Raw genomic sequence first — 121,896 nt, 5'->3', positions numbered from 1 at the left:
AAACAAATTTTCAATTTCAGACCAAGATGCTTAGGTAAATGCAAAATTTCCCACAATGGTTGTGTTAATTAGGAGGACCACAATATTCAAATCAATTATGTGGAATACAATATTCTCTCATTTCCCATGCATACTTCTCCTTTGGGCTTTACAGCAAAGCGCAGCCACTTAAAGTGTAGATAAGGGTGGTCCGCCAGCAAAGTACGCAGCGGAGCAGAGACGCATGAAGTGTAAATCCGAGGTGACTTGCCACAGTTAAAGTTCATAATTCAACAATAAAAGAGAATAGGTACAAACGACATCTAGGGGAGGCCAAAATTTACCATTGACCAAAAAGAGCCTCCCACCCTAAACATGACGCAACATGGTTACACAGTATTGTTGAGTGTGGTTGTGGATCGATTGGCTAGCTGTTCCACTTTGCTGTAAAACAATAGGAACAATAAATTCTACTTTTGGAGAACTGGTCTGTCAAATAGATCTTGAATGCTTCCTTTGAAGATATGTTATCGTGTTCAGCAAGCCGCAGTTGTTTAAAACATGGAAGAGCGCTGCGTGAATCCTGAATGGAAGCTGAAGTCGGCGCAGCTGGAACCTGGAGCCTGGGCTGATTTTACATATAGTGTACAGAGTTTTATCATAACTGCTTGCTTTGGTGTCTTTCTTCCAAGTCTGGAAGCCAGCGAGTAATCCCTGATATTTTCCCAAAGAATGCAACTCCAACTTATTCCCAGCAATATTACAGAAAACATGCTATTTATGTGCCTAGTTTTGCAGGCGGTTCCAAGTTAAATGGAACATTGGGAATTTATGATTCGCCACCAAAAGCTTGAGATAGAATGTCATAATTCTTAAATTCTCAACATCTGGCTGCTGTAATGCATGTCATAACATGCAGGGAAGAGTTGAGCTGGTCAGAAAGGCTAAAAAAAAAGCAGTTTTCTGCTATCTGAAAATGACTCTTATTCCTAAAATATCATAGCAATTTATGTGAAACCATTCTGTTCACTGATGTAAAAACTGAGGGTTATTTGCAAGGGAAGAACACGTTGGTCTGCGGTCTATTACCAAACATTAAACGCATACTGCAGCGTTTTCACATTTTGTCACGTTGCAACCACAAACCTAATTTCCTGGGGATTTGGGGAGAGGAAATAGAACATCTTTTATGTATAAAAATCTAAGATGACACATTTAGCCCCCTTTACTCTAATAAGTAACATCTGGCACAACCGGTTGTCTTCAAAAGTTTAGATCATTTACTAAAAAGTTCAGACCTAACTGCAATAGGAAATCAAACAAAATTGCTGTCCACAGTTGCTCTCGACGCACAGTGACTTAGCTTGAGCTATTCTGAAAAGAAAAGGAAGCGTGCAAACCTGCAGCTGTTACTGTAGTGAAAAGTACTGGCACATTGTGAATACAAATGTGCACTTATAAACTTGTTTTCGGGTTTTCTTTTGGCCCAATTTCTAAATTTCCTTCTAATTCGTGATTATGCACTACATTCTGTTTCTATGTCAGTCTAAGTCTCAGTGAATGTGTTAATGTTTGTTTTTGTGACATGGCTAACTGTGGAGAAAGTTCAAATACACAGTGAGCACGTTTGCAGTAGACTGTACCTTCAAATTAAAAAGTGATGTGAAGGTCTACACATCAATGTTTTGATGATTCACTTGATTCGGTCTTGGCACTTGACTCTGTTCTGAATCTGCTTCTGTTTATTCAAACTGAAGTCATTTGAACTTCATCATTTTCCCAAAGAGCTCCATCTCCAAAAGAACAATGTTCACCACGTTAACTTCAGTCTACAGGTTAAACCCAGAACATTAAGGTAAACCAACAAAGTGCGCATTTAGTAGAATCATCATTTCTGCCACAGAGCAACACTACCAATGACCTTGACCACACAGAGAAATCAAACCTCACTTTTACTTTTGACATTATATCATTTTGTCAAAGGATCACGAGTGAATCTTCCCGTCCCTTCCTTGGTTGGCGTTGTCTGTCTGAGAATGGACTTCTCTTGTCACATGGACTGTAAATGGAGCTGGTGTCAGTCGCTCGTGACAATCAGATGATTTGTGCAACTCTTGAATTTCTGAAGTTATTTACTTATTGAGGCAGAACCAGACCCTTTAGGCTTGTGGCATGGCAGCAGCTAACCAGCAGTGTCCCCTCGCAGGAAGGGAAGCGATGGAAGTGGCGCGTAATAAGAACATCTCCAGAAATGCTGTTAACAAGCATTAATTATGACTTCTGCATTGCTCCGGTTAAAATTCATAAACAACCTTCTGACTGTAGTCCAGCTGAGCTACGGTTCTCGCCACCTCATAAAGAATAATATTAATTAGTTTGCTTACCCAGCAGACCTAAATGGACTGTTGGGAGGTTTTTAAAACAAATTTTATTGATTTATTTTCATTAGGTTTGTCCAGAGATCAGCTGTGCGGCAGTTTCACAACGAATGAAGTCGATAAACCGCAACCGCTTCTCTCACTTGGTTCAAAATGAATTCTTATGATAAATGAATCTGGGTGAGTAGCTAATTTATCGTATCCATTTCTTGACTTATGAAGCTCAGGACACACCTGTCTTAGTTAGACATACTCTATGGATAATTGAGAAAGATAGCGTTGTAATTATTATGGAAAAACTCCCAACAACTTGAAAATTGAAAGAATAAATTAAATAAAAATCTTTAGCATTGCAGTCAATATCTGTTCGTCCCTCAAGTTTAGAAAGTTTTTCTTGCCCACAGGTGTGAATTTAGTGACCTAACCTAACATACCAAAAGTAATGACTCAAGATTTGCACAATACTGTTTGTAATTTTAGATATTATTTCAACACGCATAATTACCTCCAGAAACATGTTTTCATAACAGTGAAGTAAATTTTTTCTTTTTTTGCCAAGCAAAAGTCAGTAGAGGTTGCATTTGAATCATAATATATAATATATAATTTGTGCATATAGCTCCCATATTTATATTTATAAACAATATCTATATCTCTTTGCTATAACCCCTTATAGTCCATACATACATAGTCTTGTACATCTGTAAATAAATATTATATCTCGTAGAGCACTTCTGGATAGATGCAAACTACATCTCGTTGCTTGTACTTGTGACAGTGCAATGACAATAAAGTTGAATTCTATTCTATTCTATTATCCAAACAAACTAAAAATTTTGATTACTAAATTGAAACTTTACATTTTCAATCAACACATTTTCACAGACACGGGGTTATAGTCAGATATTTATTTATTTTCCCAACAACACTGTGCCACTAATGTTCACAGCTACGTATAAAACTGTTCAGTAGAAACAAAGCCCTTAGACATTCAATGCAAATGTTTAAGAAGACATTGATGGATTTATTGTTACAAAATGGTCGGGTATATTGTGATAATAACGTGATGTTTTTAAGGGGGTGGGGCACCGGGAGGCTGTTGCCCTTTTGAAATAGCATGCTGAGGGTCAAACATGAAGAGCAAGACAGAACACTAATGGGAAGCACATTAAAAAAATGGTTGAAACTGCAATAATTTTTAAAGTTAAACCATTAAATTTGAATTATTACCTCACCTGATCGCATAAATTTCTGTTCTGAGTCAGAATGTCAGCTTGTGTGTAGAAATGTCCTTTACTCCTGGGAAAACCATTTAAGTGGAAAGGCAAAGGAAGGTGCGTTTGATTTGTTGTACCTCATTTCTTAATTGTGATTGTGACATAAGCTGTTTAAACAAAGCCATACAGTAAGAGCACACACACGCGCGCACGCCCACACACACAAGACCTGACCACTGACAACAACCAGATGGCACAGGGAGGCAGCGCCGTAAATTTCTGAGCGTGTATAAATCTGAGTGTTTGTGCTTTTCCACAGAGTGTGACACAAGATGATTGGTGTGTCTGCAGAGCACATGCTGGCCGACATGTAGTGCGAGCTGATGTGTGTGTGTGTGTGTGTGTGTCTTTTATGGGCATACATGTCCACATACCAGCAAAAAGAAAATGTGTTGGGGTCAAGTCAGTGCTAGGTGGTGCATGGTTTGTGTCAGTGAATATCTTGCTTCTTCCCAAAACACTTTTTTTTTAATGTCTGTCTGTGACTTTCTTTATCTGGGCTGTCTTCCAAAACCTTAATGTCTTTGGGGTTTGTCTTATAACTGCTGCATGACTCTTGGAGAGGCGTCTTATTTTTCTGACGCGTCTATTTATGTCGTACAGCCATATTTAATTTGACCTTTCATCCCTGACAAATTAGCTCTACCTCATTTTTTAAAATTTTATTTTATTGTTGAAGTAAGAGTTGTAAAATTTTTACAAAACTGCAAAGTAGATCAGACATGAAATTCAATGACAAACCGTAAAGGCACTTTTTGGACAATACATTTCCTGATATCTTGTTCCATCTAGATTGAATTATCACCACCAGTTTCAGTTCTGACAATTACATTTTCTGCTTTACTTCCCACAAAACATTTAGGCTGGAAAGAAAAATAAAAAAGAGGGCGGTCCTAACGAGTAACTTCTTGGTTGATGTAACCCTAATTTACAATAAAAAGGGAAAATAGACAGAATTTTTTAATTTATTTATTGTCTTAAGAGCCAGTGATTTTTGTTTATATCCTCTAGTTAGTGAAACCTAATGTTATGGATGCTAACCTCAACAGTTTATCGTCTAAGCTTGTTACAGAGATAGTTTGGATTTCTTAAAGTGAAGTTATTATCAGTAATGGATACCTTATCTACAGTAGAAAGATTTTGTAGTACAAGGCTAACAGCTAGCTAACGGATTTTGGCCTGCTCAAATTGAACTTGTTCATATAAACACACATTATTATATTAGCAGATATAAGTCTTCTAGGCTTTGCTGTTAAATGTATTCTTTTTCCCAAGATGAAACATTCCCAAAAGAATGTTAGAAGCCTGAAATTAGGTTGGTTGACTTTGCCGACTACAACAGTTCACCACATCATCTGCGACTTGTTAGTTGGCTGGAACCAGCAGACCGACTGTTAGCGGGTCTGCCAAATGCTAGTAAGTTAGCTATTGGCATGAACTGATGTAATTTTAGAGCTGTGGCAAGGCCATTGTTAAACTGGGATAATTGTGACAAACAGTAGTCTCTTGTGAAAGTGCACAAGGTCTGCATTTTCAGCTTGAATTATTTTAAACGGCAAAAATAATCAAAAACACGTATGGTACAGACTAACTGTAGGCACTTCTGTAAGAATTTCTTTAATTTTTTTCCACAAATTTAAGGCAAAATTACATCTTTCTACTGTAAACAAAGGAGCTAATACTAACATTAACTTTGATTTTAAAATATATTTAACGCCTCCTGGTCCATGGGGGAAGGATTATATCACAGTAATTAACTGGTTCTATGACATCATTTACAATTTCTTGACAAAATTAAGTAAACAAATGCCAAACTGCCACTTTTTCCACATGACGTACAACACAAAGTCTTGAGCAAATAGATCACATCTCAGATGGATAAATATTGAACGAATGAAATCTTAACAGGGAACAGACTCCAGAGTCGTCGATGTTGGTTTTCTGTGTAGCAGATCAAGGCGTGGTAGTTCGTATGGAGCACTTCGTAATGCCAACTACAGCAGCAGAAAGATTATTTTAAGTTACAGCCAACTTATTATTTGAAATTAGTTTGCCAAACACCAATGAGCCCCATATCCAAACCAGCCAAAACGAGCACAAAGAATAAATAAAGTGAATCAGTTACACTTCCTTTAGCACATGGACTTGGGTTAGCTTAAACTAGCCTCATTGGTAGCTGAGCTGTGTGGTATAATATCCACAGTCTGTTCCATATTACCGGCTTAACTTAATTTTTTGATAATGAGACAAAAACAATCTAATGCGAACAACAGAATATAGAGTGAATCAGTTAGATGAGACTTTATGCTCTGACAGGGTTAGCTTAGCACAGCATGATTGGTACTTCTGCTACTCTATGTAATGTAAAACCATGAGTCCACTCCCCCTTACTAGTTTATCTGACGCATGCTTCAGGTGCTCATTGAGTTTTCCCAGCTTTTTCAAAAGATCTTTTTCTAATGATCTTTTTTCTCTTCTACTTAACAAGCCCTTTGTCTTCCCATTCATCTGGTAAAACTGTGCAACACTAGGCGTTAGCAAACTGATATCAGAAAAAAATAAACAGAATTAGTCACAGGATGAAATTAAAGCATATATTTGCACTTTTTTTCCACCCAAACTTTCAAATTAATGTGTTTTTTTTCCCCACATTAAACTCACCTTTGACCTTTCAGCACCCTCTGGTGGTGGCTTATCAGAAGGCAGCAAAAAGGCTTTTGATTTATTTTTAAAAAAGGCTAAAGTCTTGCTCTGGCACACATTGATGCAAGTATTTGAACATGTCATTTTCACCTTTCACCAATTTTAAGAGATTGTTATAAAGGAAGATTAAAATTGAGATAAATTTAGCATTTTAAGTTTTCTCTGAATGTATTTCAATGTACAAGGTGCTAGATGCAACGTAGTCCCTAAACAAACAAAATAACAACAACAAATGTTCACAACTTAACTTTTACAACCATGCTAGCTGTGAATGTTTGCAACTGAGCAACTAGTGTTTTTCTGCACATTCTGATTCTTTTCTTACAGTAAAACATAATGCAACTTCACAGGTTAGACAAGAAAGGCAACATAGACGAAACTTTTTATGAGAAAACATGGAGAAACCATTGACAGAAGGGAAGAGCAAGAGACTGGTTGGGCTGCATGCCACCCTGAGCCTCTCTGAGTCTTTTTTTTATCTTCCTCTGCTTTGCTGGGCTCATTCTTATTGCCATTTACAAGATTTCACCTTTGTCCTCTTTGTTTTCACTTCTCTTTTCTTTACAGACTCTTCTTCAGAAAGTTCTAGTCTGATCACAGTTCCTTACAGTATCCAGCAGGAAAAGGAAATCCTTATCCTCTGTCATACTTTTCATACAGTTCATGGTTCTAGTCCAAGTGGTTTTCAGGTCAAGTCAAAGTAAAAATACAAATGAATTAGATTTTTTTTTAAATCACCACAGGTCACATCCCATCTTAAGGCCTATATATGTACAGTACTCTCATGGCACGCTTAGAAAAGTTAAACTCAAGACAGTTTGCTTTGGTTTGATCATTGCGCTTCTTCTGCTACCGTTCAAAAGCCCTTCTTCACATCTTTGATGCAGAAGACGGGTGTGTACATTCTTTGGTTCGGAGATCCGTGGGTACAATTGCTTTTTACAACAAAGTTTGTTTAAAACAGGAAGTTCACCGAGATCGTTTTCAGCGGGGGTGTCCAAATGATCTTCTTTTGTGAAATCCAAACTGCAAGAATCGACTGCAAATTAGTACTGTCCTCTCATATTGATGATTGCACGTCTCTCAACCGAGTTTTCTCTCAGTGGGAAGTGGGAAAGACAAATCCACTTTTCTCTCCCTTTCACCCAAACCTCTTGCAGGTTTCCCAAATGTTTTCCTCATTTAGTGTGTCAAGAACGAGGCTAACAATTGTAATCAATTGATATTAAAAAGGTGTCTATCTCATTGTCTCCATTTCTTCCGTAGCGTCTCTTTTTACCAATCATCTCCATCATGTTCTCTTAAAGGTCCAAGCGGAAGGCCCCGAAGTAACTGGACGAATCATCGGCATTCACCATAGTAGGAGAGGAGACGGAGACGAAGAGTTCATCACCGGCCCTCAGCTCAAACAGGCCCCCCTGGTAGACGGAGTGCAGGGCGTACTCTGCATCTGGAGCCCAGCATTTGGTTCCCACACCCTTCAGGAGCTGGAAGAACCAAAGAGAGAAAATCACAGTGAGTTAACGGTTCATATCCGATTGGTCTGCGTAGAGAAAACCTGACGGCATACCTGTATCGGGCTTGGGTAGGAGGTTTTCTTGTAGACGCACTGCACCAGCTGGTGGCTGACGCTGCGCTGGTCCCCGTCACTGGCTGCTGGAGACGGATACCGAAAATATACCTGGAAGTAACCAGGAGCAAAGGATGATTATGACCGGTGCATAGCGTCTTTGTTCTTATTGAAAAGTCACGGTTACTTAGCTCCCCTGCTTTTTAAGAACTTTCACTAGTCAAGGATCTTTTCTATTGCTACAAAAGTTGAGTTTTTCAAGTGAGCATTTAGGACCAGTAAAGCTGTGGTTTTCTTTCAAAGAGGCAGTATTATGTATTTTCCAGGCACATAGTGCTATTTTATAGCAAAAATTAAGTAGTTATGTCACTTTTATGTTGATATATACAACAAAAAAGTTGTATATACCAAATAAGAATTAAAAGAAATTTTACTTTGTAATTTAACACCTTGAAATTGGGCCTCTGTCTCTTTAAGAAACTCCTTCTCTTTCTGAAACTCCATCTTCAGGAAGTCATCACAACATGGCTCCTCTGTTAACCCTTTGGCAACGTTTTTACAAGCGTTGTACTGAGAAGTAGCTTGTATGATCAAATCAGCAGATCCGCAGTTCCACCGGTTTGCTAATTGCTGCTGGCTAGTCTGAAGGGGTTGAGTGGGGGAGTTGCAGGGGACGGATACTCTGTCAACTGCAACTTTAAGGAGGGGCTTCGTATTGGTAGGCGGAGCTAGGTCCACCCAGGCATTTTGCACAGCTGAATGGTTGCCATGGCGATTAAAGGATTTCTTAAACATGCATGAAAGAATCAATCAACACTCCAGGAATGTTTTTGATGAGGGAGTAACAATATAACATGATGTAAAGCTAAAAAAAAGAGTTGATTTTACATAATACTGCCCCTTTAACCTTTCTCTCTCGTTTGAGCCAGTCTGATGAGAATTATCACCTGTGAGTACAAGTAGTACCGCCCGTCTTGAGGCACTCGCAGCCTCCCATTGGTCAGTGTCATGTTGTGCAGGTGAGCGCCAAAGCTCTGATTGGCCCACGAGCGGACCACATGGCGACAGGACTGGTGGAGGTTTGCTGTGGGAATCGGATAGGGAGAGAACCCTGCGAGTACACATTAGAAAAGTATTGAAATACTGCAGATTCTCAGCAAGATGGATTGTACTAAAAATTGACAAAAGCTCAACAGCGTCTACAGGAGTCTAATAAGGCAGAATGTAAAGGCGAAGCAGTAATGAGGTAAGGTGCGTGACCAAAGGTGGCAGCTGTCCGATTCAAACGACTTTCATGAAGAATTAGAATTTGTCTGTTTTTAATGGTAGGAAAAGTGTAACAGTGCAGACTTATGTGACTTTTTACGCAACTCTAATTCTTCAATAAACACTAAATGTTTTAGTGTTTATGCATGTTAAGCTACTTTGTAATTGTATATAATCTGGATAACATTTTCTGACATCTCATGCTGACTTTTAGGCACATAATTTGAAATGGGAGCACATTATTTCAGTTGAAGTCAAAAATGGTTTTAATGTCAAGCTTTATATTGGCCTAAATCATAAGGAGAATGTATCCATGTGTTCTGCCATATTTTCACTGCTGCTCTTCTGTAATTACAACTTTAATGACTCTAGACGGTACAGTTCTGGATTATTATCTTCCTTATTATTGTTGAGTCATATTGACTGTTCCAGCTCTCTTATGTAAACAAAAGCCCAAATAGAGAACAGGAAATACAAATGAGTTTAGCCTGTAGCTCAGATTATAAAAAGTAATAACAAGATTAGTTATCATCTATGCAGATGATACCCAGCTCTGTGACAGTGTCACCAGGTGACGATGAACCCGTTGAAATGTGCAGTAGATTCATAGAACAAATCAATACCTGGTTGTGCCACACCTTTCTCCAGCTAAATAGAAACAACACTGGCTCACGTAAGGTGAATTTATGAACAGCAGTAGGGCAGCTAAGCTAACATGCTTCGGTTTTTCTCGACAGTTGTAGGATAAAAGCTTCCTCTACATCAGGGGTCCCCAAAGTCGGTCCTCGAGGGCCGGCATCCTGCATGTTTTAGTTCTCTCCCTGGTGGTACCAACAACCTTTTCAGTGTGTCAATGTTCTTCTTAGGCCTTCTAACGAGTCATCATTTGATCCAGGTGGTTAAACCAGGGAGAGAACTAAAACATGCAGGAGGCCGGCCCTCGAGGACCGACTTTGGGCACCACTGCTCTACATCATCAGAGGACTTTCCTCTGTGTGTGTCGCACCGCTGAACTTCCTTATGAGAAATCCAGGCTGAATGTGTGAACCTCACCCTCTCGTCCTCTTTCCCTTACACACACACACACACACACACACACACACCAACACACGCCCACAAGCCCACAAACACTTATACATTCCTTGCCCTTTGTCAGCTCAGTGGAAACAACATCATGCAGCCTTTGCCAGATTGTTAACACCCTTCAATTTGCACGCCAGTTTCAGATGAAATGCCAAAGTCTGGATAACAGGCAGATGAAAGACAAAGTCCAACTGCAAAGTATTTTTTTAACAACACAAACAGTTGTTTATTCATCATTTATAATCTATAATTCATTCCTAGTTAATGTCTCCGTTAAGTGATTTTGAGTGCCATCCTGCTGGATGCTGACCATGAAATAACTGACGGGTTGAGCAATTGTATTCCTCTTCAGATGGTTCTGAATTGCAAAAGAAACAGGATTTCAGCTGTTTCGAATGAAATCGGGGCTTTTGAAGGACTTGTTTAAACCAAATCTGAGCTGGGAAAATTGGAAAATCCAAAAACACAGATGTTTATCCTGGAGAGCAGACATAGATATGAAAGTAAAGATGATTTAAAGAACATTTAATGCAATCCGTGCGAGTTAGCATGAACAACAGCTGCTCCTGTGAAGCGTCTTCCCCACTGTTCGTCGTTAAAAGCGAGATTGCTAATGGGTTTTGACAAAGTTCTGCTGGGATTTGTATTCCTGTAAACCAATTCAACATGGTGTTTCGTTCAGATCAGACCTTAGCATCATTTGAACAGACATTTGTTGGCAGAGAGGAAATTGTGTTCAGCGTCTTCGCTGTTTCCACCATTGCTTAAACGGAGAATCCTGGGTGACTTTCATTCCCCCGTCTCACCTTGAGAGCTGGTGTCCCGAAGAGTCAGGTGGGCAGACGGCCTCTGGGCCACGGAGCTCATGAACTTTGAGTTGTTGAAAGAGCGAGGCATTGTTCTCGCCTCTGTTAGGGAGAAGAGAAAACCGAGGGAAGCTTAGGAAAGAATGCTGAGGATGAATAATAGGGTGTGTGCAAGAGAGAGAGATGCTCACCAATGAAGGTTTGTTTGGAGATGATGTTCTCCGTCACCTGAAAGAAGATGAGAACACTAAGATCAACAAAAATGCCACGAATGACAATAAATATTCTATACGGTTTTTTTTCCCTCAAACATTTCCAGTTAATAAAAGCAGAACACAAGTGTTTTACACAGCCGTCAGGCCATGATCGAACATCCAGAGGAGGTTACTTTGAAGGGAGTAACATAAGCAAGAAAACCTCAAATAACTGATTGTATCACATCTGTTTTCTTGCAAAGTATACGAATGTACAAGTTTAATCTCGCTGGCAAACTGCTGATCTATTCATTTCGCTGCTTTTGTCTATAACTTTACTGGAACTGGTTTTCAGAAGTTGCGTATTCTTAAAAAAAACCTCAAGATCGACATTGGGAACAAAAACCACATTATAGAAACATCCTTAGTTTTAGGTAAAGGTTAGGATTTTTCCATTGTACTTTAATTTAGAGCAAACTACTTACTTCTAAAGGACAATATGTAAAGATAATTAAAGTAGAAAGTACTGAAAGCATAAATAATATCAGTGCGTTGGATGTTTCTCAGTTTATCCTTAACTAATTTAAGTTGCGGTATGTAACTTTAGTAAAAAAAAGTAACTTTTTTACGTTTGTTAAAAATGTCACCGTCACGACAGTTTCATATGAGACGGATAATAATCTGTGAAAAACTCAAGCTCCTCTCCCTTCTCTGAGTACTAAGTAGAAACAACCAATCAGAGTCGGTGGGAGGGTCTCAGCGCTGTCAATCATCCTTGTGCACACACTGTTCACACCCTCCCCCTTGCTCTCCTCTAGGCTACAGCTAGTTCCACACAAGGTAGCATGTTGTGAATGCTAATGCTAGTTAGCACGGCCACTGATGATGGCGGACAAACAGTTTCCTGGAAAGGTACATTGATTCTCCGCCATTATCTGATTTAGCATCAGATACACAAGGATGATTGACAGCACTAAGACCTTCCTCCTGGCTCTGATTTATTGTTTTTGACCAGGAGCGATACATTTCAGCAGATGGGAACACTAGCACTGGAAGGAGCTCGGTCTTTTCACTGATTATCTGTTTCATATTACACATATATATTACATAGTGAAACTTTTAACAAAGTTGTAAAAAAACATATTTTTGTGAAAATTACATTCTGTAGCTTTAATTGCCCCCCCCAAAACACTTATATCTAACTACAAAATGGTCTACATGACATACTGATATTCACTTAAATGGTGATTAAAAGCTTTTTATTTTTCTGGAACAAAAGTTTGCTAATGCTATTCTCGGCATCAGTGAGTAAATCACAGAAACCGTAGGATGAATCATAACTTAACATCATACAAACTATCCCTCCTCTCCTCCTTTCATCCCGTCTCTGCTCTACATCCTGCGTCCCTTGATGGATGTGTACACACGGACCGGCTGTCTATTCTCACACACTGGATCATTCCAACCCTTTCACACAATAAGGTGTGTCCTCGTTTCACTTCGCCTTAAAAGACATAATCGTTTTCGCTTGGTAGCTCGTCCTTTTGATTCTCCTTATTCTTCCATGTTGTTTTTTTTGTTGTTGTTGTTCTTTCCAAGATAACTTTTTATGGCCTTTCTCTCCGTTTTCCTGCCTCACTCCGATCGTAGTCACGCGGTTCCCCTCCGACACCCCGGAGCGAGCAACCGAATCCCGGCTGTTTCACTTCTCCCTAATTAATTTGCAGAGCAAAACACAAAATCCTAAATATGTGCTTCGCTTTGCCTCGTGCTATGAAGGCGATGTGTTTTTCTTGGCCTCAGTTTTTTTCCCCCACGCCATGCACCCAGCTGAACCTGTAAATTGAATGTGATTGCTAAAGGCCAGGGGGTTTGGGGTATTTCAGTAAATGAAGCTACCCCGACATCTCCCCCCTCACCTCTTGGTGTATGCCCTATACGCTCTGAGGAAAACACGGCGGAGAGTAAATGGTGTCTAATCCGCCGCTGTGGCTCGTCTCGCTACGCGTAGCGTGCCGGTCTCGGCTTCCATATGTCCCCGAAAGAGGAAAATTACTCCCACACACACACTTCAAGACAAGAAAATTGCCAACAGATTTTCTGCCCTGCATCTGGCTGCAACTAAACGGGAGGGGAATCTTGTAGGAGCGGCAACCCTTCAGGTGACCCTAAAACGGTGTTTTCAAAATAGAAGATCAAAATGTCGGCTGTGTGTAAAGGTAAAAGGCTCACAGAGGAAGCTATCAGAGGTGCTTAAAATTCCATCGCTCCCTCTTTCTGTTGCTATTTCAGCCGCTGCGTTAACATTTTGATACTTTTGATGGAGTGTGAACAGCCTGAAGCATGTTCCGGATTAACGGCTGACACAAATTTATAAGCTCTGGTCTTAAACTAATAGAATATATCACTCTGACAAAGCCGCAATTCAATGTCTCTTCTTTAAAAATATACACATATTATTTTTAAAGAATTTCTGATGAAGCGTGTCGCTCCAAGCAGGATCCTGGTTTAGACAAATCAGACCAAATGGCGTCCGACGGGAGAGGAACGAGCTGAAATGTTTGAACTACGGCGCAAACACACCTGAATCCCTCACAGTTATTATTCTCAGAAGAGGACAAGATGTGATAAAATCCCAATAAATCGGCGGGTCGGGCTCGGCATCGTCTCCCCTGGTGATTTAAGGTCGACGAACGCAGGATAAATAGTTTTCACCATCTGTCTTTTGGTCACAGGCTGAAGTCATTATTCACTGATAATTCAAGTGGAATGAGAAATGTCCACCGAATAATCGACTTCTCTAGACGTTCGCCAGCTAATTATTAAAATTCCCTTCATCAGGAAAGAGTTGCTTGCACCGCTTAACCCCTATAAAGTGGAAATCTGAGAGCCTTTACTCTGATTCCTCGGGGATACAGCTTCAGCAAACGGAAATGCGGTGCAAAGTTTACAATGAATGTCATCCTGCGCCGAGACCAGACGGAGAACTAAACCCGAAACACAGCTGCCATGCCGCATACATCTCTTTCTTCTTCTTCCTCCATGTCTTCTGACGTAAAGCAAATGCACATTTGCAGTGTTTTGACTCTTAATTTTGCTTGTTTGCTAAATCTTGTCTTGTACACGTAGATCTGAGTTTAGTGCTCGTATAGACAGACTCGGGGAACTTGTCGGAAAACAGAATTTTTCTTTTCTTTACCTTTCGTGAAGTTAAGGTTGAAATCAGGGAAAAGTCGACTTCCAAGGAGCATAAACGGCAAACAATGGAGCTGTAGTTACCAAAGCTTACCACGTGTTTTCGGTGAGGGGTTTTCGACAAAAAGCAGATGATTGGGATTTAGGAGGTTGAAGCAAAAATAAATATGTTAAAGTAGCTATTTTCCAGAATTTTCACTGTAAATGTGAAAAACCTAACAAAAAACGAGATGAACTTGCAGTTTAAAAGTTAGTTATTAATCCAGATTAGTCAGAGGTTAAGAATGACAGATTTTCTAACTGATCTAAGTTTAAGCCCTTTACTGAATTGTGGACCCAGTTTTGTTGTCATGTCTATATACAGTATATATATATATATATATACTTAAAATTAAACCAAACCTGGTTAATGTTTTGCCCTTAGGCGCACAAAATGTTAAAAAACAAAAAAACTGGGAGAAAGAATTTCTCTCAGTAAAACCCTGAAGTAGAGAACATGTTGAAAACTGTCAACAACAATATTTCCATTTGGAAACTGCTAACGCGCGACTCGGCTAAACCCAAATCTGTCCCATACATTTGAAATGTGCCAGGGTTTATTTTATCCACAAAGTTTTTCATTAGTTAGTTTTTCCTTTGCGTTCCCAGTCCTAATGAGCGCATGATCGGCTGTCACAGTGTTTTAAAGTGAAATGCTACACCTCTGCCCTCGTTAGGGGGCTCCATTTTGAGTCAAATAAATCAGCGGGTAGCCTCTGATGTGTCTACCCTCAAAGTTAGAGTTTACTGCCTATGCGACCTTTAGTGGGGGCAAGTTGGATAGAGTAACACCAGGCAACGGTTGTGTGCGTGTGTGTGTTCATGTAACTGTAGGGTTTGGGGCAGTCTAAATGGTTTTCCAGCTGCAGTAATAGCAACAAATAAGCCCTGAACTCTCCTCGTTTACTTTCTTTCGGATAACAAACGGATAAAAATAGATTTTTCTTTACACGCTTTGTCCAAAAGCATGTAAAGAACCAAGTATCAAGTAATTTTGCTCTAGTTTGTTGTTAAAACACTTGAATTGAGACGAAACTAACATACAAGTAACTTTTCAGGAAGCTACATGAGCTGGTTTTAAGTCAGTAATTCCTGAATATTGATTAAAAAGTACTACTTTCACTGGTAGGTTCTTTCACTTCTAACATGGGAAAAACATCTTGTTTCTTATATCTTTTAACTTCTTTTGAGGATATTTTTTGTAGTGAAAAAACATCAGGGAGTCTGAAGGGAAAAAAAACAAACACTTGTCCATAAACTTACTTTACAAGCAAATATAAAGTGTGTGTGGAAGGGAATAAGCTCTTTACTTCCTGTGTATATTTACAATTACAATGAAAAATAAAACATTTTTGCTATCAAGCTGATTCTAAATTGAGTACAGATCGTTAATTTAAATATAACACACACACACGATAAAAATCTGGGTTTTATTACGCAAATAAGCAAAACTCCTAATCTCTAGATTTTAAACTGTTACCAATATGATTCCTTGTATGTGTAAATATGCATCAACAGGTTTAGCCAAACAGAAATCTAGGTGTCGAAAATGCAAATGGAGAATTAAAAATACACAGAACATAGAACTGCAGAGGCGGACCAGAAAGTCCGGTTGATGTAGGAGACATCTTTGTATCGTTGTTTTCTCTGTTAAATGTAGTCTACAAACTATTGCTTCTTCCCAGTCAGCCATGTTTGTTTACTCTGAACTCACATTTGGTGAGTTTTTCCGTCTGACATCTGAATGTTGGTGATTTAAATCTCTTTGTGTGTGGCATGTTGGTCGTGTTGTGTGGACGTACCGCACACTGTGACCAAACCGGTTACACCTTAGATATTTTTATTGTCGTTTGTGTGGCGTCTCAAGTTTTGAAAATCAGACAATATGTTTTAAAACTTGCAGGGAGTACCAGGCAAGATTGGAAACTTGGACGGTCTTACAAAACCTAAAAATTGTTAACAAATTCTGATCAAGCACCTGTAGTTCCTATACTTGTCCTTAACCAAGCAATGGAGATTAAGGCTCCTTTGCTTGGTTAAGGATCATAGTTCCCCATCAGACAGTTGGAGACGGCTTCCTGCTTCTGTTTTTAGTTTAAAAGTCAGCACAGCAACAAAAAATTAAAGTCATCGTTAAAACATTATGTCTTGTGTTGCTGGACTAAGTTATGAATGCTACAGCTCTATAAGACCATCTGTTTCAGATCGGGCAGTTAATGTTCGACACCGTCCACCACAGCAATACGTCCAGACATTAATACGTTTATCTCTTCATAGAAAACTATGCAAAAGTCAGATTAAAAAGTGTAAGTCTGATCCCCAAAGGGGTTATTTTGCCATTTCATCAGAATACAATGTAGTATTTTCTTAATTAGGAAAAACATGCTGAATAGAAAGCACCATTTCCACTGGTTTCATGTGGTAAACAAGTTTGGAAATGGTGCTGGAAACTTTGCAGAACAAATGGGTCAAAAGTCATTAGTCAATGGGAATGGAGAGGAGAGTCGAAAGCAAAAGATGACGGACAATTATGGGGAATAAGAGAAGTGGAATGAGGTTCGCAAAAGTTGGGAAAACACAGAGAAGAGTCAGGTGGGGGAAGTATGAAAAAAGCAAAGATCCCGCCTGACTGAAAGAGAGGATTGAGAGTCGAAAAAGACGAAGAGTGAAAGACGGGCAAGTATGCACATGAAGGAGGGCTTTTTTTTCTTCTGCAGATTAGCAGTAGCTGCAACCCAATACTTTAATACGCATGGACAGGCCTGAGCTGGAAGTGTGTCTGTGTGTGTGCGTGTTGGAGAGTATATTTGTGCTACTGTGACAAGTTCTTATCAGCTCTAATCTGGTCTGAGAGGCAACTCATTCCTCACTGTCTGAGAGAGAGTCGAGTCCAGGAGAAAATCTCAACCAGTATCTCCATGTTTGTGAGTCTAATAAAGCTTAGTTCAAGATTAAACAAGGGACTCCAATTGGTAACACAAATAGTCCGAGAAAGAAAATGCACACGTTTGTCTTTTTAAAAAAACTATAGTAAGTTTATTATTATTATTTTTGGTCATGTTGAGAAAAATGAAGCGGTTCTGTTTCAAATACCTGGCCTACTTAGAAACATAAGTCATTACACATGTCTGCTATTAAGGGTTTCTGGCATATTTGCCTTAACGCGACCCAAACATGTCTTCATTAAAAGCCAGTCTTCCTGACAATGGCCTGTTTTCCTTTATTATTAAATCTCATTCAAAGCCAAACCAGAAATCTGACTTCAAAATGATAATCCCCATAAAAGAGTGATCTTATAAGGTTTGCTGTGTCTAATTAAAGGGCTGTAAAGCCAACTTTCAGCATTAATTTGTTGGCCAACTGAGAAATAAGGACCAAATTCACAAAGAACCTTGTGTACAAAGACATCTGTAGATTTCCGAGAAAAGAAAATCTTGTTTGAATCAATCAAAAGTGCGTACACAGAAAGAAACCCAGATGCATCAAACTGCGTGTACACTTGGATCCCAGCACATTTTTCTTGTTCAGATTTTAGCAGTCGTAGGATTTCTTCATTGTCTTTGGCAAAAGACCTCAAGCGCTTTCTCCCACTAGTGCTAGACTCTTGCGTTTGCTTTGGTTGCATTTACCCAGAATGCCTAGAGTTATGGTCCACTTCCTGCTTGTGGAGCGGTATCTGCACCAGAGTTCACTTCAGCCGAACCACAACCGAGGTGTTTAGGTGGACCAGAGTTTGCTTTTTTGACCCGCATTAGAGTTTGATTGTGCATTCACACCTCTCCCACAAACAAATAATTTCTAGGCAAATGAACTAGAGTTCGACTAAACCGGACTGGTGTGAATGCACCTTTACAAAGATAGAAGCCACTAAATCAGAGGTCTATAAAAAAACTCAACTCTTTATATTCTTTCTGCAAAAACAGTCACAATGTGCATCACACATCTGAGCGTCAAATACACTATTATTACAAAAGAATGTGCTATTGAATTGAACTGATAGAGTAAGAATTTAGCGTTTCAATCTTCATTTGTTTACTCACAAAATGTCTCTGAAGACAAAGGCACAGACATACTCAGAAACTAGCCAGCAAAAAAAGCCCGGTCTGGATTTCCCTCCTGAAGCTTTTTGTCCTTGTGACCCGAAGTCACCAAGAAGCAACAACTCCGACTGAACAAATCCTCCAACTGATTCTGTGCCAGCGTGGATGAGCTGCAGCTCTGAGCCCAGATGTTAAACGCTACATCTAATCAACAAAACAAGTCTGACACACACACACACATGAAAACACCCCCTCATTCGTTTTACAAGATGGTTAGCATGAATTGTGCCCACGCTGTGCTCTCTTTGCCAGTCTCCGTAGCTCGCTACCCTCAATTTTCTGTCCAGCCGGAATGATTTTAAGTCTTTTCATGTTCACTTCAACATCTGATTCTCATCGTTTTCCATGTTTGTAGTTAGTTTTGTCTTTTCTTTCAGTCTTGTGCGCTCTAAGAGTTGTTGGGCCCATGTTTCTGTGCTATCCTTTTACAGAACTATGCAAAACGTTCCAAGTCTTGCCGCATAGTCTTGATTATATTAAGAAATACAATTCAGGAATGGTACAAAAATGGCCCATTGTCACTGGCGATTGATCTAGGGACACACTTTGTTTTGTTTTTCAGTATGAGATTTTCGCTGACACATTAAATTCTGCTTAAAAAGTACGCACAAAATCTAAAAACAATCTGAAAACTATGCCCTGTTAGCGTTTTCGAACGTTTTCGATGATGACAAAACAAAACACTTAAATCCCACGGTAATCAGGAGGCAAGATTCAACAAAAATCTAAAACCAGTCTGACCTTCTCAGGACTTCCTGGCCCACCATGTAGCATATTTTAGATATTTCCCAGAAATTCAATCTTTCACTGGTGTTCTTTGGATTTCACGTTCATCCACACCTGGTTTCCAGACTTTTGATGCCACAACTTATCTTCATAAGTTATCTTCTCTGGGGGAAAAAAAATCCAGAGAATGTTTTTTATTGAGATGTCAAAAGTGAATCTCAACCTTTAGAGAGCGGGAAAATAAAAGGAAAATCTTGCCATAGGGGTATTTTAATTTAATTCCACTGCACTCAACTATACAGTTGAGTGTAGGATCCTAGATGCTTTTTATTATTCCTTACTCTGAAAATACATTCCTCTGGTCATCTGACTGTGATTTGGCGGCTTTGCAGCCCTGCTCAGAAGCACTTTATCTCTGAAAAGCACAGAGGAAAAGTTTTGTTTTTACGTTTTTTTATGACAGGTAATGCCCCAGTGCCTCGCTCGATGCCAGCCTCTGATAGCTGACCTGTTTACCGAGGGAGTTTCCTGCTGCTGCTTAAGGAAGTGGTTGAATTTACTGAGACAGAAAATAGAGTTAGGTCGACATTTAAACTTCGGTTTGGCCAGGTAATTAAGTCAGTTTGCTTGCCCACTTTGTCGGTTTCCCATTAAAGCACTGCAGATGCTATAGAGTTACCGCCCTGCATGTGCTTTGGTGAGTAGTTTCTGTGTTGTCTTAATGTATTTCAATGCGTAAAGCATACATACACGTTTTTTCTCTTCACATTTTCACCGTTTATCTTTTTTCTATCGGCTTTATTGTCTTTTACAACACACTTACGACCGGTAAGGACATAAACAGCATCAGTTCAGGTCAGGGGCAAGGTCAAAGGTCTCAGTCTAAGTTTCATTTCCCAAGAAAACAACACGAACAAATACAAAGGTAATATATTATTTACTCACTGCAAAAACACAAAATCTTACCAAGTGTTTGGCGAGTTGTTTCTGTATTGACAAGAGTCTTTTGCCTCGTTTCTAGGGCAAATATCTTAGTACACTTGAAATGAGACAAAACTAACTTAACATAGAAGCTTGTTTTAAGTCCTTGATATTAATGAAAAACATAGGACAAATGTTTCGTTACAAGTGAAATAAGCTAGTACTTTTTTTTGTATCAATATAAAGGAATTATTCACTTAAACAAGCTTTATGTTGGTTTCAAGTGTATTAAGATACTTGCACTAAAAACTGGACAAAAATACTTGGTAAAATGTTGTGTTTTTATAGTGTTTTAATGGACTCTTTTGTTTAAAAAACCCCCAAGAAAACAAATCTGAATTTTACAGGGAGAAAACCAGCCATGTGTGAGAACTGTGTGTGTTTTTAAAGAAGAGCTTAAGGCAGAACGTTCCATGCATGTAAACACAGCCAAGGCATCCCCGTATCTCCCTTCCCGGGTTCTCCGTGGTTTTGCTGGTTTCAGTCAGAACTTCGGCCTTGTCAGTTCGTTATGGGAGTGACGGGTAAGACGAAACAAACTCTTCCCCAGGGCTCCGCTACAGGAAAAACAGACGAGCCCCCGTTCATGTGAGGCAAAAGGAGCCTGAATTCATCTGGCTGGTAAACAGCGTGTGAATCAGCAGCATAATTATTCCAATGTTAAGTTATGTGGGCTTCAAAACCCATATTTGGTCAAATGTTAGGAGTGAAACAAGTAAGACAACATAATTGTTAGATTGAACATGCAATTACAGAGGACCTCTGGATTCAATAGTAATAAAACTGGTCTCTGGCCAAAGCCTACGGTTGAAAGTTAGTTTAAATCAACATACGTTCAGGTGTGCAACATTAATAAACTGGCAGCTCTTCACTTCTCTATTGAATGGAAACTTTGTGAATGCACAAAGTTACACTGTGCTTCTTACAATGTAGTGTCAACGCTTCGTTTGAAACTAAGTTTATGTTTGTTTATCACATATTTTCTGTAGGAGTTAGATATAGTTACACGACCAATCAGTGCTATTGCTAATGCTAAGGTAGCTAGCCTAAGGCGGTGCTTAGTCTAGGAAAGAAAGTGCATATATACTGTATATATATATATAAATATATGTATATTATATATAGCTAACTAAAGAAGGTCATCTAAAATTGAAATATGAAACCCTTAAATTAGAACATAAAAACATAAAACCCTTAAATTAGAACTTTTGCTGAATATTCCATTTTAATTTTTATAGACTTGGCAAATGGTCTAACATAAAGTCTACAGTTTCATTAATAATTTAGTAATAAGGCAAAAAGGTGAGACTCTTTTTTTTTTTTACCTTTCAAATCCACAATGACTTGCTGACCCATTTGGGGTCAGAAAACATTGTTCAGTTCACAGAAATATCCTGTGTCTAGTTTATTATCGAGCAGTTAAACACTAAACAAAAAAAAATCATAAAAATTTGTTTGATACTTTTAATTTCTTTTTTGGTTCCCAGATACAACAACTGCATCCAATCATTTGATCAAATATAGAGACATTTATAGGCGCTCTCATTGGACCAATAGTGGGGAAAAAACAGCAGAAATAATAATCACAACCATACCGTCAAATATTTTTTTCCTCTGCTGATTTAGTACAATCGGCCATTTAAAATCGTTGCCTTAAAAAAGCAGATCTCAGATATGAATCTTGTTTCGGGTCTTTCTGTGTGGATTTTGCATGTTCTGCCAAAGCATGTATGTGTTTCACGTAGGTTCTCCGGTTCCATGCTTTTTTTTTTTTTTTTACTTTAATTTGATCCATAAACAAATCCTTTTTTGATCTTAAACTGATTGGGAGTCCACTTAAACATACTCAACTGCTTTGGTGTATAAAACCACAGCAAATTTTGTAATATCACGCCCTCTTGTTCTCTTTCTGCCGAAAAACACCTAAATCTAGAGCATGTCAGCAGACACGTTTTCTCTCCACTTGGTTTCAGCGTTGCCTAACTGGCTGCTGGACTCGTGGAAGCGCATGTCATCCACATGTTGTTCAGTAATAGTAGAACAATCAGAGCTACGGTTCAACAGTTACAAAGCTTATTCGACTTTTCTTCGGCACGCTCTTGGAGATCCGCGACGGTTTGGATCTAGGGGTTCGGTCTGTTGGGATTTAGTTTAAAATTAGTCTCCAGATTTGTTGTCACTTGCAGCTCAGAACATGTTGGACACTTTATCTCAATGCCAAGTGTATGTACGGGGCATTAAGTGTCCCCATCCAAGGCGAGCCTTCGCTAAATATAGCAATAAACTGCTTTCCAAGCATGTTTATTGGGAGGCTCTGTTCCTGCACCGACAAGCTCTGACTCCGTCGCTGTTCTTTGCGCACTGGCAAATTTACAAGCTGATGCGCAAAAATAATGAAAGATAATCAAAAAAAAAAAAAACAACTCGCACACACAATCAAAACAGATTTACCAACCAGAGTGTTGTCCAGCAGTTGGAGCCCATCTGCTGCATCTGGCAGGTCAAAACAAAAGCTTGTGGTTTTGGAGTGTATCATCTCCAGAAGTAAAAAAAACACACACACACAGTTCTCCCAAAAACATTTAAATTAAAAGCAAATCCGGAGAGACTCTTCAAGGTTGCAAGGTGGTGAGGATCAAGCTCTCCTTGTTTAGCTTGTCAAAATTACCTCATTCATCAAATGTGATTCATTCTTTCTGCTTACAGAGTGATGACTTTATTGGACTTTTATCTCACTGCTGTATTTATGCCAACTTTTCTCATACGGAAAGCTGGAAATCAAATCTGTGGTCCAAGAAAACATCCTAGGACAAAAGATAAAAGTCCGAGACCATGTGGTCAAGACAGCACGTGTACTCAAGGAGTTTTGGGCCTTAAAAAAAAAAGAAGAAAAAGACCCCGATGTGGCGGTGGGGGGTCTGCACACAATTTATTCTAGCCCAGGAGGAAACCTCATAAAAGCCCAATCAACAAGAAGAAGAAACGATGTCGCCACCAACACGCCGAATTGTCAAGGCCTCAACAAAGCCGGCACTATTTTCTTAAAGAGATCCTGTTGGGCCGAGACGCACCAACAGAAACACTGTTGAGTTCTTGGACTGGCGCTCGGAGCCAGAGAGATGGAGAGCGGGGGGAAACCGGACCAGTTGTGACGCAACACCAGTGTTTGAACTGTAAATGTTCCATGCACAAATATGCAGATGCTGGGGGGGTGGTGGGGGTGAGTTGGAGGGTCTACACAACGTTTCCCAGAGGTTTCACATCCTTATAGGGCTTTATGAGGGAGGATATGGGGCGAATCATCAAATTCTAACTTCTTTTATATCACCTGGATGCTCTGAGGAAGACATAAACTCTCAGTGTTTGCCATGACGGATCAATTGGATAAAAAAAAAAAGCCAAAGGGTTGAAGCGCCTTGTGAAGAGCACAGTGCCTGGGCTCTGAAAGGAGCAAAAAGAAACGAACCCCTGGAACTGTCTGGAGACAAAGCAAGGCGGGAACTGAGATAATCAAGGATGTGTGAAAGAGCAAGCAGCTGCTTCAGTGAAGGATTTAATAACTAATATGAAGGAGAAGAACTGGCAACATGAAACAGAGAACACCTACAGTAGATGGGCACAAAACCATATTTTAAAAAACAACAATCAAACTATGAAACCATGTACAGTGATTAAAAAAAACAAACTTAACCCACATTTCTTCACATTGCAACCAAAACGTTCAACATTTATTTTATGTGATCAATCAAAAATAGAAGAACAGCAACACATTTGCACGCCCCACGTTTGGAGGCCTTAGTCCTCGACGCGGACGTCGCGGGTTCGACTCCCGGTCCCGACGACCTTTACCGCATGCCTTCCCCCCTCTCCTCACCCTCCTTCCTGTCTGCCTACTGTACAAAAAAATACGAGCCACTAGCGCCGCAAAAACTCTTCGGAGAAAAAAAAAAAGCTTAAGTCATTTCTGTGACCGCTACTTTTTACTTCTACTGGAGTAAAAGCATGTTTTTGTCGTCTTTGTTTGATTTTGTGTGCATGTTTTTAATGTTTTAGGTTTGGGTTTTATTCCTTGATTTGTTTATTTTGCACAGCACTTTGGCTGAACTTCTGGGTTTTTTTTATTTGCTTGATAAATAATTTGGATATGGATTTGATTGCTTTTCTTTAAAAATAAATAAATTAAGAATACCCCTGCTGCGGGCAGCCTGCCCCATGAGAGTCAGACGACTCGGGCCGTGGCGGGCGTCCCGTACTTTCACTTCTGAAAGGTGGGAACTCTAATCGCATTTGACCAGAAAACCTTGTTCTGATCTGTCTGATGTGTTTGTCGGCCTTCATGATCCTGTTTTTTTACTATTATTACTCTAATAGTCTTCACAGGACAGCTGTATTTATACTAGAAGTGCAGAAAAGAAATTCTGTTCTGTAGAGAATGACATGTCCTTCTGAATCCATTCAAAATGCTCAAAAATGTATTTTAGCCTGCTTAATTTTTTTTTTAGCAAAATTCAATTTTGAATAATTCTTTGGTTATTTTCTATTATTTAAGAAAAAGCCGGGAAATTCAGCTAACCTAACACTGGTAATTTAAGTTACGCAATTTTACTGCACAAACCTATATTTGTGTCAAATCTGATCAGTTTATATTTAAAGTATGGAACCTTATACATTTTTAAAAATAAATGTTCACAGTTTTTTTCCTCTTGTCAGCCACATTTAAACAGAATCTCTAGACTGGTTGGAATAGAAAAAATGTTTTCTGAATTAAAAACAATTTCTGAGTCAGAAATTGTTTCTGAATCAAATCGTGGACTCACACATCTCTAATTTAAATCAGTATCAAATTAGTTGCTTTCTAAAAGCAAATGGCTGAATAAAATGTTACCTAAAGGTGTCGTAATATAGGGAGCTAAACACAAATGGGCACATCATTGTTTGTATTTTCAATACATTTTTTAACAACCACCTTTTGATTTCTTTACAACTATTTGCTATACTGTGTTGGTTTATGACATACGAGGTAGAATATGTTGTAATTTCTGGTTTTAAAGTAACAAAACAGAAACAAGCTTCTTGGATACGGAGACTTTCACAAAGACTTACTGAACCCTGAAACTAAATCACGCATTTTCCTTCATTTTTTAAAAAAAATATTTGGCTGAGAAGTCCAGTCACATTTGACTCCAAGTAATGCGTCACGAATTAAAGCCGAACACGTGCTACATAAAAACCTGACTGCCTCAATGCTGCACACATATAAAACGTTAGACAGTTGTTCATCTGTGGGGGGATGAGAATGTGCCGGGGAAATTCCCCAACAGATGAGTCTGGAAGAGAGCGTTTAATACATCAGTCGTGACAACACAAGAAGTCTCTTGTGCTGTTGTTTTTGATGCTAAGGAAAAGCTGGCTGTCCGAGCTGCGGCGTTAGGAGGTCCAGAAAAAAGATGGAGGAATGTTAGAGGAGGCTGCTGGTCAGGAACTTAGCCTGAACGATGAATGGAAGGAAAAAAGTGAAAAGAGGGTGGTCGGTGCCAGACACAGGGCTTTTGTGTTTGCCTATCAGCTGAAAATCACTAACAACGCTGCAGACCACCACCCCACCCGGAAAGTGTGTGTGTGAGAGTGTATAAACAGCATGTCAGTGAAAGTGTGTGTGTGAGAGTGTATAAACAGCATGTCAGTGACTGACATTTGCTTTTCAATAGTCGACTAGAGCGCAGGGTAAGATAAGAACGTGCTCCTCGGGGCCCCCGGCTTGTTTCATTTGGCTCGACGCAAATATCAGACAAAACTGTTTGCTGGTCTGACACAAAGACAGAAAGAAACATAAAAACGTTTTGTTGTTTTGACATCACCGTGTCCGTCTCCGTCATCATCAACGCTTCATTTCGAACTACACCCTCGACATAATCAAATGTTAGACGTAGGGAACCAATGGTACCATATATTTACTGTTACACTTTGCCCTATTTTACGAATGATTATATCAAGATGTCATATCCCCACGGACATTTTTTTTGTAAATAGTTAGTTGTTAGGATTTTGGCAGGCCAAGGGGAACTTGACCTGGATGTGGGTACAAGGGCCTAAAAACTTTTTCAGCTGTAACATGATCTGAATAAAGCTTCCTGCCCGACTTGTCACCTGAAAAAAGTCAAGCATGCGGCAACCAAAACTGCAAAATGTACAAAACGGCGCATTTTTGAGCTGTTGGACCGTATTGCGAATGTGGGATGAATTAGACATTTCCCAGGCTTTGTTATTGCGAGCTGAAGCTAAACTTTGCACAGACTCCACTCTGTCTGAGTATTTACTGTCTTACATGTAGGTCCAGATACCGTCTATAAAATTTCACGGCGACTCCGCTGGAGCATAAACAAAGAGTTGCAGTGCGCGGATCAAAAGACCGAAGATAAAGGTACATCAAACCCTGGACTTATTGTTCGCCTTGAAGCTACTCTGACTATTGCGAAAGTACTAATTGTCCCTTTTGGGTATTTCGCTTGCTGTGTCTGATGTCTTGAGAACAGATGCAACATTCACCAAAGCAGCTAATGATCTGATAATATAGTGACAGCTCACTGCTTCTTTGCAAAACGCTCTGACTAATGCTGATTCAGGAGTCTTTGATGTTGCCTGAGTGAATCAAAGGGTCCTTTCTGCCTCAAAATTTTGCCGACAGAATTCAGCAAACTTTAAAACCCCTGAAGATGCAGAAAGCTCATATGCTCGATGATTAAATGTGACTCATGTGTCTGAAACCTCCGTTAGACTCTTGTGAATTAATAATATCCTATTCATAATTTTTTTTTTTTTTTTTTTAACGTTGATGCGGGGTAATTCCAGAACGGTAAAACTGCCTTTTCTGATTATTTTTCTAGATTATTTATTTCCGTTTTAATCTTAAACCCTGAGGCAAAGAGCATTCTTTTGAAACTTCTACATAAAAACCCCCCACTAAGTTTAGAGTGCAAATGAGTAACTTCATCCAATTTGGACGGAAAACACTTTGTGGGGATTTTGGGAAACAGTTGGTCTCTTTCTCCTTACAATAATATCAGATTAAGTTCTGGGCGTTTCGAAGAAAAACATGTTTTCATTTAAAATCTAAGCAAGCCCTGTGATGTTGATCATTGATACGAAGCTTAGAAAAATGTATCCCATCATTCTCTATCGCAGTTGCTCAATAAAAACACTTTGACTTTGCTACTTTTATGCGTTGCGGCTTCTTCCGTCGCAATGTCATAGATGGAAAGTTGTGGAAGATTTGCGTTTTTCTACCAGATAAATTCAGACATAGTTAAAGGGGAAACTTTACGGGAGAAAAGGGGCGCAGGGTTGAGTAAAAGATCAGTTTTAGCACCGATATCAAACGGTTACACTTGAGAAACACTGAGACCTTTCATACACCAGACACATCAAGCCTAGGGAGAGACGAATGAGTCCAGTCAGATTCTTTCAGAGTGATATCAAATTAAGATAAGAGCCAGGTCAAACTCAAGAAGAGGACGAGGCACTTCATTTTTGTTTGCTTCTCGAATTAAATTAGGCGTGGTAAAAGCCCCGCAGAGTATGAGGTCTTGATTTGGACTTCAAAGTTCTGCCCCGCGTTACGAAACTCGCTGATTTATTGCGAGAGCAATCCAACGCTACGTGGCATGCGGCGCGCAGCCTCTTAAAAAGTTTAAACCTGCAAACTGTCTGTTCGCGCCCCCAGCCCAGCCATCTCTAAACACCTGTTTTGCATCAGCGGACCCAAAGCCAAGTATTTGCTGTGACATCACCACTCGCGAGAGGGACCAGATTTGGTGATACGACGCCACCGCTACACACACACACACACACGTACACACACACACACACACGAGGTGGGACCAACAGAGCGTCTCTGCCGCACCTGATTATTTGAAAACACGTCGGCTAACCTTTTGACATCATATGATCCTCATCAGCAGACCCCTTATCTGCTGGCAAGCATGGATGAATGGGGTCTGATCTGCAGCCTCTGACTGTTAAAAGTAAATTTTTCACATTTTAATACGCTCTCCAGAAGCTTGTTGGTTTAAATAAGAGAAGAACTGATGAGCCATTTTGGTTCTGACCTCATGACACTTAGCGGGCTTTTAAAGTGCTTTCTGTCATCGTCGTGGCAATACTGCTGATGAGAGCTTTTGCCTGCACCATATAATAGACCTTTAAAAAGTGTTGCAAAACTGTAAAATGGAATGAAAAGGACACAAGGTTTAGTTATATTTTACAGTTAAAACTCTGAAGTGTGTGGCAGTCGTTAGTACTCTGTCCCTTTTACTGGGATACCCCTAAATCAATCCAAAGCAAGGAAGTGCTATGTAGGAACTATCCAGCTGTTTTCTGAAGAACTTGGAGGTTTCAAAGGGTGTTTTTACACCTGATATTCTGGTAGACATTGTTTGATTGGGGAACAAAGTTGCAACATTTCTTACATTTTCATCTGGTGCGGTTTGCTTTCACACTGCATTGTGTCAAACAAACCAAACCCTTTGAAAGACCTGTTCCCCCCTCTGACCTGTGGTGGCGCTGCACCAAGAACCACTGAAGGAAACAACATAAATACCTCCAAAAAAGGAATTTCTTCCTTCCTCTCAAAATGTAAACAAAAATGAAGTAGAGTCAAATTTTAGCGATTTATCTTTGGTAAAAGACCACGAGTCATTTCTCCCTCTACCACATTTATTTAGATTGGCTCTACCCAGAATGCCTTGCCTTTTGTGCGTTCTCTGGTACGCTTGGCATTCACATATGCATTTGAACTGCACCAGAGTTCACTTCAACTGAACCAAAACCTAGATTTTTAGGCAGACCAGAGTTCGCTTTTTGGTCCACGTCAGAGATCGATTGCGCATTCACACTTCCCCCAAAAAACTGACTTTTTTGGCTAACAAACTAGAGTTTGATTAAAGCGGACTAAACTGGGCTAGTGTGAAAGCAACCTAAGAGAACATTACCCTGACCAAACACCAGGGATGAGAACAACCATAAGAAGCCATGTTTAGAGTTTGCCGCAAGCCACACAGCAAGCATCTGAAAGAAGGTGCTTTGGCTAAATCAGAGCAAAAATTAGCATTTCTACCTACATACAAAACACTATACAGATACGTATGCAAAACAACTAAGACTGCGCATAACCGAACACACTGTTCCCATGGTGAATCATGGCGGTGTGAGAGTCATGCTGTGGGCATCCGGAAAAGGAAAGCTGCAAAAGATTCAAAAGAAGTCGTTATATATGAAACATTGGTGAATAATAGAAGACTTGCAACCATGTATCCAGTGCATCAGCTTTGATATGATCTGAAAACCATCCCCCATTGTTTGCTGCCTCTCAGTATTTTCTAAACACATCTGTCTTGAAACAATGACAGGATCACTCGGCAGGAAGTCCTCTGGGACATCCACTGGGTTTGGAAGAAACTCAAAAAAAAAAACATTAAAAGATTATCTTTTACGTGAAGGATGATACGGTTTTGCTTTCCTTCAATGGGCAAACGTCCCATTTGAAAGAGCTACAACTAGACCAATGAACATTGTTAGGTTAATTTTCAGACCCCAGGGTCAGTTTGGCTTAACTTCGAGAACTCTAACCCTGGTTTAACCCCAGCCTCCCTAAACTTAGAAGGTAAATTCCATTCCTTTGCTCTGCTGAAGGTGAACCGGCTCAGGGGTGAAGGCCGTGACCCTTTCAACCGAACGAAGAGGAGGCAACATTCTTCCTCCAGCAAAGTAATTGCTGCTCACTCACTATAGCAGCAAGGCATGTTCACATCACCCCTTATCACTGCTGTTAAAATACACCAAGGAATTTGTTTTTGTCAGGAATGAAACAGCCAGGTCTAAAAAAAAAGGAAAAAGAAAAGAGAAGTTGAAGAGTGAAGCAAAAACCAGGGAGAGTATACATATATGAGTGAGACCTTGTACGCATTCCTGCCACATTTAGTTCCTTTCAACCGCATCCCCGAGCTATCCATCACTCCAGCTACAGTGTGACAGCAGCTGTGCTGGCCGCTCCTCTCAGCAGGTGAGTATCTGTGACGCTGCTCTTTAGAAGAGAAGACGGAGAAGGAAGAGAGAGTTTGAAAGACTGGACTGCTTCAGTTCAGGTTGTTTATCCTCATTTCTCTATTTCTCCCTCCCGCTGGGCTTTGAGCTTGTGTTTGCCCAGAAGGGATGACAGTTGAGACCGATTCAGCGCGCACCACCGAGAACAGCTGTATTCTTTTACAGTGTTCTGAAGGTTTTTGGCTCTCATTCGACTGAAAGACCCACAAATTATACCCCAAATTAAACCGGATGCTAGCTAAACAGATCCTATTGCAAGTAGAATTTGGCCAAAAGATTCTTTCTTCATGTTTACTACAGTGTGGTGAGGAAACAGTAGGGGACTGAGCACACAGCCATGAGGGCACCCAGCACTCACTGATGGAGCTGGACATGTTTGTTTCCAATGCAAAATAAGTGTGGCACCGTGAAAGTTCACAATCCAGAGGCAAGTGGGATTGTTCAGAATAAGTAGAAATTAATTACTATTAGTATCAGGGAAATTATGGTATTAAACATGTAGCTAAATGCAGAGTTAAATTGATGTAAAGGAGAATGATTTTTTGCAAGTAGAGGGGGTTCCTTGTTCAAATGAGTGAGTCACTATATGACTTGCCTAAAGCACTCAATTAACAGTAGAGTTGGCATTTTTGAGAAAGGAAAATGTACCTTTTTAAAAAAAGAAAATCAAATCACACATAAATCTTTGATACTATCAGTTGAGTTTCTCTTCATTTCCTATTATGTTACTCCACATGCCTTTTTTCACACTGAAAAATTATCCTTTAAAAGCCACTTTGGAGGCCAAATCGCCTCCTTGCTGAATTGAGGGGGGAGAAACGGGAACACAAAGAGGCAATTATGTGGAGCCCCACTTCCAAAAACCTTTCAAGAAAAATAGTTAGAAGTCGAGATGCCCAAAGCTGTCATCTTCACCAACCCCTCAAGGCGGCTTTGTATGAAAACCAGACCAAAATTGTCTTACTGAAGTTACCACATGGGTTGCAAAAGACTGAAGACAGTTTGTTGCCGCGACCACAGATGGGATTTCAAGCCCCTCCGTGTGAAGGAGAAACAAACCAGAAACTCTGACGCCTTTTCTGGCAGATGGTCAAAGTGAAAAACTAAAACCAAGGCCTCCAGCATGATCATTCACTACTTATACATAGGATGTTTATAGCTGAGTAAGTACATAATTGAACTATGAGCAAACCACCCCTTTTTTCTTTACTTCTGCCCCAGTTTTCTAACTTTTTCCCCCTCTCCATCTCTCATGGATTTCCTATCTGTTGCATCCCAACCGGATTTGGTGAAAACTTCCCTCGTTCTTCATTCCTTTATTTTCTTTTCCAGAAATCATTTCAGTTATTCCTCCACTCCGTTTCTCCACTAAGGGTCTCTTTGTTTCCCTATCTGTGATTGTCAACGTATTTCCCTTCACCGTCGTCAGCAGCAGTGGTCTACGACATTCGGCAACAAGTCTCATCTCCCACGTCACCACCATCGTCTTCGTCCATCATCATCACACGCACACGTTTGTCACATGATCACAGTCATCAACATCATCGCTCACTGCTAACTGCAGCTTGCGGGTATGTTTATGGCCTGCGCGTGCTCTGCTGAGGGATATGCAAAGTCATATTTTATATAGTCAGCTTTGAGCCAAAAGTGTTTAACGCTAGCTTTTATTAGCTTATTTTCCCTCAATCTTATGTTACCACTTTTTCTCTCCTTTTATTTTACTGCCTTTTCTATTCTCTTTCTTTTTTTTTCTAACTTTATGTAAGTAACATAAGCCAGCAGGTCTGGATGTCCAAGCACACCGCACATTTTATCAGTTCACAGAATCTATATAAAACTAGACCTCGGTGTAGAACCCCCTTCACTCTGGCACCGGGTTATTTGAAGAAACATTCACATGCTTATTATTCAAATGCTTGTTGACCCAAAAAGCAAATCAGCCAATCACATAGCCATGATTTAATCCACCTAGGCATCTAAATGTGGAGACTTGCTAGAAATTACTTGCACACCAGAAACAGCGTTTATTGATTCTGAACATGACAGTGAGTACACTGTACACCAGTGGCATCTATAGTCACCAAATCTCAATCCAATAGAGCACTTCCAGGTGGTGGTGAATGGAGGGGTTCTCATCATTCTCATCATTCTGACAAATTTGTAGCAACCATCTGATATTGTCATGTCAATATGAACCAAAATCTCTGAGGAACGATTCTGACAACTTATTGAGGAACTAATGGACCTCTGGAGCCAAGAGGAGGCCCAGCTCAATAATAGCACCACATTATTAGGTACAACCTTGTGCACCTAACTAGACCAGTGGTTCGCAAATATTTCCCCCCCTATGGATTACAATAAAATCCCCCCCCCAAAAAACAAAACAAAAAATCTACAGGGCACACACATCGTTCAACCAGACATAAACCTATGCACATATTTTGTTTTCAAACTCCACTGAAGTTTATTTCACACTTCAGGTTGCAACAAAACAAACTACAAACCATCTTTACAGTGAAACACTTTTGTGTAACAGTTTTCTTTTATTTATTCATCCATACCGCTTCCCGTGCCCCCCCACCCCCCTGCAATGGCACTGCACACCCCTAGGGGGCGCGCCCCCCACTTTGGGAACCACTGAACTAGTCTGTCAGTTCAATCTGCTGGCTTTGAAGTAAAACATTAAATAATTGTATCAAATAAGTTACCAAACTCGACCAACAACAAAGACATGGGAAAGAACCTTAAAGTAAAATGGTTTAGTTGTACTGAAGAAGTTTGCAGGGCGTCCAAGAAAGTGCCAGAATCACCTCTTCTTGTAGATATCCCCCCTACACAATCTTGTTGCCGTCAGCACTGTACTTACGCAACATTGACAGCTAGCAGTTGCAAATGCTTCTGCACGCAAAATAAATGGAATACTTTTGTACAAAAGCAGTTTCTACCCAAAAGATGGCAGAATGAAATTCGTCAGCCAGTACGAGGATAAACCGAGTAAGAGTCCTGCATAGTTAATTTCTCTGATAAATCCTTCTGACTGTTTGGGACATCTGGAAAATCATTTGTCTGAAGGAGATGAGTGATACCATGAGCCCTGTGTCGTGTCAACAGTAAAGCATCCTGATGCAATCCATGTGTGGGGTTGATTCTCATCCAAGGGAGTGGACTTTCTTGCAAGTCCACCAAAGAGCACTGCCAAGAATTAAGTCAAAATGTCAAAATGGCCTCCAAGAGACAATCCCTTTGACAATTCAGACACATTTTGGAGATGATTTGTGTGTCTTCCAGGAAGATGGAGCACCATGTAATGAGGTGTAAGTGATGATGGAGTGACTCAAGCGTTGTAAAACAAAAATCTTGGAGATGTGGCCTTAAAACTTCCCGGACCTCAACGCTATTGAGAATCAGTGGTCACTTCTCAGAAAAAAAAAAAAAAAATGAGACAAGTTGGGCGTGCCGTGGTGGCGTAGCGGTTAGCGCGACCCATATTTGGAGGCCTTGAGTCCTCGACGCGGCCGTCGCGGGTTCGACTCCCGGACCCGACGATGTTTGCCGCATGTCTTCCCCCCTCTCCTTCCCCGTTTCCTGTCAGCCTGCTGTCATATAAGGGACACTAGAGCCCACAGAAAGACCCCATGGATGGGTAAAAAAAATAAAAAAATAAATAAAATAAAAAAATGAGACAAGGAAGGGTCGCAAGACTTGGCCCAGAAGTTGGTGGGGCGATTTTTTTTTTTTTTTTAAGCAAGTTGATGCCAGGAGATCAACTAGAAATGACACTTTGTTGAGGTGGAGCATTGTTCGCCATGAAGGTGAGCTGGCCTGTGTCGCCCATGATGAGGTAAACCCACTGGATCATTGATGTTATTCAGGAAGTATCAGCTGTTCACTGTGCAGGCGGAGAGCAGCACAGGTCACACTCATCTGCCCAGGATGCAACACCACCATCTCCAAAGGCTCATCTGGGGACATCAGTGACTGACTGTGTGCTCTTTAATGTTTCAATCAAGGCTGGCAGCCATCATTTCTGCTCAGTGTGATTCCACTTTCTTTTAAGTTTAGCACAAACTCGTCCCCGCCCTTTAAGAACCTGCAGTGAGTTACCCTTGCAGGTCGTCTGGTAAGCAGACTACACTAACGTAAGCACCTGGTTGCCACTCACCTCCTTTAATTATCCCTGGAGTTCACTTTCTTGTTCCAGAGGGCGCTGTTCACAATTATCCTATTTTATTTCTTATTTTTTTAAATAGTGCAGGCTCTGCATACTTTTTATATCAGCAGACTTTCTGAGCAGTTTTATGGCTCCAATTCAAAGGCCACTGGTAAATCTTACACGTGTTTAATCTTGTTACTGAACTGGAGTGAGAAATGTGGTTGTAATTAGATAAACATTAACAAAATACCTTGAACTTTCCTGTAAGGTCAGATGATAAACACATACCTAAGCACTATCTGAAACCGTGCTTGTTGTTCACAGCAGTAAGTTGATTATATTTTACGACTTCCAAGCCCTATGCAACTGCAGACACCATAAACAAATATTGAGACAAAACAAAGTTTTTATTACATCCAGACATACAGTCAAGTGAAAAAAATCAAATAAAACGGATCCTAGAAAGTTAAATATCCAGTTTTTCCATAAAGAACTGTAACATATTTAGTCTAAAACTGGTATGTTTAGAGTCATTATCATATTTCTGTGCCCACTTCTATTTCATTTCTACTACGTCTTACTCATGCACGCTCTGCTACACAGCAGATTTCATGGGGGATTCCATGATGGTGAGACGACCAGATCCCACAGCAGCAAGTCATCTCTAGACCATGACACTTACAGTCGGTGAGGTTCTTTTCCTGGAATGCCGTATTTAGTTTAGACTAGACATTTCCTCTGCTCTGGTGTCCAGTTAAATCTGTCTAAGGCTCATCTCTGCCAAAACCAGGTGTTCACTCGCAAATCAGCAGTTAGACCAACAAACTAAACGACTGAGGTTTAAACAGATGTAAATGCTGAGTTTGTTTTAATAATATGTGTGATATCTGTGTGTAGTGTGCAAATTAAGTTGGAAAAATTGTGGAGGTGTCCTAGTTTGTTCTTGATCTGATTTTTTTCTTTTTTTTAATTATTAGAAAAGTCCATGCAGAAAGGCTGCAGGACCTGGATTTTAACCCAGGACCTTGTTGCTGAACTTTTCAAATTATATTTTATGTACATGTTTTAAAAGTAATATTTCAATTTCTAATTGTTTGGACCTATTATGGAAACATTTTGCATGTTTTTACTTTTCCATTTGGGTCTCAACTGCTTCTAAAAACACCTTAAACGCTTAAAAAAAACAAACATTAGCCGATTTTTGGTGAACAATTACTTTTTTTGGTCTCAGGAAAAATGAGGCGTTTCAAAAACCTCCCAATTGTTAAGTCACCTAGCAACAAAAGCTGAGCTCCAGCATGTTTGGTCAGCTGGTTCTACCACTGTATGCGCTGTACAATGGCTGCTGGAAAAGACAGATATTTTGTTGTTGTTATACTGTCCATTGTTATTGGTTGTACAGGAGGCTCTACTAATGCTTTTCAAAGCGAAACTGTTTGCAGCCTGTGTAAATGTTGAGTTGGGGGCGTGGCCAGCAGCAGCTTATCTGGCAGAATGTGGTGAACATGTTTTGTGTAGCCCACTGACCTCTCCTAACCTGTTCAAGGTCACCTTTACAGTATTGTTAAAACCGATATCGAATACCCATTCGTCTAAATGTGTTACAAAAACACAAAGACTTTTTTTTTTTTTATACTTGTCTGACCTCAGGTCACCACTTTTTAACCACTTATAGACATTTTGCCTTGTACAGTGCACCCCATTGCATCTCATCTCCGGCTGTTCTGTACTGATTTTAAACCCTTCTGAGACTTGCGTTTGTTAGAAAGTATGGCTCCATTACAACAAACAACGTAGAAGCATGTGTGTCATACATTAACAATTACTGTGTAGGATATTTATTGGTGTAAAGCTGTGTAACCTCTTTCTAAGATTGTCAGATAATCCACTGAGGTTTCTGCCTGGGCTGGAAATCTACATCTCCAAACCTTTCACTGAAGCATTTTATAAGGAAAGAGTCGGCGCCTGCTCGGTCTGCCAGCTCACTCTAACCACCATCTTGGCTTCATCGGGTGACGTAATGTTAACAAAAATCAAGAAATGGAAATCTCCAAAAGCCGACCTGTCTTTACGTGCTAAAAACACAACCGCAATGTTGTTTTAAAAAAAAAGTAAACTCCACAGTATTTTTTTCCTCCGCAAGTGGCAGGAAATAAAACCCAAAACGCCAAAAAGGAGACCCAACAAGAAAGCCCACTTCGTGAATCAACATCTAATCATGTGAAAGTTTATAAGAGGGTAATTGGACGTTAATGTGTTTGGATGTTTTTCACCAGCAAGAGTTTTTGACTTTCCTACAGGAGGAGCGCTAGACATTCCCGTTCCTTTCCACTGAGGAGCAGAGGGGCATGGAGCAGCGCACGCCGATTGTATCGAACAAGTGGAGCCCAGAGGAAGGAGGCGAAGGGCTGAAAGGTAAAACAAAGAACTAGCAAAGGGACAGATTGGCAAGAAACACACTTCCATTTTCATGTAGAATTTTAAAGTAAAGTCAAGGAAAGAAGTAAATATCTAGTTACTCCAAAAAACTTAGGCTCTGAGTTCGTAAAGTCTGGCTTGTTTACTGTAATCGTTAAGTACATTCTTTTAGAAGAGCCAGCTGTTCCACTTCATAGCCATTGGCACTCTGCAAGTGGAGGTAATTGGTACCTGTGGGAGGACAATCAGACCCAGAACACACTAATAACCCACAACCGACCAACTATCAAGAGATCCAAGATGGAGGAAATTACCGTCCATAAAAAAGTTATATTTGTATTAGACAGCTAATTCCAAAGTGCAGATTGTCAAACGCAAATTAGGAATTTCGCAGGTTTTGGAATTAATCACAATTTAATGGCTTTTTATACTGACTACTGACAAAGTAAGCAGTATTTACAATACAAAAACTTTTTTTTTAGCTAAATTATTTAATGAGCTGAACAACAAAGATTTTTGTGGTTCTGTTGTTAGGCTATTCAGCCATCAGATTGGTGCAAAGTGCTTCCAGGAAACCCTGATCCTTCATGTAGCTTCTTTAGAAATGAGAACTCTAGACGTCAACGTTAGCATTGAGGACGTCTGTGCTCCTGCAACATGTTTAGCATTGAGAAGCTATTTTAGGCTTGGCTAGCTTCGCTCATGGGGTCTCTGTTTTTAGCACACAACAGTTTTTTTGTTTTTTTTCCAGTATCTTGTCTGATTGTTTTTGAAGCAAAAATGAACCCACAGTGGGCCTGGAGAAGCAGCTCTGTTGTCCACTGGTGTGGTTTGCGGATATCGCTTGTGCGTCAAATTTACGGGCTAAAAAATGACTACAGAAAAAAATTATATATGTAATTAAGTGATCAAAATTAATTAACATGTTGAAGTCATAACTAAAAAATAAAAAGCTTTGTTAAAATATTTTTATTGGGTCCGTGAATGGCAGCAACTTTAAGAACAACTGTACTTTAAAGTCACCGAAACCTGTGCATTCCACTACTGGCTTAAATTACAGTACAGTTTTGTTTCATTTGTGTGTGTGTGTGTTTGTGTGTGCGTGCGTGTGCGGGGGTGTGTATGTGTGCCTCTATGGAGGCAATAGGAAATGAGGGGGATGAAGCTAAACGGCTCTAAGTGTCCAGACACTGAGACGAAGTGGGAAAAGTCCTCCTGGAGATTGTCTACTACAAGATGACATATAATGTTGGACTGACTCAGCGAGCTTAAGAGTGGGTGTGTGTGACTCTCAAAGCAGCTTCCTTTAGTCACAAGCATTTTCATTCTGATTCAGCAGCAGAAATGAGCCGAGTCTGACCTAAATACGATTCAATTGCTATGTGTTTGCAAGCTTACAGTCTGCAAGATCACAATGACTTGTGTCAACTGGTGTGCGTTTGGATTGGTTTACTGTAAATTCATTGTTCAGGTGACAATCTGCACCTTTGAGGGCAAGCTGCTATCGTACCTGCATAAGCAATCAATAGGAATGTGATTTTATAAGGAAGACGACTTCTTTTCTTTCTTCTTGTGTTTTTTTTTTTTTTTTTGTTTTTTTTTTGGACCAGAATCAAGTAATAAATTCCTGGTTGCATCCAAAACAAATACTGTAAAGTCTTCGCTTGTCTGAGCAAATCTCACAAGTCACAGCCAAGCAGAACCAGGTGTCTATACAGCTGAATCCGGCCAAAGCAGATGCAGAGGCTGCCTGAGGCTGAACTAATTTAGTGCACTTTATGTTCAGTGGCTTTGTTTGACTGGGACTACTTACTGTAAGTTTTTCTACCCCCATATGAACCAATTTAAAGCAGGTTAGAGGTCAGTGTCACTCGAGGGAGCCGCTTTCCTGTTTGTGGCCAAAGAAATGAAGGATAAACTACCTTGTCAAATATCAAATTAAGTCTGGATCCAGTCATACAGCTGTGCTGGATGTGAACAACTCTGGTATGTTCTGCAGTCTTATTACTAGAACGATAAGGAGAACAAGTTTTATTATTTCTTTATTCTGAGCAAAAAGAAGGGAAAAACTGAAATTCTTTCAGGCAAATAGATTTTTTTAGCTGTCTGATATCTCTGGTTATTTACTGCAAATGTGATTGGGATCAAAATAAAACATGTTTAGCTTTTAATCAACACTTTAAAGATTTTTTATTGGGATTTCACCACACTCAAATACAGGTAAATTTGTATCATTACTAGAACTTTTTTGTCCTGAACTGTTACATCTGTGTCTTCTTCTACAGGCAGATGGAAGACAAACTGAACCAGACTTGAACTGATTCTCTTTTTTGGAAAAGCACAGACGGAAACAGCCTTTGCTGCATTTACACAAGAGAACTGTCTGGAAACGGCCGGTGTTTTCTGATGTGGGGAAAAGTTTCATGTTTAGACGAGAGCGCAACGACACTATGAATCCGCTGTAGTTGTCATGCCAAGCCACTACATGGCGCTGTGATCTTAGCATGTCGTCAAAATGTGCAGGAGCTTTTGATTGTCAGCTTGCAGCTCATTTAGAAAACAGTTACTTGTCGGGTCATTTCTACCACCGGCACCACATTTCCCTTTTTTCCATAAATAAATAGATAAATGAAATAAAACACCAAAAACAATGGCCCTGAATTCTGTTTTCCAGTCTTGTTCACAATGTTAAATATGATCTGCTGCTCTTCTCAGTGGAATGTTCTGCAACTCTCCGAGAACATCAGCTTCCCTGTGAGGCTTAGGCGCCAAGAACAGTCAAAGTCTGTCCAAAAGGCCTAATAAATTATTTGCGAAAAGAGCGTGAATGCACGCCACCTGGCCTCCAACGTATTACACTCAACGAGTCTTTCACGCTTGAGATACTGCACACATCAATGACAACTGAGATTTATTATATTGCGCAGCTCTGGCCTTAATGTAGGTTTGACCTCATCAAGTCGAGCCAAACTACTAATGACTTCTGAAACCTGAGAGGACGACATGTGATCTGATAGATTTGCCAGTGTACTAATGCTACTTAGCAACTTAGCTAACACAACTGTTTTTTTTTTTCATTTTTTTGGACTACATAACCAATTAAAATCCTCCTTAAATAAAACAACATGGGGAATAAAACAGACACTGCCACTTTAAGAAAAACTTTCCTGTTTTCTTTTTTGCAAACACAAACATGAAATTTATTCAAATGAACCTGTTGCACAATGTTCCAAACAATGAGGCACATTTAGAAAGAAGTGTCAACTTTATCTCGGTCTTTAATTAACTAAGTTGGGCAAACATCAGTGCTGACAGAGTAAACCTGGAAAACGTACACACCCCGATTGAACTGCCGGGTTTGATGGCGTAATAAAAAGAGACCACAATAAATCGCTTCAATCACTTTTGGTTTATTTTAGCATTTACTTCACACACCATTAACTACAGTAAATCTGACCAACGGTAAAAGACTAAAAAAAATCAAGATTCTTGCTTATTTGCATCCTCACCTAAAGACATGAGTTTAAATCGACTCAACATGTCAGGAGGAGGATATAAAAAAAACGTCCAATGGAAACGCTACAGTACATTTTCCTCCAGTTGGAATGGTCTAGCTAAAGTTCACAAATAAATTTGACCAAAAAAAAAAAAAAAAAACCCACCTCTAGAGGTCGTAATCTGATACACTAGAAGGAGTTATACAGGGTAGAGGGAAAATACTGGCAAGTCAATATGTTGAATGTAAATAGGCTGTTTTCAAATGTTGATTAAACAAAAGTGTTCACTTAATGTAACTGGGGTGCTGCAGCTTTTCTTTATTTACATTATCCTTTGAACAGATTTATTTATTTGTTTCCGCCAATTAAAAAAATTGGCGGAAAAAAGCTGAGAAAGCATTACGATACTTTATTACAGCTAGCGTTGCATAAGACAGCGACAGTAATAATTAACAAGAGTCCGGGACGAGCCAGGTCTGACTTCTCGTAAGAAGGAAATAGTTTACTAATTTACCTGCGGCTTCTAAAGAAGTTTCCGCACGTACTGGAAAACATCAGTTTGACAGAATCAGAGTCAGACAGGTTCATTTCAAACATCTGGCATGCATACAAACACACACACACACACACACACACACACACACACACACACGGAGGGGTAAGATTTACACCTGCCGGTAAGCTCACTTAGATAAATCTTCCGGTGGTTAAAAAATAAACAAACAAACAAAACAAAATCTCAGGACAAGTTTGGGCGTATAGATGGAAGCTTTGGGCAAAACCACTCTGTGTTGCAAATGCTCTCAGAGCAATGACACAATTGCTGCTCCACAAATATATAAATGCAAATACTGCTTTTAAAAAACATCCCCATTTATAATATGCTTCTTGAAAACACCGGTGGCATAAAGAAGTGTGATTTATACCACTGCACTGAACACATCAACTGGATTTAATCATATTGTCAAATTCATTGATGCATATTGATACTTTCCCTGAACAAACAGTGGAGAAAATACTGAAACTAACAATCAGTAATAGTATTTTTTTAAAACTCTTTAATTGCAATTTATTGTGACAACAATACAACCCAAAAATTCTTATCATGATAAGAAATTTATCACAATAAGTGATAAACGATACAATAAATGCTCACAGTTAAAGGGTTAAACGTAAACACTGAACCCCTATGGGATTGTTAGAGCGGTCCAGTCAAAGTCCAGACCTAAATCCCATTGAGAGGGTGCAACAACATTGGATTGTTTGTCGTTTTTAGAAACCATTGCTAAAAAACGTTGCTTCATTTTCTCATTGTCTTCACTTTGTGTGTTTCCTCTCACACAAAATCCCAACATAATGCGCTGATGTTGTTGTTGTGACGTGACAAAATGTAGCAAAGTTCAAGGGATTTGAGTCCGTTTGCTTAGTGCTACCACTCGCTGCACATGTTGAAAGGATGTGGGAGTTGTTTCAAGACTCCATATGTTACAAACATGGCAGCCGTTGAGCACAAACACTAAAACAATGAGCCCTCCTGTGGCTAAAACCGAGTACGGTCCTCTTCCAAATTCCAAACGCCAGCTATTACTCATCGTAATAATATCTGTCTTTCATTACTTTAACAACAACAGGCCCAATAAAGCGACACTGAATGATGGGGGGTTTTATCAAATCTGCAGTTTTCAATATTGAGTTGACATTAAGAATCAGCCGGTTGAAGTTTTCATCGCCACAACTGAGAAACAACAATATTTTCCGAAACATGTTTCCAGTGAGCTGTCACTCAAACACTTTTGTCTCATTCATTACGATTTATGTAAATTTGCCAGAGATTTGTTTGGCTGTCCAAAACCGTCCACCTAGGTTTGAGTCTATCCACCTCTGGCGTCGTGTGAATATGTATTTATTTTAATTGACTGATACTCCATCATAGCTGACCGTCGCTCCATTACAGTGACAAATGTGCACAATCGCTCCCGCCCTGAGGCCGGCATTGGTCCCTGCAGATGTTTTCTGGGCTCGCTGGAACCGAGCAAAGGCGCTCAAGCTGCAGCCCAAAAGCCAAAACTCATCTGGTCCCAATCCGGGCGCTCTGCAGAGACGGCCGAAGGCAACACCGACAGCGACTTTATATTAAAATGCCGATGGGTTTAAAACGACAATTCTGTGGTCAAACTGGGCTTTTCAGGGGAGAGACTGTAACTCTGTGAAAACTTGTAAACAGAAGATTTTTTAATGTCTTTTAAATGCTAGAATTAATAAGAAGGTAGAGTACGCATGAAATAAAGATTCTTAGTAAAATATGCTCTTTTTAAAATTTTGATGTGAACCAACTTGAAAGAAAAACATTCACAAATGTTTCTGGCTCTTTAAAGCTGACGTAGTTGGACGTTTCTGTAAGGTTCAGCGGTGCTTCAACAGATTTTCAACTAGCCTCATTTATCACAAATCGTGTTTGTGTGCACGTGTGTGTGTGTGTGTGTGTGTGTGTGTGTGTGTGTGTGTGTGAGGAAGTGGGGAGTAATAGGTTGCAGATTTGTGAAAATGTGGATAGTCGCTTTCCTAACAGTGATTTTTGGATGCGCTGCAGTTATTCCTACCTCAAAATCATCTAATTTTACAGAGCAGAACTTTATTTAATAGTCCATTTCAGCTTATTATCAGTTATCAATTACATGCTTTTGTTAATAATTAAACCCTTGCATTCTGCTTTTATTTGTATTTCATAAAGCGTTCCAGTGCGTCTTGCACACCAGCTGCGTTTCCATTACAAATGTGCAAAACTTTTTCACATGTTAATTTTTTTGTGCTAATGTTGGAAGAAATGTGATTAAAATCACACGTGAAAAACCTTGTTCACGTGACAAGTCATTAAAAATCATTCACATTTTAGGCGCTAGCAACCATTAGCTACCAGACGAGACGTTGGCGTCCTATCGAAGCTACTTACACTTGGGAACGGCTACAATTTTGGGGAAATTGTAGTTGCCAATTTCACAACAGCGATTTCAATTCAAGAGTTTTGAATGACAAATCAGGAGTCTTCTTTTGGAGCTAGCTGTGCACTGTCCAAGAATGCTAATGCCTGTAAATGAGCACTTTGCTCCTGTATACAAACTGACATAAAGCGAAAAAAAACAAATTTCGATATGACTGAAAAAACCCCCCCACCTCATCCGAGCACAAAACGTCTACCAAAAAATGTGAGTTCTTGTGAAATTGGCATTTTTTGATATAGCAAATTTACTTTTGTAATTCCAATTTGCGTAGTTTTAATGGAAACACAACTACTGATACACAAACGTAGTGCGGACACCCACTGGACAGATAACTGCCTTAAACTCCTTTCTATGAATGTAAGCCTTGATAAATTTGCTGAAATGGTCGAACAAAAGCCCTAGTGGTTCCCTACCTTCGAGATGTAGGCCTTGATGCCTTCAGCCAACTTGATGCATGGTTCCCCGAAGAGCTGGGCCAGCTGATCCGGGATGTCCTGGTCCTTGTCCAGAGCATTCAGTAAACTCAGGCACTTTAGTTCCTCTGTCACTCCTTGGCTACGAACCTGTATGGCAAACAAAGATGGGAAAGAAATCAGCAGGGGTACATATGAACCAAAGTTTGGAAAAACAAAGGCGTTAATACAAGTCTTTCCTGCCTTTTGGCCAAAAAGCAACAAAATAATCTTTTAAATTTAAATTAAAACCAGCTAGGAACCAAGTATAGCTCCTCCCCTGCTCTTATGCTCCAGGCGATTCAGCGTAAAATCCCTAAAAGATTTTCGTACCCATACTTTTTACATTCATTTTAATTTCCGTGATTTCAAATACTTGTCTTGCTTTCGACTGGCCTCCAGGGACGCCTACGGTCGTCACAGAGTTAAAATCCCCTCATGGCCCGGTGTGTCATCACTCGCTGTGCACGGTCAGGGAGTAGCCTCGTTCCGCTGTCAGTTTCCTTTCACATGTGTTTCACATTTTTCACTCTAACTTCGAAGTTTCCTGATTCCTCATTCCTCAGTTTTGAGCAGATAGGAAGCAAAACACAAAGCAAAAACACTTCAAGACAACTTGAAAAAGAACCACAATCGTCTTAAAACTGATAAGACAATCTTATGAACATGACTGAATGCAGTATTATTAGATTCTCAGATTTCATTACTTAGATTGATGAGTTTAGATAAAAGCTTTATTTTCCAGACTTCTTGTCCTTGCTCAATTTTCTAAATAACTAATGTCTCTTTTTTGTCTCTGATATGCTTTAATTTGATTTGCCAAACCACTTTTTGATGTATTAGACTTAGTGAAACATTAAAAAAAGGCCTTTTTACGACACGTTTTTACGTTTACTTTAGTAAGCCGTAAATTTAGGTAGATTTGTACTTTTGGATTTCTGTTATCAGTTATGTAGGAACATAGGGTTATGGTTAGGAGGAAAATCTATGAGAACCGAAATGGGTGACGCTCTTTGCTCTGGAGCAACTTTATGTGCATGCACGCATGCGTGTGTGTGTCCTTCAGGGAGGTTTTCACGGTCCAACAGTCTGGCTAATGACTCTGTAACAAGCACTGATGACGAGAACAAAATTACGCTGCTGCACTCCTTCAACCCCCTGATTTAGTTTTATTAATTTCTTTCCACTTGACCGCTCTTCTCTAATGAAATTTGTAACTTTTTTTTTTTTTTTTACTTTCTGTCTCTCGTCGCCTTTCTTTGACATTTCTCTCCCTTTTCCAGCTAATTTTTTTATTATTATTCTTGCAATAACTGTTCATGTTGATGCCTGAGAGGATCAACTGGCTCCTGTAGAAGATCCCAGTGCGACTATAAGCGAGCGTGTGTCTATATGAGGCCGAACCAATCGGGTCGCGTAAAGAATTTACGGGAAGAAAGATGGTGCTTCTCGACATGTTGCCTCCACTCTTTTAAAGATGACTCATGACCTTAAAATTTGTGCATCTATTTAAGGACAAGTCATTGGGTTTAATTGGATACATGTGTCAGCTTGCAGGTTCTACTTTGTGTCTACGTTGAGTCACCTTTAATAAATTGGAACAACAATGTGTTACGCCAGAAAATGGGTCATTCTAAGTCTTTATACTTTTCCTAGAAGAAGAATGCTGTCGGCAAAGACGTGAGATGGTTCACCTTCTTGCACAGCATGTTCAAGAAAAACAACATTTACGGTGAGGAGAGCTTAAATCTTTTCTGGACTTATAGTTATTTAAGGGAGTATTGGGGCTTAGAGTATTTTTCTAAACTGTGGCCAGCAGTGAATCTGCACTTGAGACCATTAATTCTCTGAGACAAACGGGAAATTTATAGATACAGCAGAGTGAGGCTCGCTTTTAGCTGCCCCAGTTCAGTCGAGTGTTTACACCAACGTTTAAGCCTTTCACATGAATAAATGCCCTAAAAATGATCCCAGATACCCCGACTTATACATCATAATGCTGCAAAATAAAGAACGTTAAGATCACTTTTATCACTGTTGTGTGCCCGACACGAGATTTATTATTAAACTACACATAAAATGTTATTTTTCTTTGTGGTTACGTAAAGAAGAAAAATGTCAATCAGCTGATGTGATAAACAAAACGTTCCTCACCAAAATGTAGGGAACATTTAGGTGAGGAACATTAAAAGAGACCTAAATGAATATTGAAGCGCAATTCCTCTGTCGGATGAGAGTCTCTTGGAGTCCGGCGTGTTTTCACAAGAACTTGCTCAGGATTACTCTAGTAAACACACCAAACACGGAGGTGGGAGTTTGAAGACTGAAGCTAGAAGAGGTCACAGTTTTTTGGGAGAAATTATATGGATGCTGTTTAAATAGATTCAGACGTCTAAAAAGGGGGCCTATGACCTGTGGAAACCAACAGCATAAAAAGGCTAAGAAATACAGAGCTGAGGATGTTGGGGCGACGCAGTAAGACTGATCTCAATCCCTCTTTCAGACCCAGCTTTCCTCCTGCTCACTTCTCCATATGTTCCCTGTTGTTTTTCAGTACCGCACTGACACAAAGAGAGCACAGTAGGTCATCACGGATCATCTGCGTATAATCAGGACACTTCCCAAGAAAAACTGCTGACAATGGAGTCTGGGCCGAGACACTCTGTCTATTGTGAGGGGTGCGATGACAGCTACCACCGGCTCGAGTACTGGGGAGGTTCCCGCGTGCATGAGGAGATCTGAGCGTTACTCTGCAGAAGGAAAAGGAGTGTAAAACAGGCATAGTTTCTTTCTGGTGACTCTGCCAAAACGCACTCCCCGTTTCGGTGGATATGGTTGAAAGATTTATTGTTAATGAGGAATCTCTTTTGATGTAAGGAAAACAACAAACTGTTTCTCTTTCAAGACCGTGGATGTATGTGTGGTCATGCAGGTAAGAGTGTCCATTAGGCCTTGACAGTGTGGATAGGGAGTGTTTGATCTATTATGGGAAACAGTCTAGCCAAAGTCAGCGCGGAGATAAAGGCCATTACTATCAATGCCCTCTGCTAAAAACAAGATTAGAAGTAAACTTTTGGCTCCATTAGCGAGTACCCGTACATACGAGGTCACAGGCTAAAGCAGGAAACATGGACAGATACTACACTACTATTCTTGGGATTTATTTTTGCATGAGACACCTAAATATAGTCGGCCAAAACTATGAGAAAATGTCTTCGCTAATCTAGAGAAAAGTCAGTAAAACGTATTTTCCTCTTCTGAATTTGGCTCCCAGCAGCTCTGGTTTTCTTTGGATGAAACATCATCAAACTTTCCCGTTGTGCTGCTGTGCAGAGCTTTTTCCCGCCAGCGCTGGCGTGAGCCATCCAAATAACAGAGGCTTACGTCACCTCATTCAACTTTCAAACCCGTCTGAGGAGTCGAGACTCAAAAGTGGCGAAACGGTTAATGTGAAGCTTGCTTATAGCAGCAGACTGAACGGCTCAGTGTTTAAATCTTAAACTGAAATACAGCTCCATTACTAAAAAAAGGAGGCAATAGGCCCAGTCTTATCTTAATCTTTATTATCTTTTAATAAGTTCGGGGGGGGTTACAGTCTGTTCCTCGTTTGGCTGGCGGCGTAACAGTACACCTTTTCAAACCAAAAACATTTTTGATTGTTTGGTAGCATTAGAGCTTTTCAGTCATTCAACGATGATGGAAGAAGAAAGTTGTTAGTTGGAATCCCTGAAAAGCTATAAAGTGTACAACTGGCTCTTCATCAAACTACCATACAGACCTGAAATAGCATGTCAACATTACAAGTATAAAGAAACAACCATTAAGTGAAAATGTTGTGCTAGCTAGATGTAGCTAGCTAACAATTCAGACCAGACTGAAGTTGTAACAAATGCTGTAAAGCAATTAGCACCAGTCACATGTCTGCACTTTGGTGTTGAAATCCAACGTTTTAAAAACATGCTGAAAGTAACAGAACCGTGTTACGTAATGTCCAGTGGTTACACCCAGTAAATTAGAGTGGCTTTAAATTAAGCTGGTACCATCGCATGCTAATGCTAATATGAATACAAGAACAGGATTGATCTTGTGTAGTTTATGTGTTAAATGTACAAATGGTTGTATGTTTTTTTATGTGGCATTTTTCATGTTCTCATACTTTCTTCACTGCTAAACAGAGTAACCCTCAAAAGGTCCTGAACTGGGATTTCAAACCCGGATGTCTGTGGTTCTGTTTATGTGTGACTGAAACAAAAGTGAAAAGTATGGTTTATAAATGACAAACACTGTTTTGTTTTTTTCATTTGAGGAACGTTTGCCTGCATCTTTCTTCTTAAAATTAGTGAAAATCTTGCCCTCCACAAAGCGTCCATCTGCATCAACCCCATGTGCTAACAAGGTCCAGTTTGTACTGGGCCACACAAAATCATTTCAACACCCAAACCCTATTGTTATTTTGACAAATTGAATTTTTTGGACACTTCATTAACTTGTTTGATACTTATAACATAAAGCAAAAAAAAAAAGGCTAATGATGTTTAACGCATTAACGATTTATCTAAAGATGGGGATGAGATCATTTTTTTGTCAAAAAGTAAGAGATGGCCGTGGCAAAGTGCTCCAAAATGTCAATGTTGAACAAAAAGTCTAACCAAACCAACATTTCAGTGTCTTTTTCTAAACTTAAGACACCAAATACGGACTAAAAAAGTCATGAAGGTATTTCAGACTGACCTGAAAGAGCCACAGAAAAGCCCACGGATGTCCAGCGTGTGACAGGTCGGCTTAGGGACATAAATTTCATCTTTACCTTAGTGACCTCAACAAATACATTGTTCACTCATTTTGCCTCTGATTGAGTAAAACCGTTGGGAAACAGAGAGGAAAATGTGAGCTATTTTGTAAGCCAGTGTCGACATGCAGGCCTCCAGAGAGTGTGTGTGTGGGGGGGGGGGGGGGGGGGGGGGGGGGCGAGCCTTTGTTGCTGTCATGCCCCGACAGCACGCATTTGGGGAGTCTTTGGAGGTTTGAGTCAAAACTTCCCTCTCTGCAGAGTGTTCCTCTGACAGCTGTGCATCTGCCAATCTCAACTCCTCCCCGCCAATTCCTGAAGTTGCAAAACGCAGTATCACTGTGGGAGCAAGGACAGCAATCGGAACAAATCGACGTGACAACTGAGGTCCAGCCGAGGCAGTAAAATTTTTTTAAGACATTGCTTTGTCTTTGTGTTTTTTTGGGAACCACTTCTGAAAGGTTTGATTAATTGTTTTTGAGCTCCATAAAGAGTCTGAAATTTTACAAGCGAATCACAATGTTCTTTGGAGCTCTAATATGTATATATATTTTTCTTCAAAACACATTAATCTTGTTTAATTTTTTTTAAATTTTTTACGCTGAAATATTCCCAATGCTCTTGTCCACACAGCTGTGTGTTTTAATAGTGTGATGATCCACATGATTCGGCCTTCCCTTGAGTTCTAAGCCGTAAGTCAACCACCCTGCTTTCAAAGCCAAAAAAAAAGAAGAAAAACAGCAGCAAACATAAAACCCCCACTTGCTAGACATGAGAAATTATGTAATTCTATTGTGCAGCTTAATAAAATGAGATGCTTTTCTGGTCAGATGTCAGGAAAAAAAAAAGAAAAAGGAGGTTTGAGTAAAAGTGTCGGTAAATCTAATTATTCATGGTTGACCCTAGCGTCCCAAAGTGTCACGCCAAATTAGATCCAGCCAAACTTTTCACGTTTTATTTAGTTTCACAGTGGATTAGCTGAGCACTAAGGTGCTAACACTAAGGTGTTCACTGCGTTCATTGGAGAGATTGGAAGAAGCCGTCCCCTTTTTTCGCACAAAACGCTCTGCAATGCCGACCGAAACGTCTAAACAGTTTGAGGTCTGCAGAGATGCTAGCTGACCTTTTCCTGACCCTAGACCTGCAGAAGTCCTTGACAGAGAGAAGGTTGGCGTTGAAGAGCTTTTCTGCAGGATTGATTGTTCTCTGCAATTTGGCCTTTCCTGTTTTCTAGCGAAGCCAAACCACAGTGACGGACGAACACAGAAAAAACTGAAAAACGAAATGGAAAGTTGCCACAGTTCTTGAGTTGCCACAGGAATCTTTTTTTATTTTGCTAACATTAAACAAGAAGAAATGGCGTTAAAGTATTCACTGAGAAAAGAATGTTTTGCTAGCACTAGTCGTACACCGTAGCTAGCTATCAACGCTAAGGTCAGCATCCGATTCGTAGCTTCTCCACATTCAAAGTTACTTCTACTGGTTAAAACTGAAGTTAACGAGTTTAAATGCACTTTGCTCGAACTTTTTACTTTGAGGAAAAGCATAAAAGCAGAAATCCAGTGTGAGAACATTGTGTAACTGCATAAACGATGGTAAAGTACCAAGACTAGCCGCCAACGTCATTACGGATCGCATCTGCTTTAAATCTTCCTTATGGCTCTGTGTGTCAGTGTGTGAAGCATTTGGTGGTCAAGTCATTCAAATTTTAAAATAGTAACACTGGTCAAAGCCACAAACCCCAGCTGGATGTGATACTGCACACTGATATTGGAATGAGGATTGTGACTCGATATAATGAGCAGCTTTATTCGAAACTCTTTTATCGTCTTATTCACTCGATACAAGAAGAGAATATTGTGTACTGTCTCGTTGGGTGAGCTGAATGTATTGTTACGCACTCTATTCATTTCCAGTACCTACACTTTTACACATGAGAAGTAAATATCTAAACATGGTATTACGTATTTAACAAAAGCGTTTTTTCTTTGACCACAAATTGAAAAGAAAAAACCGATGTAGAGGCATGTTGATGGGGTTGAACAACTGGGTTCACTAATGTGACTTTCAACATCTTTGTTTCATCTAAGTTTGGATGCGATTCATTGACTGGCCATAAATAGCCGTAGAATATTAAGGGTTATCCAGTGTTGGATGCTAAATATCAGAATGCAGATAAGCAAAGTATCCTGATTATGCAACAAATAAACGAATAACCAGGAAAATATTATCCTAGATTAATTTCTGAATAATCTTAATAGAGTAAAATCAATGATTCCTCAGCATGTAAAAACTTACAGTTGTAAATATAAAAACAGTGAAAGACAGAAGAAACACACAGTTGACAACAAAGACATTTTTTTTATGTTAGCACACCTCACTTGGTTTCTGACTTTGTGAAATTCATCCCCATTTAATGCCCTAATATATAAGTGCAATGTGAAAGCAGATTAGATTAACTTTTATTAAACCCTTATTGAAACTGAGTTTCAGTCAAATAAACTTAATCTTGAGACGTTTACAGGTCATTAGTCATCTCTGCTTTGATCATTTCTGCCTGATTATAACCTGGCTGAGTGTCAGTTGGCAGCTGGTCAGTTTCTACAGGGTTTCCTGTTGATGCATTTCTTTGAGATCTGGAGAATATCTAATAATTTAATTTGACGGCATCATTTCTCCAAAACACACCCAGATTGTTTTACGTTGGGCCTCATATCCTGAGCTGTGCTGAAAATACCGAAGTAGCCAAAGTTGCCCTGAGACGTTGTTTATAGAGTACACTAGAATGTTTCTGTTCAGCATTTACATCCAACAAGTATTGCTTTCAGACATCCATCCCCTAAAAGCCAAGAACAACAAAAACATTGGGGGAAAGAATGCGTCGCGATGTCAGAACCTCATGTGAAATCATTTATGCATCTCCTTGCGCTGGAGATAAAGCCCACGATGTTGTGCTTTGGGGAATAATCATCCGCCGCTACGGGCAAGAAAGACTCTTACGAGGATTTTTAAGCGATCTACCTGAACGCACTTTACTTCTCTGTCCTTTGCCAGAAAACATGCGGTGCCTCATATCTGTCCGTTCTGGTTTGACAGACCGGGCCCCGGAGAGAAATCCTGAAGCCGACTCTCAGGAAGGAGCAAACAATGCTGCACTGTTCCCCCCTCTGCGCGCGTACGTATGTATTATGTGTGTGGCCTGTTCTCGGTGTGTATGTCCAACAGTGTATCAGTGTGTATCGGTGTGTGTGCGCGCGCTTGGCTTTTGCAGGACACCGAACCTTGAAAAGAATATCTCAGAGGGCCACTTGGAAAAGCGGGCCCTCATTTCATGTTCCTATGTCTGTGTGCGTGGAGTTCCTTGGCAGTGAAGGAGTCTCATTTGAGAGGATTAGGAAGAGGAGAAGCAGCCACGTAACTCAAATCCAGCGAGGCAGAGTTCTGGAACGACAGCGTGTGTCTTTTGGAGGAGAAATGGCAAGATCGGGGAAGGAGAGAGTTTGCCGTTGGTGACAATGCTCTCCATTCTCCGCGATGAAACGAATAAGGCGGGGAGCTAAAGACCAAACAACAGCCGAGACCTCGTCCCGTAAATCACACCGTGCAAACAGGGATGCGGGAGAGCGAACAAATGTGCGAAAGTATTGCCCAAACCCCTGCGGAGGAACACGGTGGAGCCCGCTTCGACGTGTTGAGTAACTTGGTGTCTCAAGCAGAAAAGTACTTGGCAAGAAAATTAAGACATGCGTGAGGTACAACTGAAACTGATTGTCAGCTTGAAAGTGTTTTGTCTGCAGGCCGGAGCATTGACTCAGAAGGCTTTTTGGTTTGCTGTTTTGTAACTAAAGTATACTTGTGAATAAGTAATGTGAAGTTGGTGGAAAATATCACCACCTTCCCAGAATAATATCAGAGGTCGTTTTTTGACAAAAATTATCTTTTTTTTCCCCCTAAGTCATCTTTTGCCAAAAGATGACTTAGTTATTTTAGGAAGGTAACGATTCATTTAAAAAACAATATATGTAAAACAAGCCACCTACATCAAGTCCAGGAAGATTTGTCAAGCTGTATAATCCTTAACCAATGGTAGCATAGAGTTTTCCAATCCAGTACAGTACTTTGTTTGTGTTGTTTTATAAAGATAAATGTGGGTATTTGATTCAGGAGCTGCTTTAGTGAAAACCCTCTGAACCCTGAGATGATAGAAACCCGGTGGTTTTTCAGTCCGGAAAGAAAAGGTAACTTTAACTCTGAGTCAGTGACTCAAAAGTAACCCACAGATTCAGTTACGGTGATAATTAATTCGGAGAACATAATCTGCGAACTGGCAGGTTTTCCTTGAACTCAATAGTTTCTCTCTCAGACTCCACCCATCCTGCTGAGCCTCAGACACACTCGTTTACTTCCAGTCTACACGGGTACGTAAACACGACTTTGTATCTTTCTTAGGATCTTAAACGGACAGTTTCACTATTTCGGTCTGAGGTTCTGTTGTTCCCTTACCTGATGTAGCGTTTGTATGAAATTGAAGGAATCCTCAAAGTAGTGGAGGGCTTTTCAGCAAGGAAGAGAGACAAATCAGCAAAATTCAGACTAAAAATGGATGAGTTGATCTTTAGGATACAATATTATATCAGGTGCTATTAAACATCTTCGCTTTCACAAGAGACCACTAAGTTTGTCCCATCGTCTCAGTTGAATAACATTAGCCCTACTACATAAATTACGGTAGCTGAATCTGCCCAAAAAGCTGAAACGTGTGAGTTCATTCTGCGTAAATTTTCAGGTTTGCATTGGGCTGTCAGTGGTGCAAAATTGTCAAATTCCGAGGTAACTGGAACGCAGCATGAAGGAACAAAGGTTTTAATTACAATTCAAATCAATGGAAAGATTCTCAATGTGCTTTAATTGGGATGCATTGTTTTGGCAGTAATGAATCACTGTGAAAAAGACATGATGTAGTCATGTCTTTTTCAAAAGACTTTTTCAGTCTCATGCAATTGTGTCATTTGAACCACACAACTGATCCCTCGCTCCCCAATGTGAGCACTTCTGCCTCTACGACTCCATGACTCACTTATTTGTTTCCGATTTTCCTCAGTGTTTGGTCTTTGCGAAATTCCCCGGACGACGGAAACACGGCCGCAAAATGCCAATCTCTGGACTCTGTTTAGGTAAAGATCTTCCTTTCTCAAAACTGTTCCCCGATAAGATGAACTGAAAGTGAAACTGGTCAAATGACAAAACCATGAATCATTCAATGAGACGCAGAAGTGCAAAAACTTTGCTGACTTGCGAATGATTAGCGGGATCCTTTTCCAATGTTACATGTGACATGATCTACAACTTTTTCACCAATATAAAGGAATTATTGGCTTAAAACAAGCTGTGCGCGGTCCAGCAGAGTCGCACTGACCCCGCATGTGCTTTTGCAAGATTTTGTGTGTGTGTGTGGATTCGGAAACTGACGGTCTGACAGGATACCGCCCTGCTGCCCCACAGTCTATAACATCTGCTGCGCTCCTCCTGAACATCACACTCAGACCACAGGACAATAAAAAAAAGAAGCACAATTCATTATAGTCTTTGCATCTGTAGTTAGCAACAACTAGCTAAATTAGGCAAAATCATTGATTAAAACATGTAGCTTATTTTCTTTCTGTAAGGAAGAAACGTAATTTATTTACCCAGGCAACTCTCAAATAATCACACAATTTGGTTGACATGAGTCGGTTTTATCTGCACCACTGCGTGTGTACGGGTTTGCCCATATGAGTTTATGTTTTTCCCTCTTTCTCATCCCTGTAGGGCTTCAGTGTGCTTTTGGCAGGCAGCCAGTGAGGATCTGACATTGATTTATTTGTTGGAGGCAAGTGATTTATCCCTGTTGCATGTTTAATGACTGTCGGTTTTCTCAGCACTCTGTCATGCAGTGGAGCCATCGAAACGAGCGTTGTCTTTGTTTAATTTGCAACAACGGATCCCCTCTTCCTCCTGCACTTTGCCAAAAAAACATCACATACAGTACATATCAGCTTCTAGGGGGGGTGGGCTTTATGAGAGTTTTGACCAAAACACACTAATAACAGCGAAGGGGTCTAGAAAACTCTGGGGTCACGCAGCCACACAAGTGCTGGCTGTGCTTCTGATGTCCTTAAGTAAGAAAGTAAGAAAGCACAAGATAGACATCCGTTAATCGGGAAAGGAAAAAAAATGTTGCACAGTGCTTATTGTTGCAGACTTGCAGCTTTGGGTTTCATATTAAATTCATTCTTAAGTCTGGAAACACAAGAAAGTCCCAGCCCTGTCCTGAAGGTGTTTGTTAAAATGCCCCCAAAACTGATCCCTCGCTCCCAAATGTGAGCACTTCTGCCTCTACGACTCCATGACTCACTTATTTGTTTCCGATTTTCCTCAGTGTTTGGTCTTTGCGAAATTCCCCGGACGACGGAAACACGGCCGCAAAATGCCAATCTCTGGACTCTGTTTAGGTAAAGATCTTCCTTTCTCAAAACTGTTCCCCGATAAGATGAACTGAAAGTGAAACTGGTCAAATGACAAAACCATGAATCATTCAATGAGACGCAGAAGTGCAAAAACTTTGCTGACTTGCGAATGATTAGCGGGATCCTTTTCCAATGTTACATGTGACATGATCTACAACTTTTTCACCAATATAAAGGAATTATTGGCTTAAAACAAGCTCCTATATTTTGTTGAAAAGTTACCTTTAAATTAGTTTTATATTATTTCAAGTGAAGACATTTGCACTAGAAACTAGATCAGAAATACTCTGTAAGATTTTGTGTTTTTTGAAGTGTAAGAGTGCTGATGTTGCATTCAAGAGGATTATTTCATTTTAATCCAGCTACATTGGCATAAATGCCAATTTAACTGCGGGATTGCAGTTTTATTTTATACTGCCAATAAACTCCTCCTTTCAGCTTTGATTTCACTATTACCGAACCAAACGCCTTCAAAAGGTCGATTTCTGCTTTCAGACTTAAATGAGAGCATGCGTTGTTGATTGGGTACACATTAAAAAGTTGCTTTGATTGCAACGTTTTGGAGTAATTTAGTAATGGGGATGTCTTTTTTTTTTTTTCTTTCCACATAATTACAGTGGAATAATATGTCTGTGTAAGATTAAGCATGTGAATTCAAAGGAAAATTACGTGGAATTAGACACAGATGGATGTCACATAATGGCCTTATGAGCAGAGCAGAGAGGAGTGTAAGAAGACATTCCTACCTCCGTACATCACACTGTGTTTTAGTGCTGTAATCTATTTAGTGGCCGAGACCGTTCTGCAGGAGTTTAAGCTTTTGTTAGAAAATGTCAGTTTTTTGGGGGTTTTTTACTCTTGATTTTAATTGTAGCTTTCAAGCGTCAATTCTTCTTCTGGTCAACAACAACTCAAAGCCCGAAGGCGGCCTTGAATTCAGCTGAGTTAGGTTCCTCCTCCGAGTCGTTTGTGAGTTCGCTGCAGGTTTCCTTTCGTCACCAGGCATGCAGAATGTCAACTAACAAGCATGTGCCTCCGAGACCTGCGGAGCGCTAACAGCCGATTGTTTCACCTGCCAATCGCAACGCCACGCCAAGTCATGCAATCGAGTTTCTTTTGTGAGTCGACGGTGCAGGCGAGGGTTTGCATGAGCTAATATTCGTGAGAGTGTACACAAGCCCGCAGCGAGACAGCAGAAAACCACTCCCTGCTCGTGCATGTGGGAACGATGACCTTTCTTTGTGAATTTTGCCCCTTTGGATTTCTTCCAGTTTAGAGAGTTTAAAGACATACAAAAGCAGGGTGGAACCTGCCTGCTGTTTCTTTATTTCTGTTTTAACTTCCTTCTTGCTTCAAACAATTAAGAATGTCACTGTTTGGGGGGAAAAAAGGAGTTGTTAAGATTTGTGGAGATAAAGATACAGACAGTGTGGCTCCCTTTGAGTTTATGGCGATTATTTTTTTTATCTAACGTGGCTACAATCAAGTTTAGCTTTTCTCTCGGGAGTTGTGTTTCTGGCTCCTGATATCATTTAAGCAATGATGGAAGAAAAAGAAAAAAAGTAAGGGGAGAGAAGAGGAAAATGGCAAAACGAAGGATCAGTGAGAAGAAATCAGGACTTTCCAGAGAGCCTCTGTCACCTGTGTTCTCATATAGCGGCAGAAACGCTCAAGGCGACCGTGGTTTCCAGTGAATCAGGCCGAGAAAGAGAAAGTAAGCTGCAAAGATTTATCTTTCAAGTCAAGTCAAGTTCATTTCAGCAACAAGGCAGTTCAAAGTGCTTTATGTCATTGTGATGATCATCAAAATGATCACAATCCAATTGTGAACGTTACATTTTGTGCATTGTCATCATTAAAATCATGAAGCAAATACACATCAAATGAGTTGATCAATCTTATACTTATTAGTAATCAAGGCCAACTGTGTGCCCTGACTCTACATCGTTCTTCTTTAGGTCCAAAGATAATAACTTCAGTTTTGTTTCTGTTCAGCTGGAGAAAGGTATCACACACACACACACACACCCACACACACGCACGCACACACACACACACACACACACACACACACACACACACACACACACACACACACACACACACACACACACACACACACACACACACACACACACACACACACACATTGATTTGTTCAGTGCTTGATGGATGAGTTCAGCCTCCCGGTCACATCATAACGTAGAGCTGTGTAGCATCTGCATAGTTATGGTAGCTAATCGTATTTCTTGTTAGAACCTGAGCTAGTGGGAACAATGTAGACATTAATCAGGAGGGGTCCCAGGATTGAGCCTTGGGGTACCCCCACAACAACTTATCATTTATTTTAAAATTATGAAGAGTTTGTAAACAGACCATTTACAACTTCTTTGATAGTACATGTGAACAATATCCAATCCACAATATCAGTTACAAGTATAAAACTTACTCAAGTGTATCCGGTTTATTGCAACACACTACGCCTGGATCTGAAAATAAGTTCCTTAAAGGTTATGCATTTAGTGCAGATAGTATGATACATGAGCCGATACCCAAATGTTGGGTCCAACAGAACAAGACGGCATCTTCACATTCTAACTTTATTTGTTTGTACAAACTGCAATTTCTTTCTACAGTCCACTTGCCCTGTGGTTCTTTAACTGTACCTGATCACACAGGTTTTCCCAGAGTGCTGGGGTTCAAAGCCGAGCCAAAAACTGTGTGAATACACGAACGTACCGGTAAGGACCGAGGCCTCATGGGTCAGGCGCTCTTCCCCTGCGCCACTGCAATGCCCCCAAGGCCTTCGGTTAACGCATAGAGACCCTTTACATTGTGATATCACAAACGCCAGCTGCCCCCCTCCGTTAACCTCACTGCTCTATGTAGCAGAATACAAAAATCACAGCAATTATTAAAGCTCCCTCTCTCACCAGACGACCCACAACTGAAAATGCATGCAGCCGCTCCAACGTGGCATCCGATCTGAATGGACACAGCTGGAGATCGTTTATCTTCAGGGTGTGTATTTAACCAAATTAAGATTAACCAGAACATTTTTTGCCTCAGCAGATCAGGACAAACTCAAGAAAATACTTTTCCATTATGAGTCCTGTTCGATTAAGTGAAGTGGATGGAAAAAAAAAAAGGGTGGGGGGGGGACTATTAAAGTCCAGTTGAAAGCAGATGCTGACTCAAGGACACACAGTGGATGTGGTGAAACTCCACTAACTGGGACGATGTGTTTCCCGCGGGCTGCTTAAGAGGCCTGTGGGTGGGCATGTTTGTCATTTACAGTAAATGTGGTTATGTATGGAGGTGGTGACAAAGCATGACTCAAGACAGAGCTCTACGTGGTTTAATGCTGACATGAATTGCAGCTGACTGGAGTTTGTTTCAAGACAAAAATAGCAGGCACTTCAGGGAGGCTGAAGCCTGAAGCCCGTTACTTTTAGAGTTGTGTTGCAGCTATTGTTTAAAGGGAAGGAGAAGGTACTTGGGCAAAACTGGAACGACGAACAGAGTGTGTTTGTATGAGAAACGTCTGCCTGCCTGTCAGCCTGCCTTACTAACAGAGAGAGAGAGATGTCAGCCACAATAAACTCTCAGTGGACTCTGGGGATTCTACCTTTCACATTCCTACTGAAACCTCTGCAGAAGGTCTGTGTTGTGTTTACATGTGCTTGGATTACAGATGTGGAGATTAAACCCGATAGCATGCTTGAACAACTTTCCACTTGAGAAGCTTTCAGACATGAGTTCACGCCTGAAACGAGGTGAGGGTAGAGTATTGCGAAAAATTAACTCGGTGGTATGGAGAATGTTTTACAATGCAAGGCAAAAAAAGACTTGTAAGAGAGAAAGTACATATTTCTCCTTCGTCCTGTTAGTGTTTTTGGTTCAGAATCACTACAAGAATAACTAGCATACCATAACAGGCCTAGCAGAGGCTGCATTTTCTAAAGCAGGTCAAATGTACATGACTCCCCACAAATGTCCTGGTCATTTTCAACAAAGTCTTGGTTCAGACTGCTGACCTTTGGTGTCACATCCTGGTATTCCACTTGTAGCACCTACGGACATTTGCAGGTGGTTTATGGAGCTGAGGAAATCATTGATGGGGGAGGACATTTTCCTGAATTAGTGTCTTCCGAGAGCACAGGGCGTCTTGTGTGACCTTCTCGCAATCTGGTTAGCGGCTTGGGTGTGTGTATATTTTTAAACTCTGCTATTCTAATCACATTTATCCAAACTGCCACCTAAGTTGCACTCCTATCAATGATTGTCTTGTCTCTTAAAACTTCAAACTTTGTTGAGGGATTGAGTTGATGCATACTTATATATATTTTTGCTTTTTAAATTCCTTCTATAGTGGTGAGTCATTGAAAATAAAGAGTGTGCTTTCTTTTAAAGGGACAGTATTACGTTAAATTGATAGTTTTTTAGCTTTACATTATGTTATGATTTTATTCCCTCATCCAAACACGCCTTGATTCTCTGATGAAAGAAACCACAAGTTCATCAGAGTGTAATACTTTCAAATGCCAACACTGAATAATATCTGCAAATAAAGTCACACTACTTGTGATTAGTATGTAATATTTCTCAATGATGGCTTATTCTCCCAATGACTCTTCTCAACGGTTCAGAGAAGAAAAGTAGATTTATCCTCAAATGAAAGCTAGATGTGTTTCATTTCGGTCATGGCTTGTGTTATTCCAGAAGGATTTGACAGAAACTAGATCTGTTTTTCAAATTTAGATTCAAAGCCGCGCCAATGCGACAGCAGTCAAGGCCTCCCCTCCACAGCTGTTCTTTGTTGACGTGCTGTAACTTTGCCATGCGACTCGACCGGTTATTGTTATCCAGCAGAAATTACTCAGAAACATCTCAGATATTTCACGAGGTGTTGAACGCTGCTGAAGCTGCCAACTTGCACATTTGCCAACTTTTAGAGGCCAAGGGAACCTGTTAGAGACTCTAGAGGGATTTGTTGTCATTATTATGTTTTCCTTGATTGTTCCGAGAATCCAGGCTTGAAAGGGAAGTTGTTCCAGTTCATAGATCTTTCTCTAAATGAGATGATTAATGCCGACAGCCGAGTTGGAAACATTTCCTGGATGTTTCTGCCTTGTGAAAGACGAAAAACAGAAAAACAAGTTTATTAGTCAGTGCAAATATGGATGTGTGCTTTTTGGTCTGGTCTTGGTCTAACATTTAATTTTTACTGCTAAAAACTATTTTTAAAAAAACACAATATAATTAATTTTGTAATTGACAGGGCATTCATAGAATGCCATTCATAGAAATTTTTTTAAAATTTCTATGAATAAAAAAAAACAATAATTATGGAGGGCCCCCTGTTGGTCAGGGGCTCTTAGAATTGTCATAACTTTCCCCCCCTATATGGTGCCCCTGCTTTACTCACAAAATTATAGCTCTATTTTAGATTTTTTTTTACCTTTACCTTAGAAGTTTTACAACACATTTCAGAAATGAATGATCTGATTCACTATGAGCTCCCCTAGAGGAAAATCAATGTAACTCTCAAAGTAGAAACAGAAACATGTAAGCATCGCTTAAACGTCTAGAGGTTTTCTTTTGTCACTCCCTGATATTAATATTTTTAAAGCCCCGGTCTGCTATTGGAAGCATGCTTTCATAATAATTCTAGATTTTTATCTATGTTACCGAAGGCTGAGGCCTACGCATCCATTTCTGGAAACAAGACTTCTGTGCTTTTCTCATAACTAGTACAGTATGTGTCTCGTCTGCCTCTCTGCCAAACGTCTGGAAGGAATTACTCCATTTATTTGGATATGAAAAACTAAATTCAAATTAACCCAAAAATTAAACACCGAATGGCAATTTGTGGAAAACGCAGTCAGTTCTTTTTGTGATACAACGCCGTGTCAGAGCTACGACGCTGTCATGTGGAGTTTGCGCCCGCTCGCCGACTGTATTTTACAGGCAAAGACAGTTAACAAAAACTGACAATGTTACTTTAAATTCAAGACTTGAAGGGACGTTTTGACTTACTGCCCTTTTCGCCCCAAAGATATTATTACGGTTTTCCTTTCGGCAGCTGCACACGGAGCCAAATGTGTGCTCAAAGGTTGATTTACGGATGACTTTTGTTCCTGCATGTCCAAACACCTTAGAAGCTCCTACAAATGTGAAGTTATTTCAAGAGACATACGGCCAAAAATTTACTCCAGAGACTCTGATAGAATGGAACAACAATGACCAGAGATTTTGTCTCTCTTTTTTAACCGCTAAAATCTTGTAAGGGGTTATAGACAGATTTTATTTTAAATAAAAAGTCAAAACCAAAATGTTTTTTATTGGCAAGACAAGGGATGAGGCCAACAGTAAGGTTTAGTGAGTAAACCGTCATGGACAAGAGCTGGAGAAGAGATTTGGGGGAGATTAGAGTGAAAAGCATTCAATGGGCATTTAATTGTTACATTTATGCGATCTGACAGGTGGACAGGCAGCTCTTATTATTGAGTTCAGAGTTAAAAAAAAAAAACTAGCACTAGAATTAGAAAGAGAAAATGCCTGTGGACATGTTCTGGCTGATTCCAAGAAGATGTTTTTCTTGTACCAGAACAAATCTCCATTTTCAGGCTGGGATCATGCTAATCCAGTAACACCCCAAAATGACATAAAATCTAGTCTTTTCATGTGCTGTTGCTTGTCATTAGCTATCCTTATGCTAAGTTTCCACTGTTATTTATAAGTATACATTCGAAAGGTGGGAAATAGAAATGCGCATACATTTATAAATATTTCCAATACAACCATACTGTCTCTGAAGAAGAGTAAATCTTTGTTTACCACGTATATTCAGAGCTAGCATTTTGTCTGTGTTAGCTTTAGCGTAGCTGGCATGGAATGTTATTGAAGCTAAAATGTTTCATCACCAGAACATTGCATTTTTTGGATACATTCACCAATATTTTAACAATGACAAAAGTATGAAATTGCCAAATCCTACAAAATGCACTGATGGTGGTTCACTCACCTCAGCTTGGCAGAAGCTTGAAACTAAAAAGTGAAATTGATACTTTCTGATTTATTCAGTTAATAGTAAAGCTTGAGGCCTGATAAAGCATTAAAATTACACTACCAGACCATCAGTTGATCCTTAAAAACAAAAATAAAACTAAATAAAATAAAAAGAGATGTCCACATCTAGACAACAGTAACATGCTCCATCTTGACACAGTTTAAACTACAGTAAATGAATCCCAATATTAATGCACTACTGCTACTTTGGCCTTTGTGACAGATGTTTTTCAACGCGCTAGCAAACATAGCAAGATAGGGAACATTGTGACAACAGGTTGAGAATTAAGTCACCAGCAGTGAATAAAGTATTGAATTTATTGGGAAAGACAAATCTTAAACAGAATAAACGTGTTTAAAGCAAAATAGCAGCACACTTTTAAAAAGTCCTTTGCCAGTTCTCTGTAAGTGTGCACCTTTAATTGTGGTTCAGTTGTAGAAGACTTTCCAGCAAAGAAAAGCAGCTTCTGTATATGTTTACAGTAGGAATGGGAATAATTTGGTTACCACAAGATGAGGGCCAGGTGGATCAGCACAAGAGAGCAGGTCGGTGAAAATGGATTGAGCGGAGCTGCATTTCATTGTCGGAGGTCCATGCAAATAGTTTTCCATTTTGCACATTAAACAATAACCTTCATCTGTTTCTTGAACTCTGAAAATGGCAAGAATTTTGAAGACTAATAGATAAATGTTATAATACTGTCAAAGTACACTGCTTTATAGAGATAAGGTAAAGCTTATAATTTTTTTTAAAATATATTTTAGACATTTGTTTTTGATATTCTTGAACTTGTCCACTTCATAGCACCACACATTCCAGAAGGCCTGACAACAAACATGAGTAATGCTTGTACTTTGACACACCCACTTTATCAAGTATTGTCGCTAATGTAATCGCGTTTCCTAGCGGGATTTGCTCCTATTCTTCCACCAAACACTCAGGTCCTGTAAGTTTCTCTAGTCATCTCACTTGACCTACTTCTTAGAAATAGGTTGACTAATTGCTGACACTATTTAGGTCAAGAGACTTTTAAAAGGATGACAAAGCCTATAGCGTCATGTTTAATTTGTATGCCAAGGTACGTCATTGGTAATTCAAGTTACTTTATTGCAAATTGTGAGATTTAAGATCTTTGTTTTCAAAATACTTTGCCTACTTCAGTGACAAATTTTCTTTGAGTTTTTTTTTTATTTACTTGTCCTGTACTACAAAAAGTATTAAATTGAATGGATTCAGATTTTCTTTTAAGTTTGAGCTGCTGATTCTGAACTTTCTGAAGGATAAAAAACGTAACGGAGCCAAAGTTCATTAAATTTTTACAAAACCAAAGGGTCAAAGATCATCAGTGTACACCTTGTTTCTTGATTTAGATTGAAATCCAGAGTAACCTCTCATCAAGCTCGTTCGACTAATTGTCCAACTAATACCAGCTTATTATGAAATCATTTTATTCCAAACTTTTAGGTTTTAAAATCCTTAAATGTTGGCATAATAAGCATAAATATGAGCAGCATAAATAGCTACATGCTAGATGACGTCGTATGCGTGTGTTCACTGCTTTTGCAAACACTAACTAGCATTTATTAGCACTTTATTGCCCTGTTAGCTGAGCAAACACAGTGATAGGAGACAGTATTAGCTGAGAGACACACAAACACAGCTGTGGTCACGTCCTAATTAGCATTCCAACATGAGAACACAAATGTGCTGCGTTATTAAGCTAGCCTAACCAAAAGTCTTACATGTGTGTGAGTGTCTCTGTGTGTTGGCTTTCTGTCCTCAATTACATGGTACGACGCACAGCAGCTCATGGCTCTCCGGTTCTCTTTGACTTTACAGTTAATCCTCGGCTCTGCATCGTTCTTCCTATTCAGCCTCGGCCCTTTGTTAAAGCTCCAGTGTTCTGGGGTTTATGGGAATTTTTCTGCCGTTTGACAGAAACACACTCCATCTTATTGTTATTGTTGTTGTTTTTTGTACCTCATTTATTGATACGACTTTCACGTCTTTTTCTCAGTGGGCTTTTAAAGCCGCAGGGAGCTGCAGTGAAAGTTCATATTTAAAGATTTTGTTGTGCGCTTCTCTTTTATCAGCGGAGCGAGAGACCGACTGGACGGGAGCGACCGACGGCAAAGACGATGAAAAATACCTCATAAAAAAAAAGAAGCCAAACAATATAAACAGTGTGAAGATTTTAAAACTTGAGTTTGTTTAGTCTCGCATGGTTGATGGAGCATTTCACTTATTTTTTTTTTACAATGAAAACAGTTAAACTTTTTCACTGGAATAATACATCAACAAGAATACTGATGGTCCACTTAAAGGGAACATGATTTGTTATGCACAAATCCAAAGCTGAATGACTTTATCTTCAAAATTTATTTATTATTACTCATAATAAACTCATGAAATAAGAATTTCTATCTCCCCAACTGTTGACCAGTAATACAAAAAGATATTTGACAAAACAATAAAAATAACTATAAAGTAGTATTTTTAGCAAAAAGTTCATAAGCTTTGCAGAGTCTGAGTAAAATAATGTAATCTTGACTTTAGAAGAACCCCAATATAAATATGGGCTTATAAAGAACTAGTTAATCCTAGAAATATTGATTCCAACACATTTTACATTTCACATTATTTTGTGCTCAACCAAGAAGTTTGTTTCTCAAAATAAGAGCTAAAAGCTAACGCTTTCATTTTATTAGTAAAATAAAACCATTGTTTTTTGTTGTTGTTTTATTTTACTTGAGTGACAAGTCCAAAAGAAAATCCATAAACAAAGGAAAAAACAAATCTTTATTGGTATTACAGCACTTTCTATGATAGATCTGTTCATGGACAGCCATTGTTTGGAGGGTATCACGCGGTGGGTTTAAATAAGGACTTTAGGCAACCCATCCATCTTCCTCCTCTGTCACTGCTTTGACTGTTTTAGGACTCCCTGGTCCTAAAACAGGACTCCCCTTTCAGGGGAGTCTAAAACAGAGAGACTCCTCTAAAACTCCAAACAGGACTCGGAGTCCTGTTTCTACTCCAAACTCCCTCTCTTCTCTTTCCACTCATTTTCCCTTCTGATCCCTGATTTCCGTTTCATCCTGGTCCAAATGACCTGGCTACACAAACAGGGAGGTCTTTGCCTGGACACTGGGCTGATTCTGGTACAGTGCAGACCAAAAAGTTGAGGAAGAACTTGTCTTTTGGAGGTTTCAGTAACTTTCATCGCATGACTCTGGAATTTCAGTAAGCCGAAAAGCTGAATTGTTGATGTACTTTAGCCAGCTGACATCGGATTTGGCCTTGTTATTTTAACTTAAGAAGCAGAGACAAGACACAAAATGAAGTCAAATGGATCTACCTTTCACCTTCCTTCAACAGTTATTTATACATAATCCTCTTGTTTCCTCATATGCTTTTTTGAGGGCTTTCGCCCTTATAAAATACATTCAATAATTTTTGATCAGTGCCCAGGGATCTCTTTTGAATCCAGATTATTAGTTCCTCTTACCATCTGCCTAAAAAAAAAATCCTTTTAAAAAGTATTTGCATCACTGCTGAAAAATCCGTCCCACCCTTGAGCCCTAAAACTGACTGTAACTTGATTCTGTGATGTGGACCCTTAATCATAACACACAGAGACTACAGGGGGGACAGGAGGTGGAAAGACAGGCAGAGAGAGAGCGAGAGAGAGAGATCGTTGTGTATTTTGGCTACAGTTTGTGGCGTATGGGGGATTAGTTATTAGTGGCTATGAATTAAATCTAAATATTTGGAGTGACAGATTTTATTTTGCTCCAAAATGTTGTCTAATTACTAATATGAGATGGAAAGATTTTACTGTGCCCAAACCACACACACACACACACACACATGTTTTGTGAAACATGCCACGACAAGCCCAGTCTTCTTATGAAGAAAACATAAGATGCAGTCGTATTTGTAAAGGCAAACCCTTCTAGAGCCAGGTCTGGAAACCACCTGCTGCTTGACCTTGGGCTGTTGGTCAACCAGGCACCAGGTAGTCCACTCCCTGTTGGCCCAACATTGGTGTGAACAATGTTGCCCAACATGGGACTTCAACGCCCATCGTGGGCATTGAATTCGGGACCCCATTTAATTGTGAAATTGAGACAAAACGATAATATTTAACTGACAATTTCTACTGCAGGCGTAGCCAGTTTGTTACTCCACAAGTGGATTACAGAAAAGGCTACATCGACTTCTTTAATAGCAAAACCAGATGGCTTCTTCAATCAGCGTGTTCTTTCCTCTGAGATCTCTATCTGCAGAGAGGATACATGATTGTTATCTTTACTTTCAAGAAGAGACAGTTTCTGACTATAAAAGTGACTTAGGTGCTATACCGTGAAAATTTCTCTTCACTGTTTTTTGTTACCGCTGAATCTCAGTCTGTTTTTGCGTGACTCCTCCGTCTCTTTTCCTGGCAATCGGAGGCTGAGCTGAAGTCACATTTGGCAGAAGGCTGGACATGAGCTAATCCATGGTTTGTTGCGTTGTCCAAAAGATCCTCAGATGACCTTTTGAGGTGGGAAGCAAAAGTCCAAACCAGAACTCTAGGAATAAACACAGGACGTCCTCAATGCCGCGCACTGAACACAGAACAAGATAAATGCTACATTTTACACACTGAATTAGTAGTAAGTACCTCTAAACCTGACCCCTTCACTACTGTAGGCATGTTGCAGGAAGGAAACCTCTCAATATTTTGATAGATTTTTCCTAGTTTTCTCTCAGTTTGTTCATAACAAAGACCAAATCCCTAGAAATCATTGTGCAAGCACACACTTAAATCATGCTAACAAGGAAGAAAGATGACAAATTGGCCAATTTTTTGGACTGCACGGACCACACACATCCACTTACCCCAGACAAAAACCTCCACAGTAAGAGAAAACAGTATGCATCAGACCTCACACACACAGACGTACAAGGAACTTTGGCGCACTCAACGAGTGTGTTGTTGCGTGAGGGTGAATCAGCGCCTATCAGTGAACCCAAACAATAACAAAGAGGAGCGGCGATGTGAAAAGGAAGGAGTTACATACACATAAACAGACGATAGCAGAGAAAAAGCTTCAGACTTTACACAAGTCAGCACAACTGTAACAGAAAGCCCCGGTTTGTGACAGTCGCACATCTGGCGCGTGCGACTACAACCTGCTTCTATAAACACATATAGAGTGAAGCGGAGGTTCCAAGTGGTATTGTTTGTATTTGCAGCACCGAGTTCAAATCTAGAGGGTAATCAGATCCAGGAAGTTATCAAATATGAATATTTATTAAGTTTAATAGTTGACCATAGACACAGCACAAGGTTTCCTGATAAGCAGCTTCCTGGCAATGAAAGCACTCCCAAGTTTTTGTATGTTGTTAACAGGATGGCAGATTACAGCAACAATGGTGAGTTTTTAATTTCTCCAATCTCATGTGTTGTTTTTAGAGGATTTTTTGGCACTAGTGGCTCTTATTCATTGGTAGCTGGACAGGAAGTAGAGCAGAGAGAAGGGGAAGACATGCAGGAAATGACCAGGGGTCTGGAATCGAACCCAGAACAGCTGCATCGAGGACCGATGCCTCGGTATGTTGCACACCTGCTCCACCACTTAGCACGAGGCCACCATGTGCAATTTTTTATGACAATAACATGCCTATAGCACGTTATCATGCCGATGCCTGTGTGGCGTGATCACGCATGATCCCGACCCTCAGCTTTACGCTGGAGGGCAAAACACTGCTGGCCAAAAATGACTATGATTGGTTTTATCTGTCTAACCCGCTAAATCTTAAATGTACGTGTGATATACAAAAAACAAAAGGGACGCAGTGCTTTGCTACTAATTGTCAACACTACAACTAGATGACAAGGTCAGGAAAAAGTTTAAATTAAAAAAAAAAGTTAGAGAGAGGTGGGAGCTATGCTAGCTTGACTTAGACAACCTTGACATGTAGGTGGGCTGCAGAATTCGGTGTGTTTCGGTTCAGTCAAAAAAACCAAGGTGACCCACACACCAGCAGTCTGACAGATAATTAGTAGAGCAGGTGTTTAAATGAGCTAATCAACCACCGCTGTGTTCAAACAATCTTTTATTAATAATCACAAAATAAACATCAACTCTGTAAATGTAAAACTGTAACGGACTGAATGTTCTGCTCTTTGTTTGGGAAATGACGGCACGTTTTTTTGGTAGCGTGTCCTGATACACTAGCGCCGTTGTTGTTTGCCAGCTGCTATGGCAACAAGTCTGTAGCTAGCCGAGTGAGAAAAAAGAAGAATTTGAATGGTTTTGAGTTATTCTAAAACTGTTTTTCTGCATTATTTTCCCTTTGCTGGGGCACACTGTACTAAATTAATAATACCTACATCTCCAGGTTTCATTTTAACGGAGTTGTTTTACCCCGGCATCACGGCTATGGATGGCACGTAAAAGAACAATTTTTTTCCCCTCCAACGTTGTGCGTATGCGCAAAATTCCCGGATGTAAACAATGACGTGCAACATGTCTTTGCTTTAACCAATTCTAAATCATCAAATCCCAATTAGCAAAAAAACATAAGTCTTGTACAGTCCACCCCCAAGTAATTTAGCTTCAGTACTGCGAGAACTATAAATGTACACTACAAGACTGACTGCCTTGCTCTGGAACAATGCTTTTAAATTTACCCAACATGAGGAAAAGTTTGTGAAATGAAAAAAAAAATGTAGACACACATAAACTAAAGCATTAAATTACTTGAAGTTTCAAGTTTATTTCTAGTTGTGATTTACTGGTTTGATGTAATTTCCTGCCCTTCACAAAGTTATCTTACCAGATGTGTAGGATCACAAGCTCCCCATTTCTTGCCTTTATGTAACATTGTTAGGAAAAATTGTGGGGGTACTTAAGCTAGATGTGATTTAAAATGCTTGGGGGTGTGGGGGAAAGAGAGCTAGCTTTCAGTTGTTTTCATTTACTGTCATGTATTGGGAAAGCTGCCCAAATGCACTCTCTCGACTTGTCTCGCAGCTGCAGAGCTTATGATCTGGATGTATATCCCTGGTTTGATGTTTTTGCTTCATCCAGCAGCGTCGAATCCGTGCCTAGCCGCTTCTGTATTTGCACGTGTTTGTTTGTTTTCGTGTGAATGCCGAAGCTCCAGAGAATTCCTCCGCCATACAATGTTTATTGTCCCGCATATCTTTTGTCCCGTAAGCAGACTGGCACGGCCTGTTGAGCGGGCCGCAAAGCGAAAGAAAAGGGCCTGTTTCCAGATTAAAAATAGCTGGCCTTCACATGGGAACCAGGGGATTCCCCCCCTGCACACACACACACACACATAGAGACACACACAAGCCCCATGTTTTTCATTAAGTCTCTCCATCTAGTGTCATGACTGATTCCGCTCCCCATCCAACCGCTTGTCACCTTGGACGTCTCCGAATGGACCGGTAATATATCGAGTTGTTTGGAGTGAAACAGATGGGCTCCTTTTAACACTCGCAAATTTAACCGCTGGGCCGATTTAAAACCAGAACCTTGACTTCAGTGGTTCTTAAAGTAAACACACGTGCTGCTTCTTCTCAGGTTAATAAAAGAGAGCGTAAAATACAACAAAATTTTGCTTCCGGATGTGAATGCAGAAAACTGACAACGAATACTGACATTAAATATTAAAATACGCTTTTAAAAGCATTTAAAGTCATGTTTCTGAGAGGCCAAAGAACAAGAAAAGGCTTGCAGAAGTCAGAGGAGCATCAGGGTAACTTGTTTTTCAGATTTTGAATTATGAATACGAAAGTTCAGCATGAGTTTATGGCAGTTATTTCCAAGCGAACAAAGAACCGATAGAAAAAAAAACACATATGGCAGTGTTATGATAGAAAAAAGTACTGACACGGATAGCTGGATCAACAGATGGAAGGACAAAAAGAAGAAAAACTGATAGCTTTGCAAATAGCTGGATGCATGGATCAACAGACTGAAAGACAAAAGATGAATGAATAAGCAGATTGTCTAATATACAGCTGGATGTAAAGACAAATGATTGGATGGTGGACACAGGACAGGAAAGGAGAAGCCAAAGCCAATGGACAAGCAAACCAACGAATAACACTCCTTTGAAAATGGAAAATGAAAAATGTGTGAAACATTCTTGAACTGCTGATCATCAGCAGTCCATTCAGAACTACTTTCAGTGATTACAATTAACCCTGGATGCTTGGAAGCAAAGCATCAATTAAAAAATGTCACAAAAGACCTGGTTGACGCAGAAGCTCTGGTAGACATCCTGTTGTCACATATTCTCTGGATATTTGCTTTCTCACACATGCGCAACAGGAGAGTGTGTGTGAAGTGCTTGACAGTGCTGGACACACTCCGCGATGACCCCGGGGTAGAACTAAAGACGAACCACGACGCAGACTGGACAATGCAGCAGAAAGGAAAAAAAAAAACACTCTGGATCTCCTGTTGGAATATAAGCATAACCAAGACAGCACTTCACTTCCTTCTTATCCTTAAGAATTTTACTTCAGTGTATTGGGATGTCATGTGGCAGAGCAACAAGAAGTTGCATGAAAAAGCGCTGGTTTTCAAAATGTTGTACAAGTTAAAAAAAAAGTGGTATGTATTTCACTCAAACCAGTTCGCCAAGACCACATCAGTGAGAATGCGTCAATGCATATTCACATTCCAATCTAAACCTAATTGAATATATGTGGTAAGACTTTAAGATTGAAGTTAACAGGTGCTCCGGAGCATGATTGAGTTTGAGTAATTTTATAGAGTATATTAAGTTCAGCTTTCAGTCTCTGGATGCCCACAGGCGGTTTGAGAAATTCCTCAAGATACTAGTGGCTGTAATTTCAGTGAGAAGTTGTTTTATAGGGTACTGACACGAGGGCACTGGATAAAACGCATGCTACACTTTTCAAGTTTTAAAGTTCCAGCAAAATATATTGAGGTTTGCGGTTGCAGCATGACCAAATGCGAAAAAAGTTCAAAGGCATTGCGTATATTTGTATGTGGCACTTCTTTTGGGAGCATCCGAAACCAAGCATCTTATCTGGCAGTCAACTTAGCAAACAGCAGAGGCTTCTTCCTGCTTACGCCAGTGGCTCGATCTGATTGCTGTTTATTGGAAATGGGAAGAGAAAGGAGACACAGATGGACTTTGACACAATCGTGAGTCAAAGAGACTGATAAGCTCTATCTGTCCTATCTGATGAGTCTGTAAGAGTCCACCGAGCAGAGGCAAAACAAACGGCGGCTTTAAAAAAGTGCATTTCCCCCCTTGCTGTGACTCAGTGAGCAACAAGTTGCTTCTGATTTCAATTCTAACTGGTGACTTTCACTTTCATTATCTGCAGGAGTAAAACAACAACAACAAAAAAAAGACACTACTGTTTTACTTGTCTGAGCTTAGTTTTGAATTATGAGATATCACCAACCCATTCTCAAGCAGAATGTTTTAAGAGATACAGACAAAGTGCGTTACGCATTATTTATGGAATTATTTCAGAAGATAAGAATGACATTTTGTCAGAGCCCAGGAGTCTGAGTCACCTCCATTACTGACCCCCATTTTTCACCTCTGCACACAACATCTGTAACCTACTTAAGAGCTCGCAGCCTCCGCTTGCCCAAATGGCTCCAATATGCTCCCCTCCTTTTACACACAAGGCTGAACTCATTTCTGCTCAATAAACCCAGCTGGACAGAGCAAAACACAAAATCGGGATTGCTTCTGAATTGCGTTGTTTGAGGAGCCCACGGTCTGGCAGGACATGCCTCCTCCCAAAAACGACTAACAAGTCAAAAAAAAAAAAAAAAAAAAAGCGTGTCCTAAAACCTTCCATTTTGTTTTATAATGCAGCATTTGTGTTAGCAAGTTTGTAAAAGCAACCACTCAGCTTTTTCATAGCTTGTTTCGTGGCTAGTTTATGTGTGTTTCTCCAACAAAGAAAAGATCTGTGTGTTTCATCCGATGAAGATTTGTTGCCTCGGCTGACAGGCAGCTGAGTGGGAAACAGCCGCGACGTGAACATGTCCAGGTAAAAAGAGCACGAGCCCGGGGTGCACGAGACACTCGGAAAGCTAGCGTGTCAAAAAGTGAGGGAGCCAAAACTTCCTTCCGCTTAACCAATTAAAAACCTCAAAAGTTCAAGTTAGACAAAAACATCAACAGGTAGCATTTGTGAAAATAGGTGAAAAACATCCAATAAATCTATGTTTACAGCGGTGAAAATTGCGATATTACATATCTGTATATATATAAGTGGCTGTTTGCCACTTTTAAAAACAAGTGGCAAACAGCTCTTGCCTGCGACACGAACATGTTCAGGTAGAGCAAGAGCCCAGAATGAACGATGCACCCGAAAGTTCATAACATGTCAAAATAAATAAATTTTAAAAATGTGGGGAAGAACCTCAACTAATCAATTAAAAACCTCAGAAATTAAAGTTTGACCTATTATCCCAAAACACATCATTAGGTAACATTTCTGGAAATCGCTTCAGAAGATAAACATCCACTAAATCTACGGTTATAGCGATGGAAATGGCCACATCCGGCACAGCTGTGAGATGATATCAGTACCTTAATGTTAAGCGATAGATTTTTGACCGATCTTTGACATTTTAGAAGGCGCGCGCACATGCTGTAAAGACACACTTTGAAAAGCAAGTGGGAAGCAGCTCCTACCTGTGAGATGGACATGTTCAGGTAGACAAAGAGCCCAGTGGTGGACGCAATCTGCAGGACCACGACCACGATCACCACCATGGCCAACCACAGCTTGGACGGTGCCTCCCGGCGCGCGGTCCCGCCGGGGCTCCCCGTGGGGACCATCATGTAGGTGGTGGACTCGCTGCTCACCGACCTGAAGTAGTCCTGGTTCTGCTGCTGGTGGTGGTGCTGCTGTGCGCTTGGAGAGGCCATGGCTTTCCCGACGCATGAGGGGAGCATGAAGCCTGGAACAACAATAGCCCTTCCACGGAAAGTGACGGGATTAAGTGGAAATTGTTGGGAAAAAAGGAGAAGGAGGAGAAGAAATGTTTACATTCCCATGCGGCCGCCAACCAGTGAAGTCTTTTTTTTTTCTTTCTCTACACTGGGAGCTCAGCGCAAGGGAGGCAGGAGAAGGCAGAGCGGCGAAAGTTAAAGCGTGGATGTGTCCATGTCTGCTCGGCGCTCCGCTCAGCTGCCGTATGAGGTTGGATTGGAGGAGGCAGCTGGGCTGGTGGGCTGAAAACCGAGAGAGAGCGCAGCGCGGAGGGGCAGGCTTAACCTCTTCATCACCCTGGAGCTGTGGAGGAATGCGCGCGCGCGCGCGCGCACGCGCAGCGACACACACATGCGGTTTCCTTTTTTGTTTCAGCGAGACTCAAGACACGGGACTGTAATGCCACTCACTGCCAAAACACACAGGAAAAGTGTGAGCGCGAGAAACTAGAGAAACCTCAGCTGGTTTAATCTTTAATAGAAATAATGGAAAACATCTCGGTTTTATTCATTCATTTGTGCCGCTAAGAGTGTTAGCTTCTTTTCAGCTTCTTATTTCCGGTCAAACATTTCGTCAACGTCATGGTTTGTGTAAAAAAAATTAAAAAAAATCATAAACTGAACGCTGTAACCCAAACATGTCATGTTATTGTGTTTATAAGTCTGTGCGTGTCTGAGTTTCACTCAGTTCCAGTCTGACCCGCCAGAGGGCGCTGTCCTCTAGTTCTAATTGACCTTATGAATCAGAATTCATCTCTTTTATCTAAGATGGATTCATATAATTAAAAAAAAGTCAGATACAGCTACGCGAAAAATTAGGAAATCCCATTAAATAATTAGTCCTTTGTCAACAAATAGTCATCTGTCTAATTTAATCTTTTAACGTCTGGAGAACAGAGAAATTAAATGACAAACATCAGAAAAAAAAACCTTTTTTAATTCATTTAACAAAAGATATTTTTAAAAAATTGTATTTAGTCAGGGGGAAGGTAAAGACACCCTCCTCCTGATAGCTAGTGTTACCCCCCTTTGATTGAATTAAATCATCTATCTTGTTTCTGATATCAGTATAAGGAAAATTTACCCCATTTCTCACTTTCTTGGAGCAATCAGATCCCAGGTTTGAATCCCAGCCTGGGAGTTTGTATCTTCTGCCAGTACATGCGCCAGTGACGTGCGGTGAGGTTCATAGCTGGTGAGGCACTGACGTCATCAGAATCAGATTTGCAAATAGATGCATAGATTGACAGCAGTTTACAGGTTATGTTTCACTTCTGCATCCTTACACATACAAACTGTAGCTCACAAAACACACATTTCCTTAAAAAACAAAACAAAATAAATGTTATTACTGTCTTACCTTTACTTATAAATGAAGTCCATGCGTCGCTCCTTCTGCACAAAAACATCCGTCACTTTGCAACAGAAGTCCTCCTTATCTTCCTTCAGTTTTAAAAGTCTCTCTGTCTCAATGGAGATCAATCTATCGCTGCACTTGACTTGCTTCCCGAATCGTTTAGCCTAGCTCGCTGTCACTTACTCGGCAGTTGAGGAGTGAACAAGACGAACGTCTGGGATCTTGAGCGCCCCCTGCCATGAGGCAAGAGAACTGCCTGCCTCACCTCGAACCTGTTCTCTGCCGTTTATAATCGCTCATTACACGAAACACGTTACACAAACACAGTTGGTGACAAAAAGCACTGTACATTATATACATAAGCTAAATTATTGGAAATAAGTTCACATATTAAATTTGTTTAAACCATTTTATTGACGCCGTACAGCAACATGCTCTCTCCGCTTAGCAGCCAGCGCAGAGCCAGGGGTTGCGCAATCCAAGGTGAGGCAGAGCTCGCTGCTGCCTCACCGGCATCGCTTCCAAGCATTTGAATGGGAAAATAAGAAAATTCAGCGATTTTGAACAAATAAAAATCGAAATTGGTGAAGCTACATGAAAAATAAATATTTTTTAGTACAAACCACCGGATGAATATAACAATTTAAATTACTTTATGATTATATATTTTCTTTCTTTCCATGATGGCTGGTGAGGCACTGCCTCACCTGCCTCCCCTGACCGCACGTCACTGACATGCGCGGGTTCTGTCCGGCTTCCCACAGTTCAAAAAACGTGACTGTTCGGTTGTCTGGTCTCTCCAACTTGCCCTTCAGTGTGAGTGTGTGTGTGTGTGTGTGTGTGTGTGTGCATGGTTGTTGGGCCGGCGTGTGTTTGTGTTGCCCAGCTGATGGACTTGCAACCTGTCCAGGGTGTAGCCTGTCTCTTCCTCACGCAGCAGCGTGGGTACAGACAATGGATAGATGGAGTACCGTCATGCCACAAAACATGTTTTTCTATAACAATTTCTCCAAGTTATTGCCAATGAAAAATCTCTGGGTTTTTTTCCTCTCTGAAGTGTTTGCTGCCAGATTCATGTCTTGCTAAAAACAAAGTAAATCACAGACATTATCCATCAGCTGCACCTTCAGAGTCAAGAGCCCAAAGATAAGCCGGGCAACCTGCTGGTTTAGGTACTGCACCTCAAATATGTCTTTTAGTTGTCAGAGTGTGCAGCTCCGCTTGGATTCCTTCTAACTCCAGTGTCTTCCAGTGGCACAAGCTTTTTGCATCATCCTAAAGATATGCTTAAGCCTAGCTAAACAGTACGATGGCTTCACTTTAAGTGCGTGCGCTCGGCAGCTGTTGACATTAAAAGTTTTCCTGGGCACTTTTAGCATGTTACTACAGCAAATGACCCGAGATACTTCAGTATGCTTTCAATGGGCTAGCAAATAATTCTGGGTAATATCCATGAGCTGTCTTGTTGGGTCCCATGCTCACTTTATCAGTAACTCTCATTGATATTTTTCTTATTGCGTATGACAAAAGTACATTTGATCTTTATTTAAATCTATAAACCAAGCAAAAGCTTAATTGCTAACATGTCCAGGTCTCTGGATTGGCAGCTGCAACCTGAGCTTGGACAAGCACAACAAACAATGAATGGAAGGATGGATATTGTGCAATAAATAAAAAAATAATAAAACATTTGAAGAAAGATTTCTTGTCACAATTAGGAAATGTTAACATTAGCCATTGCCTTCTGCTCGATTCTCATCTCCCCTTAGCGCTCCATCTGTGCTTTCTCCCATCGAAGTGGATTTCTCTGGTAGAATTTCAATCGATCCAAATGGCGACGCAGATTTTCTGCGCTGTTTTGGAATTGTAGTCTGCGTGTTGTTTGCAGCAGAGGAAGTGAACAGAGTCGTCCAGTCCATGTTGGCCCCGTTTCCAAATATTGAATTAGCATTAACAGCTGCCTCATTCAGTCTGACACTCTTTCCTTTGCAGTGGTGGATGGTTGTTTACAGCACAGGCGAGTTCCGGTAGCAGCAAACTAGCACACTACAGAGGACACGGCTAGATGTTAGCCATTGGATAAAATGTTAAATTTCAACAGAGTCCACATCTCAAGACAGCAGTCATTTCTAAAAAGCCGAGGGTCCAGACCCTCTGGACGAAGCGAAGAGTAGAGCAAGAAATGCTAAGAAACATGTTTTTAATTAGTAACTTGAACTCCATTTGTTTGTTTGGTTGGAAGACGTGGCAAACACCCCACACCGGTAGAGAATGACATTCCGCAGTGTTCAAACGGTGATGCATGAGGTTTTCAAAGAGGATGTCTATGGGTTTCCTCTCCTCCAGCAGAGGAAAAAAAAAAATCTGACTCCTCCTTTTTGCTATACCCCCTGCTGTTAGATGTCGAAGCCCTTCTGCTATCCGTCCAGCTTCTGTCGTAGCGCTTTCTCTCTCTTCCATCATCTCACTCACTCCCCAGAGCAACCCCTTTGCTTAGTGGAAGCTGACCTCCTCGCAAGCTTTTCTCCAGATGTACACCTCCTCTGACACCGCAGCTGTCCAGCAAGCCCTGCAGCTCATCAATGCGACCCTGTTTGTCAGTGTGCAAATGAGAGTCAGTCAGTATTACCTTGGTAAGAAAACACAACGGTGATTAGCAGTGGGAACCGAACATTTAGAGAAGTATTCCAAGACATATTACATGTCAGAGTGGGGGGGTGCTATAACTGAGTGCAGCCAAGTTAGCTGTGCGTGTGTCGCGCTCCGTTGTCGTGCTCAAATAAACATTCAACCAAAAAGGAATCAATCTTTTTTGTTGTTGTTGTCAAATTCGTTTCAAAAGACTCTTGACATTTTCAATCGAACATGCAGTTACTTTATAAGATTAAAATGAAACCGTATATGTGTGTAAGTGGTAAAAAAAAAAAAAGATGAGAATAAATAAATCTAAGGGAAGAATATTTAAGCAGTAACTGGATCCCTTTTGAAAACTTCCTTACCCCACACTGCTCCTCGGTCAGAAGGAGGGGATCTTTTCAGGGGCTAATTCTGTAACTGAAACCAACAAGCTGACCCTACACGGTAATTTGTCAGAGTCTGAAAACGGGGGCCGTATTTTCATCTGTTTGGACAAGTATGGACAAAGTACGTCTGTTGTGCTATCGCGCTGCCAACAAGACATGTTCCTTAATCTGGGATTTTCCCAATTCAGATTTTCCTCTCCAGTTTCGCTGATGGTTTGAGCTCACACCGAATTTCCTTAAAACCAATTTCTAAGTGTTGAAATGCAAAAATGATCCATCCACCTCATTTCCAGGAACTGGCTGGACCTAATGTGCTTCACTTATTTTTAGCTTTTAGCCCATGGCAACCCAATGGGTTTAGGAATCGAGATGTGATGAAAACATCTTTCTGAAGTTTGAGCCAAGCATCAGAAAAGGGGATTTAAGTCACTTTGAACGCAGCGTGGTTGTTGGGACCAGAAACTGCTGATTTCCTGGGATTTTCACACACAACCATTCGTCTTGTTAGCAGAAAATTGTCTGATGACATTCAGGATACAAATGTCTTGTTGATGTGAGAGTTCAGAGGAAAACAGGCAGACTGGTTGGACAGAACAGAATAGTAGAAATAAGTGCTTGTTGCCATCTCTTGTCTTACGACACGTTGAACTTTGAAGCAGATGGGTCACGGCAGAAGACCAAGCCACTTTTGTCAACTTGAACAGAAAATGTACAGTTTGCTCATATTTTAAAAACTAGATCATAACAGATTAGGATAAAAAAAACTGGCTGATTTTGGCATAAACAAGATCAAAGTATAGATCCATACTTCTCATTATGCTACTGGTGGTGGGCCAATCATGTAGCAGACTCAACAGAACATGTGTTCAGTCTTTACTGATTAACAGTAGAGGTCATGTTTTAGGAATTCAGCCCCTTAGGAAAGATGTTCAGCGTATTCAAAGTCATATAAATTCACGAGCCATTTCAATGTTCTCCAATGAGCTAAAACCCAGTTATGAAGGAGCAAAAACAATGTCCAACAAGTTGCAAACTAAATACTATTATTATTCTTTTTTTTATTTGTAGACCTACATCAAAAGATGGATTGAGAAATGTATAATATATACCCAAGAGATTCACTGCCTTTTTTCACCAGGGAAATTTTAAAAGGGTACTTTCAGATTTTTCTTTCCTTTGGATAACATTTGTCAACTAACAAGTACTCAATATATAACTGCCTAATATTTTAGGGGCGACTTTCGACCTTCTAAAATAACTAATATTTTTCCAAGCTTTACTGTTTGTTCAGGTGGATTTATACACTAGACCACATAAAACATATAGATCTTCACATAGTATGCATTTCACCGGTCCATCAGTAATGCATAATGTCAACAATTATTGCATGCATGCCTTCCATGCATTTGCTGTGTCCTCAGCATGGCCTCTGGCAAACTGGAAATGGGACTTCATTCCACCGGTCCATAAAGGTCGGCGCTGAGTACTGCTCACAGCCCCGCTTTTAAATAAAAGTAGAAGTGAAGTGGGAGCTTTAAAGCCCGCATAAAGCTAAGTGAAAAGCTTGGAGTGTAAAACGCTCACAGCTGTGGTGGCGAGTCTTTAATGATAAGCAGTCTTTCTTCATTCCTCACGGTCTTTATAGCAATCCGCTTTCAGACCCTGGAAGAAAATAACCCTCCCAGCCATTCCTGGAAAGGAGACCAAGACACGAAGCCCGGGGACTCTTTTTGTTGTGTTTCATTATCTGACGTATTTGGACACTCGCACCGGATTTTGCTTCACTGCATTGCGGCGTCTGAACCAGCATGGTAGCGTCGGCTTAGCCCCTGAACGTCATGGCAACACGACCAACAGCTGTTCACACAAAACCCTTAAGTCACACCTGCAAGAAGAGATGGGATCTACAGAATTACTAGTTTTCCTCGGGGGATCATCAGTGTAAAATTTTGTGTGGTTTATATTTTCTTTAAACATTATTATTTAGTCTCATTATGCCGCCGTGCTTGTATTTAAGCCAGTTGATTGCTCTTTTTCCTGTCCATGTTTAGTTGCCATGACTGTCACATTTGAGCATTCACCGTTTTTTGGTTTTTTTTGTTTGTTTTTTTTGCTTAACTCAATCCATCTGTGTCTGGGGCAAAAAACCCCCAACTTCCTAGCTCCTGGTTTTCATTCAATCGAAGGTTTCAGACGTAAAGAATTTTTGGTAACTCTTTGCCTCAAGTTGATCTTAACCAGCAACCGGCATCATGTAAATGATCTGTTTTGAGGAAGAGATTAACCCGCTTGTCAATATTCAGCTTTGACAAACGGGATAAGTAAACGGTGATTTACCATACATTTTCCATAAATATTGCGTGACCTTTCCAATCACTTCATTCAGATTTTTAAATCACGCTCAGAAGAACATTCCTTCTTCTGTTTATGAAAGAATGGGTTGCTTTCATGAGCTGGGTGGCTCGTACCGTGCAATAACTCCATTTGTAAAAGAAATCCCAAATATTCAGCTGTCAACTGTTGGTGGTTTCGTAATAAAGTAAAATAAAGTAAAGGAGCAAAAGCAACGCGGGCATGGAGTGGTAGGTTATGTAAAGCCACAGAGTGGAGACAGTGAATGCTGAATGAAGTTGCCAACTGCCTCCAGAGTCAGAAACTACAGACCAATAAATGTGGTGAGGCCTTTGATTAGCTTAAAAACGGTACATAGAGTGCTTCATGGGTTTGGATGGAACGACAATTTACATTACCAAGAGCAATAAAGAGCTGGATTCAATGGTGCAAAGCACACTGCCGCTGGACTCAGCTAGAAGAGTAGAGATGTGTTTCATAGAAAGACGAATCGCTCTTTTCTGTCAGGCAGTCAAGTGCAGTGTTGTATAAAGTACTGAAATCTCAGAGTCAAGTAAAAGTACAAGTACCTCTCCAAAATATGACTTTGGTAAAAGTCGAAGTCACTGACTGAAATGTTACTTGAGTAAAAGTCTTAAAGTATCTGAAACTTCTTGTACTTAAGTATGGAAATTACTGTAAAAATGGATGTACTCAAGTAATGTAATGAAAAGTACAAGTAAAAAGTAAAACAAAGCAAATGCAGTTTGAATGACATTTTTTTATATTTTGGTAAACTTGCCAAATACACTTAAAATAATGTACACAACCAAGTGCAGGCAAAATTGAACCTGCTAATAGATATACCTGCAGGCATCATTTAGTTAAGAAAATTAGGTGCTTTACCTATAGCACAAGGTTAACTTAACCTGCTTTACAACTGAACAAGCTTCTTAGTAAACCCTCCAGGACAGAAAATACAAAGTTTTTGTAAGCCTTAAGTTTTCCCTTCAAGTAAGGTCAGTGCTGAAAATGAGAAAAATAAATAGTACAGAAAATGCGGCCAACATGAAGAAAAAGAGCTGTTATGATTACTCTACTTCACAAATCAGTGAATCAGTCAATAGGTGGTGCACACAACTGGTCATTATGCAAAAGAAAAAAAACCCAGAAAACTTTGGAGCGGGGGGGGGGGGGGGGGGGGGGGGGGGGGGGGGGGGGGGAATGCTGCCCACTGACGCGGCTCAGTGATCACGTGACACGCAGCGCCGTGCGCAGTGCCCTACAATGCACTGTAAGCTATGTAATGTGTTTTGAGGCAATTGACCAAAATCCCGGACAATTTTTTAATTCCCCCCGGACATCTTTTTAGGTCTGAAAAGTAGGACATGTCCGGGAAAAAGAGGACGTCTGGTCACCCTATCACCAGCTGGTGGTTCCCCTGGAGCCGTGTCCGACGTAGTTGCAGTCGTTGTGGTCTCCGTCTCCTCCTCCATGTGGCTGCTGCTGATTGCGAGACTTGCTTTGTGTTTAATGGGAGAAGCGAAACAGGTGTATCCTATTGGAGGTGATGAACAAGCCCAGGCAAGCAGGCTACCGACTTTGTTCGGTAGCCTACTTGCTACTTGCTAATCAGTAGGTGGGGTCAAAACACTTTGTTTCTCTTTCTCGCTTTTTTGTAACGAGTAACTAAACCACACATTGAAAATGTATCGGAGTAAAAGTACGCAATTAAGTTCGGAAATATAGTGAAGTAAAAGTGAAAGTCATCAAAAATTTTCATACTCGAGGAAAGTATGAAGTACTCCAAAATATACTTAAGTAAAGTAGTGAAGTATTTTTACTTCGTTACTATACAACACTGGTCAAGTGGACGATTCTGGGTTGATACTCGTCAGGACAATGTTACGTCCTGACTGCAGTCTGCCAAGTGTAAAGTGGGACGGATTGGGGTATAGAGGTTTTTTCAATGAGAGTGAGAGGAACGCTTGATGTTGAAGCACACAAAGACATTTTCGACAATTTGCTGATCATCTTTGTGAGAACAGCTTGGGGATGGTGCTTCCTGTTCCAACACGTCTGTAGACCTAGTTCACTGTTCAGAAAGATGTGACTGAGAACGTCTGCGCACAGGTCTGACCCTGAGTTAACTTAACAGGCCACCTTTGGGATGAAAATGTCCAACATCAGTGCCTGACCCCACAAATACTCTCTTCAACGAACGGTCAAAATATCCAGACATAGACATTTACAATCTGTTTGTTTAATCATTTTTCAATCCATTTCACCCTTTATTCAACCTAAATACACTGAAATGGCCTTTTTCACAAAAACTTCCTGACCAAGACTGTACATCAAAATTGGCTTAAGACAAAATTTTAAATACTGACACATACAATATAAGTTGTAAAAGCAGAATGTGAGGAGAGCACCCAGCCTTGACCATACAAATAATTCAGACTATGTGCCATGCTTGGTGGGATAAATATTTCTCCAATGTGTTACATGCAGCTCTACTTTTTCTTATGAACCCAACTAATATAGAACTGTCCAGCGAAAGAAACGTAAAACATTTTAAATTATTTTAGACACATGAAACACATTCAATTTACACTCTTTCAAATTAAGACAATTGTTTGCTTTTTTTTTTAAAGAAAAGAAAGCTTTGTATCCATACAGCTGATCCTTTTTGGATCAGGCTGAAAACATGCCAGAACTTTTCTCCTCTGCTGCCATCTAAAGGGGATATACTGCAATAGGTGCTGGATCCCTGTGGCTACATGAGCCACACCAAAGTACTACATCTGGTTTGGACTGGCACCATTATTTGGGCTCAGTAGGACAAAGCCACAAATATAGTCATTAGCGCATTAGCTTTGAGAGAAACTAGCTTTATCTAGAAATACATTCACGGGCCCAAAAAAGAAGTCAGAAGACTTAACAATATGACAGAAACCAAACTAAAAGGAACAGTTCCTTTTACAGATTAGGTAGGAGCAGCACTTATCTGTTCTGCAGTAGATAAATCCTGGCATTTTGTTTTATAAAAATCCAGATTACAGTAGCTTGTCCCCTGGGCTAAGGCTGCAAGCTAGCCAGAGCGGGCCCAAGATCAACACATAGTTTATCGTCTTAAAGCAATTCCAGTCGTGAAAAATGTTGCAACAGTTTATGTCGATGCTATTTTGTGAGCTTGTGGTCATGTTCACAGCGTGAAGTCATTGGCATCAAACAGATGAAGGCAGGAAACAGTGCGCGACCAAACACCTTCCTTTGTGAAACGTATCAAAAACAAAACATTTGAGTTTTGTTTTGTTTTTTTTTTTGATCGTGGGAAAACAAAACAAATCGATTAGAAAAGTACATTTTTGTAAAAATAAATTCGCCGCGGTTTACATGCACCCTGAGAAGATTTCTGCTTTTACATGTCTTGTGTGGTTACTCTGACTGGAAAGAGTTCAGGTGGTTTCACAATGGAAGAACACTGGTGGCGTTCTGCCTCCGACCTATATTTCTTTTTCAAACAATCACTGGCTTCTCTGCAAGTAGACACCTACTGCAGATACAGTGAAAACACTCTGAACAAGTTAATGAAGTACCATTGACATTAACCCTATATTTGACTGGAGACGTTTTAAGAGGGGAAGAAGTCTACATATGTCTTGATCCCTTTCAGAGTAGCTCATATCTTTAGGATTTTTTTCTGGATGCTTACTAAATTAAGATGCCAAAAGGGTTATCTCCTGGTGATGAAATATTACCTGCTGGAAACATTTTTGTAGGACCTCACGTCAAAACTCCTTAACAGACACGTACTAGTCAGACGGGAGGTCACATTTAGCTTTATCCAGCGAGGAAGTGATGATTGTTTCAGCCAGTTGGTGAGCCAGCTGATGAAGGTCGCTTTCATCCGACCCCTGCCGCTTGTTTTTCACGCTCAAGGCCCAGCTTAACACGTCACACGACAGAACCTCTGCGAAAGCCTCCACGCCGGCTCCATGCGCCTGCAGGCCGTCCCTCGCCAGGTCGTTGGTAGACAGGGAATGCATCAGATGCTCCATCAGCTCCACTTGAGGGTCACTGATCACACTGCCCGAGTTGTCCTCCTTGTCTTTCGGAGTCGGTGGAGGAGGAGAGGGCAGGAAGACTTTTGCCAGCCCCCCTTTGAGCTTCCGAGCGAAACTGTTCCTGCTCCGCTCCAGCTCCGGGAGGAGGGGGGTGGTCGGAGGGGCGTCCGGGTAGTCGAGGGAACCCACAGCAGGAAGGCCCGATTGGTACAGGGGTGGATGGTTGGACTGAGAGTTTCTGTGAGTCTGTAATTCCCTTAAGGAAATCATCTCTAGTTCCAACAGGTCCTCTTCTTCTCCGGATGCGTCCACAGGGGGGCCATTTTCAGCCTCTTCACATTTGTTCTTTTCAACATCTGATGGTGGATATTGAGGCAAGCAGACGTCTTTCAGAGCAACCTCAACTATTGCTGATGCCAACTCCTCGGCCAAGATCTCCGGTGTTTGAATAGGTTGTAGCGCCTCAGGTTCCAACTTTTCCATTTGTTCTAGAGAGGAGAGGATTATGTTCTCCGCAAGATTTTGGGCGAACTCGTCCAGAACGACGGGTCCTCGCCACCTTGAGTCTGCGCTTAGAGTCTGCATTGGATCCTGCGAAGATAAAGACAATAAGCTACAATGCCTTCCTAAAGAATCCATCTTGAACTTTTGCAAACTTTGTCACATTACATCCTCAAACTTTAGCGTACTTTTGGAGATTTTATGTGATAACCCAACACAAAGTACAACACAAGTCTTCAGTAAAAGCTAAAAGAAAAGGTTCGTATTAAGAAAAGTTAGTTTTACTTTTCGTCAATACTCTTAGTGAGTACTTTGTAGGAATACACTTAGATTCAGTTTCAGTTTCTTGGGGTTTTTTCTACCAGCTTTCGAGATTTAAAGACCTTTTCATGCATGTTTCTCTGCAAAGTGGCTCAAGCTCAATAAAATTGGATAGAGGACATTTCTAAACATTAATTTTCTATTTTTTCCCAAATTTTCATTGAGTCTTGCGTCTGAACTTTGGCTTTGCCATTTTAACACATGAACAAGCTTTGATCTGAACTATTTCCATCTATCTTCGTGTCAACGAAGCACCTTGTTAGTTATAAATGAAGTCTACAAATGTAAGTTTGGTGTTGTCTGTCTATTAAGAGTTCTTATGGCTTTTTTCCATAAGAGAGAGGTTTTCATGGTTCTTCCACGCGAGCAAGATTTTAAGATTATATACCAGTGTTTTAGCATTCAGTTTTAGCATTTAAAAATTCCCAGAGCTTTTACTTTTATAGGAAGAATTGAGCTAAACATTTTTGTTTGAATGGTTTGGTTGCAATATTTCTTATTGAAAGCAAAAAAAAGTACAGTTAAGGCATAGCAGGATACAAATGCTGCCCATAAATGGTGCCTCAGCTCTCCTCAGGCTCTTAGTCTGCTTCGTTTTAGAGAGGAAGAAAAAAAAAAAAAGCTCATAAGCTACGAATTGACAGAAAGCCTCGGGAAACTTCAAAAGAGAGAACTGAGTCAGGAATCTATCAAAGCAAGAGAAAGACCAGAGAAACAGAGAGAAAATGAAATCCCCCTCTGAAGCTGGAGATGGAAAGTAAGATAAGGGCCTCAACCGCAGCCTGTCACCAGATGAGCTGTCAGCCGGTCCGGATGTGACAGGCAGGAAGTTCAGTTCAAAATTGCTTCGGCTCAAATTGCTGGCCTTGGCGACAGCAGCGACCTGTCACTCTGTGGAGCTTTTGCAATTCCGGTGAATTAGGCTGGGAAAGCTGGATAACCTATCATGGGATAAACATCCAAATATGTTTCGTCAAGACCGAGTCAAGTGTTGGTTGGTTCTGAAATGTATTTCATGCAAACAATAACACATTAAGTCCTAAAAGTGTCACAGATCTACACAGTCTGCATGGCATGGGTCAGCCGAGGAGGAGGAAGTTTTCTAAATGTGGGATCATTTTGATCTTATCAAAGGTAAATTATTATTCTGTTCTCGTTTTCACTTTTGATCATTTTTCTTCTGGATTAGTCCAATTCCTTTCTACAGTATATTTGAGTCAGTTTTACATGAATTAACTTTTATTTATATTGTAGGTGAAATAAAGATTTGCTCCCAGGTCTTGTCTTGCTGTAACCGGAGCTCTTCCACGACGCTGAGGCTTCATCGCCTGGCATGAGGGGGGATGAACCGGTTAACACTCTGTGAAAAACCCTGGTGTGTCCAGAAAGCAGGCGATTGAACTGAACCAGTTCAAGTTTGTCACGACTGTTAATTGTGTTTATTTGTATTTTAACGCAAACCACTCTGTGTAATTACAATAAATTAGTAACACTGATGCACTTTATTTTCTCCTCCGATGACAACCTGCGGCAGCAGCTGATGTTTCTAAATAAAAACATGCAAATGAACCTTGTTCAGTTTCCAGTCTTCATTGAATTTGCCTGCAGTGACCTTTTAAGTCTAGCAGATGTCGCTCTGAATGACCCAGCGACACGGTTTCAACACAGTGCCGACACAGTTTGGGAAACGTGCCACACGCCCAATGAGGCCTCATCTGCCTGTCACTAATAGAGAGAGACAATAGAGTGGAGGGAGAATCCAGACTCTGGGCGCAGAAGAGAATGCTCAGTTCCCCAAAAGCACAAGACAGTCTCGCCAATTGTTTTTTTTCTCAATTGCTGTGTAATTAGATGAAAAGAGTAGATTCACAAAAAGATTAGGCCTCTAAATACATAAGAAAGCACAATTACATAACAGAAAATGGCAAAAATTAAGGAGCCAGCTCAAACTAGTGGCAGGAGATGTTTTCTGACGTATCCCTCTGTCCGAAACCCAAGGCTTAGTTGACTGTGGAAATCAGAGACAGTAGCTGTTTTTCCTTTGCGTAGTTAGACATTTAGAAAATGAATTTGCTTAATGGAAACACGCCAATTTAGAAAAAAAACTCTCTTTGTTCAATAAAAAAAAACTAAACTTAATTTACAACATGTTTGGCCAATACACCTGAAGAGAAACACAAAAGCATGAACGAAATGGGCTGACTCTCGAGAACCAAGCTAATCTAAACAATACCGCTTTGCTAAGCTAGCACAACAAACTGTAAATAAGTGATGACACAGCTGTAGAGTTTCTTCCTGCTTTTTGAACAGTTCATTTTTAGGTAAAGTAAGTTTACCAAAATGTGGGCCTCTAGTAACATGAAGAAAAATCAATGAGATGTCAAAAATGTGTTAATTCTCAAAAAAAAGAAAAAAGAAAAAGGTGTCAAGCTAGCATCACAGATCCAAAATAAATAATAGAGAAACTTTAAAGTTACTTTTTGTAGATGGTCATTTTGTTTTAGCTAAGGTAAAGACCAGGGAGACATCTAAATTTCGCACTTTTAAAAGATAATTCTGTAGATTTTAGCAACAACCTTTTATGGCAAACTAAGACAAAAACAGTTCATCTTTCCTTTTCCCATCTTCCTCCACTGCAAACTAGCATTTCAAGAATCACCAGAGGGTTTTTAATGCCATAAACCAGTCGCTCACAGCAAACACGTTTCCAACATTTTAATGTTGAACTTATGCCCTGTTGTCCGATCAGTCGATCTCCGCCTGCTTTTGAAACATACAGACCGTGGAGCGGGCAAGATGCAGCGCGAAGAGCAGCTGCGGACCAAATTACAGCAAGAACAAAGAATGTTTTCTCCTGACAATGCGAGTTGTACACTCTGATGAGGCGGAGGAGCGTCTGTCCGTTTGGGACGCCTCCTCGTTATATTAGAAAAACCCCAAACATAAAGTGTGGATTCTGAGCATCGTCTCGTTCATTTAATGACAGCAGTACGCCTCCGTTGGGGTTTTCACAAGCAACCAAACGCACTACATGTGCAGTAAGTACAAAGGCAGTTTTAAGTGTGTTTGGCTGAAACTTCACTTGACCTTTAAGGAAGGCTTTATTTATTCCTCTTTCTTTCCCACTGGTTCATCTGTTGAACCAGTGGGAAAGCGAGGGGGAAATAAAACCTCTTCTGCAAGAAGCTATTTTAGGTTTGTGTGAATATCCCAAGCCACCATTTCCTTCAGAAAAAAAAACAAAAAAACTGACTGAAAATAAATTTTAAAATGCCTGAAATACATGTTAATAAACACATAGGCCGTCAGAACTAAAAAGAAATAGATTATGTTGAGAGAGGAAGATAGAAAAGGCAAGGAAAATATTAAGTGATATTAAGTGAAAATACAGAAGGAATCCTGAGAGTCAAATTGATATGTTACGTATACGAAGCTTAAAACAGAAAAAGAAAGACATGTGAAGCAGCAGACAGTCTGAACTCTATCGGCATGTAGGCGAACTTACCACATTGGAGCTTGGTGCACAGTGTCTTCAGTGTAAATGGGTGACATGGGAAAGGGTTCACCAGTTTTGCTCACTTCCTGTAAGTTTCTGTAAGCGTACTTGTGCGTGGGAGGAGACAGTTTAAGAAATTTACAGCACTGAGAAAAAAAAATAGGAAGTGGCAGAGGACTGCGTTGTACCGTCGACGGGTTCCGTTGACGTTTCCTTTTGCTTGGTTGGAATTTAGAGAGCACATGTTTTTCAAGAACACATTTGTTTCCATTTTTGTTTAAGTTTGCATCTGTACTTACTCATTTATCTGTGGGCATTCAATGTCTTAAGTTTGCATAACATGATGGAAACCCGAGAAAAAAGTACTGGGAGAAATAAGGAGGAGAAAGTAAGAGGAAAAGTTGGTTATGGAGGCCTAATCCTGCCATAATTAGGTATAAGTGCATAAATAAATAAATGTTCAACAAATAAGCACATGTTTAAATGTGCAAAAAATACAGTAAATAAATGTATAAATGTTGGCATTACTTAAACTATTCAATTGAATTTGATATTACAGCCTAGAACCTGTGTGTTTCTTTAAAAATTGTAAATCATTTTGTATAAAAAAATATCTGAGATTTGTGTGAAAAAGTGTTTGGATCCTTCCTGATTTCCTAGTTTTTTTTTTTCGTTTCTTTTTTGTTTCGCTGTTTGTCACACTAAACGAATATCAACTAATTTAAATACCGGTCAAAGACAACAAGCAAACAAAATCAGGTCTTGGTTATAAACCACAGTTAAAGGGTTAGGTAGTCACTTTTCACACATGGCTGCATAGGTTTGAAATGTTTTTCCTCCCACAATAATATTGTGTTGCCTTTGACTCATATCGAAATTGGTTTGATTTTCAGAAACACTGAAGTGTGACAGTGGGTCAGCAAAAAAAACAACAAAAAAAACACTTTTTCACGCCAACATATTTAGATGTGTTTCATGTAAAAAAATAAAACTAACCAAAATAAAGCACATTATTTTGTCTTTTGGCTACAGTGAATACAAAGCAGAATAAGCAGAGGAAACTAGAACCGTTGGCGATGATTTGTAGATCCCTGGTTTGTGCATTCCACATCTGGCTACTGATGCGGTTCTACGTCCCAAATCCATTACAATAGCTCCTCTTGAACCGTTTCTACCAGAAAAAACCCCCTGATCTTCACGTCCAAACCCCGCCCAGTTATATATTTTTGTATCAAACGATCTGCGGAGTTAGGTAGATGAAATGATGCATGTTGAGGATTTGCTCAGAGAAGACATAAGTCTTTCTCACAAAGGAAAAAAGTCTTGGTTTTAGCTTAAATGTATTTCTATCCACCTAATGAGACAAAAAATTAAAAAAAATAAATTACGGCCTCAGTTCTTGATACTCTGACAAGAATCCAAACTTCTGGCAGTGAAATGCTTGTTTGCTGCCAGTTTCCTCTTTTTTTTCCATCTTCACCTGACCTTGGAGTGTACACAAAATGTCATGACCATCTATTATCTAAACTGCTGATGCAACTCCTCTGTGTTTCTACGTCCCAACAGGCCAATCATTCTTTATTTCTGGAAACACTTACAACACCCTCAACCTGTGATAAATATTTGTAAAAACTCTAAGTCTAATACACCCTATTTTGTTGCTTGTTGTTCTTTTGCTAAAGGAATGTTCATCTTGTTTTTGACATGTATGAAATGATAAATAAATTACTTGTCTTTTTTTCTGTTACATTTTACTCTGTCATATTTACACTACAGAATATTTGGATGGCACAGTGGCGCAGTTGGTAGCACTGTTGCCTTGCAGCAAGAAGGTATTGGGTTCGATTCCCAGCCCGGGGTCTTTGTGCATGGAGTTTGCATGTTCTCCCTGTGCATGCGCGGGTTCTCTCCGGGTACTCCGGCTTCCTCCCACAGTCCAAAAACATGACTGTCAGGTTAATTGGTCTCTCTAATTCTCCCTGAGTGTGTGTGTGTGTGTGCATGGTTGTGTGTCCTGTCTGTCTCTGTTTTTGCCCTGCGACAGATTGGTGACCTGTCCAGGGTGACCCCGCCTCTCGCCCGGAACGTTAGCTGGAGATGGACACCAACACCTCCTGACCCCATTAGGGACAAGGGTGTAAGAAGATGGATGAATATTTGAAAAGTCTTAGAATTAACTCACCCCATCTCAAATTCATATTTCTTCCTTTCCATTCAGTGACTAAATCAACAAATGAAAAGTATGTATTTTAAAATAAGTAGATATATTTATGTACTCTGTACCTAAATGATAACAGGTAGACGGAGAACACGTGTGTGTGTGTGTGTGTGTGTGTGTGTCATGATGACAAGGTTACTGCTATTTAAAACCTCCCCGAACAAAACAGCAACAAATCTCTCAAGGCGTGAATTTCTATTGGTTGTCATGAGGTTTGAATACCTTTAGAGCTCCTTTTTCAGGTGCGTTTGTTGTCGAACAGACGGGTTCGTCGTCATTTTCAGAAACAGGTTGCATTTAGAAAGGAATAGCCATTGCTTGTATAAAAGAGTTTATTTTATACATTAAATGTAAGCAATTAAAAACACCCCGACAATGATTTTTGAAAATATATTTTTTGGTCTAAAACACTTTAATTAGATGTTATTTCTTTAACTGCGCAATAGTGCACCGGTAGGAGCTGGTACTTATAACCAGCGCTCCTTATCAACGGCATTCTGTTCCGCTTCCTGATTGGTTCGTTTGGCTCAAATTCTAGCCAATGAAAGCAAGGCGCAGGAGATTCGGATCCTCGACTGAAAACGCTGCCGACTGCGAAGCATCGCTGCTAAATTGGAATAAATATTCCAGAAAAGGGCCGCTCTCTACTCTCTAAACTGGATTTAACAGAGCGAAGCACGCTAAGGTAAGGCTGAATTTCGGCGTCTTCGAGCCCAGAGCCTCTTCGAGGAAACCCCGCCCGTCATGCAAGCTCAGCCACGGAAGACTCCCTTTTATGCGAGCGAGTTTAAATTAGCTTATGTGCTAAAGCCGTGAAGAGTTGTTGTTTTTTTGGCTTTGTTTTTGGTGTAAGTGCGCCATTTTCTGCTTTGTGCAATCCAGCAGCAGCGGCGACTGGACGGTTGTTTTCGCGGGATAAAGGTGAACGGAGCTGCCATGCCTATCACCAGAGGGAAGAAAGCCAAAGAGGCCGCAGGGAAAAAGGCGTCCAAGGTGAATGCAGCCGCCTCGGAGAACCAGGTGAGCGGAACGGGCAACAGGAATCTCTCTTTAAGACAACAACAAAGCATGCGACGCAACAAGTGTGAGCGTGGCACGCATTGCAACGACGCAATACTTGCAAGAGGATTTGCCTGATTTGTTGTGCTGCTTGTGCTTCAGGAAGAGGCCACTCAGGTGAAGCGCTCCTCGTCTCCTCCTCACGGAGCTCCCAAGAAGAGGACCGCCTTCATCGACATCACCAATGTGAGTTGTGTGTGTGTCTTTCTTTAGAGAAATATGGCAGCTTGCTAAATCGGCCTGAAAAGTGGCATTAAACTAGGCGCAACATGTTACCTAGAAGAGATGCAATGTGTCAAGTATTGGCGAGGAGATGATTACTATTTCTATTTATTTATTTATAGAAAAATCATTAAAATATTGTACCAAAACAGAATCCTAGTATTATGTCATTTGGTGCAACTTTCCTTTTTTGTGATGCACTGACTACAATGTAGTCTTTCACTCCAAGGTACATTTTATTTTTTCTTATTTGGGGTCCAGCGCTGTGCTTTAAATAAATGCTGCGTTCCAGTTACCTCGGAACTCAGAGCTGGGTTGGACGTCAAACCCGACTGCAAGGCGTCCCAGTTAAAAAGTCGCATTTTCAACATGGCGTACCTCTTACAAACATTTTAAGCTTTACCCTTCATATGCAAACACCACTTTTAATTTGTTCAGATTAGAGGTGCTACATGCAACAATAATTTTTTTTCACTCCATGTGTGTCGTGTAAAATAAACGTGTCCAAATCGCAGCTTATTGTTGGGCCATATTGAAAAAGTTGATTTGTAACTGAGGGTAGTCGTAGTTATCACTACTCTGTGTGTGTGTATAATAAGGTAAACTTGATCAATATGAAATTCTTCTTTTACACTTTGACAACTCCTCGGGACATGATTTTATTTATGTCGCATGTTTGCGCTTTTTAATTATTACTTCTTGAAATTCTCATCCAATCTGCCTCCAGGCTCACAAGGTGACCATCAGCCTTCCAGGTAGGAAGAGGGAGTCGGCGAAGAAAGTTGAAAAGAAGACCAACTCTGCCTCGGTGCTGTCAAAGAATCAAACAAACCTACAAAAGTACTTTTTAAAGATCTTCTGGGTTCATTTTCTGTCGTCGTTCTTCTCGCCCGTTGCCTTTACCTCCCAGCCTCTCGCCCCCTGCAGGTCGTCATCCGTGAGCTCCGAGGGATCGCCGGCCGAGAAAGAAAGGTCCGACGTAGAGGAGGAGAAGAAGACCAACGAGGAGCCGCAGCGGGATGACTCGTCTCCGGCAGAAGAACCTGTAGATGTTTCGTCCCCTGGTGCCCGGGAAGTGCCGGCACACATCCAGAGGCAGCCTGTAAGAAGAAGCGCACATTTCTAAAACTACTTTCACGAGACGGCAGGTCTTGATGCTCGACTCCGAAAAGCGACACGCGTGCTCACGAGAATGTTGACGTCACACGGCAGCATTATTACTTTATGGAAGTAATGATGGACGGAGTCGTTTATGGATCCATTTTTAAAGTTTAATCAGTAACGGGAACTGACGATATCATCACAAAATCATGACAAGCTGAAGGAAGCTAATGGAAAAGCACAACTACTAGCAATTTTCTTGTGGAGCATCGACGGCAATATCAGTGGAGAAGTCTGTCTGGATGTGCAGTCAGAGCCAACTGTGGTGGGATTGTGATGCGATGCGCTTCAGTGTCCATAAGTTCATGATTAGAATTTTCAGCCGCCGTTTATGTCCGGATTTAGCGAGCCTGGCTTCTTCTGGTTCATAATAATTGCTCATGTCTCATCAGTGACATAAAAATTGGTTAAAAAGCGACATGACCACGCAAAGATCGGAATCGATCCGTTCAGTTGGGGGTGAAAAAGGTGGATTTGGGTCATGCTGTGTGAACGCAGCCTAAAGTTGGGTAAAAGTAAGCCTCGTGTTTTAACTCCACATTCCTTCGACTTGTACAGATCCCAGCAGAGTTTGACATCGACTCTGATAACTCTGAAGACTGTTACATGTGTCCTGAGTATGCAAAGGATATCTTCGACTACCTGAAAAAGAGAGAGGTGAGGGAACTCTAGAAAACCTTCAACATTGAGTATTTGTGTCTTTTGTTGTTAGTTCAGCTCCATAATCCTCAATTGTTCGCTTTCAGGAAAAGTTTGTCCTTTCCAACTACATGGACAAGCAGCCCTACCTCAGCCCAGACATGAGGACCATCCTGATCGACTGGCTGGTTGAAGTCCAGGTGATTCATTCAGCCAGTGTGTTTGTCGGAAAAGATCAAAGAGCCTTTTGATCTTAGAAAAACATTTTGATAACTTGAACAGCGGTTGCCTTTCTGATCTCTTCATCGTGTTTCTTTTTTCTTACATAGGAGAACTTTGAGCTGTTCCACGAGACTCTCTACTTGGCCGTGAAGTTGACAGACCACTACTTGTCAAAAGTCCCCATCCACAGGGACATGTTGCAGCTCGTCGGCTCTACCGCCCTGCTGATCGCCTGCAAATTTGAGGTGAGAATTTTTTCTTTTTTTTTTTTTTCCAGCTGGTTTGAAGTGACATTTCACTTTGAACCGTTTTGAGCCTTTTCGTCGTTGGTTGCAGGAGCGCTGCCCGCCCCCCATCGAGGATTTCCTCTACATCTGCGACGACGCTTACAAACGGCGCGAGCTCATCAACATGGAAGCCAACATCCTGAAATCGCTGTCGTTCGACATCAACATTCCCATTCCGTATCGGTTCCTCAGACGCTACGCCAGGGTGTGTAGGCTTTAGTCGCAAATGTTGTTGTACGGCAGAGCGATTGAAGACTTCAGGTCCAACATGGCTTAACTTTTTTTCTTTCTTTGTTCTCCCCCTGCAGTGTGTGAATGTCGGCATGGACACGCTTACTCTGGCTCGCTTCTTCTGTGAGATGAGTCTGATGGAGATAGACTTTGTGCAGGAGCGCGGCTCTCGGCTGGCATCGGCCTGCCTGCTGATGGCGCTGGTCACCAGAAACCTGGGAGGATGGGTAAGCGACCTCCAGCTCACACAAAAACCTAAACCACAGCTGCCCTCGCTTTCACTGTTTTGAATCGGTGACAGATTTCAGAGCAGAAATTAGCCCAAATTTTAACTGTACTTTTTTTTTTTTTTATGGGTTTCTCCTGTTTGGGCTTTTTTGATCACGAACTGAATCTTGTGCGTGTAGATCAGCTATGAGGATTAGTAATTTCCTTGTATATGGAATATATTCAGAAGTTCCCAGATAGGATGTGTCCCAACTCAGGGGCTGCATCCTTCAAAGTCCGCATTTGAAAGCCGATTACGTATTGCCTTTCATATCAGTCAACATCGATGAGTTAAGTTTTTTTGTTTTAAAGATCTGAAATATTGGAAAAACTGGTGCTGTGATACAGTTTTGTCTTCACTTTTATTTTTAAGCAGTTTACTTCTGATCTTTTTTTTTTTTGAAGGGCAGTTTTGTTTGCGGACTTCATAATCTGTTTATGGGTTCAGTAATGCGAGTTTTATTTCTGTTTTAGTGCTTTTTTTTAGATGGTTAAAATATCTTCCAGTTCCAATGATCATTGTTCTTCACAAAATAAAAGTTCATTAACCTTTGAGAGGGTCAATTTGGCAATGGTCTCAAATCAATTATGTATCACAATAATTTCAATAATTTATCTTCTAGCAACAATAGTCATTGTGACAGGCCTGCCTACATCCCCCCAGAATGATGTGAGGTTCTGGACTGGATTTCAGTGAAACTATTGAGCATTCCTATTGATATTAATACACGTCTGTCGTGTATTAATATTGCTATTGAGTTATTTCCCAGCCCTACAATTGCATCAGTGATGCAACAAAGACGGCCCAAATATGAAAGGCTCCTCCCAAAGCATTCTTCTTTTCTCTGGATTTGAAGAACAAGTCTATCATTGACAGCCCAACCTTTCCCAAGAGTCATTGCAGGCCGAATGGGAAAACTTTTGTTCAACAAAATGGTGGACAAAGCAGGAAACGAGTACATCTTATAGAAATATATTAAAATCTAATATTGCAAAGATGGAAGCTTATATAGGTTAAGTAGTAAGAGTTTTTGCCAAAGTATTTTTTACAATAGACTGTAAAACCTCTCATGAAATGTTAAACCCCAAAGCTGGATGTAACTCTTCTTCCGTGTTGTCGCTCCTGCAGTGTCCCATCCTGCAGTTCCACTCCGGCTATCAGGTGTCTGACTTGAAGCCTGTGGTCAGGAAGCTCCACTCTATGCTTCAAGCTCCATCCGACGATAACCTGAAAACCATCCGGAACAAATACTCTCATAAGTAAGTCTGCAAAGAAAAATACACTTGGCGATATTGCTGTTCTGAGATGGAGGGGTGAACAATGCAGAACAATTTATTTCTTTCCCGCAGGGTATTTTTTGAAGTCGCTTCTCTTCCTTTGGTTGACATTAATGTCCTGGAGAAAGCCTTGGCCTCTTCGTGAAGATGGAGAAATGGTCTGAAAGACGTTAAGTTGAGTGAAACCTCCCATTAGAACAAAAACGTTGTACATAATTTAATGTTTAATATTTATATGTAGTCCAGTTTGTCTTCCATGTGAAGTTGGAAATAAAACCAGTTCTCAAGGAGTGTTCTTAATGTGGGCATTGTTATTAACAGGTTAAACTTATTTTATCAATGGATTTGTTTTTGTTTTTTTATATAGGTTTTTATAAGATCAGTGAAATTATAATTCATTAGTAATCTGTAAACTCCTCTGTGTGTATACTTACTAATGGATTATGCACTGGCCCACAATTTTTTAAAAAGATTTCAGACATTGTTCACGTTAGCAGCTATGCATGCATTTCTGGATTGTACAGTGTTTATCATGTTAAGTATAAAATTTGTATAAAAGAAAACCAAATAATGCTGTTCCTTTGTTTTTTTGTTTTTTTTTTGTCATGGCTGTCATGCGAAGTCTTAAAATAAAGAAATGTTTTACTCTTTACTCCAATGACTGATTATTTCACTCTTATTCAGACACTTCCCGTTTATTACGTTGAACTTTAAAGTGACTTCGAGTTGCAATTTTGATTTCCGGTGACTGTAATTCTTCTTCTTGTCCACTGGAGGTCGGTGTCGCCACATGAATAATTTTGTATGTTTTCGGACCGACAGGATCACAAAGGACTGGGAAAGAAATTTGGGAGGTAAAAGGGCTTTGTTGCATACACACAAACTTATTGGATGCAGAAATGAGACAAAGACTTAAAGATTCACGCCAGTCAAGTTTGGCCTCATTTACCCAGAAAACATTCAGTTTGTCCCACAATTAGCTTTCACCAACAGAACTACGACTGGTCCTCGACAGATGTTGGCTCTTGGTAGCTTAAAATGATTTAAAAACACTCATTTGCTCCTGTATTTTTTTGTTTTTATTTAAACAGTTCAGTGTTTCAACCAAATTCAGTGGCAGAAGACCATGTTCTCAAGACTACCTGACATTTTTCTTTTACACACATTGCAAAATAATGTGTATTAAAGAGGTTGCACTGAAGGTTGTTTGCACCCATATAGCCATTGTGGTGCATTTTGGGATGCGCAGTGTGAACATAACCAACTGGTGGGTCACTGAGAGAAGATTCTGCAGTGAACCACTTTTGTCTCTTGGGACTTGACCTTGACATGCCTGGTCTGAGTTAATTGTAGCTCTGGCTGTTTGCTTATGGTGATTTGACAGCTGAAAAGTGGAAGTCTGTTCTGCCTACCGTTTAAGTGCTTTTACATTTAAATAGCAGAGCTGGTTCGATTGGGTGCCGGAATTGCAACGTTTGTTACATTTTCAGCTGGCGCGGTTGGCTTTCACACTGCACTGTGTGAAACGAGCCAAACTAATTGGAAAAAGCTTTTTACCTGGTGGGCCTGCACCAAAAGCTACTGAAAGAAACGAAACAAAAGCCCCTGAAGAAGACACTGAGCGCAACTTCCGTCGTCATGAAATATAAACAAAATGGAGCAGCGTCAGATTTTATCTTCAGATGTCAACAGTTGTAGGATTTGTCTTTGGGCAAAGACCACAAGTCAATTCTCCCGTTAGCGTTGCTCTCGTGTTTAAGCTGTATTTACCCGGTCTGCTTGCAATCCACTTATGCATTCAAACTGTACCAGAGTTCACTTCAACTGAACCAAGACTGAGATTCTTATGTGGACCAGGGTTTGATTATTATTATTTTTTTAATTATACACACCTCCTGAAAGGAACCGGACTTTCTAAATGAACTAGAGTTTGATTAAATCGGACCAAACAGATTGGTGTGAATGCGCCCTCAGTATCGCTAACAAGTTTTATTTCAGGATTCCCCTGTATGCAGCTCCATCCATCTTTCCTGTTTTTAGTAAAAAGCATTTCCACAACATGCAGCGTGTTTCTGCACTTCCATGTGGGATATCTACAGCTTATAGAAACAGCCCAATAATCCCCTCCCTCCCAAAAAAGATAAATAAATAGAAAAACCCATCATCAGTTTTTTTTTTTTTTTTTTTTTTTACTTAAATTTAAGTAAATGTTTTGCGGGTGTCTGCAAAATGACCTCTTTAAAAAAAAAAACCTCTAAATTGTTCCACCGCCATTTTGTTACCTAGCAACCCCAAGCCCCGCCCCTCATCTGGCAATCCTTGGAGCTCCGCCCACTTCATTACGCTAAGTGTGTTCAGCTGTGATTTTTACGGCTGCGCAATGGCTGCTGCAGGAAAAGGGAAGAAATGATTTACATAACTTGTGTCCATTCATCTTTTTTTTCCCCCTCACTCAGAGTTTCATGGCTCCATTTTATTCTTTGCTAACAATGTCCCTGTGATATTAGCAAAGAAAGTTGTAATTTGTGGGAATAAATTTAGGAAGGATTCCTCTGAACTCTACCAGCAGTTGAGGACGGGACTCAGACTTGGACTGAAGGGAGGTTCTGGTCCTGCTGTTCGTCACAAATCTACAAGTTATGGCGGCGTAAGTACGAAAATATGTCTCCTGTGTTTTGTATTATTCGGCAAGTACACGTTTTGTCATTTAGCACAAGCTAACGCTGAACATAACATTTTGCTGGGCCTGTGTCTGACGTCACGTCGCCCACACTATGTGCGCATTTACTGTTTGTGAAAACAGACAAGCGCATAACACAATTTATTATTTATTTTAAGAAATGCTACTCCACTAACCTCGCGACTCTCTCTCTCTATATTTTTAAAATGTGGTAGAAAAAAAACAGCTTTTATGTTATTGTCAGCTGCTCGACTTTGTCGTGGCACACTACTTTGAAGCAAGCAGAATCCTTAGAGTTTTAATTAATAACGGAATGTGCGTCAAATCCGCAGCGTTAATTGGTTGTGGCTTGAAAGTTGTTCAAGAGGCTCCACTTTCCCTACATCCGGGTCAAGATTTATGGCTGTGTGCCAATGCCGCCATTTTCAGTGTCCGAGGTACTAATGTAAGCACTGAATTGGGAGTGCTTGTGCTGTTTTCAGTGGTTTTTACAATGTTAAATTCAGAGGGAAATGCCTTATAGCCAAACCTTGCTTTGATCTTTTTTGTGACTTTATCCTTGTGTGTTCCCTGGTCTCCCTGAAACTTTTCTGTCTTGTGTTTGTGGCCATAAATTGCAGAACTTCCATGGAAAAAGGCTTATTTTACATATAAAAACGGAGTCTGAAAATGAACCAGGTTCCATTTCACAAAATCAAACTCTTTGTCCAGGTCTCTTTGGTGTTGGTGGTAGAGAAAAGCAAGACGATTTCATTGACTTGCATCACACCAGCAAGTACCAACTACACCACAGAGCTCTTGTCTGACCTTTAGTTTTGTTCGAAGGTCTCTTATGGACACGGCGCACATTAGAAACTTCAGGATGCGGCTGTCCGCCAGTTCAATTCAGTGGCAATCCTCTCCCACAATCGCGCATAAAGCTTCACCTGCTGCTCCCGGAGCCGTCTGAGCTCATTTTCCCCACCGTCTTTCTCTCGATCAATTAAAGTGATTGATTGGCTGCATTGTGTGTGTGTGTGTGCGCGCGTGCGCATTCTGTCCCCCCACTTCTCTCAGAGCAACGATCCCAATAACACCCTCTGATTAAAGTGTGCTGGTGCAGATAGTGCCCATCCCGCTGGGCTGGATAAGGATCTGAACCGCTGCTGCCAGATCCTTATCAAACCGCATATGAGCTATTGATCAGAGTCTGGAAGAGAAACCAGCTTTCTCCCCGCTAAGATCTGCTCAGTCAGGAAGATCTGGTAGTTCTGTTTGTTAAAGTTTGTTCTTCTTTATGACGGAGTATTGGGGCCATGTCATTAAATTACATGGTAAAGTCATTATATTATGAGAAAAAAAAAGTTGAAATGATAAAAGAATAAAGTAATATTTTTAGAGTAAGGTTGTACGAGAAAAATCAAGATAAGAGAACATAGTCAGTTTTTCGAGAATAGTCACATTTGCAAAAAAGTCATACGACTCGAGTCTAAGTAATTTAAGAATAAAGTAGTATTTTTTGACTAGTTGTACCAGAAAAACATCAAAATAATATGAGAATAGGGTTTTAATTAATACGAGAATAAAGTCAAAAATAGAATAAAGTCATACGTGGAAATGTTTCGAGAATAACATCATTTCAACTTTATTCTTGTAATTTTATGACTTTATTCTCATCATTTTTTTATTTTCTTAGAATGGCACTAATACTCCATCATACTTCTTATAACTCATCTTTGTAGATTTAACATAATGATGAAAATATATTCTCTTTAAATACAGGAGATCCATTTTTTAGCACTTACCTGGCAGATTAACAGATTAAAAGTTCCTGACTTCCCATCATCTCGTACGCTTGGTTTCCACTGCCAATCCCTTTCTCACTTCCTCATCGGCGTGCCCCGCCTGCTCTCTCTTAAGGATTCAGTTGGACTAGTTGGATCTACAAGCATCTTTATCTGAGAGAACCTTTGGGACTCTTTCTTTGTAAATCTTCAATCGGCCAAGTCTGCTAATTACAGGACCGTTTTATAGGGATGTTTGGCTGTGAGCGCGCCGTGATTAAGCTCCTTAGCAAGTGGAGCTTGTTTTGGGTTTATCTACCCTCCATTTTAGTTGCTGCCATCAAGCTGAAATATTTGCACTGAGCTGTAATACATATCTACATTTAAAATTGGCTCAGCTGAACTGAAAGGGCGGCTTACAGGGCAGGAAAGCAATTTTTTTTTTTCTCAGGGTTTTACAATGATTGTACATCAGGAGTTTAGACGTTCCAGCTACGGTTTTCAGATAATCCCTTTAGGGGCAACAGGCTTACAAGTGAAATTATTGAACAATGAGGAGTTTATAATCTGTTTATAGAATGCATTACTGTTAAATGACAGATTATTGGTCTAGGATGGAGAGTCTAGTAAGGGTTAAACAAACTGTTTACTAAAATAGAACAAACGCATTAAGCCAATGCAACCAAGTAAATAAATTAGAACAGAGGTTCCCAAACGTTTTCATGACATATGTATATGTTTACATATAGTTTCACATGAACTTATTTGTCTGGAACAATGTTTTGGTTTAGTTAAACACATTCTTTGTTGATGTTTTTAGGCTCGTATGTCAAAAGAACAACATTGTAAAAGCCACTCTTACTGCATTTTAGTCTTCAGTTTTAGTAGTTTGGCTTTTTTTGCTCTTAATATAGATAACATTCATATTAAACATCCATATGTCCAAATATATTTGACAACACAGGGTTTGCCAGATGATTGAAAAGCACATGCTATGTTAAAGCATTTCACAAAGATTGTTTAGCTAAGATTGTATTTAACTTGAATGAGAGGTATACTCCTTTTAAAGAAACATATCTGAATAATAAGGCAGTAATTTCTACTTTGGGATTTCACAAAAATATGTCTTACATAAACTTTTTTTTTTTTTTTTTAGAAAGAGTGAGGGGGCAAACAACATTACTAGTTTGGCACTTAGTGTCATATTAGTAGTATACAAGGTGCACAAATGATGGTGAGGTATACCAGGGCAGAAGTTTAATGTAGTGTTTTTTTTTCTCTAAAGAGTTTACTTCCTGCTAGCTCTTCCTTTACTGCCACTTCTGCTCTGTATATGTATTATTTTTAAAACCGTGACCTGCAAATATCTCTTTGGCCAGATTTTCTGTAAATTAAGAAACTGATATTGATCAGTCAATCAAAGCAAGAAATCCTTGTTGCTTTTAAAACTCTTGCAAAACAAATGCAGAGGTTGTCAAAGAAGAAGAAGAAAGGAGAGAAAATCATCCAACCTTAGTGATTGCCTTGGACTGCTAGGAACAACAGCAGGGGCGAGGTTGGATCTAATCACCTGGCTTTAGAAAATGCTTGGCACCGGAGTGACTTTATAGTTTCTAACATAATTTTATTTATCTATATACATTTCAGGACAATTCTCCCAGGAAGCAGGCAAAATTTGACTTAGAAAATGATGGCTAGTGAACGTCTCTGCAAGAAAGATCAGAGAGAGTTGGAGTTGTAAAGGTAGGTAGAATCTTACTGTTTGAGCCAAAGTTAGACTCAAGTCATTATAGTTACTGTCTTGCACTGGAATCTTGCACAGATAATGTAGGGTGATTCATAAAAGGTCTTAAATTAAGGCCTTGAAATGTCTTAAATTGATTTTAAAGAAATAATTTGGCCTTAAATATGTAAACCACAGGTCTTACATTTAGACTTGGCAGGGCTATTTAATCATATATTATATGCATTTTCTTTTCTGGTGGGACTTTTCTGTCCGGCAAAAGGTTGAGTCACACTCAAACCTCTTAATTGTAGCTAACTAGCTAGCTAGATAACTATTTTTGCATATATTTTGGTGCAAATTTATTACTGGCTGGATGGAATTCTACAGCGATATAGGTATTAAATTTAATTCATAATGGTCTTAAAAAGTCTTAAATTCAAGTTGGTGAAGCCTGCAGAAACCCTGTAATTTATTCTGAATCCCAGTTTGAACTTATAACTTTGCTGGTTGCTTCTTCCAACTTCTGATTGTTAAACTTCCTCTCTCGCCAGTCGCTACAGACCTACCTTTCGTTCAGTTTTGCTTTTTTGGAATGCAAAGATTTGCAAACCAAAACCTAGACACCTTCTATTGTCTCTTTGCCTTTCAGTGTGTGTCTGCTGTTGCTCACCGGCACACAGTGTGTTTCAAGTCTGCTCGTAATTGTCTGCTTTCTCTGTCTAATTGTCTTGGCTCTGCTGCAAAGCCATTAGCATTTCCCCACTGCGCAGATAGGAAAGGGCAACCAACCCCCTGTCCGAGAAGTGAAGATTTGAGTAAAGAAAGACGAAGTTGGGGTTTGAGAAAACAGATGAGACCAAACAATAGCGCTTCTAGGATTTGGCTGGCGCTGTGGACTATGATTATGTGTGTACATGTGTGGTTGTTTGAGGTAGGCGTTTGTGAATATGAGTGGAGAAAGCAGAAATGCAGAGATAGACGGTGTGTATATCATCGGAGACACTTGTCTTTCTGTGTTTTAGAACGTATACAAGCATCTTAAAAGGTCAATGAAATTGGCCAAAGTGCAACAGAATAAAAGTGCATCCACTTTAAGAATTGCAATGTTGAACAGAAGTAATGTATAAGTTTGCATATCTTTACCTGAAATTCCTCTGCCGTCTGTCTTTCACATCCGTCTTTATATTTCTAATCAGTAACGTTGATGATTTTACTTTATGTCCCGCAGTCACCCTGCTTGGTCAGCAGGTATGCAACAAATGGAGACACTGTGACGTCTTTGAATCAGAATTTATAAATAGGTTGTATGTTGGACTAAACCACAAGGCCCAACCTTTGTTTCCCTACAGTTTCTTCATTAGACCACTTTTATTAGATATTGACCACTGTACACTGGAAACACCCTAGAGATGCTCTGACTTAGTATCAGTCTGACCCAGCATGTCTCTCTGTAGGAAAAATAAACTGCTATTCAGTTAAAACCACACATTTACTTCAACAGTAAAATAGATACATTATTTCACAATCTGACATTAAATTAAGAAATACAAAATATTTGTATGTTATCCAATGGGATCCAAGGGTATCTATATATCATGTGCAGCATGTCTGTTTACATCCATAGTAACAGTTTACACAATAAAACTCAATTTAGAAAATCTCCATCCAAACAATTTCATACATTGTAAAAAAAACGATGAAATGCCAATCTTTGGTCAGCAGATGGCGATAAAGTAAAGAGCAAGTGGGCAATGGAAATACAATAAACTTAGTTGGTGACTATCAAACAATTTTGATGTCATTTACAGTTTACTCTCTCTTATCTGTAAGAATTAAAGTTCATGGCAACAAGAGATGCAAAATTTTTGATAAAAGTTTAAAAATAAGTTTCATTATGATATCCCTTGTAGTACAGAAGACTGTATTGAGTCTTCAGAGATATACATCTACATCAGATCAGACAAAGCAAGTCTTGTTTTGTGTCCTTTCATTGCCTTTCCAAGAAAACAGAGGTTACTTAGTGAAACCTGTTTTATTTTCCCAGTTGTCTTCAACAGGCCAAATGTGCAGAACACCTTTGACACTCTTAAAGAGAAATCTGAGTCGTGGAGGAAATTTCTCAATTTACCAGTCAGTCTTCAATTCAGTTCCTACAGATGGCTGGCGACAGAGACAATGGTTTGGAGATGCTCAAAAGCACCGAGTTGAAGTTGTTCTCTGAACTTTCTCTATATGCTGGGTCATCGATTTAAGAGCAACTCTATTCACTCTCTGCAGAGATGCTAAAGACGGTCGAGGCTTTCAGGAGTTTGTGGCTAAATATAAACGTAAACTTTTAAAACATAGATCTAAAGAGAGGATTAAAGATCCTTTCTATTCTGTGATTGAAACCTTATGTTCATTTAAGTAGGGGAAAAAGTCACAAACAAAGTCCAAGATTTAACTGTATCTTTATCTCTTTTGCTGGTTTTAATGATCACTTAAAAATGATTTTTACTTGATTCTGCTTGCTTGTGTGGAAAATGGAGTAAACAAATTATCAGAGTTAGAAACCAAAGAAGGAGGAACACAGGGGATTTGATACACTTTTTTGTTTTTATTTTGGCGCAAATACTTTGTGGCCACCACCTTTGCAATCTCAGTGTCTCATTCACAAAGCAAATACTACAAATTCATTGACAGAGCAATGAATTTGTAGTATTTATCCATCAAATTCAATGGATGTCTGTAATTGTTATGTGACATAAGCACACAATTGAATTGGGTTAGACCTCTGCATCCTCGCATCTTGGAATGATCCGGGGATTCCACCCAGAAAACTTGCTAAGCCCAGTGGTAAGTCATTCAGTGCCCTATCATGTTGTTGAGTTTGTTTGTTTTTTTTTAATTAAATTTGAAATATCACTAGGTAATTATGTGTTGTAGGAATGTAGTACCGTTTAGGTATTGTTAATAAATATAAATGCTTAAAAAATGCAAACATAAAAAGAGGCTTAGCCTGGTGGGCTGCCAGGCTTACAATACACTGGGGAACCCATGTGGCCTATTCAAAGTTTAGACCTAAATCCAAATAAACTGTGGTAAATCTTGAAACTGATGAAAATGCATACAACAGAAATACTGACATTTTGTAAAACATGAAAATGTAATAAAAAGTTGAAGTGTTGTGAATATTTTGTAAAGCATTGTAATCTTAAAAGCAGTGTAGCACGAGATAAATGTGAAACTTTGGTGTAAAAGGTGTTATAATAAACAGGTCGCACAAAACTTTTGTACATTTCACACTTTCACCGTTTGTGTCACAAATCCTGTCTCCAAATTGATGCGGTTGCGTCTAATTGTTTGTGCTCGTTCAGGCGACGGTCTGCTAAACAAACGATGCAACAAAACGTGTGTATGGAAGCTGGCGTGCCGTGTTGGTTATTAAAAACACACCCACGCTGAAACGGCGCGACGGGAGCAGCCAAGTGACGGGTCTCTGTCTGTGTTTAACGAGCTCCAGAAAGGCTAAAACCCGGCGGTCGCATGTGTGCAGATGAAGACATCTTTGTTCTGCTTACTTGTAAGAGTGTGAGACTGTAATTGCATGCCTTACGGCGGACAAAGAAACACACTTCATCAAGAACTGAACTTCATGAAACGGACGGTGGACCGTTAAACCCGGCCACCGCTTTCTGTACGGCACTTTTATCACACTGACAGAGAAAGAATCCTGAATAAATGAACTCTGAGTTGAAGCATTATCTTTGAGTTTGTGATGATACATCTATTGCTTCTACTTCCTACAACCTTACAGTGGGGAAAAAAGAGAAGCAGCACTTTAAAACTTTATAGACCCCCGAGGGATCTGAGCTCTCAGGTCTTAATTAGCTCGTTAGGGGATAGGTCTGCTCACAGTCATCATAACGAACAAGCCAAGTGCTTAATTTTAAGGCTTTCTAAACTCTCTGACTCCTTAAACTCTAATATGTAGCCGCGGAGTTCTCTAAACTGCATGTCTTAAACCCCGATAATTAAAATAATTGAAACCCACAAAGCACTGGAGGGCTAAAAGGAGATAAAAAGCCGTTTCTTTAGTTCTTGGTGTAATTAAGAAATGGGTGATGACAAAAAGCGTGGAGGTCAGTCTCAGGTTTCGAAGACCAAGAGATCCTTCTAATATAGTTGCTTTTATCGTTGTTAGAGCAAATAATTACTACTTTTCACTCTAGAAGTGAGTAGAAAAAATTTGTATGCTTGGTGAAATATGCTAAATACCCAAGTGGCTCCAGTACGTGTTCAAAATGTGTGTGAAACAAAGGGAAGAATCTTTTACATAGGGATCAGTGAAAGCATCAGCTTGAAAATGTTGCATTTATATGGTGCCTATTCATATCAAAAACATGCATTTATTCTAATTCCCAAACTTTTCAATGCCCTTGCCCCTCAAAACAGCATTGGCTTCTGGGTGAGGACACCCTTTGAAAATCTGCAAACAGTGCTACTGAATATGTAAAGAAACATTTTTCTGAATGTTTTTTTTTCTCACTTTAATCTGCTATTCTCAAAAGTTATTACATGTGTTTAGTATAATTGCTGTCTCATACCTTTTGATTTTAGTTGGCAGCCTGATAAATTTGACTGGCAATCAGAAAGCCAGTGTCTTAGTTAAGACCACCTAACCCGAGACCAAGACCAGACCGAGTCAAGACCAAGACCAGCGCTCTGTGCTACATGACTCAATAAAATGTGAAATATGATCAAAATTGCTAGTCAAATTGATCTGAAAGATTCACATTCCCATAAAAACACCTAAATATTTAATACTTAGAGCTGAAATAAATTTAACAAATATTAAAAGCAGAACAAACTCTTTGTTCTTCTTACCTAAAAAGATAATGCCCTGGGCATTTGCCCATATCATTCATGTCAGAAATCATCTCTGTCAGTGAGGCTCCAGTCCAGGACCGGCCCAAGCCTCCATGGGGCTTGGATTTTAATCGGTGCGTTTTGCATCCAGTGAAAACAAACATGTTAACAAATAAACTGGACAGTATGCTATAAGTTCAGTGATATTTCCGCAGTTGCGGTATTGACTGGTCTTGAAATAAAATCCCGAGTCCTCAGCGACCGAGACAAGACCGAGACCAAATGAGGCCGAGGCTGAGACGAGGCTGAGACCATCTGGTGGCGATACGAAGAACACTATTCTAATTCACTATACAGGCAACTTATTGGACATTTCATTTGTTTCAATAAGACTTGAAGAAGTGATTTATTGCAGAGTTTAAGTGCAGTTTATTACTTTAAAGGGAATATTTCAGGATACAACTGAAGTGTAGTAAATCCATTAGCTAGTCCTTTGTCATGACTGATGAGCAAAGAACTGAAAGAAGGAGAATCTTTGCTTGTTCTGATGAATGGCTTCATTTAGTGGGAAGTACAGACTTTCACAGAGAGAGAATGTATTATTTCAGTTGTCTGGTGTTTAAAAAGTGTAGGAGAAACTAGAGACTGAAGTCGAGCGGTGAAATGAAGGGTAAGGCAGAGCTATGTAAGGAGCCAGTTTATTTACCTTCTTAAACTGATTGTAAGGACTTTGTAATTAATGTTCTGTCTTCCAAGGTTGAGAGTTTGGGTCAAATTAGTCTAACCATTGTCTTCTTTCGCAATTCCACTCCTTCTGGGATTTGTCCCATTGAGTTGAATTTCTCAGGTATTTCATCCTGGCCAGAAGGAGCGGTGAACAATGACATTGAGTTTTGTACTCAACTTTTGAATCAAAGTTTGCCTATTGTTGCTCTTTAGCAATGGCAGTGGAGGAAGAGAACAAAGCCATTCAGTCCACGTTGGGCACGCTTCTAAATATTGAGTAATTAAAGTTGGAGAAAGAGGAATGCTCAAGATATTTCATTGTCGGTAAAGATGTCATGGCTCTACTCCTCTTGCGGTTTAGTAAAAGTCTAAAGTTTTCCAATTGGCTTCTTTTTAATAGCAAAAAACATGGCTAGGCTGAATGCTAGAGAAGCAAACCCCATTGTTTTGTCCTCAATTCGAGGAAGTGGAAAAATTAGAAGTTAGTGCTGACACTTTTCTCTTTGCGGTGGCTTTTGGTCATAGCGTAGCTTTTTTCTGATGTAGCACAGCCAAATGTTAGCGATTTACAGGACTTCAAAGTCTACTCCTCTGGGCAAGCAATAGTCTGTTAATAGCCGATGGTCCAAACCCAGGCTAGGGACAGATGACTGAAGTTTGGAAAAATGCCTTGAAACTTTTGAACAGCGCTGTCTTACAAGGAGGGCAGTGGGTCTTGGGGAATTTTTCCTCAGCTGACCTTATTCTTTAATGTCCTGTAAACGGTCCCCACCAGACAAAGATATATGCGTTAGCCGCTCCTTCGACAGGCCTGGCTTCCTCTGAAAGTGTGTCCTCTGCAAGGGTCTTTTGAGGAGAGACTATAGAGATCTCAGCTTGACTTTTGTTTTATGATGAATAAAAAAAGGGATGAGATGAAAAGAAAGATGATTAATATTAAATAGGACAAAAGATGACTCAATAAAACCAGTCCGTAAGAAGGTCCAACAGAGAAATGGTGGATGAAGCGGATGGATATAATGCTGAATTGATACTGATATTGAAACATGAATTATTTTTAACCCAGTAGACCATAAGAGTGCTAAGAAGATCATAAAGCGGATTCACTCTTCTAATATTTTCACTCTAACTTTCCTCCAACTTTCTTCAAGGGCATCATATCTCCCTCTTGTTCATGGCCACCCTTATCCTTCGCCCTGTCAAGAATCTTGTCAATATTTCTTCCTACTGTGGGGAAAGCCTTCATCATCTTAGCCTAACACCACCTCCTGTGCTATAAATCAATTCAGAGTTTTTTCTTCTGGTTGCTGCTTTAGTTTGCCTTAGATATACGTTTCATCTATGCCTGTGGGATGTAAGGAACTGGAAAGATATTTTCCTCTCATTTGTTGTATGTCAGAGTTCAAACCTGGGAGGGAAACTGGTGCTTATTGGTATGCGTACTCACAGGGACAGGGCTTGTCACTTAGCAAGTTGCTAATTAGCGGTCAAGTTGGTTTGGAATATCAACAACTTCACAAAAAATAAAGACTTTAGAAGAATTTGGAAATATCAGAGCCTTTTCACCAATGAGTACTTGTTGCCCTGCTCTTCAGTATTTGACATGAACCTTGCTAATCCAGGAAATGTCATGGAAGTGTTCATTATGGCTCCTGCTTATTATTCCAAGGTTGTTGGAAACAGTGCTTTAAAAATTGAAGTTCTTTTTCAAAGCACATAACGTTTTACCCTGGCCCAAACCAAAGAGTAGCATATATTGTGAAATCCTACCAATGTCTAAAGAAGTCCAGATTAAAATGGTGTCTTCTTAGGAACATGTTGAAGACGGGTAAAGTATTTTGCCCAAGGACATCTCGGTGGAGATGGACGGAGCAAGGGCTCAGACCAGCAACCCACTGGTTACGGGACAAATGCCTCCCGCCGTCACCAACGTTGCAAAGTGTTTCTTCACTTCTCAAATGCAGAGAAGTGCTTTTACTTCCACGGTTTTTTTTTCTGATACTTTTTGCTTTCCTAAAACTTTAGCCCTTTTTTCTGCTTTAAAAAACAATTTCCATCACACAAGCCACCATTTATGCAAACTGTACCTCGCTTTACAGAATACATCAAACTTGGTCTTTGTCTTAACCATGTGTGAAAACCGAGGTCGTGTTAGTCTGCCGAGCCAAACAGCAGCTGGTTCAAAAATCTAGCTGAAACAGCAAAGAGGGAGATTAAAGCAATTTATTTTTCTGTATCTCTAGCACACACTCTTTATGCAACTTAACAACTGTAGTGATTTTAATAACTAAAAGTGGAAGAAAGCGTGAAAGTAGAGGCCAAATATTGAGGGGAAAAATATTAGAAGAGAAGACGAAGACATTCAGCTACAATTTCACACATTCATATCCACATTTACTCAGTCCAGCGGCAAATACCTAAAATATGCTTGTCTAACATATCAGCGACTCCTTTCTTTCTGCCTTGAATAAATTTTAATTTACAGCTCCTTGGAGAGCCTAGCTGTAGTAATAAAAATGAAAAGTGGTGGATCTGAACCGTTACAGTTGCTGTACCTTCATTATGTCTGTAATTCACACTCAACCAAACATATCAGTGTGTGTTTCTGTGTGTGTGTGTGAGGCAGAATCAGCTAGCCATAGACACCAACTCATCTTCTTTACAACATTACAGCACAAGAACTGTATTCAGTAGATGTGAAATTCCAGATCTCCTTTTTCTCCAGGGGAGATTTGAAATATATATATTTTTAAATAAATATTTGAATCAAGCTTGTTGATTTGGAGTTATTTATCTGATTACTGCACAAATATTAATACCCCGGGCAGATTTAGGGAACTGCCAATTCAGCCACACATTAATGTCTTTACTCAGGAGGAGTGTCCAAAGTCGGTCCTCGATGGCCGGCATCCTGCATGTCTTGGTTTTCTCCCTGCTGGTAGTAACAACCTCCTCAGCATGTCAATGTTCTTCTTAGACCTCTAATGAGCCACCATTTGATCCAGGTGTGTTAAACCAGGGAGAGAGTTAAAACACGCAGGATGCCGGCCCTCGAGGACCGACTTTGGACACCACTGATTTAAACTAACCTGTGATGAAGAACACAAACCCTGTCTCGTCCATGAAATTTTCTGAAATCTTGAAGGTGTAAAAATAGAAACGTGCGTATATCATAGAACATATATTATTGTTTTCTACAGGGACAAGTTTAGATTTATTTTTTGTCTGCTCTGTGTGAGTCACAATGCAAGTAGTCCATCAATCCACATTTTCCACCACCGAGAAGAAGAAAAATCAAAGCTGCAGAATAACAATGAGGCCATTTCTGTTGCTTGAGGATGATTGCAGGTTAGTTTTCTGAGCAGCCACCCAGAACATTTTAGAGAAGGGGCTGAGCAGAAATAATCTGCAGCTTGCCTGTAGGGGACAGCAGTTCCATTCATGTGCAAAGGCTTCAAGATAAAAATTCAGAGAATGAATGAAACTGAAACATAAGGTGCTTTTGGCCCATTTGGCATTCATTTTAGGGAGAGTTTATGAACCTTGAAGGGCTTCTGTTGGTAAGCAGTGCCTCATGTTTATGAGGCTCAAACATCCCGTCTAATATTGTACCTGATTAGTCTTGGAAGCTAAGAGGAGGTTAACAATAGACAATTTCTCTTCCTTTCTGATGAATTTTATTGGAAATGACAGAAAGGAGATCAAACCTCTTTTTATTTCCTGACTTATTACACTACCGCAAAATATATCCCAGAAAATATTTTCGTTGTTGATGCTGAGGGAGAGTCGAAACAATTTTAAAATGATCCATAGTTGACATTAAAACTGGCAAACAGTCGGTTTAAAAGTGAGACTGAGAGGTTTTGTGTCTGACTAGGTAGTCAGGAGCACCACAGGGCACTGTTCTCTCACCATTCCTTTTCACTCTATAAACCTCAGACTTACTGATGGTTCTGCAGTAGATTGGTCTATCAGGGATGGAGAAGAAGTTGAGTAGTTGGTAGCGTGTGTCAGAACAGTTATCTCAAATTAAATTTGAACAAAACACAAGAGAAGGTGGTGCATAAATAGCTTGGAGTTCACTGAGGCAACCAGACAATTTAGACTGGACTGGACAGTGAAGTCGTCTACAAGAAGGGACAGATTAGATTGTGATTCTTGAGGAAGCGTAGGTCCTTTAGTTTTTGCAGAAAGATGAATATCATCTAAATGGTTGAATGTAATCATCTCCGGCATGCTTTATAATAATATCTTTTATAAATAACACTTGATGTTGACCCACAGCATCTGTCAGACTGATTCATCCAGTGTTGAGACTCCTTATCATATCGACACATCTGTGTCACAGAACTTATATTCTTCAGAAAGTTATAAATCAATAATTTATGATTATTAAATCACATTGGAAACACCTATAAAAGTAAAGCAGAAGTTTTTTCAAAAAGAATTGCTTCTGTTGAATTTATATTTTAGGGGTTTCCAATAATTACTGGCCCTGTAATATTATTTAAAACAATTGTGCCCAATTGTAGGATTTATCTATCGATCCATTTTCTGCACACCCTTATCCCTAGTGGATTCGAGAAGGGTTCTGGTGCTTATCTCCAGCGAACATTTGGGGCGAGATGCGGGGTCACCCTGGACAGGTCACCAGTCTGTTGCAGGACAACACAGACAGACAGGACAAACAACCATGCGCACACACACACACACACACACTCACACCTAAGGAGGATTTAGAGAGACCAATTAACCTGACAGTCACGTTTTTAGACGGTGGAGGAAGCCGGAGTACCCGGAGAGAACCCACCATGCACAGGGAGAACATGCAAACTCTGTGCAGAAAGACCCTGGGCCGGGAAGGCAACAGTGCCACTATGCAGCCCTTGTAGGATTTATCACCCGATTAAAAGTCTTTAATAAAACCGGACTGGTAAAGTCGTCTGTAAGGTTGCCAGGAGCTGACAACATCAGAAGCCAGATGTTGTCTGGATTTAAAAGGGTGAGTTGGGATGTAGGATGATATCAGTTCTGGGTCTTTAATTTATTTTTAAGCATAGAAACTTGATATGGAGGAAGAATTATTTTACACACGTTCAGCATTCAGTCAGATCATGTGGCTACATTTTAAAGCTGCATCCACCCAAAATGCTGTCTTGCGAAGCTAACATTTTCAGTTCATGTCCATACAGATAATTTGGTGTGTCCTTATAGTCGACTGGGCAAATGGGGGTTTTCAGAAAGAATAAAATGGTGTCCTTCTTTTTGGATGTCTACTGTTACTTTCTGGAAACATCAACTCTTCAAATGTTTTAGGGGCTTTTCTTCCATCAGTCTAACTCTCATGACTTGTTTTCCATCAAACTTTAAGGTCTAGCTAAAACAGTTGATGACAGGAGATGGTAAATTATGTCAAAAAACAATTAAATTGTTTTCGACGCGTCTTCAGAACACGTTGAAACATAATGATTGATATAGATTTTACTGCCCCTGCTGGTGCAACTGGTTTTACATCATTTGGCGTTGAAAGTGTTTTATTTGTCACACGTAAAGTGACAAAATTCAACAGAGCTTGTCCCATAAATTTTTAACTGTAAAAAAAAGGAGGTTCATGTAACCTGCAACTCACAAAAACAGGTTAATTAATTTATACTATATATATAGGAAGTTGGGCCTAATCAGAAGATATTAATTTCTAGGAAACCCAGGTGTGAGCAACAACAGAACACACAGTGTCTACAAGAAAAGAGCAAATATTTAATATAATAAACAATTGTGGATCCACATTTAAAACAGACAAACAAATACTGCGCGCTTTTTAAAAAAATAAATAAATAAATAAATTGAATACTTCAGTCTCCAATGAATTAATTCTTCAGTCTCAAAGTCTCTCAGCTGGTGACCAGTCGGGTTACTATCTACCCGTGCGCCTGGTCCTCTGGGCTGGGGCTCGCCATCCAGTTTCAGGTGAAGAGGGTCTTGGAATCTTTGGCCCTCCAAGCCAAAAGTGTACTGTACACACTCCAAAAAAAAAAAACCTGACCTATAACAAGGCCAAAGTAAAACATTTTAGCACATAAGATGCTATTTAATCATTTCTCAAGTTCTTCTTATTTTTTTCTTTCATGTTGTATAACAACAAGTTAACAGAACACAATTTTTCCAACATATTAGTAAAGCTAAATAGATTAGCTTATATGTGGTAAAAAAAATAATATAATATACATTCAATCTTAAAATAAATGCAATTACATAAAACAAATACAACATACACAACAATAACAATACAAAATCTTACAATCAATTTTATTTTATATTAAATTTTATAATTTAATAGGTATTTTAGCCAATTTTCACCAAATTTACTTAACCAACTGCCGAGCGCGTGCGATGACTCACCGATGCTCCGAGCTGTCAACGGCTATTTTTCGGGCTTCAGCTGTTCACGGGGGAAACCCTCCGAGATCTAATAAAACCGAATGTAGTATTTTGAATTATATATTTAGTGAATTTATATTAATATTGTTTTCCTTACCAATTTCCAGATTCGTCAATTTCTTTCTACCTCTTTACGGAAACGACCGTCAGCTGTTAGCTCTCAAGCGTTCGCAGCGAAACAACCGTCAGCTGTTCTCAAGCGTTCTGAGCGAAGCAACCGTCAGCTGTTAGCTTTCAAGCCTGTCTGCCGCGCTCCGAACGAAACAACCGCCAGCTGTTAAAAAGGGGCGGGACGATCAACCCCATTGGCCGACACGAAACCAGACCGCGCCAGCCATTGGCTGCCTAATCTGTCAATAGAAGCTAACACTAAAAGCATATTTCACATTTTTTGAAGATTTACGTAATTACCTTTTAGCTATTTTGGTAGAATAAGACATTGAATCAACATCTATTATTTTTTTTTCTTGTGTTTTTAAACACTGGGTTACACTGTCCCCCCTTGGAACATGCAAGTCCCTTTGCATGGGATGGGTTGTTTTGAAATGACAGGAATGCTGGAACCCTTAAAAGTGGTTTCAAGTTCAGGTTCTATCAAGGCACTAGTAAAAGCAAGGCTTAAGCCATGGAATAGGGACTGGGCAATGGATATGAGTGGGTTCCCTAACTGGCTATACTGGAGCCTCTTTGGTTGAGTGGTTTGTCTCTCTGAACGTCTCACAGGATTTGTGGTTTCATGACTTGGGTGGTTGGGTTTGTCCTCTGATACATTTTGGTCACATACACCTTCACTATGTAGGTTAGGTTCACTTTTACAATCACTACCATGGGTCAACCGTTCAGTATTTACTACTGCTTCAAACTTCTCTTCAGAAGGAACTACCGGGTCACTGCCAGGAACGTCATCACAATCGGGTACATTGCTGAATTCAGGTGTGTTGTCACATTCAGGTAAGTTGTCACATATAGGTAAGTTTTTAGGCCATGTCTGTTTTGGAATCTCATAAATTCGCGTGAATTTGATTGGCTCTGGGACAGGTTGTTCTCTAAGCCAATAGAACTCCTCGTTTTCAGGTTCAGGAAGATTGAATTCTTCATTTTGCTCAGGGGACTGCCGTGTTTTAGGTTTGCAGACCTGATTTGGCGGAGTTGGATTTTCTTCTGTGGGAGCAAGGAACCCGCAAGGTAGAAGAAGGTCACGATGGACAGTGCGCACTGACCCATCTTTAGTTTCAGACTTAATGGTGTAGACTGGCAGATCACCAGCTTGTTCTACCACAACATAAATGTCTGTCTCCCACCTATCGGCTAGTTTATGCTTACCCCTAAGACGAACGGCTCGCACCAAAACTCGGTCTCCAGGTTCTAGTTTGGATGGTTTTACACGCATGTCAAATCTGGCTTTATTTCTGTCAGCCATTTTGTTAGCATTTTGGATTGCTAGTTTGTAGCTTTCTTGGAGAGTTGTTCTCAGTTTTTCCACATATTGTGAGTGGGACTTAAAACTTTTGTTTTGGAGAGGTAGGTTGAATGCAAGGTCAACAGGTAATCTGGGTTGACGACCAAACATTAATTCATAAGGTGCAAATCCGGTTGTGTCATTTTTCGTACAATTGTACGCATGGACCAATGGTTTTACAAAGTTGCGCCACTGTGTTTTGTCTTTATGTTCTAAGGTCCCAAGCATACTTAACAAGGTGCGGTTAAAGCGTTCCACAGGATTCCCCCTAGGATGATAAGGAGTGGTTCGAATCTTGTGAATGCCCATGATCTTGCAAAGTTCTTTTATTACGTGTGACTCAAAATCTGGCCCTTGATCACTATGTAATCGTTCAGGGATGCCATAAGGAACTATAAAGTGATCCCAAAGACATTTTGCCACGGTTTGGGCTTTTTGGTTAGAAGTTGGAATGGCTATGGCATACTTAGTGAAGTGATCAGTTAGTACGAGCACATCCTTTGTGTTGCTTTGATCTGGCTCAATGGATAAGAAATCCATACAAACCAGTTCAAGCGGTCTGGTAGACTTTATGTTCACAAGCGCTGCAGCTTTTTCCGGAGGGGTCTTTCGCCGCACACAGCGGTTGCATGTTTTGATTCTGTTCTCGATGTCAGCTGCCATACGAGGCCAATAAAACCTTCCTCTGGCGAGATCGAGGGTACGCTCAATACCTAAATGGCCCATATCATTATGGAGACTGTGAAAAACTGCCTCACGGAGCTGCTCTGGTAGGACGAGCTGATGAGTGACACTGCCATCATCTTGGCGTGTTCGGTACAATATTTGGTTGTGCAGCTCAAGACGATTTAGTTCTCGAAGCAACAGACTTATATTTGGAAGTTCTGTTCTGACTGTAGGTGGAACCTTTTTACCAGTCTCAATTTGGATAATGACCTCGCGCAAGCAAGGGTCAGCTCGTTGCTCTTGTTTGAGTTGTTCAGCTGACAGATGAGGCACGACTGGAAGACCACCACAATCATCTTCATTGACAAAGTCATCTGGTAAGGTGTTTACCGAGATGGCTAATGAGTGAACAAGAGGGGTAGGTTCATCTGAGAAACTACAACATAAGGGTCTCTCACAGATGGCTGACACCACCTCTTGGCTTAAACTGGTGTCTTGCTGTGCCAAATGAGTTTGGGTGAACTGCTGTATCCTGTCAAGCTCTTTTTGTGATACAGCATCATTCAATAACTCACCATGCGGTCGCCTTGAAAGACCGTCTGCATCAGAGTTGAGTTTTCCTGCTCTATATTGGAGCTTAAAGTTAAAGGTGGAAAGAGAAGCTAACCAACGGTAGCTCATTGCATCCATCTTAGCTGTTGTCAGAATATAGGTCAGAGGGTTACTGTCAGTAATGACAGTAAACTGGTTCCCATAAAGATAGTCTGCAAACTTTTCGGTTACAGCCCACTTTAGGGCCAAAAACTCTAACTTGTGGGCGGGGTAACGAGCTTCGCTCCTGGATAACCCCCTGCTGGCATAAGCAATGACCCTTGTTTGTCCATTCTGTTCCTGATAAAGGGCGGCGCCAAGCCCTGTGGTGCTGGCGTCGGTATGAAGTGAGTACGGCAGCTTAGGGTCTGCAAATGCCAAGATAGGAGCAGAAGTGAGCTTCTCAATGATGTCTTTGAAAGCTTGCTCACAAGAGGGAGTCCACCGCTCACCAAAGGGTTTTTTCGGATCATGGTACTCAGCAGGCTTAGTTTTGGGTTTTGTGCTCTTACGCAGCGGTGGATAGCCTGATGTTAGATCTGTGAGAGGCTTAACAAGGCTCGAATAGTTCTTGATAAAGCGCCTGTAGTACCCCGAGAAACCTAAAAACGAACGAAGTTGTTTAAGGTCTCTGGGCACAGGCCAGCTACTCAGAGCTTTCACTTTCTCTGGGTCTGTCTCCACCCCTTTGTGGGATACTATGTGTCCGAGGTATCGCACCGAAGTTTGAAAAAACTTGCATTTTTCAGGAGACAGTTTAAGACCGTACTCTTTGAGGCGGTTTAGAACCTTCATTAATCGAGTTTCATGCTCCTCAAGTGTCTTGGAAAAGACAATGATGTCGTCAAGGAACACAAGAACTTCCTTTAAGTTCATGTCACCCATACATCGTTCCATAAGGCGCTGGAAAGTGCTGGGAGCATTTGTAATGCCTTGAGGCATTCTATTAAACTCCCAAAAGCCACTGGGACATACAAACGCAGTTTTTGGTTTGTCAGCTTCCTCTACTTCAATCTGATAGTAGCCAGATTTTAAATCAAGGACTGAAAACCATTTAGATCCAGTCAATGTAGAGAATGTTTCCTCCAAGTTCGGGAGCGCGTAAGCGTCTTTTACAGTCTGCAAATTGAGTTTTCTGTAATCTATGCAGAGACGGACGTCGCCATTTTTCTTTCGCACAACGACAATGGGCGAAGAGAACGGTGAAGTGGATTCTCGAATCACGCCTGCTTGTTGCAGCTCCTGTAAATGTTTACGGACGGCTTCTAGGTCATTGGGGTGTATGGGTCGTGCTTTGTGTTTGAATGGAGTTTCATCTGACAGTTTAATGTTGTGCTTGACTTGATCAGTCCGACCGAAATCAAGGTCATTTTGTGCAAAAACCTCTGGCATGTTATTGAGCTTATGCAAGATGTGCTCTTTCCACTCAGTACTGATAGGAGAGGACTCAAAGTTAAAAACCAGATTGTGTTTTTGACCGACTTCAGATTTGGAAGATCCCACTGAATGTTGGTGAGAGAGGACTCTCTGGAACGTGTGGATCTCTCCAATCACACATTTTTGAGGGATTGTCACATCATGTTCAGTTTCATTGGTGAGAACAACTGGTATCAGGTAGGGTGCTCGCTCAGGTAAGCTGATGAGACTTGGCTTTACTAGGACACCCCCAGGTAAGGTTGAAAAGGATGGGTGCTCTAGCAGCACGGATCTCTCTGTGGTATTAGTTGACAATGCTACCATGCTTTCCAGGACAACTGTCTGGCCTGCTGGGACTAGCTGAGGGCCTTTGTTATACATGGTTGCTAGACCAAGGCTACTGCCTTTGGTCTGTTTGTGTCTTAACTCTAGCACTTTTAACACTGCCTTATAACCATCTGAAATGAGAGGCTGCAGTCCGGGACATGCTTCGTTATACAATTCATAAAGCACATCTAAGGTGTTAGTTCCAATTAACACCAAAGACTGGGAAGCAGCTCGAATGTTTGGCACGACTAAGGCAAGTGTTGACACATCGGCTTCAATGCCGAGAAACTCTTTTGGAAAAGTGACGTTCATTTCAATGTACCCTAAGTAAGGCACTGATTGGCCGTTTGCACCTTCTACTTCGAGTAGGTCAAAAAGTGGCTTAATCTGATGACTGGACAGATGTTGTTCATAATATGATTGTGGGACCGTGGTCACCTGGGAGCCAGAATCGAGTAAGCAGTTTACAGTATTGCTGTCAATCTTTACTTGGGCTGTACTTTTAGTACCGATTAAACCTTGAGGCAGTTTGAATCTGCCGGTTTTAGTATGCGACTTTAAAATGGCACGTTTTTTGGTCGGCACATTTTGCTTGGGTTCAAGGGGACGGTTTGACTCTGTGGTAGCCTCTGTTTGTCCCTCAACAGAGGCAAACTTCAGTTTAAAGAAGCAGAGCCATTGTGTTGTCTATCCCATATTTGCCTTTTTGCTTTTAGTTCTTTACGTTTTGCCTCTACAAGTGCAGGGTTTGGCTCAGATTCACAGTTGGCAACAATATGTCCGTCCTCCCCACAGCGAAAGCAGTACCAAGGCTTGGGCCGTGAACTAGGGCGGCTGTGTGAAGGTAAGTTGGGTTCAGGGTTTGCATGGTCAGGTTTTGTTGTTTGGTTCTTCTTAGGTACTGTTTGTTTCTTTTGTTTCATAACTGCTGCTAATTGGCTTTTTAAATCAGCAACCTGTTTTTTCAGATCACTTAAAGTGTTTGAAGTTGTTTCGGAAAAGTCCATTTTTGTTTCAGTGACAGTTTGTTCATGTGACGCTGCTTTTTGTTTGGTTGCACTAAAGTGTTTTCTCATTCTTGTGCTTTTAACTTCTTGTCTGTTTTCTGCAATACGGAGTAGGAGTAATAGTTCTGCAAACGTGGGCAGATTATTTTTCTTTAACTCCAACTGCAGTTCTGTCAGCAGGTTATCATCCCAACAGCCTCTTTGAAATTGCTTAAGAAGCTGTCTGTCTCTTTCTCGGGGGTCTACACCACCCCGGCGCACTGCAAGACTCAGTGCCACCTGTAGGCGACGCAAGTACGCAGATGGTTTCTCCCCAGGATCCTGCAAAGTGTTCATGAATCGCACAAGCAGTTCCTCACCATCTTCAACAGTGCCAAATGCCGACTCAAGCAGCCTAAGATAGTCATCAACGGATGCATCAGGCCCAAGAGGCCGAATGACATCTGAAGCTGGAGTGAGAAGGCTTTCAAGAATTTTTCGGGTTTTTTCCAAGTTAGAAAGAGATGTGTCTCCCATCATTAAGTCAACATGGGAACGCCATGTTTCATAGTCAACTTCGGGATATGGTCTAGGGTTTCTTCCAGAAAAAGCTCTCAACCTAAGGGTGGAGTGACCATTAGATGTCTTCTCTGTAGTTTTGACAACATGTTCAACCACAATCCTCTGTACTTCAGGTGAGACTAGATCGGTTTGACTTAATATATGAGGTTTCTGATTAAGTTTCAAGGAACTTGGGTTAGGGCTCTGAACAAGCTTAGGAGAGTGGGGGTTATCAATGTGGTGTGGAGGGAAACCAACACTTTGTGTAGGCTCTGTGTCATTATTTGGACATGGGCTTGCAGCTGCCTCAACAGATCCCATGGACTCTTCAAACTTTGACATCACCTCCCTTAAGACTTCTTCAAAATCCTTCCCACTTAACTTAGCTAAGGTCTTTAGTTCAGTGAGGTAGGTATCAGTTACACTGCCCCCTACGGTTTTTGTGTAAACATCTGTTAGGGCGCGGACACAGTATTTAACATCTGGATTTTCAGCTGATGGATACAGGTAAGGCAATGCAGGTGTTAGCTCCTGAACAGCTAAATCAGAGCTAAACTCCACGACACAGTTCTGGTAAAACTCAGATGAGCTATCATCGACTGTTAGTGTCCTACTTATTGTACCACATTGTCGCAAGTAGTCAAAAACATCATCATCCTTTTCAGATCCAGTTAAACCGCTGACAATGACTGCATTTGGTATCTTAATTCCTAATTTTGCAATGAAATCCATAGTACCAATGTGTTAACAGATAAAATTCAAATTGTTGTTCCACTGTTGTCACACAACTAGGCTCCTGGCTGGCTCGCCAAATTTTTTGTAACCTGCAACTCACAAAAACAGGTTAATTAATTTATACTATATATATAGGAAGTTGGGCCTAATCAGAAGATATTAATTTCTAGGAAACCCAGGTGTGAGCAACAACAGAACACACAGTGTCTACAAGAAAAGAGCAAATATTTAATATAATAAACAATTGTGGATCCACATTTAAAACAGACAAACAAATACTGCGCGCTTTTTAAAAAAATAAATAAATAAATAAATTGAATACTTCAGTCTCCAATGAATTAATTCTTCAGTCTCAAAGTCTCTCAGCTGGTGACCAGTCGGGTTACTATCTACCCGTGCGCCTGGTCCTCTGGGCTGGGGCTCGCCATCCAGTTTCAGGTGAAGAGGGTCTTGGAATCTTTGGCCCTCCAAGCCAAAAGTGTACTGTACACACTCCAAAAAAAAAAACCTGACCTATAACAAGGCCAAAGTAAAACATTTTAGCACATAAGATGCTATTTAATCATTTCTCAAGTTCTTCTTATTTTTTTCTTTCATGTTGTATAACAACAAGTTAACAGAACACAATTTTTCCAACATATTAGTAAAGCTAAATAGATTAGCTTATATGTGGTAAAAAAAATAATATAATATACATTCAATCTTAAAATAAATGCAATTACATAAAACAAATACAACATACACAACAATAACAATACAAAATCTTACAATCAATTTTATTTTATATTAAATTTTATAATTTAATAGGTATTTTAGCCAATTTTCACCAAATTTACTTAACCAACTGCCGAGCGCGTGCGATGACTCACCGATGCTCCGAGCTGTCAACGGCTATTTTTCGGGCTTCAGCTGTTCACGGGGGAAACCCTCCGAGATCTAATAAAACCGAATGTAGTATTTTGAATTATATATTTAGTGAATTTATATTAATATTGTTTTCCTTACCAATTAA

At 40.3% G+C, this 121,896-nt stretch overlaps 3 protein-coding genes across 4 annotated transcripts; 1 reads left to right on the top strand and 2 right to left on the bottom strand.

Moving 5' to 3' along the window:
• Positions 1–3,250: 3,250 nt before the first annotated feature.
• Positions 3,251–73,683, bottom strand: LOC102235418 (tumor necrosis factor ligand superfamily member 10-like). Its single transcript, XM_005806417.3, has 7 exons — positions 72,983–73,683; positions 43,876–44,025; positions 11,254–11,290; positions 11,063–11,164; positions 8,855–9,018; positions 7,908–8,018; positions 3,251–7,824 (listed from the first exon to the last, which is right to left on the bottom strand). Exons 1-7 carry the CDS (start codon positions 73,244–73,246, stop codon positions 7,639–7,641), a joined length of 1,014 nt encoding a protein of 337 aa, XP_005806474.2. The 5' UTR covers positions 73,247–73,683; the 3' UTR covers positions 3,251–7,638.
• Positions 73,684–81,792: 8,109 nt separating this feature from the next.
• On the bottom strand, positions 81,793–88,456 carry LOC111610844 (A-kinase anchor protein 11-like). Its single transcript, XM_023345833.1, has 2 exons — positions 88,388–88,456; positions 81,793–84,651 (listed from the first exon to the last, which is right to left on the bottom strand). Exon 2 carries the CDS (start codon positions 84,643–84,645, stop codon positions 83,809–83,811), a length of 837 nt encoding a protein of 278 aa, XP_023201601.1. The 5' UTR covers positions 84,646–84,651; positions 88,388–88,456; the 3' UTR covers positions 81,793–83,808.
• Positions 88,457–91,155: 2,699 nt separating this feature from the next.
• ccnb3 (cyclin B3) lies at positions 91,156–96,252 on the top strand. 2 transcript variants are annotated; one of them, XM_014471538.2, is made up of 12 exons: positions 91,156–91,281; positions 91,482–91,616; positions 91,758–91,841; positions 92,605–92,717; positions 92,805–92,979; positions 93,597–93,695; positions 93,785–93,877; positions 94,007–94,144; positions 94,236–94,391; positions 94,495–94,644; positions 95,814–95,944; positions 96,035–96,252. In XM_014471538.2, the coding sequence occupies exons 2-12, from the start codon at positions 91,533–91,535 to the stop codon at positions 96,105–96,107; spliced, it is 1,296 nt and encodes a 431-aa protein (XP_014327024.1). In that variant the 5' UTR covers positions 91,156–91,281; positions 91,482–91,532; the 3' UTR covers positions 96,108–96,252. The 2 variants fall into 2 exon arrangements, with proteins under 2 accessions (XP_014327024.1, XP_023201654.1); XM_023345886.1 differs by having other exon boundaries at positions 91,479–91,616.
• The last annotated feature ends 25,644 nt before the right edge of the window (positions 96,253–121,896 follow it).

The sequence above is a fragment of the Xiphophorus maculatus genome, chromosome 14 (genome assembly GCF_002775205.1).
Source record: "Xiphophorus maculatus strain JP 163 A chromosome 14, X_maculatus-5.0-male, whole genome shotgun sequence".
Classification (NCBI taxonomy): Eukaryota; Metazoa; Chordata; class Actinopteri; order Cyprinodontiformes; family Poeciliidae; genus Xiphophorus; species Xiphophorus maculatus.
Note: the sequence above shows the minus strand (reverse complement) of the source record. Positions and strands in the feature narration are given on the sequence as shown.

Excerpts from the sequence above, each read along its gene's own strand:
- LOC111610844 (XM_023345833.1), bottom strand. The coding sequence starts at position 84,645 with ATGCAGACTCTAAGCGCAGACTCAAGGTGGCGAGGACCCGTCGTTCTG.
- LOC102235418 (XM_005806417.3), bottom strand. The coding sequence starts at position 73,246 with ATGCTCCCCTCATGCGTCGGGAAAGCCATGGCCTCTCCAAGCGCACAG. Across the intron at positions 44,026-72,982 it reads TGAACATGTCCATCTCACAG|GTTCGTAGCCAAGGAGTGAC; the intron begins GTAGGAGCTGCT and ends TTTGCCATACAG. Across the intron at positions 11,291-43,875 it reads TCAAGGCCTACATCTCGAAG|GTGACGGAGAACATCATCTC; the intron begins GTAGGGAACCAC and ends ATCTTCTTTCAG.
- ccnb3 (XM_014471538.2), top strand. The coding sequence starts at position 91,533 with ATGCCTATCACCAGAGGGAAGAAAGCCAAAGAGGCCGCAGGGAAAAAG. Across the intron at positions 92,718-92,804 it reads AATCAAACAAACCTACAAAA|GTCGTCATCCGTGAGCTCCG; the intron begins GTACTTTTTAAA and ends CGCCCCCTGCAG. Across the intron at positions 94,145-94,235 it reads TGATCGCCTGCAAATTTGAG|GAGCGCTGCCCGCCCCCCAT; the intron begins GTGAGAATTTTT and ends CGTTGGTTGCAG.